Source organism: Physella acuta, unplaced genomic scaffold (assembly GCF_028476545.2).
Source record: "Physella acuta isolate Inbredline_101_S28 unplaced genomic scaffold, ASM2847654v3 ptg000547l, whole genome shotgun sequence".
NCBI classification, from domain to species: domain Eukaryota; kingdom Metazoa; phylum Mollusca; class Gastropoda; family Physidae; genus Physella; species Physella acuta.
The window spans coordinates 119,883-264,061 of NW_026732066.1; the positions used below are offsets into that span (position 1 = coordinate 119,883).

Consider the following 144,179-nt stretch of genomic DNA (forward strand, 5'->3'; position numbering starts at 1 on the left):
TGCACCATCAAATCTACAACATCCGGCACCAAAAAACCACAAAAGCTCAATAGTCCTATCATACATCTCAAATCATTTAAGTAACTCAAATCATGTAAGTAACCTAAATCATTACAGGGACTTGAATCTTTCAAGTAACAAATCATGTAAGCAACTTATATAATTCAAATAACTTACATCATATAAGAAACTCAAATCATGTAAGCAACTTATATAATTCAAATAACTTACATCATATAAGAAACTCAAATCATGTAAGCAACTTATATAATTCAAATAACTTACATCATATAAGAAACTCAAATCATGTAAGAAACTTATATAATTCAAATAACTTACATCATATAAGAAACTCAAATCATGTAAGCAACTTATATAATTCAAATAACTTACATCATATAAGAAACTCAAATCATATAAGCAACTTGAATCACTCAAGATACCTAAATCATGAAAGAAACCTGTGCCCACTTACAGATACAAGTTGACAATAATTTGTTTTTCACAAATGTCTGGCAATTATTCAGACATGTCTTAAGTTGACAAGACATGTCTTCATTGACAGGACATCTTACACCCCCCCCCCCCCCATCAGACACAACAAAGATCAGGACTTTGATCAAATCACAGAAAACAAAATGTCACTTTATATTTTGACGCAGTATCCGACACATATCACCTGTGAAGTTGTTGAGTAACACAGTGATGGCACTCAGGGGTCAAGGGTCATATCAAGATCAACAGAAATATCACATACTATCAAAACATAATGAAACACGTAATACTTTTTAACCAAATCTTCATTTTTGATAAAAAAAAAAGAAAAAAAAAAGTTTTTTCACACTCAGTGATTTTTAAAGTCAAAATTTTTAAACAAGTCACATGACTAATATATTATGGGACCACATAAAATAAGTCATATGACTATCGTATGGGACCACAGTATTTTGTACCAGCAACAGAGATATATGTACATAAATGCATAAACAAAATAAAGCTGTTGTCATGACAACCCAAAAAAAAAATCAAAGCCAGAATAATTTGTGCTTGTAATAAAGAAACAAATCTATGATTTTAGCTCAAGAGTAATTCTGTCACTCACATGAGCTAAATTATGAAGGAAATTATAAAAACAAACAACAGAAGTATGGTTTTGGTTAAACTAAAAACCAGATTTAAATTTGTGATAAGAAGTTAAAAAAAAAAGAGCATACATTAGGTTTTTCAAATTCCAACAGTTACATTCAAATCTTAATTTTATGGTCATATTTTGAATACAATTTTATTTTTGTTTTTAAAAGAAGTGATGATTGAATGAGCCACCAATCTTATTTGACTTTTTCTGATGTATTTTGTAATTTGCAACAAAATTTAATTTCATTCATCAAATTGTTTATAGTCCTCATTTTTACACACAAATACCATTCAAATATCAGTTTTATTCATGAACGGCCAATCCAATTTCACTGAAAAGCAACAACCAATCCAACTGAAATGTTAAACAGCCAATCAAATGAGATGGAATATAAATAAACAACCAATAAGTGAATGAATTATGAGATGATTAGAAAACAAACTAGCTGAACACAAATTGGCTGACTTTATTCAATGAGAGTGGGGGAGAAGGAGTATAGAGTTTTACATATTGTGTGCAGTAAGCATATTGATAATCATAGCTCAAGATATAGAAAACATCTTCATCTCCACATGAACTGTGCAAAAAATAGAAAGATAAAACTTTATATATTTCTTCTTAAATTGGATATTATAAATTATAGGCTAATTTGGTTTTTACTTATTATTTCAGTGTGGGACTATTTTTAAAAGATGGCGTTAAAATGTAAATAGAGAACAAATTCATTGCATATACAAAAAAAAATTCATTAAAAATGTTAAAAGCAGTTAACTTTTGACTTCTTTTAAAATGAGAATACAATGGAATGTACAAAATGAACTCTACTAATGTCACATCTATGGCACACCATTTTCTCATGTTTCATTAAACTATGGTCACTGGGGACTGACCTGTATTCTGTGAAGTGTGATAGCATGTGTCAAGCTAGTTAGAATATAATACACAAATGGTAAGCTATACATATCTACACGTCAAGATGTATAATTTATACTTTGACATTAGCAGACATTGACACCGTTAACAGACACATCACTGGCAGACATTGACATGCCATGGACAGGCATAGCTAGTAGCCAGTACTTTTCACATAGAAATAGTCACACACACAAACACATTTCAATCACAAATGCTGTATCACTGCACATTTTTGTAAGTTATATTTGGCTGGTCACATGACCAAGAGTTAATAATAGCCTAGTATTATAGCTACAAAAATCATAATAATAAAAAAAAAATAGATATAAAAATGACAAATTTAGATAAAAAAAACTCTGATTGGCTGATTTAATTAAAAAAAAAAAATTTATCCACAGTTCGACAAGTTGCAGTATCAGGAATGAGCTGCTAGCGTCGGAGAACTTGTACTGAATGAACTTCATGCTCGCCATTAATGTTTCATCTCTTTGTTGGGAGTGATCTCCCCTGTTGGTTCTACTCTTGTGGAACTGGATCTAAAATGTCTTCAAGTTTGTTTTTAAACTCAAGAAGTAGCTTGAACAGGCTGAGACCACTGGCGACTAAACTTGACATTTTCTAGCGGAGGAAAAGCAGTGTTTGTGTCATCAAGCGCCGGGGCACTGGGGGAGGGGTGGGATCGGTAGAAGGTCCCTGGTGGTGGCCGCACCCCACCCGTGCCCTCGTCAGTGCCGTCCTCTATATCGTCTGTCGCAATAGCCAGGAGTTTGGTACCGGCTTCCCCACCATCGTTTTCTACGACGACGACGCTCCCAAGTGGTGTGGATGGAGACTTTTCGTTCTTGTGGTAGCAGCAGGGGAAGAAGATGTAGACGCACTCGTCTGTCAGAGTCTGTTTGTGGTAGCCGTGTTGGTAGTCCATGTCTGTGTGGTAGTCTACAGCAGTAGAGAAATAAAGGCGGAATTAATGGGGAGAAAATAATACATTATAAAACACATCTTTAGTTATTTAGACATTTCAAACTTATTTGTTTCAATCAGTTGTTTGTTATTTGTAAAGTCGAAACACAAAACAATACAACTATTGGGAACTAATAAAAAGCCATCAATTTTAAATTTATCTACACACTATTTTTAAGATAGTTGGGTATGGTAAATGACTGCTGGGATGGAGCAAAATCTTGACCAGATTATGGAAGATAGGGTATGGTAATTGACTACTTATCAAAGGGATTAGTGCTTGGATACTGGGATAAACTAAAATCTCGACCAGATTTAGTTAAGCCTGGGTATGGAAAGTGACTTCTCATCAAAGGGATTAGTGTTTTGATACTGGATTGGACCAAAATCTTAACAAGACAGTCCATGGCAACTGACATTACAAATAATAAAGTCATAGAAACCATAAAGACTCTTGTACAAAACCATTCCATTAAGAAAAACATATTCCCTGATATCTATTAAACCGTATACCATTTTGACACTAAGAGCAAACATTTAGACCCACAAAACACAGAGAGAACCAACTGAACTCACCAACATCTTTGCGTAGACACATGCAAATTTCATTGACAATGTCGTCTCTCTTGACCACCCTCAGGCACCTGAAGAGCTCTGATATTGTGTCCTTGCTCTCCCCTCTCCACAGCTTCCACTCCTGGAGGTAGCCGTTAATGGTGTACTTGGCTTGGCTGTCTGTGGACACAGAACCAAACGATTGGGAAACAATTGTGGAAATAGTCAACTGTTGTGTTCACAGTCAACAGTTCTGGGAATAGCTGACAGTTGCATTAATGGTTGATAGATGTGGAGAGTCAGCAACTCTGACTAGTCAATGATTGTGTTAATAGTCAATGATTGTGTTAATAATCAAAACTTGTGGGAAATAGTTGACAGTTGTGGAAATAGTCAACAGTTGTGTTAATAGTCAACTGTTCAGAAAAAAAGTGAACTAACTTAGTTGTATGTTTACACTGTTATGTAAGGCTATATCAGAGAAAAAAAAAATCTACCTTTATATTTGTCAACAATGAACTCGAAGTGCCCCTGTTTTGGATGGGATCTAAAAAGTTCTTGTGCGAGTGTCCAGATTTGGCGGTCAATTCTCTCCTCAATAAAACTAAACGATGTGGATAAAACTGGAAGGTAAAAGGTTAATTGTTAAATATGGCTGGATCAATATAATTTAAACATTTAGTATAATTTATTCTTAAAATTAATACCCACCACAAGAGTTAAAAAGCTTTGATTATGAGTAATAATTAGTTTTAGCTTTTCATCTCTAAACCTTAGGTACTATAGGAGCAATGTTTATAAAAAATCTTTTCTCATCTTTTGTTATTTAATGGTACCATTTCAAATTAGACCAGATACTGTATTACCTTATTTCTCAACAAAAAGACAGATTCGCAAATTAACATAAGGAATCTATGAGACCAAAAAATGGAATTTACCTTTCTTGAACAAGACTGGGTCCCTCTCGCTGTCCTTAACGACCTTGACCCTCAGCTGTTCAACCTCTGTCTCTGTGAGCGCGCGCTGGTTGCACTGGCGCCGCAGCTGCCGCCGCCTGAAGCAGAAGATGAGGATGAGCACCAAGAACAGCACCAGGGCCCCCACCACCCCGCCCACAATAGTGTAGGTCAGTATGCCAGAGGAGGGGGAGGCGTGGTGGTTCAGCTCCTCACACGTCGTCAGATCTGAAATTACAAAAGTTGACTTGAGATTGACGCGAACAGAAACAGGTTTATTTTGAAAAGATATACAATAAACTACCAAACAGAGAATAAAATTAATTTTAAAGGGTAAGAAAAAAATCTAATAAAAAATTGTAGATAAATAAAAAATGTATAATAATAGATTTTTAATGAAAATGTATAATATTTAATAACCATAAATTTTTTAATATAATGATTCAAAAAAAAAAATATGCGTTGATGTATTTTTATGAAGTGCAAACATAGAGTTGCCTACCTTTGACCACAGGCCCACAAATGTTGTCTGCCTCTCCAGTACTGGCTGTTAAAATACACCTGCTCTGTTTAGCACAGCTGAAGTAAACAAATCATATTTATCTTATGTCCTACACAGCACCACTAAACTAATACACATCTATTTATAAACACAACACACATTGCTCTAATGTTATTATCCTTTCAATTGTTTTTTTTTTTTTAAACTTGGATTTTTTTTTTTAAAATAGTAGATTTATATGATAAGCTCACAGAGAATATTAAAATGGAGCATTTTAAGACTAGTCCAAAACAATGAAACTAAAAAGATAGTGAATAAAAACTGAGCACTGATTTTGAAAATTGTAGACAGATAAGCTACAGCAATCAAACAGAAAAAAAAAAAAACTTACTTTGTAAGTGGTTTACATTTATTCATGGTGTCAGATGTGTCAGAGTACATTCCCCTGTCCAAACATTTCTCACAGTTGCCTGAGAAAACAAGGCAAAACTATTAATAGATCTATTAAGTCGCAAAACACACACATACAACTGGTACAAAATGTATCCTTTAATCACACAATGCATAGATAAACACACAGTACATAAAATATAAAGAACACATGCTATATATTAAAAAATTAGGCTATAAAAAAATTATTAAAATAAGCCAATTGTGTCAACAATTGCACAAGTAATATTTTAAGTTCTAAAGCCCCTAATATACTATTCTTTAAGGAATCTTTGAGAAAAACATTGCAACTAGAATTTAGTGCAATATTTAGTGCTGTAACTGACTGAATTATTCTAAATCTGAGCTTAAAAACAACTAAGTATTAAACCAAAGACTGAATTGAAAATGATCATAGTATAAACACCACTAGCCCACAACTGACCATACAATAAACACCACTGGTCTACAACTGACCATACAACCAACACCCCTGACCTACATCTGACCATACATAAACACCACTGGCCTAAAACTGACCATACATAAACCCCACCGTCCTACAACTGACCATATATCCCGTGGTATATGCCTTTAGGACAGCGTTTGTTGGGTATACAGGCCCTCTGGCCTACAACTGACCATATATCCCGTGGTATGTGCCTTTAGGACAGCGTTTGTTGGGTATACAGGCCCTCTGGCCTACAACTGACCATATATCCCGTGGTATGTGCCTTTAGGACAGCGTTTGTTGGGTATACAGGCCCTCTGGCCTACAACTGACCATATATCCCGTGGTATGTGCCTTTAGGACAGCGTTTGTTGGGTATACAGGCCCTCTGGCCTACAACTGACCATATATCCCGTGGTATGTGCCTTTAGGACAGCGTTTGTTGGGTATACAGGCCCTCTGGCCTACAACTGACCATATATCCCGTGGTATGTGCCTTTAGGACAGCGTTTGTTGGGTATACAGGCCCTCTGGCCTACAACTGACCATATATCCCGTGGTATGTGCCCTTAGGACAGCGTTTGTTGGGTATACAGGCCCTCTGGCCTACAACTGACCATACATAAACCCCACAGTCCACCAACTGACCATATATCCCGTGGTATGTGCCCTTAGGACAGCGTTTGTTGGGTATACAGGCCCTCTGGCCTACAACTGACCATACATAAACCCCACAGTCCACCAACTGACCATATATCCCGTGGTATGTGCCCTTAGGACAGCGTTTGTTGGGTATACAGGCCCTCTGGCCTACAACTGACCATATATCCCGTGGTATGTGCCCTTAGGACAGCGTTTGTTGGGTATACAGGCCCTCTGGCCTACAACTGACCATATATCCCGTGGTATGTGCCTTTAGGACAGCGTTTGTTGGGTATACAGGCCCTCTGGCCTACAACTGACCATATATCCCGTGGTATGTGCCCTTAGGACAGCGTTTGTTGGGTATACAGGCCCTCTGGCCTACAACTGACCATATATCCCGTGGTATGTGCCTTTAGGACAGCGTTTGTTGGGTATACAGGCCCTCTGGCCTACAACTGACCATATATCCCGTGGTATGTGCCTTTAGGACAGCGTTTGTTGGGTATACAGGCCCTCTGGCCTACAACTGACCATATATCCCGTGGTATGTGCCTTTAGGACAGCGTTTGTTGGGTATACAGGCCCTCTGGCCTACAACTGACCATATATCCCGTGGTATGTGCCTTTAGGACAGCGTTTGTTGGGTATACAGGCCCTCTGGCCTACAACTGACCATATATCCCGTGGTATGTGCCTTTAGGACAGCGTTTGTTGGGTATACAGGCCCTCTGGCCTACAACTGACCATATATCCCGTGGTATGTGCCCTTAGGACAGCGTTTGTTGGGTATACAGGCCCTCTGGCCTACAACTGACCATATATCCCGTGGTATGTGCCCTTAGGACAGCGTTTGTTGGGTATACAGGCCCTCTGGCCTACAACTGACCATATATCCCGTGGTATGTGCCCTTAGGACAGCGTTTGTTGGGTATACAGGCCCTCTGGCCTACAACTGACCATACATAAACCCCACAGTCCACCAACTGACCATATATCCCGTGGTATGTGCCCTTAGGACAGCGTTTGTTGGGTATACAGGCCCTCTGGCCTACAACTGACCATACATAAACCCCACAGTCCACCAACTGACCATATATCCCGTGGTATGTGCCCTTAGGACAGCGTTTGTTGGGTATACAGGCCCTCTGGCCTACAACTGACCATACATAAACCCCACAGTCCACCAACTGACCATATATCCCGTGGTATGTGCCCTTAGGACAGCGTTTGTTGGGTATACAGGCCCTCTGGCCTACAACTGACCATATATCCCGTGGTATGTGCCCTTAGGACAGCGTTTGTTGGGTATACAGGCCCTCTGGCCTACAACTGACCATATATCCCGTGGTATGTGCCTTTAGGACAGCGTTTGTTGGGTATACAGGCCCTCTGGCCTACAACTGACCATATATCCCGTGGTATGTGCCTTTAGGACAGCGTTTGTTGGGTATACAGGCCCTCTGGCCTACAACTGACCATATATCCCGTGGTATGTGCCTTTAGGACAGCGTTTGTTGGGTATACAGGCCCTCTGGCCTACAACTGACCATATATCCCGTGGTATGTGCCTTTAGGACAGCGTTTGTTGGGTATACAGGCCCTCTGGCCTACAACTGACCATATATCCCGTGGTATGTGCCTTTAGGACAGCGTTTGTTGGGTATACAGGCCCTCTGGCCTACAACTGACCATATATCCCATGGTATGTGCCTTTAGGACAGCGTTTGTTGGGTATACAGGCCCTCTGGCCTACAACTGACCATATATCCCGTGGTATGTGCCTTTAGGACAGCGTTTGTTGGGTATACAGGCCCTCTGGCCTACAACTGACCATATATCCCATGGTATGTGCCTTTAGGACAGCGTTTGTTGGGTATACAGGCCCTCTGGCCTACAACTGACCATATATCCCGTGGTATGTGCCTTTAGGACAGCGTTTGTTGGGTATACAGGCCCTCTGGCCTACAACTGACCATATATCCCGTGGTATGTGCCTTTAGGACAGCGTTTGTTGGGTATACAGGCCCTCTGGTCCTCGTTAGGGAAGTGGTAGCCATCGGCACAAGCACATGTAGCGTCCTTCACAGTTGATCCAAAGTCTTTGTATTTCATGTGTGGTTTGTTGCACTGTTGCCTGTAAGATAAAAAGTATACTCAAGTATTAAAAGAATAAACGGGTCAAAATTTTTTTAGTGGCCGTAGTTTGTATAGCTGTATGTTGTTTTCCCTGTTTAACTTCTGTACAGATTGTCATGAAAAATAGGCAGTCATACACGGTGTACATTTTTTAAACCAAACGTCGACCCTTTCACTCTATAATAATAACATTGCAGGGGATTTCTTCTTACACATGTCAAACTGTTATGCAGCATATGGCATTGACTCAAACTTCAGCCTGCTTTATTTTCTGGGTGTGCTTCAAATGTCTATAAACTAGAAACATCTACCAAGGAGCAGTGGTTTAATTTTTAAAGTTTTCTCTCCTAGATAGGTTGATGTCACCGGCAGATAAGCGTCATCTGCCTAGGTTTCAACTAACGCAAATATTAATGGCTAACACAAGGTTTTGGTGTAGGACAAACAATTCTAGGAATCTCAAAGATGAATGGTGAATGGGGATTCCAAAGCATTGTTTTTGTACCAGAATAGCTATAGCTTCAAAATATTACGGTATACCCAAAAAGATATGGTTTACAAAAAGTGCTGATACCTATGGCGACAAAAGATGATGGAATAACAATGGCAAAAGATGATGGTATACCCATGATACCGGATGCGTATGCGCATGATAAATCATGATGGTATACCCATGGTAAAAGATGGTATGCCCATGATAAAACATAATGTTATATTCATGGTAAAAGATTATATAGCCATGGTAAATGACGGTATACTGATGACAAAACATGATGGTATACCAATGGCAAAAGATGATGGTATACCCATGATAACGGATGCGTATGCGCATGATAAATCATGATGGTATACCCATGGTAAAAGATGGTATGCCCATAATAATGCTATACTCATGGTAAAAGATTAAATACTCATGGTAAATGATGGTATACCCATGACAAAACATGATGGTATACCCATGACAAAACATGATGGTATACCCATGACAAAACATGATGGTATACCCATGACAAAACATGATGGTATACCCATGACAAAACATGATGGTATACCCATGACAAAACATGATGGTATACCCATGGTAACCATAGAAGCTCGTGTCTCCCCACACCCCCATCGATTACCATCGATACCCCATTTCTTCTAGCAGCTGTCGTACAAATTGATTCCCAAAGAGGAACCGGATAGAAATGTTTTTTCTCCCCCCCCCCCCCCCATCACCACCCTCATCTTCCCAGCATCAGATTTAGTCTTGGAGAGGCGTGGGATAAGATTAAACCCCGTCCACGGTCTTCTCGAGTGTTCATTACCCGTGGCACCGCTAAGCTGGCCTTAGAACTCTCCCAGACTGGGAGGCCGGTGAGTAGAAATTAATTTCACCCTAGGATATTATTGACGGGGTAGACAGTGAGAGAACGACACCGGTCGTCCAGGGGTCTTCGCCAGTCAGGGAAAGTGTTTTCGAAAGCGGGATTTTATTAGCTGACGACAAGAAGGGAGGGTTGAATACCTTTTTTTTTTTATTCTATCGCGTTCTTATTGGGGGAGATTGAATTAGCGAGCAATGTTCATTTTGAAAGCCAGAACTGCAAATATGAAATTTATCGATGAATTCAAGCCGCGGGAATACGGAGGGAGATGGAGATTAAATTACAGAAAAAAGATTCGGCCTCGGACACAAATTACGTAGCTTTATCGATTTCTTATTGTGATTTATATTTGGATAAATCATTAAATATTTACAGTGAAATTATACAGACAAGCTATATATATATATATATATATATATATATATATATATATATATATATATATATATATATATATATATATATATATATATGTCTATATCTATCTGTATCTATATCTATCTCTCTCTCTCTCTATATATATATATATATATATATATGTCTATATCTATCTGTATATCTATATCTATATATATCTATATATAAATATATCTATATATATATATCTATATATATATATATATATATATATATATATATATATATATATATATATATATATGTATATATATAGATACAGACATTGATTTTTCCATCCACCAATCCACCCACCCATTTTGTGAGTGTTCAATGACTTTTCCCCCACACCATTTGTTATCAATACCAGAACATTATTCCGCAAGTAAAACGATGCAGGCAAACAAGACTTTGCCACAAGGTTTTGTTTTGTCCCCCCCCCCCCCCCCCCAAACGTCGGTGTGATCGACTTGTGATGGTAACATCCGAGGTAACATCCCCACTGATGTTTGATGGGAAACACAAACTACCAGCAAGACAAATCCACAAGAACACTTGGCACACAGACTACGTGAAGTGGGGTTGAAAAGATAACCAAGAGGAACAACTCTGACATAATTAAGAGGAATAACTCGTGCTAAAACCAGCTTTTTTCCCCCTGCGCTTTTCAACTAAAAAAAATCAAAATAGAAACGAAAATGAGAATGTATAAATAACCACAAACTACGAGTTTCTAGTGTAAAGGGATAAGTGTTTTTCTTTAAACTAAAATGAAGAAAATGAATGAAAATTGTACGTATTTTCTTGACCAAGTGGATTGGGTCGTTTGGGTGTGTAAAGAAAAATTGTGTTTACGTTCAAGCTGCGTCTTGTTTCGCACTAAGTTTACTTGCGTTTCAGTTTTGGTGCGTAGCTTTTAAAAATATGTTTTCTAGCTTCCATTATTAACAAAAACAAGAAATGTTAGTTTTTTTTTGGTGTACATCAGCCTTTCCAGTTGTTGTTTTTTACCTTAAAATTAGGGCTTTGGACTTGGGCGTGTAAGATGTGTAACATGAGGGCTATGTGCTAATTTTTTCTTGTGGGGTTTGGGCTATTTTGTGGCTCGCATGGTGGGCTCAGGGCCGCGTGGGCTCTGCTGGGATTGTGGGCTGTGTTGGATCTGTGGGCTATATTGGGCTATGTTGATACTGTGGGCTATGTTGGAACTGTGGGCTATGTTGGGACTGTGGGCTATACAGGGCTATGTTGATACTGTGGGCTATGTTGAGACTGTGGGCTATGTTGATACTGTGGGCTATACTGGGCTATGTTGATACTGTGGGCTATACTGGGCTATGTTGATACTGTGGGCTATGTTGAGACTGGGCTATGTTGATACTGGGCTATGTTGATACTGTGGGCTATGTTGATACTGGGCTATGTTGATACTGTGGGCTATACAGGGCTATGTTGATACTGTGGGCTATGTTGAGACTGTGGGCTATGTTGATACTGTGGGCTATACTGGGCTATGTTGATAATGTGGGCTATGTTGATACTGTCGGCTATGTTGAGACTGGGCTATGTTGATACTGGGCTATGTTGATACTGGGCTATGTTGATACTGTGGGCTATGTTGATACTGTGGGCTATGTTGATACTGGGCTATGTTGATACTGTGGGCTATACTGGGCTATGTTGATACTGTGGGCTATGTTGAGACTGGGCTATGTTGATACTGGGCTATGTTGATACTGTGGGCTATACTGGGCTATGTTGATAATGTGGGCTATGTTGATACTGTGGGCTATGTTGAGACTGGGCTATGTTGATACTGTCGGCTATGTTGATACTGTGGGCTATACAGGGCTATGTTGATACTGTGGGCTATGTTGAGACTGTGGGCTATGTTGATACTGTGGGCTATACTGGGCTATGTTGATACTGTGGGCTAAGTTCGGCCCATACACTGTAAACGCCATGTTATTTATAGTCTACTCAGGAAACATTTAAACACCACTCACACCCTCAAGAAGGCAAAGATAATTTGTTTCCTTTAAACTTTTCGTGTTAAAAAAGGCAAAGGTAAAATAGGAAGGGGAGGAAAGGGCAGGAACTCAAAGGGAAGTAATATCAAAGTTATCGCCCTTGTCTGTGAATAAATAGCCGGTTTTCACAGGAATCAATTTCACTCGTGTTAATACATCAAGGGATGGATGGGGGACAAGTGAGGGATGAAAAGACAAATTGAATCCGCTCTCCTTCGCCATCTTCTACCATCCGTCCGTCATGAACTTCCGCTCAAGAGGGGTGGTCATAAATTAAGAACAGGGTGGTCATTTGGTAATATGGAGACATCGTAGTTACACCAAAAACTTACTATGGCTACCAGACTAGCTACTTGTCGCTACGACATAAGCTGTGACCAGCTACACTGCTACGCTAAGGGCAGCTACCAGTGGCTACCATACAAGCTTTTTATATCTAGAACATAATCTAGCTGTGGCGACCACATAAGCTGCGATTAGCTACACCACAGCCTACCAGTGGCTACACCACAGCCTACCAGTGGCTACACCATAGGCTACCAGTGGCTACCAGTGGCTACACCATAGGCTACCAGTGGCTACCAGTGGCTACACCACAGGCTACCAGTGGCTACCAGTGGCTACACCATAGGCTACCAGTGGCTACACCACAGGCTACCAGTGGCTACACCATAGGCTACCAGTGGCTACACCATAGGCTACCAGTGGCTACACCACAGGCTACCAGTGGCTACACCATAGGCTACCAGTGGCTACACCATAGGCTACCAGTGGCTACACCACAGGCTACCAGTGGCTACACCACGGCTACCAGTGGCTACACCATAGGCTACCAGTGGCTACACCACGGCTACCAGTGGCTACACCATAGGCTACCAGTGGCTACACCATAGGCTACCAGTGGCTACACCACAGGCTACCAGTGGCTACGCCACGGCTACCAGTCAGTGGCTACACCACGAGCCAGCAGTTCGCCAATCGACCGTAAGCATTGACGGTCGAGCAGCAAATCTTATCGCGTCACACAAGATCGATAACCCCGGCCTTTTTGACAGGAAGTAGGAGGTGCTGATCACTTCCGGCGCGCGCGATTGCTGGCTAGACTCACGCGACACGCGGTAATAAAGTCTTAGAGCCGTCCACAGGCCGGGGGGGGGGGGGGGGGGGGGTGGGGGAGAAAGGGGGGCTATGTTTAGTTTGACAACTTGGCGTACAAGCGTTTGGTTAATTCGAAAGGACAAGATTACAGAAGTGGGATCGAATATCACGGAGACAGATAAAACTCTCGCAAATCAATAGAAAGAAGAGAACAGACCAAAGTTGAAGTAGAGTTGATCAGTTTCTTTAACTTTGGCTTATAAGCGCATAGCATTGCCTGTATTATACCATGCTGTCTTTACTTTTCATGAACAAAGTCAGGAACCCATCAAAGCTGGGTGGACTCTTGACGGTTTGTAAACAGACCAAAAATCGATTTATATCAGACTTAATACACCAACTCTACTTCATCTAGATTGAAAAAAAAACAACTTTCAAAATCAAAAGAATACCTGATCCCAAAGTCGTGGATACCTCTGATCAAGCATAGACTTCACAGACATGGTCTATTAAACAGACTAAGGGAAAGTAAGGGACAGAACTCTCATCAAAATGGTTTCGCACCCAACAATCTGAAAAGCCGAGTTCCGATTGGCCAAAGCCCTAGACATGCGTATTGACACAGGGTAGCTCAAGTGACCTTAATCTTCCATATCAGATGAAGGCCCGGCTTGATTAAATGTGCTCATTAACCTGGTATTGTAAACTGACAATCAGCCAGGATTCTTGCCTAATCCCATTCTTCCTTTGATGCCTATCTGCGCGTGCTTGGGTCAAACGAGGCTTGTCGATGATTGGTGATTGAGACATTGATAGGTGGAGCACTCATTGGTTCAGGGTCAATAGTCTAGCCGTGGTTTACACGGTTTAGTAGGGATAGGGTTGGTGTTAAGTCTAAATCTGATGTGTGTATGTGTCCGTGTACTAGGGATAGGGCTGGTGTTAAGTCTAAATGTAATGTCTATGTGTGCGTGTCCTAGAGATGGTACTGGTTCACAGTATACATGTGATGTGTGCGTGTACTAGGTATAGGGCCAGTTAAAAGTTTAAATGTGCTGTGTGTATGTGTGCGTGTACTAGGTATAGGGCCAGTTAAAAGTTTAAATGTGCTGTGTGTATGTGTGCGTGTACTAGGTATAGGGCCAGTTAAAAGTTTAAATGTGCTGTGTGTATGTGTGCGTGTACTAGGTATAGGGCCAGTTAAAAGTCTAAATGTGCTGTGTGTATGTGTGCGTGTACTAGGTATAGGGCCAGTTAAAAGTCTAAATGTGCTGTGTGTATGTGTGCGTGTACTAGGTATAGGGCCAGTTAAAAGTCTAAATGTGCTGTGTGTATGTGTGCGTGTACTAGGTATAGGGCCAGTTAAAAGTCTAAATGTGCTGTGTGTATGTGTGCATGTACTAGGGATGGCACTGGCTCACAGTATAAATGTGATGTGTGTATGTGTGCGTGTCCTAGGGACGGTACTGGTTTACAGTATAAATGTGATGTGTGTATGTGTGCATGTTCTAGGGATATGACTAGTTTGAAAGGTTAGTTATGCGTGTGTGTGCGAGTGTATGTAATATACATATTTCGCTTCCCAGAACCAGACATTTCTAACTCCACTTTAAAAAAAAAATATTTCACAACAAGGCTTTAATGTTTTGTTTTCCTTAACATTTCTATATTAAGGAATTGGTAAAATTAAAGTGTTGTGTAATGATGGCCACGAAATTTGATGCCATGATACCTTGGTGTGTTTAGAACACAACGGTGTAAAAATATCGAAGAAAAAAAATGGAGTTAAACAGTTCTAGAGAATCGCTGTTATGCTTGTTTATACGCAGTACGTGTATGTATGTGAGTGCATATAAGTGAAGGGAGATGGATCCTGTTTTGATTAAAAGTTAGTTGAAAGATGTAAGAAATAGTTCCTCAATTAAACTGAAGGACGATAGCGTTCCGTTTCAGTTCGTGGATTCTAATCCTTTTAAACTTTTTGTACTCACAGTTAAGTGAAAAAAAAACCCATTATATTAATCCCATCCACAACAAAGATAGTTGAACCAACGCAACAACCGCTTTAAGTTTTTACTTACTTGGCGAATCGATGGGTATAAATTTCTTTTTAACTTTCAATTTATAAAATAAAAACAGAATAAATTGGGAAAAAATTGTTTGTCGAATTCCCTGTATGTGGGAAAATAAACCAGTTTAATTTTTTTCCTTGATAAAAAAAAACCTAACACAATGTTTGCACGTGTCGAAGATTTTGTCCGTTGATTGTTCCACTCGGGGAATTGAAAAAAAAAAAAACAACTCCTAACTGATCCATTCGTCAATCTCGGAATACGTTAGCTTGGCTTAGAAATCGTAAAAAAATCTGGCTATGTCTAGCGCTTGCTTTTCCGTCGTCAAAACTGCAAGTTGCCTCCCTTGATGGGTGTGGAAAGAGCCGTGACGTCGGCTTGACAAGGCCTGCCAAGGTCTGAGTCTGGTGAAAGCTTACAAGGGCGGCCACTGTGTGTTGACGAAGGAAGAGTTATGGGCCGTTTATTGAGGGGTTTTTGGACCAGGCTGAGAGGTGATTTCATCAAATTTTATAGCGTCAGGTCAGAATACGGGGAGGGTGGGTGGGCTGATACCATCAACAGAGTTAGTAATGAGCAGTGTTAGGCTAGACATAATAAATAAAATATAAACAGTGTTGCAAAAAAGGATAGTAGATTTTACAACACTGGAATTTGTGAACTCTGAGCACTCTTTACAATTTGTAGCTGGGATCCAAAATGGTCGGCAGATGTCCTATTATTACAATACTAGCCAGTGGCGTAGGCAAAGGGGGGTTATAACACCTCTCATGGACCCCCATATATATATATATATATATATATATATATATATATATATATATATATATATATATATATATATATATATAAATGATTGTATACATATGGAAAAATGTTTGAACCCCTCCAATGACCAATTCCTGGCTACGCCACTGATATTAGCTTAATTAAAAAAAAATACATTGTACATTTGGTATCTAACAGAGGGGGTTTACGTTCAAAGGCTTATGATGCTGATGTTTTTCAGTTTTTTAAATTTAATGGCAGCTGGGTTAAACGAAAGCTGGATTAGATAACTTTAACTTGGACTGGAAAGGAAGATAACGCGAATAAATTTGTTTTTTTTAAATTTGATTTACTGATGGGAAAATCGCTATGTCTGTTAATAAAATAAAGACGTTTATGTTTTTCTAAAGTTGGGCACACACATTTTTTTTAAAGTGAGGAATGGTTACTGGTATGTTAGCACGTGACTCTTGGTATCAGGTATGTTAAAACCTACCTGTGGTACAATCAATATGTAATCATTTTAATGCTACATCAAGACAGACATTTGCTTGCACGAATGCAATCTTTATAATGTAATAGCTTACCGTACGCTTGCCTATAAAAAGGCTATCTTTATATAATGAAATTCCCTGGGCAAGGCTAGCTTATAAAAATGTAATCTTTGTAATGCAATCAAACAAGGCTGAAGGAATTTTCAGGTAAAAATAGATTTAGTTCCAGATAAACTTATCAGTCGTGTCTTGTCTAGTTAAAGAGATGAAGATAACAGGAACACAAGGGGTGGGGGGGGGGGTGTCTGGCTGGGGTAAACATAATTTTATAGCTCAATAATATCTTACGGTGGGAAATGTTATTGTTCTTTTGATTAAATATGATTCGATATGGCGGAGGGGGTATTTACGATTGGATAGTTTGTAGATAACAATGGCTGGATGTTGTGATTGTATTATTATGGATGCTGTGTGGATAAAAACAAGATGGATGTTATCTGGATGAATCGGCAGCTAAGAAATGTTGTAAACAACTCATAGCATCAGATTTTTCGTGTAGTTGTGTAACTGATATGGATTGTTAACACCCAAGGATAAGACCACATTTGTAATGAAATAAAGACCATATCTAGGTAGAAACAAAAACCACATATTAAGGAAACAAAGAGCACGTCTAGAATAAAACAAAGACCATATCTAGGAGCAAAGAAAGACCACATCTAAAAGGAATCAAAGACCACATTAATGAAACAAATAACACATATTAAGGAAGCGAAGACTACATCTAGGTTGTAACAAAGACCATATCTAAAAGGAACCAAAGACCATATTTGGAGTGAAACAAAGACCATATTTGGAGTGAAACAAAGACCAAATCTAGTAGGGAACAAAGACCATATTTGGAGTATAACAAAGACCACATCTAGAAGGAAACAAAGACCATATATTAAGGAAACGATATTAAAACATCGCAGAATTGATTACCCGTAGAAAGACGCAGGAGTCTATCGATGTTCTAGCGAGGTATTTCCTGTTCCAAAACCAGGCGAAGATTTACGCACACGTTAGTGTAAGTTAGCCTGTGATTCTATGCTACACCCACCGTAATTAATCTTTAATTATTTTACTAATTCTATAATGACTCCCTTTTTCAACCTACTAGCCTAGAAAATTAATTTATTTTAGGAAAGTAATTATGTTTTTCGTTACCAAAAGATAAGTCCCCGGGATCAATTACCTCCTAAGAAACCAAGTTATTTTAGTATATGGATTAGAACACTGCACTTAGTAAGACTGAACATGCGCAGCGATCAATGTCTATTTATAGCAAGTGAATAAGGTCATGACCTTAAAGTAGGGGCAAGGTAACTGTTTCTGACCTAGCCGGGCTGATTTATCAGTGGGTGGATGCAGGTTTGGTGATACAAAGGATTAAGTCATGTAGTTTTTTGTCGGTCTGTGGTCGGGGTTCATCCCTCACAGTTTGAGAGCCAAGATCGAAGCCAGGAGATCTTCAAATGGTAATTAAATTTGGATCGATTTTTTCAAGAGTTTCCTCTGGCTACAATATTTTACGGATCAGAGCCGAGGTGCGTGGGTTAAGACAGAGATTGGGGGGGGGGTGTTGAGAAGGGGGGAGTTTGTTAAGATGGGGGGATGTAGAGATGGGGGAGTGTGTTAGGATGGGGGAGTGTGTTGAGATGGGGGGTGTTGATATGTTGGAGTGTGTTAAGATGGGGGAGTATGCTAGGATGGGGGAGTATGCTAGGATGGGGGAGTGTGTTAGGATGGGGGAGTGTGTTGAGATGGGGGGTGTTGAGATGGGGGGAGTTTGTTGAGATGGGGGGATGTAGAGATGGGGGAGTGTGTTAGGATGGGGGAGTGTGTTGAGATGGGGGGTGTTGATATGTTGGAGTGTGTTAAGATGGGGGAGTGTGTTAGGATGGGGGAGTGTGCTAGGATGGTGATTTGGTAGTAAAGATGGGTAGTTGAAGATGTATTTTACTGTGTTTTGATGAAGGTGTATGTTAAGTTGGTGATGATTATGTAACGTTATGTTGGTGATGGTGAATGTTATGTTGTGTTGGTGTTGGTGTATGTTATTTTGTTTTGGTGTATGTTACGTTGTGTTGGTGTTAAGGTGTGTTAGTAAAGATGGTACGGTATGTTGGTGATGGTTTATGAGGTTGGACTATAGTGTATGATTGGTTTGTGATGATTAGATGTGTTGGTAATGCTAAGTTGTGTTAATGATGATAATATATATTGATGATACTAAGATGTGTTTATTATGGTGCTGAACTGTATTGCTGACCTGTGTTAAGTTGGTTGGGGGGGGGGGGGGGGGCGTCAAGACGGACGTGATGAAAGCCAGCCACGCAGAGGCGTAGCTAGGGGAGGGCGGGGAGGGCGGCCGCCCCGGGCGCCGACCCTTGGGGGGGGCGCCAAAAGGGGTATAAAAAATTTATTAAAGTTCATTTATGGCTGCAGTTTTGAATTATAAACAGTAAAAGTAAAGAAATGTAACGGCTGAGAGCCCTTGCATACTGATTTAACTGTTTCTACCTTGATTGTGTAACTGTAAAACGTATATCCTTAAGAAATAGTGACCGGAAAAACCGCTTTCCAGCTTTCCTAGATGGGTGGGGGGGGGGGGGGGGGGGGGGGCGCTTTTTCGAAGACTAAAATCGGAAAAATTCACACCGGATCAAGGAATAAATAACCGATATCACTCAGAAGAGAAACACATTGAACTAAAGCGTATTTTACGATTGTGTAACATAAAAAAAGAGTTAGTGACGTTTAAAATCCACTCTACCATTTGTGTGCAAGATGGTGGGGCACTTTTTCACCAACAAAAACCGCAGGATATGTACTGGATCGGTGACTAGATAACTCTTTTAACACTTAGAAAAGAAATCAATTGTATTAACACTTAATGTACGATTTCACTACCCAGTTTTGATAAGTAATAACGCGACTAGTTCTTTGTACGATTCTTACGATTCTCTCAACTTCATCGAGAGAGATCTGATACTTTTACTTGATTGCATTATATCTTGCCTGGATCACTGCATTAAAGAGAAATACATATCACGGATTCTTGAATCGCTATCTGATCAGTAAAATAGCAGACTGTCGGGGCGAGTGGGTGGGAAGCGACACTCTTTGCCAAAACGAATCAGCACCGCTAAGATTTTAATTTTTTCTGATATTACTAATCATCATTTTTAAAGGATAATGCATCTTAACGGGAATTTTATTGGCGTCGAGTGAAGTTTTAGGGAACGACAATCAGCTTAATTGTTCATTTTTTTTCCAGACTGTCGCACACACATACATACACACACACACACACACACACACATATATATATATATATATAATATATATATATATATATATATATATATATATATATATATATATATATATATATATATATATATATATATATATGGAGGGGCGCCAAACTGAAAGTTCGCCCCGGGCGCCGGGAGGGGTCGCTACGCCTCTGCAGCCACGACCAAAGCCGCAAACATCTCTCCTTTAAAATCTCATTACATCCCCGCACCACTGACAATAAACCATTCCTTCGCTTCACAGCGAATCCACTTAAAAAAAAATCCTCGCATTTCGCCTCTTGCATTCAAACGGCTCTTGTCGTCCAGGTTTATGAGGTGAAAGGCATTCGAATTGGTCTTCTCATTGAATAGAAAGTTAGTTCCCTTGACAATGGCGAGTATTCTCCCCTCTGTGCATTAGCGAGTTTTGTCTTCCAGTCCTTGCAAGTTTTCACCTACATGGCGAGTTTATACTTTCTTTCCTGCCATGGCGAGTCGTCCCCCCTCTTTGTTACATCGAGTTGTCTCCCCACCCCGCTATTTCCCTGCCCCTGCCTGTTCGATCAATCACAAACACCAGCACTAAAATTAATGACGATTAGGAACGACAATTCCAAGTGACATTTATGTAAGATTAATCTTGACATTTCAAACACCGACACAACAGGGGTTTAATTTGTGAAATGTAAGGCTTTTATGTGACAATTAAACTAAAGTTTGTGATGATTATTTTAAATGCCTTACAAACAAACGAGTGGTATATATATATATATATATATATATATATATATATATATATATATATATATATATATATATATATATATATATATATGAAACTGATAGGTATTTACAAGTATATATTCGATTGATTAGTGCTAGGTTATTGTTGCGTCAGTGTTACGCATTGTTAGAGTATCTCATAGTATCACATAGTATCACTAGTTTCACATAGTATCACCACAGTATCTCATAGTATCACATAGTATCACTAGTTTCACATAGTACCACCACAGTATCTCATAGTATCACACAGTATCACTAGTTTCACATAGTATCACCACAGTATCTCATAGTATCAGCACAGTATCACAAATCATCACTAGCGTATCACATATCATCACCAGGGTATCACATATTATTATCACTAGAATATCACATCCTATTATATTTTGTCGAAGACAACGCTACTTCTAAACACCACTACAGATAAAATTTCACGTAAAAACTATTTCTTTGGTGTGGATATAAAGGGTGTGCATGAGATGTAGGGCGTGAGTAATCAAATCCACCAAATAGGTTCCATATAAGCTCCACTGGGTACAGGTTGGCCAAGATGCAGCGCCATCAGGGTTCGAATCCCGCATGATTTGGTTACGATAGAACTAATTAACGACCACGCAGGCTTACTTTTACATTTGCTCTCTACATGTTACCTTTGATAAAACGAGTACAAAAGTAATGACCGCCCTGATCTATAGTTTTTAATAGCACTGCGAGTAGAAATACACCTGCTTTCTCCTACAAGATACTTATCATTGTAATTATTATTTCTTGACAACGTTCAAGTGTAAAGTATACATTTCTTCTAAAGTATACATTTTCTCTTAAGTATACAAGTATGCTTCACGCAACCTGAAGTATGGAATCAAAAAACGAGAAACAAGGAGACATAACTCCAGGCGTTGAAGATCGCTCGCTGTCATTAATTCCCTTTATGTTTTCATGTGCTATCTCTTTTTTCTTTCTTTAATCTTCAAGGGAAACAACCATGTTAAGCACGGGCCAAGGGGAGATCAATACGTTGTTGGGTGATAAATTCTTAAACATTGACGACCAAACGCTTTGCATTTGGGTATTTAAATAAATGGACATCGCCCCCCCCCCCTCCCCCACTGAAATAGCGGATTAGAAACAGAGTATATATATATATATATATATATATATATATATATATATATATATATATATATATATATATATGTATGGATAGGTATGAGAACTTACTTGAGCCGACATTTGTCACTAATCCAATTCTCGTTGGGTTGAAACGACTTCTCGGGACATTGAACACACTGGAAGCTTCCGTCCCCCTCTGGGCAAGGGGATAACATATGACCTGTAACACAGGGGAAGATGTGGTTATACAGTGACAGTATGAGACATATAACATATATAATGATGCGGTTACATAACGACATATGACATGTAACATATATGAATTGATGTGGTTACATAATAACAGTATGACCTGTAACATATGTAATGATGTGGTTACATAGCGACATATGACTTGTAACATATATGAATTGATGTGGTTACATAATAACATTATGACCTGTAACATATGTAATGATGTGGTTACATAGCGACATATGACTTGTAACATATATGAATTGATGTGGTTACATAATAACATTATGACCTGTAACATATATAATGATGCGGTTACATAACGACATATGACATGTAACATATATGAATTGATGTGGTTACATAATAACAGTATGACCTGTGACAGAGTCGACTGCCATAATGACAGTATGACGTTAAACCACAGACAAGGCCAGTCTTGCAAAATAACAGCGTGACGTCATCATACAGCAAAATGTCATACACACACCACACGAGTACATGCAAGAATTTTTGGACATCAATTTGTATATTTTTTTTATTTTGAAGAGGGTGTGCTAACTACTTGGTACATGTAAGTACAGAGTCATCGAGAGAAAAAAAAATACGTTGCTGCGAGCGAAAAGTAGTCGAGAAATGGTTGGGTACGGTGGTGGAGAAAAAAAAATCAATTGTTGAAAAGTCGATGTTAAAGAGGGGAAAACTGGCGGGAATGGTGGCAATAATTCTATCAAATGTTCCAGAAGTGACTGGGGCCAGACTGGGAAACAGGCCTGTGGAGAGGTGAGGGTGGGGTGTGTGGGGGTGGGGAGGTGTGGGTAGGGTGTGTGGGGTGGAGGTGTGGTGGAATGGAGGTGTGGTATGTGAGAGTAGGGGGTGTGAGTTATTTTAGAGGATAGTTTTATTGCGTAATATGAGAAGTGTAAGAGGGTTATGTTTCACATTTTCTTTCAATCGACACCCCCCTCCCCAAACAGAGCTTTGCTAGTACACAAGATAGGATAATTTCTTGGGTAGCATAGAGAGCATAAAGACAGTTTGCAAAACAGGAAATGTATTTATGTTTTATATAGCTATAGGATAGATAGATATTGTTGAAGTGTCTTACACATAGCTAGAAACTAAAATAAAATATTACCATTAAATTTATGTAGTTAGATAAACATGATAAGTATGGATGGGTATGTATATTTGTGTGTTGTGTGTTATGTAGAAAAAGTAAACAACTAGAATAAATCCTAACAAAATTTAGTTGAGCTGTGGTTAAATGTTCGGCAAACAGTATAGTATATTGGCATCTTAATGAAAAAATTACCAAAAAACAAAATGTGGCCTCCCCCCCCCCCCCCCCCACGCTTTGAGAAAAACCTGGGATAGTTGGTAAATCTGGCATCTCCCACGTCAGGTCACCCCCCCCCCCCTCCCCTCACACACACACCACACACATATATCAGTTACTTGCCTTACCCCAGCAGACGATAGAACAGACACGTCACGTGACACGACCACAACCCCCACCCCCAACCGATCGTTACCCTGATACAAGCAGGTGCGAACCGCAAACTCTGACAGTAGCCGCTGATAATGCCCAGTGAGGCAGATTTGCCCTGCCACGGGGCAGATATGCCCTGCTATGTTTGTAAAATCCCGGAACAGCTGACACGTTTCGAAATTTCTAAAAAAAAAAAATACGAAGATAACCCAACGAACCAATTTCTTTCCGCCCATTTTAACGGATAAGACTTACACACCCCATCCTCAACAGCTCCACTCCCTACAATATAGCAGCTCCACTACTGTTATGAAAGGAACTTTTAAAAATATCGCAATGACGACTTAGTCGCAAAAAAAAAAAAATTAGATAAAAAACAAAAATAACCAAGAAACATGCCAAAATAGAAGCAATCAATTTAGGCTTCCGAAAATGCATCCCGTTCGTGAAAATCCGGATAAAGATTATAAAAAAGTGACACGGATTAAGCTTTTCATCCATTAAGCTTATTTATCATCCTTTGTATCTGTTTATCGTCGGCTCAATGTGTTAATCGTCAAATCGCTGGTTGATTAATGGACCGCGCATAGCGTTAACCTTAAAACGATGACGTCAGAGGAACAAAATGTCGCCAGATTCCACCTGTATGAAGGAAAAACAATAAAAAAAAATACCCCACAAGGAGAAAGCCGCATCAAATTAACCCTTCCGTTTCCTAGCGAGTTTCCGACCCTAAAAAAGGGCGGAAATTGTTCGTTGGAGGTGCTATGATGTTAACACCTAGCACTGCAGACAATGTGGGGGAACCAAAAGTACTCATCTGTATCTGGTGTCAGAGTTACATTTAATTTGTAAGCTGGTATAAAAATAGTTCTAGAATTTTCCCTATAAGCCCATTCAAGTTGTATCTGAGAATAGCCGGCAGGGAAACGTAAATAATTCATCTTGTTTTTTAAGTTTTACAAAGTGCACAAAAAAAATATGTTAACAAACAGGCACACATGTCTACAGAAGACTAGGATGTGTGGAGTGGAGAGGTGTGGTGTGGAGAGATGTGTGGGAGAATGTGGATGTCTACAGAAGACTAGGATGTGTGGGGTAGAGAGATGTGTGGAGTGGAGAGATGTGTGGGGTAGAGAGATGTGTGGGAGAATGTGGGTGACCACACGGGGCAGTTGGAGCACTAGACAAAAGGCAGGGGCGGTGGGGTGTCTCTACAGGCACGCCATACTTAAAATTAATTCATATATCAGTGGTTCTTGAAGGAAGGAAATGGTGGAGGCCCTATGTTCCATAAGGAGCTAAGAGTACTAAGTCAAATAAGTCTTGACCAGTGTTCCATCGAACTTCCCGTGGGTTAGGTGAGTCTGTCTTAGGGGTTCGGCGGGGGTCAAGACACACTACCGAATCATATGATTCACGATTAGATTTTGTCTATTCGGACGAAAGAACTGTTAAGAAGGGTGGGTCTGCGCATATAAAACTAGTGGGGTCCCGTACTTCCACTGGTTTATTTATTGAGGGAACAAAAAGGACAGCCCGGGGTAGATATCCCCTCCTGATAATCGTAACGGTATTAATTTTATCATGAACTAATTCAAACCGTGGAACATACATCAAAAACCTTCTTCGTTCTTAATTTAGTGTTGGAATGGATTCCAACACAATTAAGCGTTACGTGTCAACTTGCTTTGCACCATACATGCCATTGACTCCGATTTCAGCCTGCTTTTCTTTTTGGATTTGCTTCCATAGCCTTTATAAAACCAAGAAAAAACTACATAGCAGCAGTTGTTTGATTTTGTCCTGGGTGGGTTGCTGTCCCCAGCTATCGAGCCTCATCTGCCGGGGCAAATCAAGGACCAATTTGAGCAGTTTAAAAATCTATCACGAACCAATTCAAACAGTGCAAAAATCTATCGACCACCAATTAGGAGAGTGTAAAGTTTATACCACTATAAAACAGCCTTGAGCAAGTCTTACGTCACGGCACGTGCAGGCTAGTTAAAAAAAATCATAACTACCATGAGGGGGAGGGGGGGGGCTCTGAAGTAGACCCTGACGTCACTCCCCCCCCCCCCCCCCCCCCCCACATCGATCTGTTTTCTAACGTACCCCCGCAGTGGCTGTCCAGCAATAGTGGAACAACAGTACTCAACTCGACATAATTATGACAGGGAAGTAACTCGCGATCCACATCAAGGACGGATAACTTGTTTGTTATTCCAGATGAGGGCGGGGTCGATAGGGGGGGGGGGGGGGGGTCGATAGGCGAAGTGCATCATTCAAATGTCAGGGCAAATTTTAAAATTTGTTGTGCTGGCAGAAGTGGCCTTGAGTATGAGCAGACGTGACCTTGCTGTAAAGATGACGCGGGATTGTGTGAGGTAATTCGGTCATGTTACGTAAGAAGGGCGGCCGGCAATCTCACGCTTGAGTTGGACTGGATATGGATGGCCAACTGAAGAAAAGTCTGCTGAGCCGTGGGTGACACTAGGGACAGCTGTTCTCAAGGCTGAGGGGCTTTACTTTGCGACACTTCCATCAAGATTGAAAAATATCAACAATACACTAGACTAGTTAATGTATAAGAATTTCGATAATCATATAGTTTAATGTATAAGCATTGCGATAGCATACATTTTTTATAGTATTGCAAAATATGAGTCATGCTTATGGCAATTACTTTGTTAACTTTGTTTATTATTAAAAAAAAGGTTATAAAACTTAAACCAAATGTATATACTTAAGGTTGAAATAATTCATTGAAAATATATCGATTTATTCGCGAAATATTTTTAAAAGATGCATTCAACACTGAAACGCCTATAATTTGAAACAGCAACATTTTGTATATTTCCTCGCATAGTTTATAATACAAAAAGATACAGACACAAGGATTTTATTACCAAGAGCTTTTAGATCTTATACTGATTACTGCTTATATGTTTCTTGGTATGTGTCTACGATACACATATAATCGGACATGCTTCCAGTAATTTAAATAGCAGCACATACACACGTCATCACAAAAAAATATTTTGGCATAACTTTATGGTAATTTACAGCAAACATTGACGGTTTAAAAACATCGGTAATTTTTTTTTTAAATAAAAAAAAAACAACAACGACATAATCATTTTTTTTTGTTATTGTGGATTGAACGCTTAAGGTGGAATTTAAAAAGTTTTTAAACACGAGCAGTTTCAAAACAGCGCGTTTAATGTGTGTGTGTGTATTGGGCCATGTGTGATCTGAGGTTTTGCAGAGTTTCTAAGGCACACGGTTGGTTCGTATATATATGTGTATGTGTACGTGTGTGTAAGTACGTCTCAGGTAGCTAATTTGATTGGTTTAGCTATGCCACCCACAAACCGGAGACCGGCCTGCCGGACAATAAAACCGGTCCGTCTGAGACCAGATGAAACCCAGACACGGGCCGCCCCTCCGTTTGTTATCTTGAAGCGTTTGTCCAGGCTTCAATTGCCGGTTACCTCTCCCCGACCATCTATTCCTTCCAATCAATTGTCGCTGATGGCACCCCCCCCCTACCTACCCGAGGATTTATCTGACCCGTCTCCCCCCCCCTACCCCAGGATTTATCTGACCCGTCTCCCCCTCGAACCAGGCCCGTGATGCCACCTAATGCCAGCCCTAATGTGATTAAAGGTACAAAGGCCGCAATCAGACGAACCCTGGGGTTCGGGGTTTCACCATCTTCTATTGATTTTAATCCCGTTTAGGGGGTGGTTTGAGGGGGGGGGGGGGTTGGAAAGAGAAGAGTATAGTAGAGACAAACGGTAAAACACTTGGTAGATATTGACAGGTTTAAACATTACTACCCCGGCATTCTATTTATAGCATTTCTGTGTCATCCCCAGTATTACAACATAACCGTGACTGACATTTCGGTTTATAAATAGCTTCACTGGGGCGAGAAGCGTGCGCTAATTAATGACCTACTAAACCGAGACAGTGACCTAGTTTCGGAGAACCATTTCACAACGTCTGCCAAAGAAAATGTCTTTTAAGGAAACTGTCTGCCAAATTATACATGTTATGTAAAAAAAAAAAAAAAAAAAAAAAACATCCGAGGAAAAAAAACCTCCGAGGAAAAAAACAACGTATTGGGGTTTCCATTAGTCGGAAGGAGCAAGCCTTAAAACGTCTGAAAAACGCGGAAGTAGAGAGAGGAATGGGAAGTATTGGGAATGGAAAAATTAACAAACTTATTTGTGTCCGCTTTTCTTTTAAAATACTTCGATCATTACCTTAAAATAGACGAGAATTTTGAGAAAAAAAAATGATGTATATAAGAAGAACTTCTTAAAGTTCAATGTTGTTGCTCGCGAAATTTAAAGACGATGACATTTTATTTACTTAACAAAATGTAAACGTGGTGAATAGTGCACCTTAACATTTTTTTCACGAATTTAAAATACATGGGACACTTAGGCCTAAAAGGTTTTGAAAAATTAGTTTATTTTAATTATAACTAAGAGAATTTCTTTTGTGTATTAGAATAAATTGCTTAGCTTTTTTTTTGCACTTTAAGGCATAATAGTGTGAGTTGCTTTAGCAGCTAGAATATTCTGAGTTGTTTGTGTATGTCTTAAGACAATGGAATGGATGAGTTATCTTGATAGCCACCTTGACCCGACTTACGACCTATTAAACCTGACAATATGAAGTCTTCTTCGTCCTTAATTTTAGTGTTGGTAGGGACTTCTCCAACACAAGTATACGTGTCAACTGGTTATGCGCCTTTGAGGCCATTGACTCCGATTTCAGCCTACAAGGCAGCAGTTGTTTGATTTTGGAGTCGTCTCTCCTAGAAGAGTGGCTGTCCCCAGCTAACGAGCCTCATCTGCCCTTGAGTTCGAACTCGAGACTTTTCAGTTTAGCAACTCTACTCACAAGTTAAAGCCTAAATATTAAGTGACCACAGACAATTTACGGCCTATAAAACCTGACAAAATGAACTGACCACAGACAATTTACGGCCTATAAAACCTGACAAAATGAACTGACCACAGACAAGTTACGGCCTATAAAACCTGACAAAATGAACTGACCACAGACAAGTTACGGCCTATAAAACCTGACAATATGAAGTGACCACAGACAAGTTACGACCTATAAAACCTGACAAAATGAACTGACCACAGACAATTTACGGCCTATAAAACCTGACAATATGAAGTGACCACAGACAAGTTACGGCCTATAAAACCTGACAAAATGAACTGACCACAGACAAGTTACGACCTATAAAACCTGACAATATGAAGTGACCACAGACAAGTTACGACCTATAAAACCTGACAATATGAAGTGACCACAGACAAGTTACGACCTATAAAACCTGACAAAATGAACTGACCACAGACAAGTTACGACCTATAAAACCTGACAATATGAAGTGACCACAGACAAGTTACGACCTATAAAACCTGACAAAATGAACTGACCACAGACAATTTACGGCCTATAAAACCTGACAAAATGAACTGACCACAGACAAGTTACGACCTATAAAACCTGACAATATGAAGTGACCACAGACAAGTTACGACCATTACAACCAGAGAAAATAAACTGACCCCACACAACTTACCAGAGGGGCATGAGTCTGTCTCCAACTTGGGACATACTTTGTTGTTGGTTCGATCCGCCGGCATGATCTGAAACAATCGAAAACAAAACATCAGCATCTTACAGCAGGCTTAACGTTTTGCTAGTCAGTCAAAACATCAGCATCTTACAGCAGGCTTAACGTTTTGCTAGTCAGTCAAAACATCAGCATCTTACAGCAGGCTTAACGTTTTGCTAGTCGGTCAAAACATCAGCATCTTACAGCAGGCTTAACGTTTTGCTAGTCAGTCAAAACATCAGCATCTTACAGCAGGCTTAACGTTTTGCTAGTCAGTCAAAACATCAGCATCTTACAGCAGGCTTAACGTTTTGCTAGTCGGTCAAAACATCAGCATCTTACAGTAGGCTTAACGTTTTGCTAGTCAGTCAAAACATCAGCATCGTTCAGCAGGCTTAACGTTTTGCTAGTCGGTCAAAATATCGTTTGCTAATTATACAAACATCACTCAAAACAGACAAAACATCACCATTTTATAGAAAGAATTTAACTTTGCAAGTAAAAATAGACCAATCATCATTCACTACGAGATGTTTGACAAAATATTTACACATAAAGGAATCAAAACAGTAAAAAAAAAAAACGAAAGTCAATTTGTTTAAAAAAGAAAAAAACAAATTCAGCGATCTTTAGACGTAATAAAAACAAGCAATATCTTACTAAATATACGTTTTATTCCAATGCAACATATCTTATCCCTCTAAACTAAATAGTCTCAATCCAAATTACAGACTTTGGTATCTAAAAGTATTTTTTTCCTCACAATACTAGCATTCACCCACCCCACCCACTGTAGATCGTATGTGTAAGTAAAAGCTTAAAAGACAATGATGAAAATAAAAAGTGCCACCATTTAACCGCAATGTCACAGGGAGTTGGGGGCCATGGCACAAGACAGAGGCAAAGATAGGATGAGACAACTCGATTAGACTCACACAGGGGAGATAACTTATTTTGGTCACACTACACACCCACTACATTCTACACGAAGAATTTGGAGATTCTCGTGTATAAAGTTCTAATATGAATGATTCATATGAGTTGGAGAAAAGAGAGACCATTATTGAAAATGATACTTCAACAAATTTCCAGTTTTGAAAATAAAAATACGCTTTTCGTTAATGTAAATTGATCAGTTCATTGTGGGTTTTTCACAAGAGAACAATAACGGCTATTTATAACAATGCAGCCCACGCATTCCTAAACAGTTTTTAAAGTCCTTTCTAATCAAAATGAAATCTGAATCTCAGGTGGTTACTGTCACATAATTAAAATACCTGCCACCTGCTGTGATTTTTTAAACTAATTAGAACTTTTTGTAACATAGTCGATGATGGCACCGCACATTCACCCACACACATCCTATGTTAGCACCACCTATTCACCCACATCCTATGTTCTAGCACCACGCATTCACCCACATCCTATGTTCTAGCACCACGCAATCACCCACATCCTATGTTCTAGCACCACGCAATCACCCACATCCTATGTTCTAGCACCACGCAATCACCCACATCCTATGTTCTAGCACCACGCAATCACCCACATCCTATGTTCTAGCACCACGCATTCACCCACATCCTATGTTCTAGCACCACGCATTCCCTCACATCCTATGTTCTAGCACCACGCATTCACCCACATCCTATGTTCTAGCACCACGCATTCACCCACATCCTATGTTCTAGCACCACGCATTCACCCACATCCTATGTTCTAGCACCACGCAATCACCCACATCCTATGTTCTAGCACCACGCAATCACCCACATCCTATGTTCTAGCACCACGCATTCACCCACATCCTATGTTCTAGCACCACGCATTCCCTCACATCCTATGTTCTAGCACCACGCATTCACCCACATCCTATGTTCTAGCACCACGCATTCACCCACATCCTATGTTCTAGCACCACGCATTCACCCACATCCTATGTTCTAGCACCACGCAATCACCCACATCCTATGTTCTAGCACCACGCATTCACCCACATCCTATGTTCTAGCACCACGCATTCCCTCACATCCTATGTTCTAGCACCACGCAATCACCCACATCCTATGTTCTAGCACCACGCATTCCCTCACATCCTATGTTCTAGCACCACGCATTCACCCACATCCTATGTTCTAGCACCACGCATTCACCCACATCCTATGTTCTAGCACCACGCATTCACCCACATCCTATGTTCTAGCACCACGCATTCACCCACATCCTATGTTCTAGCACCACGCAATCACCCACATCCTATGTTCTAGCACCACGCAATCACCCACATCCTATGTTCTAGCACCACGCAATCACCCACATCCTATGTTCTAGCACCACGCATTCACCCACATCCTATGTTCTAGCACCACGCAATCACCCACATCCTATGTTCTAGCACCACGCATTCACCCACATCACAGCACCACGCATTCACCCACATCCTATGTTAGCACCACGCATTCACCCACATCACACAGATCCTAAGTTCTAGAGGAGGGTTAGGTTAACTACAACTTACAGACTTCTTAAACCTAAGCCGTTAATTGATTAATGATACACTCCGTCACACTAGACTTCAAATGCTCAAAGTGGATTATTTTCTAAACGCAATCAGACACCTTAATTTATGGGGTGTCGTGTCACAACACAGCTTAAATATTTATATTAGACAATTACAAACGCAGTCAGACACTTTAAAGGTGTCGTCTTGCACAGCGGCACTGTATGATTCCTAGTTTAGACCCAGTCAACCGTAGCGGGTTAACCTAGCGAGACCAAGTGAGAAACTAAAAAACCACTTACCACCAGCAGATAACGACGTGATGCCCACATTGAGACGAGTGGGTTGGGGGTTTAATTAAACTAATTAAAAGATCAATTCTTTTTGTCGTTTATTTTTTTAAGACAACTGAGATGAAACTCGTTAATGTTGTAATTATATTCTGATGATCAAAGCCTTGATGAAACGAACAAAAAAAAAAAAAAAAACTGGTTGAGAATTGCATAAGTCGATAAAATTACTCGACACTCGAGGAAAGTGTTTTAAACTTTTCTGGAACTTCTTAACATCGATTGAAATATACAGGTGGTTGAACTCTGTGGCAGATATCACTACAGCGATGAAAACACAACTACCACGAAATGTTGTTAATTTCCTTTTGCACACAAAAATAAGTTTTGCTCTGAATTCAAGTAAGTAGCACCATCCTAACAAAATCCACAGGGTGTATTGAAAACCACCGTTTGAAAAAAAACAACAACCGCCGTTTGAAAATAAAAAAATCACAGTTTGAAACAAAACCACAGTTTCAACGGCCTGAGGCCGATCGTGTGAATGAGGGGAAGCGCTCACCGGAGCAGACGATCACGTCTGGTGTACTCACGTACCACGTGATCCAGTGACGATCGGATAATGGCAGAAAATTAACCCATTCACCAGCAGACTATCGAAAAAAAATGTTTTCTCTCCCCCCAACTGTGACTTTTCTCAGGGAAATCATGGGGTTCCGTTTTATCGCAAACCCCGTTTAAACGGTCATATATGAAAGTATAGGAAGTCGGTATGGGATTTCCTGGATAGACGACACCCAGTGACAATACTATAAATCCAGTGATCACTTAACTAAACAAGACAATTAAAAACTTGGATCTTCTAAAAACAAATTATAGTCAGACTTAGATAAGGAAACAAATTATCCTAAAAACAATGACACAAAAAAAGTGGTTTAGTAAAATACATAGAATGTTAAAGCATAATCAAATTTGTAAAAAAAAAAAATATCTTTATTTTTGTCGGAATACGAACAGAAATTTCCCGAAAGAATAACTGTTCTAATTATTAGTCTTTGTCGGTTATTTTTAATTCTAAAACTTAATCGACTATATAAAGAATCAACAAGTTACTACGTAAATGAGCTTAACTTCTCATTAATGTAAAAATAGAACGTGTATAAAACAACAAGTCAAGAGCGGCCTGCTGGTTCATTAGAAACTTTGGCAGCCCCACAACATAAACCGACAACGGCAGATTTTTCAAACAGATTATAATAGAAAAATAACAAGAGCCCGTGAAGTGTTTTGAAACTCTTACGCTGAACTTAACTTCAGATCACACAAAAAATCTGCACAACAAAAAATAAAACACTTGGGAGAGAAAATAAAATCATCACCTGAAAAACGCGGACGTACAAGAAATGACAGTGGAAGAGGAAACTTTTAAAAGAAGTTGTCAGTAAAGAAGAAAGACCGCTTGCTCGCAGGCTTCCCCCAATCAATAGATTGTGCAAAGAAAAGATGTTCGAGGTAATTTATACTTTTAACATACCTGTACTTTATTTCCTTCAGAAATCGTTGTTTCAGGTAGAAAAAAAGGTACGGTGAGGGTATGAACGTGTGTTTAAGTAGATAATAGTCAATTTTGGCAATGAGTACCTCCAACACGGTAAACACGACGGTGACCTATTTTTATGAGGTAAAACAAAGACTTGTTTACTTAAAGTTTGTAAAAAAAAAAAAGAAAACTCTTTGTTGTTAAATACTCCAGTAGACTGGACCAAAATGTCATTGTGTGGCGGTTTTTGTGAGGCCGACTATCTGTGTGTAAATATATGTATGTGTGTGTATGTATGTGTGTATGCATGTATACATATACCTAATTATCTACCTATCCACCTACCTACCCACCCACCCAACCTACCTACCTACCTACCTACCTACCTACCCACCCACCCTACCTACCTACCTACCCACCCACCTAACCTACCCACCCACCTAACCTATCCATCTATCCATCCATCCATCCATCCATCCATCCATCCATCCATCCATCCATCCATCCATCCATCCATCCATCCATCCATCCATCCATCCATCCATCCATCCATCTATCTATCTATCTATCTATCTATCTATCTATCTATCTATCTATCTATCTATCTATCTATCTATCTATCCATCCATCTATCCATCTATCTATCCATCTATCTATCCATCTATCTATCCATCTATCCACATGTTCATTTTATTTCAGAGATAATTTGTATTTAAAAAAAAACAACGTTACAAGACACTTGTCATGAACCTACATCCCCAATAACCATCGATTAGCCTTGTCACCAAACGATCCTGTACACCGTCTATCGATCATACCCTAAGTACTCAACCTAGATCGGATATTCCTGGTGGTATTGTATTGTGCCGGATCGAATTTGTCCGCTCGTCGACATGAAAACATCACCCCCGTGTTTCCCAAATATATAATAACAGTACCATCTAGGTCATATACTCGGCTTATTTTAGGCAACCGCCTATGTGAAGATGGTATAATAACAGTGCCATGTAGGTCATCTATACAGCTTATTTTGGGCAACCTCCAATGATGGTATAATATCTGTACCAGCGATGTTATCCAGTCACAAACAACCAATAGCTTATTTTGGTAACCGCCTGTGTGGAGTTTTACTTGTCCCCCACACCAGGATTTAACATAGTGTAACGATCGTTTAAACCACCTCACAACAGGGACAACGAACGTTTCTAAACAAGACCCTGTTTTAAGAAAATAAATATATAATCATAGACCTGTGTAGGTCGTCCCCGGCTGACTTTAGAAGCCGCCTCTGCGAAGATTATTTAATGACAGTATAAGACATGTCCGTTCACAAAACAAGACAATTAAAACAACTTGAGATGTATTTCTGTAAAATTTGTCTTCACTTATATACAGATGCCACTCAATCAAAGAAATATAAGCAAGAATTTAGCTTCAGTTTCAGTTTACTTAAGTTCACTGGGAAAGAAACTCATCTCTAATACTATTACATACTTTAGTAATGTAATGTAAAGTTAAAACTATAATAAATTGAGGATAGACGAATATGATTATCATAATATAATAAAAGGTTGATAAACTGCGAAGAATTTAATCAGTTGAGAGTTGAAAGGCTACAACAATCTGATGGGCGAGAATGCGAAAATCTTTTAACTTCTTAAAAACAAAATGTGAACATGTTAACCAAAATTATCTGATGGGCGAGGTTGAAACGAAAGATTTAATTTTATATAGAATTATCAATCAGGAGGATTAGCTAGAGCTGGCTGCATGACTGGAGCTAATTGATGACTAAGCTAGCTGATAGCCAGAGCTAGCTATTGGTTAGGGCTAGCTGATAGCCAGAGCTAGCTGTTGGCTATTGCTAGCTGTTGGCTAGAGCCAGCTATTTGTTAGTTAGGACTAGATGTTTGTTGGTTAGGACTAGATGTTTGTTGGTTATGACTAGATGTTTGTTGGTTAGGACTAGATGTTTGTTGGTTAGGACTAGATGTTTGTTGGTTAGGACTAGATGTTTGTTGGTTAGGACTAGATGTTTGTTGGTTAGGACTAGATGTTTGTTGGTTATGACTAGATGTTTGTTGGTTAGGACTAGATGTTTGTTGGTTAGGACTAGATGTTTGTTAGTTAGGACTAGATGTTTGTTGGTTAGGACTAGATGTTTGTTGGTTAGGACTAGATGTTTGTTGGTTAGGACTAGATGTTTGTTGGTTAGGACTAGATGTTTGTTGGTTAGGACTAGATGTTTGTTGGTTAGGACTAGATGTTTGTTGGTTAGGACTAGATGTTTGTTGGTTAGGACTAGATGTTTGCTAGCTCCTAGCTATATTTAGCTGCTGACTTGGCAGGCTAGGTCAAAATATTGGGTAGGTGATGTATAGCTAAGGCCAGCACTAGCCTACTACTGGCTATCTAATACACTGAGATAAAGAAGGCCACCGACCCCCCCACCCCCAATCAATCCCACACTTCTTCAACACGAGCTCTCGTGGTGGGTAATCTCACGCTCTGCTGACCTCGTTAATTTGTAACGCCCCAGTTCTCGTGTCGTAAAGAAAACGTTATGCGCTTCTTCAGACTTCTGCCAAATATTACTCACGCTACAAGCGTGTGGAAGGGGGAGGGCTTGGCGGAAGTGTTGAGGAGTGTTCGATAAGCGGGAGCGCTGGGGAGTGTTCGGATGATGGAGCATTGAGGAAAGTTCGGATAGTGAGAGCGCTGGGGAAAGTTCGGATGATGGAGCATTGAGGACAGTTCGGATAGTGAAAGCGCTAGGGAGGGTTCGGATGATGGAGCATTGAGGACAGTTCGGATAGTGAGAACGCTGGGGAAAGTTCGGATAATGGAGCATTGAGGATAGTTTGGAGAGCGGAACATCAAAGTAATTTCGGATAATGAGAACGTCGAGGGGGTGTTCGGACAACGGAACATTGAAGATAGTGGATGAGTGTTGAGCGTGTTCAACTGCTTTGGTTTAAGTGTGTACACAGTGAGTGATAGTGCTTTAGAAGACTACAGCACATAGACTGTCAAGCATGCACATATAGTGTCCAACATGCACATATAATGTTCAGCATGCACATATAGTTTCCAGCATAAACCTTAAGTGTTCATACCTGTTTGTTACAACATGATCGTGGAAAGCCATTGAATAAGTTCCAGTTTAGGGGCAGTTGAATAGTTTAAAAAAAAAATAAAAGTATCTTTTTTATGTCTCAAATTATGATTTGTCATCGTTAATATTATGGGTCGTTTAGTTACAAAACGGTATTAGATTACTACCAATAATTTTTGTTATCTTACAAATGAAGTTAAAAATGAGATCATCAATTCAAAAAGTAATATAAAAATGAACACTCTCTAAATACGATTTAATTACATCATGCAATTAAGAGATTTGAAAAGTGAAGGCTAAAAATAGGAATTCCCGTTTTATCCTTGTCAATCCCATTTTAAAATGGAAATTCCCATTGTCAAGCAACGGAAGTTTCCGCAAATCATTCCATGTTTCTTAAGTAAGTAGGCCTATTCAATTACGGTAACAGTAGGCGCCTTCTATTCAAGCTGTATACAAATTATTTTCATAAATAGGAAAAAAAAAGTCAGATCAGAATTAGCGAGAAAGCAAAAAAGTATAAGTGAAAATTGTGATCACTTGGCCGCACCAAAACACACGTGTGTTCTCAAATCAATAAAGTTTTGGTTGTGTTTTGTCCAGAGTTTGTTTACCGATACAAGTGGTGGTTTGTTTGATTTTATCATTGTTTGATTTTCATCATTGTTTGATTTTATCATCGCCCTAGGCTGTGTCGCGTTTGATTTTAGCTCTACCTCTGTGACAGGTAGAGAAATAATTATCGATTTGGGAAATTTGAAATTTTCCAGACTTATGATGTCGCGTAGGTGAACAGTAAGAAGATTTAATATCACGAGGGTTTAGGACAATCGTCTTACAGAGGTCACGAAGCACAGACACATTAATAACTGAGGCGATGAAGTACGTAAAGACACGACACAGACACGCGAACAGACACAATGACGTTTTTATAGACACGGCAGAGACACAGTAACACAAACACAATGACATATGTACAGACACTGCATATAGACACTAACATAGACACAATGACACAGGTACAGAAACTACACAGACATGACAGACACATTAATGGTGACACAATGACAGATGTACAGACACTCCACAGACACACAGAGGAACACTGGCACAATGACATACGTACAGTCACGGCATGGACACACTAACTGTGCTACAATAGGGTACGTACATACACTGCACAGACACACAAACACGGACACAATGACGTGCATGTAGACACGGTACAGACACACTCCCGTTGACAAAACTTAATCCTCTCCCACACACACACTGCATAGACACACGATATATAATACAGTTCGTAAATACAAAATCAAACATTAAAAAACATAGGCAAACATGCAGATAGACAACCACACAATAATCCAATCGTAAACGCTTCCATAATTAAAATCCACTGCAGACAATATACAAAATATAAAATAGTAATCTGTACAAATACAGTCAGCAATTCAAAAAATAAAAAATAATAAAAAGTAGTAAAAAATTCAAACTATTTTGTGGCTTATAAAAGCTTTTTAAAAAATCATATTCAAACGTACAAACACAAATAACATACGAAACTAACTTTTCACACATATAAACATAAACAACAGACATTCAAAACACACACGGGTAACTGTAATACCTACAAACATACACCTACAACAAAACACTACTAACATTACCTAACGCTACAGGTACGAGCCAATATTTTAACCTAATCTCAGAATTTCAGATCCAAAAAAAAAAAAAAAAACCTGGTGAAATCCCCAGGGAGCGTTGCCAGCTCTACCCAACATTTGTACACTCACACTCACACAGAACCACTCACACACACGCACACACACTCACACACAGAACCACACACATATACGCAGGCACCCACACGCAGATAAAAAGAAAATAGTAGCCTGGTTTCGTTTTTTTTTTTTTTTTAAAGGGTTTAAACATTTTTTTGTAATCAAGGGTATGTCTGACTCAACCTAAGAAAAAAAAATTTTGAATCAGAAACTTTAAAAAAAAATGTTACACTATAGCGCTTGTCTTACGAAATTCCTAAAATGTATCAAGTTTTAATAACTTGATACAGGTGTAGTAGAATTGTGTACTCACCTCAGCCTTACACATGCTAAGGTGAGATACCTTAAGGTATTTACAGAGGGGGAGGGAGGGAGGGGGAGGGAGGGAGGGAGGGGGGATGCTAAAATAAAATAAAAAAGGAGTACTGGAATAGGATTGTGAAGGAAGTATTTTAGACAAAAAGAGGTGGATAAAGTAGAAAGAGAAGTAAAGTTTAAGAAAGGAAGAAAGAAACAGGTAAAAATGTGAAAGGAGGATTCAATACTGTGAGAATACTAAAGATGGAAAGAGGAGTATAAGAAAAGAGTAGAAAAAACGAAAATGAGGAGAGTGTTGAGGGGGTGGTAGGTTGCGTGGTGAGTGTGTGGGAGGGGTAGGTTGGGTGTATTGGGAGGGGGTGGTAGGTTGCGTGGTGAGTGTGTAGGAGGTGTAGGTTGGGTGTATTAGGAGGGATGGTAGGTTGCGTGGTGAGTGTGTAGGAGGTGTAGGTTGGGTGTATTGGGAGGGGTGGTAGGTTGCGTGGTGAGTGTGTGGGAGGGGTAGGTTGGGTGTATTGGGAGGGGGGGGGGGGGTGGTAGGTTGCGTGGTGAGTGTGTAGGAGGTGTAGGTTGGGTGTATTAGGAGGGAGTGGTAGGTTGCGTGGTGAGTGTGTAGGAGGTGTAGGTTGGGTGTATTGGGAAGGGGGGGGTGGTAGGTTGCGTGGTGAGTGTGTAGGAGGTGTAGGTTGGGTGTATTGGGAGGGGTGGTAGGTTGCGTGGTGAGTGTGTAGGAGGTGTAGGTTGGGTGTATTGGGAGGGGTGGTAGGTTGCGTGGTGAGTGTGTAGGAGGTGTAGGTTGGGTGTATTGGGAGGGGTGGTAGGTTGCGTGGTGAGTGTGTAGGAGGTGTAGGTTGGGTGTATTGGGAGGGGTGGTAGGTTGCGTGGTGAGTGTGTAGGAGGTGTAGGTTGGGTGTATTGGGAGGGGTGGTAGGTTGCGTGGTGAGTGTGTAGGAGGTGTAGGTTAGGTGTATTGGGAGGGGTGGGTAGCTTTTAAAATATTAACCCGGTTAGAGCTCACTAAAAAAAATCGGACTCCATTAATCAAAGCCCCGACCTCATTAGCCAAAGTTTAATCAGTAATTAATCCACAGCCGACAAGGTCTTGTCAGGTTAATTAAAAACCCGGATCAATACTTTATCTATAGACAGATCTGGGAATAAACGAAACAAAAAACCTCAGTTGTGTCTACAAGCTGGAAATACAAACAGCTTGGAATAAAGACGTGGCGTTTTTATTTTGTTTTCGTTACTGGTTTAAGGGGAGGGAACGGTGTGGTTGAGAAGTAGAACTCGAGACCACAAACCAGAAAGTCTTGAGTTTCGTACGTTAACTTGTCTTAGTTTTTGGTACGTGGTGTTACATTTAAGGTAAAGGAGGTACTAGGATTATATACCACATAATCCAATTATTTACAGTTTGAAAAAGGTAAAAAAAAAACAAAAAAAAAAAACAACGAACTAGTAATTAAATTATGACAGTAGCACATTTCAAAAGAACAACGAATGCATAACAGTATTTATTGGTTTGCCGTACCTACATGGCTGATTGAATCGATAACAGCACTATAACGGTTAAGGTTATGGTGATTGTGAAGTCCACATTTAAACCGATATTATCTGCTTTCAAGTCGGTAGTGACGGATAGAATATGAGTGAAAGCCTAGATCAAGGGTAAAGGTTAATATTTTGGCTTGGTAAATGAATATATATATATATATATATATATATATATATATATATATATATATATATATATATATATATATATATATATATATATATATATATATATATATGGCATGGCTATTGAGAGTATAACAGAAAACAAACCTACTAACAAGAAGATATGGTCAATAACAATTTAATTAAAAATTAACTAATTAACCAAAACTAAGAATAAAGTTAAATGTAAGTAAATATAGTTACACGTATATGCATTAATCAGATTTAGCACAAAATGTTTCGAACCCCCCCCCCCCCCCCTTTCCCTCAACCATCCAAATGATCAGTATCACCCTGCTATCACCACGACCTACAGTAGCGAGCACTAATGAACGTTCTAGAAAGATTTATGGCCCGTAAGCCCCGGGCCGGGGAGAGATCTGAATATAACTCGGGTTTAGAACCATCCAGAAGGTGTCATCTGAGAACTTTTCTTTTTATTAGCGCCCTTGTTGGGGAGTATCGGTCTCATAATGGGCGGGAGGGGGGGGGGGGGGGGGGGGGGGTGACATTCCTGGTGTCTAGTAAATTAGGGACCCGGTCGTGTCTGGAGGCTGAGTTGTTCTTGTGAGGTGGTTGCTGTCGTGTTGTAATGGTGAGATGTATTTGTGGTGATGTTGCTGTAGTGATGTTACTGTAGTTGTAATTAGGTTGTGGAGTTGTAGTTGTGGAGTTGTAGTTGTAGTGTTGTAATGTTGAGATACATGTGTGGTAATGTTGCTGTAGTTGTAATTGGATGGTGGAGTTGTTGTTGTGGGGTGGTTGCTGTGGTGTTGTAATGGTGAGATGTATTTGTGGTGATGTTGCTGTAGTCATAGTTGGGGTGTGGAGTTGTTCTTATGAGGTGGTTGCTGTCGTGTTGTAATGGTGAGATGTATTTGTGTCGATGTAGCTATAGTAATGTTGCTGTAGTTGTAATTGGGTTTTGGAGTTGTTGGAATTGTGGTTGAATTAAAGTTGTAATTAAGTTGCATCTACCTTGTAACTGTGTTTAGGGTTTAATTATAAATTGAGTTGAACTGTTTAGGTAAAATGTGTGAGAGAGTGTGTGAGTGTGAGAGAAAGAGTGTGTGAGACAGTGTGTGAGACAGTGTGTGAGAGAGTGTGTGAGAGAGTGTGTGTATGTGCAGGAAGGGGGAGAGTTCGTGCGTGAGAGGGAAAGAGAAAATAAAAACAAGTCCTACATTCCTCAAATTTATGTTTACAATATTTTCAGAATCGTTTAACACAAAATATAACCAGAGAATTGAATGAAGTTTGGTAAAAATAAATAAACGCACGCCCTGTTTAGTAACAATGCTGGTGATCAAGAGATTTTAAAGATCCACAGGCTCCTATTATCTACAGCGAGCTGGGTAATTTTATTTACCGTACATCTCAACTCCAGGTTTCAACATGTAAACAACTAGCACAGAACTAAAGTTAGTTTAAGCTTTCCTGTTACCCTAGTCTTAGTGGGTTGGGTGGATGTGAGGTGGGATACCAAAGAAAAAATACTTTTGATAAAACTTGACACTAAACTTGGCATACGAGGTGTCTGGTTTTTGTCAAGAATGTCATTGAAATATTTCTCTCTGTCTTTTAGCTTTACTTTACACCCCAGGGTTGCTTCTGATCTAAAAATATAATTTATGTACTGCGTTAGGTCTGACCGTATGGTAGATGAAGTTTATTCTATTCACTGTTCAGGAAAAGTATTAAGTGCATTTGATGTGACTACAACTGTGCTACTAGCTGATTCACTATTCGACCTTAACCTTCAGGGTTAAAGTTGACCCCAAGGGGGTTTGTAAAAACTTAGCTAACGGCAGACACGGGGTATTAAATGAAAACTTTCCCAGGGAAGTACAGAAATATTGATTTTTGGTTTTTAACCAAACATTTTACCCTGAAGTAAAGTACCTTCAAGCTAAAAGACAACCGGAGCCGAAAGATCTGTGTGTGTGTATGTATGTGTATGTCTGAGTGTGGGAATGTGTGTGTATGTGTGTGTTGACGATTTAAGGTTCAAGGCAGTTCATTCAGAGATACAATGTTTAGTCATTGGTTAAAAAAAATCAATGTAGAAATGTTAGGAAAAAAAACAATTATTGGGAGGGATAGAAAATTTTAAAGACGATTATTGATGAAAGCATCTTACAAAATAAAGAAAACTTGAGACAAATAAATTTAAGTTACATTTACAATCATAAGGGGAAAAAATCTTATATTTTTTTGTACTTGATTTGTAATACTGGTAACTGGAAGGAAGGGTGAATTATCAGAGGTAATATTTTAACCCTCGGGTGAACCCCCCCACCACCTCGTCTCACCATCCTACCCCACCCAACCTCAACCGGAAGTTTCACTCTCACCCGCATTCACCTCCAAAAAGCGGCAAACGCGCAACCCTAGACCTATCTGTAGATTGATACAGCCATTCCCCCATCCGTCAAAAAACCGAAACCGGAAGTCCCTTGTTATCCCGGTAATGATCCCATTACACCATTAATTGCACCGGGATTACCCGATAGTTATAGAATAATTGAATCTAATCTTGTTTCCGCCCCTACCACGTGACTCCCGTCGAGTTTCATTCATCAAAATTTGTATCGATATTTTACGCTCGTAAACGCCGGATTTGTTCCGGCCTATGTTGACATAGCCGCCATTTTTTTCCTTTCACCCTCCGCTATTCTCGTCACCCCCGTTTATTAAATGTAAAATTTTAATGCCATTTTTATTTGCTTAAGAAATTCCATCATCCAAGCCAGCAGGGCAAACACGGAAATTATCTGTTGGTCTGTTTGCAGAGCATGCCAGACATTTGCTTCCGGGGCATAGGTCGCTGGTATAATTAGGAAGATTTTTATTTTATTTTTAGAATCCTTGCCGATTGATTTTGTTCAACCTTTGAAATACTGGGTAATTGCGTACTTGTTAGCCAATGTTATAGCAGCTGCCGGATTTTTTTTTAGTTGGTATTATTTAAAAACATTTCTCAAAGTACATGTTTTAAAAAAGAAAACTGCGTTTCGTTATATTACGTGTTTATATTTCTCAATCAAATATTAAAGTTTAAAGTATAAACCTTCAATTTTATAAAAAAAAAAAATACAAAATTTATCAATCAAATATTAAAATAAAAAGTTAAAGTATAAACAACCTTTAATTTAATTCAACGAGCATTAAAGAGAAAACCCACAGATAATGAAAATTTCATCTTGAAGAATTATTTTTTTAATTATTGATTCCCCTCATGTATTTTCTACATTTTTTTATGCGCATCTATTAAATTTTGCTCGACTTCGATAATTCCGCGCGCCCAATTACAACCCCCACGAATATTTACTCCACATCCGCGTTTGATCCCCTCTCCCCCACCCCTATATCTAACTCGACAATGTCACATGACATAAAAAAAATCTCAATTATCGACCTGTGAATAATAAACCACGTGGCTCATCGATATAATATCCCTGGGTTAGCTCTGTGTTTAATACTCGCACTGCCCCTCCCCCCCCCCCCCCCACACTCACGTATGTCATTGATGCAGGTGTCCCCAGTGGGGGAATAAAGGAACACGATTCTTGTTTACGTGGTGTGTGTAAGGGGGATGGGGGGGGGGGGGGGGGGGGAAGAGGGGGGTGCATAAGATGGAGACAATGGTTACATACTCAGGCTATTGTTTCAAAAGTTGTCAATGTGACTGTGTGGGTTAGGATTATCGTCAATGTGACTGTGTGGGTTAGGATTATCGTCAATGTGACTGTGTGGGTTAGGATTATCGTCAATGTGACTGTGTGGGTTAGGATTATCGTCAATGTGACTGTGTGGGTTAGGATTATCGTCAATGTGACTGTGTGGGTTAGGATTATCGTCAATGTGACTGTGTGGGTTAGGATTATCGTCAATGTGACTGTGTGGGTTAGGATTATCGTCAGTATTATTGTGTGGGTTAGGATTATCGCCAAACAGGATTAGGATCTAGGCTTAGGTGGCTGCACATACGAAAATAGCTGTGTATACACCATGTCGTCGTATACATATAAATATATAAATTTTTTAGTATACATTAACTTTGTGGAGTGCGATAGAACGATATATATATATATATATATATATATATATATATATATATATATATGTGTGTGTGTGTGTGTGTGTGTGTGTGTGTGAGTGTGTGTACACGAGAAAAAGCTGTTGAAAATTCAAGTTGCATGTACAAGTACAAGTGGTTCCGTAGTGTACCACGTTGAGAACCTCTTTTTGTAGCCAATAATCACGAAGACGTAACCTGTAACTATACGACCAACCAGGTATTTTCATTCTGCCTGCGTGCGTTAACTACACCTCACCTGGCTATTTTTACCTGCATCTTCTGTGCCGCGATCGTTAAAACCTCAGCTTCGATGAATGTTGGAAGGAAAGGGGGGGGGGGGGGGGAGAAAGAGGAGTATGTTAAAAAAAAAACCCAACGAAACATGAAATTATTTCACGGGGAGCTGATATGTAATATGCGGTGCTTTTGATTTTCCATAAAAATACTAGAAATAACTTTTATTTTAAGCTGAGCTCGCGGAGCTTACGTGAGCTCAACTAAAGAGAGCTGCTCAAAAGCTAAGTCCAGTGGAGAAGTGCAGCTGCAGCCCTTATCTCACAAACTGACTTCAAAGCATGAAGTCAAGTCAAACATAGAATGGATCAGTTCAAGAAACATAACCTAGGACAGCAGTGAAGGAGAATGTTGGATATACAATGTAAAATGAACGCCTAGCAGGATAGCCATCAAATAAATACAGTGAAATTTAATTAGATAATTTGAAAAAAAAAATGGACGATAACCAAACCATACTAAAGGTTAGAGTGATATCCCTTATTCTCGGGCTAAAAATAGATAAGTTTGTGAAAACACAGGACAAAACGAAGAAGTATGTGAATGACATAAACATTAGTGAAGGAGATTTTATGTGTTTAACTTCATACAATAGCATCGTTTGAACACATACAAAAACTGGTATTTTAAACACAAATAACACATTAAAACACAGACAACACCAATGTTTAAACACAAATATGACCAACAAAATTTTACCTGGACACGAATAAGCCTGGAGCTGTACCGAAAGTTCTCCATACTGTCCACCATGTTTTTGTTATATTTAGAAAACTTTCAATTTTCTATTAGAATCCCATTGTCGAATCCACTTACACAGCTTACACACCGGTTGTCCTAATACACACTATTGTGACCTAGTACACATCCAAAGATGACATGACTTACTTGTTCCAAAGGCATTATAGTCCAATAGACAGTGGCAATATTTTCTCTACAGGTATTCAACACATATTATCATATTAGTTTAGCGCACACATTATTGACTTATAAAATAATACATGTAATATAGAAATATCTGCATGTGTTAAATACTATGCTTGTCTATCTCGGTAATACTATTTCTTATTTATACTTTACAACTCTTTATATCTAACATACGAATGCCTAAATCTGATTTACCACTGCGTGTTACTGATATAACCCTGCGCATATCTTTCATATAACATGCCTATATCTGATACACCACTGAAAATCTGTTAGACCAGTGAATAACATTCACACATCCCTGCTCATGCCTTACATTTCAATAACCACAACTGATATAACACTGTATATTACTTCCTACATTAATATACCACTATCTTTATATGATATACTACCTACAACTTTTGGACAAGTTCCTGAGCGCATTTTTCCACAAACACACATGAAACCAGAACGTTTCTTTGAAAAACAGAATCGATAAAAAGAAAAGAAAATAAACAGCCCACGAGGGCTTGTTAACCATCAGACTTGACGAGTCGGATGGTGAGAGAAGGGGGTGGGGGGGTGTTAAAGCTTAACGAACTGATGAGTAATTACAGTACGCAAAGTTCGCGTGGTGCTACAACATCGTTAGACAAGACTGCCCCCCCTCCCAGACCGTCGTCAAACTTAATTTCATTTCAACTGACTGAAAGAATAGCGAGGGCGGGGTTGGGGCGAGGGAGATGTTTCTAGAATCGTAAAGAAAAAGTTTCTCAGTGAGACGTGAAATGGCAGCGCCTTTCATCTTCGCACCAGTTGGTTCCGAGTACTCGGGAGACAGAAACTCCAAGAATCGTGTTGGATTGTCAACAATGTTTTTTTACCCCCATTCTGGCACAAGATGAGCTATTTTTAGAAACACCCATCCTCTTAATCGAGCCTATCGCACACGTTTTTATTTTATTTTATTTGTATCTATTTTTTGCATATTTAAAAAAAAATCTCGCGCTAAATTAGTGCTCACTCATATAGAAACAAGAAAACACCTGTAGGTGTATGCATCTTCTAGAACAGGTGACACAGAACGTTCGTTTTTTTTTAGACGTTTGCACCCCGCAGCATCAAACTTAATGGGCATGCACACCATACTCTATCATATCCATAGACACACAGACGGACAGATAGATTTACTATCATCTAAAATTAACTACACTTATGATCTTTACTCGGCAATTAAATTAATCTTTAACGACGTACTCCACTTTTTATGCTACATGGCACACACTTTAAGAATGACGTAAATTAATTAAGACATCCTTTGATCAGCACTTCCAAATTCCCGACATTAAAACCACCATCTACACATAAAACCAAGCAGCAGTTTCCGGGAAAACCCGGTACTTTGCGGTGCGCAAAGCAGACCTCGCGCTGTGTGGGCCGGATGTGGTACGGAAATTCCCAATCGACGAACTTAGTGCAGAATTAGGATAGAAATATACGGCAGTTTGTCCTTCTTTGACGGCGGTGGATGTTACACAAATGGATATCCGGGTTTAGTTTAAATACATTTTATGGTTTTTATTGATTAGTCAAACCCAGATTATCCTACCGGTAATCGCTGATATTTCAACCTTCGTTGTTACATCTGAGGCTAGCTAGCTAGATATATGTATAGGTACGGCTAACTAATTTTGCCTAAGAGAAAATAGATCTGTTATTTTGGAAGAGCAGTAGAATCTTTTACTTTATCAGACAAGGCATATCATAGAATCCCAACGAGCATGAGAAAGAAATATAAACACCTGGCGAAGAGAATTTGAAAAAGACACGAACATTTTGGAAAGAAATGAAAAAAAAAAAAAAAACACGACAACTAAAGGACATTAAAGCATGGACAGATGCTGTAAATGGCCTATGCGCCATTGAGACTTGAAAAGGCGTAGAGGAAGATTATTTTCTCATTTTAAACGGGCTAATGCTTTCTAATTGCTCGCGTGTTTCTGCTTTCATCATTGGGAAACAGAACCACGACTTTAATCATCGCAATGGCCTTAATTATGTTCAAGTACATTCATATTTTGCTTATTATGCGAAATAACACGTCCATTATGGGTCTACGACAAATTCCCGAAAGACACTTGCCCGAATGCCGTTTGCCCGAAGGCCGATTTCCCGAATGGACACTTGCCCGAATGCGACAAATGCCCGAATGGACACTTGCCCGAATGCGACAAATGCCCGAATGGACACTTGCCCGAATGCGACAAATGCCCGAATGGACACTTGCCCGAATGCGACAAATGCCCGAATGGACACTTGCCCGAATGCGACAAATGCCCGAATGCTACTTGCCCGAAGGCCGTTTGCCCGAAAAATGTTATCAATAAAATATTACCAAATAGTCATTCGTGATCAATTTAAATTTGAAATTTTGATAAACAATACATATATTAACAAAAATAAAGGGAAAATATTTAATATGATATACTAACACGAAGATATTATTAATTAATTTGTATTTAAATAGAGATCAAACATAAAAGACTAACATTAGTTTTTTAATTCGCCGCCTAGGCCCCGCCTCATTCTTTTGTTGAATGAACCACCGGAGTTAAGCATAACAAGATAAACCAAACAAACGCGCCTCTGTTCAATGTTGCAAAACGCCGCGCCGTCTACACCGTGTCATAAACGCTATAAACCATCGCAACACGTCGGCTACACAAGGTGGTCAAAACTTACATCAAAAGAATGTTAAGATACCGCCGCCAACATCACCTCACATTTATTGAAGAATAAAGACATTTTTTACGGCAATTTCTCATATTTCAAAAAAATAATAAAAGCTAAATTTTAAAAATATAAGCAAATTTGATTGTATGCTTGAAACTGTGTTGATTATCAAAATTTCAAACTTGAATTGATTATAAACGCCTATTTGGTTATATAATTTTTTATTCAATTTTTAAATTTTTCGGGCAAACGGCCTTCGGGCAAGTGGCATTCGGACATTTGTCGCATTCGGGCAAGTGTCCATTCGGGCATTTGTCGCATTCGGGCAAGTGTCCATTCGGGCCTTTGTCGCATTCGGGCAAGTGTCCATTCGGGCATTTGTCGCATTCGGGCAAGTGTCCATTCGGGCATTTGTCGCATTCGGGCAAGTGTCCATTCGGGAATTCGGCCTTCGGGCAAACGGCATTCGGGCAAGTGTCTTTCGGGAAAACGTCCGGCTCCCGTCCATTATCTATAAAGATATTTTACTTGAAAAAAAACAACCTTTTATTACATTTGAAAATTAAAATTAATAAAAAGATTTAATAGTTATGGCCTATATAAAGGAAATGTTCTAACGAAACATGTCGGTAAAATAAAATATTACATTGTGATAGAAAATTTTATGTGAAAAATAACACTTTTTCAAAACATTATTTTATGGTAAGTTTAGGATTAGTATTAGGGTACAAAGGTCTATGTTCTCGGTTGGGTAGGTGTTTGTTAGGTGTTAGTGTAATACTTAGGGACCGATTAGTGTTAGGGTTCGGGATATATTCACTGTTGGGTGGGTGTTTTTGGCTGTTATTTTTAGGGCTTTGTTAAGTGTTAGGGTCATATTTGGGGACCGATTAGTGTTAGAGATTGCGTCCGGGTAGTAGTCGTTAATCTGCTGCTTGTTTAGCGAATAAACGTAGAGTTGGGGGTAGGTTTTAATTCTCTACACGAACATACTACTGAAACAAGCGGAAACATGTTCACATTACAACGTCGTGGTATCCATAAATTAAGCCAACAAAACAAGAGTATCAGTTTCAGCTAGAGTCTGGCTAAAGACATTTATTTTCTTTTAGAAATAAATTACCAAATGGCTTTTTTTCTTTGAAAAATAAAATACAGAATAGCTTTTGACTGAGTTAAAGTTGCCTTCTCATTGGTTGGGGCTACTGCTATGCATAAGGGTGAGGTGTGATGAGTAATAGGGGTTATTAATATATATATATATATATATATCTATCAACATATAATTAACGATGCCATTTATTTGATAAAGTGAGGGTACAGTTTAAAGAAAAAAAAAGGCAGCACTTTAAAATATACGAATGTGACGTTACCATTCCACTTGTCTCAATACATCAACGACTCAGGCCAGGGTGAAAGTGAAACATTTCACGCCCGTCTCCTCAAATTTCAGCCAAATCAGCTAGAATAATCGACCAACTCACGTACTGAACGAGCGGAGGTTGTTTTTTTTTTTATCTAACGAGGGCTGTGCCAATTTAGCAAATACCAGCCTTTCGTGTTTACGTAATCTTAAACTTTGACATTTAATTAACCTTGACCCCGCTGAATAACATTCTTGACATTACACACACTCAAACAAACACATTTTATACACAAACATACACACACACACACATTATATATATATATATATATATATATATATATATATATATATATATATATATATATATATATATATATATATATATATATATATATATATATATATATATATATATATATATATATCGATATAATTTCTATCCATCCCTAAGTATGACATTTTAAATAATATTAACAATACGAACATGATACAAATGTCAAATCCAATATTTTCCTTAAGGGAAAACTCAAATGAAAACTGACATTAAGACAATGCAGAGTTGTAATCATAAACCACAACCACGTATCGAATCTAAATTACACCGACGATTACCATTAGCACATAGAAATTAGCAGAGGTCTAATTTTTTTTCCCTCTCAGAAATAAACATACGAATTCCACGATATCAAAATAAAACTCCTGGCCAAAAAGGAACACTACACACAATTTTCCACGTGAGTAATTATACACATTTCGTTAAGACTTGGGTTGACCTTTCTTGACGAGGCAAGAAATTACTGGCATGGGGGTCGTGAGCCTATCGGTTCCTCTTACATCAATAAATTAACGTTAGAGCTGGACGTTCAAAGTAAATCCGCGAAGGAGGAGAATTTTAAATTGGAGGCATCGTGGAACCCTAATGACGCAGCTCTCGTCTGCTAATCCAACGGTAGGCGAAGGTAAACCGGGCACGTACCGTCGTCAGCTGCGGTCACGAAAAGAACAATCGGCCCCGCCATCACCGCGGACGAGTCTATTGATGAGGGGTGACAAGGCGAGAGTGGGGGTGAACAAGGGGAAAAGCTGCTCTCTCAGACGAGTGGATGAAAATACACGCTCCCAGCGGGTGATACGATAAAACATTACTGCTACGAGCATGTACAAATAGGGTAAAGATGAAAGGACATACCTTCTATATTTTATGCTCACAGAAACCCCAATTAAGCGAGAAGCCACGTAAACAAAATAAACATAAATAGGAATACGTGTTTTTGTTTAGTCTGAGTAACATTTCAAGCACAGCTGATTTTTGTAGCTTTGATGGGTTCGATTACATAAACTTTAATGGCATTTAACACTCAATATGGTATCTGGACATGTTTTGGGCATATGTGCGTTTCAGCTGCATATAGCATTTCAGACAATTGTCATTTATTTTTTTTACAAGTATTTATTTCTCATATAAACTAAAGCAATCTCATACAGAATACTGAATATACCTATGCTTTGCGAACACAACTTTTTCTAAATATCCGTCACTTTAAAAAGTATGGGTAAAAATCACAAGATGTATATTCTAAGATTTTACTTACTTTAATGTGAAGAAAACAACGGTAAAGGACTGTTTAAAATACTTGATGTTGTCTATGGTTATGTGATAGCCGTTGTGTCTGTTATGCTAATTTGATCTTCATTAAATGATGGTACTTGTATTCATGAATACAATAGGGTCGTGTAATTAACACTTATGTCAATGAGAGCGTGCTTAATATTATGGTAGTTCACGTTTGTAGGTCGCTGGAAGGTAGCACTTAATTTTTAATAGACAGGTGATGTTGGACCGTTAAAAAAACAGGTGATGTTGTACTTTAAATAGCTAGGTGATTTAAGACCGTGATAGAGAAGACTTTTTAATAGTGGCGGGTAGGCGGCCCTAATAAAGTAAAGTTCCTTTCTCGAAGCTGACGGTCTATGGGGCAAGTGTAGTATGGAGTTCACTTGTTTCTGTGACCTCGGTATATGAAGGTGGTCAACTTTTAATTGCCCTGACTTGAACCCGGATTCGAATTCGAGACTTTCGAGTTAGGAGTCTAGCGCTCTATCTCTAGGCCACGCCGTCCCTATATATTTTTAATACAAAATAAGTTTCACAGACGGTAAAAAAAAAAAAAAACATCTTTAACTGCAGCATATTTAATTATTTTCAATTATTAGGAGATTGAATCTCTTATGGAGAGGGGGGATCAAGGAGGATTGGAGGTATACTGTGGGGGGAGGGGAGGGGGTTGATGCTTAATATTAGTGAAGTTTGACGTCGGTACCTTTGCAATTCTTTCTACCCATATCCTGTCCTGCGCACTTATCATCCAAATATTACCCGAGGTGAACACACCGATACCAGTAGCTACATCACAGCGAGTCTTTGTACAGGTGACATGCGCAACGGGAACAAGACGAGGGGTGAAATGGGGAGCGGGGTGCTAGCGTGAGTAAAAAAAGAAAGGAGGATAGAAGCCGGGGATTTTTCGTGACATGCAAACATGACTGCAATACAAGAATAGGGAAATTGATGGGAGGATTAAAGAGGTAAGGGGAGGGGGTGGGGGGTGATGAGGAGCAGGGAGGTGGAGGTGAAAATATGATAAGCTTATTATATTATTTAAATGATGGGGTGGGGTGGGGGTTAAGGCTAAATAACTGACCGGTGGTTTGAGAGGAAACGAGAATGGAAGCGGTAAAAAATTCAGAAACATTCTGTAAAATCCGTAAGAATAATTGGAGTAAGGAATGAGGGGTTGGGTTATTTTTAGAAGTTTGGTGCTGCTGGGTACTGTATTTCGCTGGACACAGAATACGGAGTATGTAATGGAACTGACGGTACATTAAGTTCCATGCCTATCCATAGACATACCTATCCACTTATCCATCAACCAATCCAAACTCATTATCCTATTTATCAACCAATCCATCTATCCATGAACACACCCATTTATCTATCCATACACCCAGTTACCTATCCATCAACCAATCCACCCATCCACTATCCTATCCACCCATCCATAATACTACAAAAAATCTACAACTTTAAACTTAACGCCATCAAAATATAAAAACTCATCAAATAAAACGACAATGTTACAACATCTAACCATCGAATGTTGTACATATACTGTCCAACCTAGTCCCTAACCTCACCAAATAGTACTGTGGGGGGGGGGGGGGGCACTGGTTGAAGTATATATTCTGTAAATAAATTCTTTTTCGTCTAGGGGTGGAGAGGGGGGGGGGGTGGCGGGAATCGTACTTCTTCGAAGAGATGCCTGACAAAAACTCTGCTGCCCCTGTGTCACGCTCCGAATACCCAGGTGGGGGTCTACGACCTCGTTTCACCCCTACTTGTGACGCCAATTTTAATCGTATCGAGTTACGGCCTGTCCCCGTCAGGTGAATGGAGGGGGGGGGGGGGGGGCAGGGGTTAACAATTCATGGTCGCTGTATAGTCCTATTATAGCGGTCCTGTTAAAACTAGATGATGTATGTAATATTAGTAAATAAATAAATAAATATGTATTCACACATCCACATTTTATATTTTTAGACTTATAGTACCTAATCGATATAAGCTCAACGAAACGAATATCGAATTTTAAGAAGATTACGGTTTAATTACCTAATCGATTTCAACTCCTCTAAACTCGTCTTGAATCGATAACGTATGAACCCCCCCCCCCCCCTGCCTTGTTCTTAAAAATACGAGTATCGTTTTTACAGATCCAGAAATTTGAGACACCTCAAGTTTTTAGGATTAGGATAACGTTTGCTTAGAGATGACGGAAATAAAGAGCTCAATGTCTAGTTTCTTTTTCTTCTTTCTGTGTTGACGTCAAGTTGAAAAATACACATTTAAAACAAGAACAGAAAAAAAAATACAAAAATAAATTCCAAATGTCAAGCGAACTTAAGAAACTCGTAAATACATCACGAGAATTGTTTTTAAAAATTAGAAGCAATGTTTGTTTGCGAAATTGGGATGTAGTTAAACTTTATAAGTCAACATAAATTTTATTTTAAATTTGCATTTGATAAATATATTACATACTGACAAAATTTTTGATCGAAGCTCTTCATTTTGAACTTTAGTAGTATTTAAAAGTAAAGGTAGTTTATTTTTTTCAATACGTATTTTTAATTAACTTATTAAATAAGACCCTATATAGTAATAGTAGGCCCTATTAAAAAAAATAAAATGTGATAAGATGCTAATAATGCTTAATTATTAGTTGCGTGTAATATTTTCAGATACTGATAGTCTTTTAAAAACGAGTATAAAGTATAAACAAATTTAGTTTTTTTGTCTCAACTATATAAACGAAATTGAAGTTAACCCTTTATGCGTCTATTAACATTTACCCAAGTAGTTGTGTGAAGAGGGTAAAACATAAAGCAGCGAAGTAACTAAATAATATCTTGGGCAAAGGCAAGCCCGTTTTGTTATGGCAGGGTGCTAGTTATGTAGGAGGGTTCTTTTAAGCTAGCCGTACCGTCATAGCCTAGTCTTCTATGTCGGAGGTAATGAAAGTAGGTGGTATCAGCTGGTGTTAACAGGCAGGCAAATATTTGGTTAGCCATACCCATAGAGTATTATAATATAACTGATATGTACCGTACGTTAAAACAGCTGTTTAGAAGAATATTTATTTAAAGTACTAGCCTTTGATTCACGCGTGTGGGTACGGCTAAACAGCAAATTAGGTTCCATGATTGTAACATTAAGCAAAACAAAAGTGAGTACGATTTGATGATTTGACAACCACACACAACATTGGTAAATTTGTTAAAGATGCACAAGCCACATCGTAAAAGCCATCATCACGTGATACTCGCCAAAAACACGTGACTGCTGCCCATTTACAAAACTTTTTTCAGGAAAGGTCATGGCTATACTGACGCACACACATATACACGTGTGTTTTTGGTTTCAGACAAATGTACAAGGAAATAAAGAGAAAAAAATTTCAGAGGATTTGCGCAGTACAAGGGAAGCAAATCCAACATAACTGATTAAAACAAGTTCTCGCCCTTTCTTTGTGCGAGAGTAGTTTAAGCCGGCTCTAAGGCAAAGATATCTGAATGTGTACAACTTTAAATGAAATGATCGCCATCTCTCCACTCCCCCCCCCCCCCCCCCCCCTCCGCCAACCCTACTTCATTATTTCTTGTTAAGAAATATAAACTAACAAAAAGTTTATTATAACTAAAATAAAAACGATTTGATTATATTTTTTTTATTTGCCTTAACGTATTTCTTGTTTGTAATTTATTACAGTAGGCATTTATTGTTTCTTTTCTTGAAACCTTCTGATACGTAAAGAAATTTTTGCTTAAACGTTAATTTTCTTGTCTTAAAGTGTATTAATTCAGCTCATGGCAATAAACTTTTTAAAATTCTATTTTAGTTTTGTAAAAATAAACTAAAACATTGAAGATCTATTTTCATCCTTTTAATTTTAAATAAAACAATTACAAAAAAAAAAATACGAACACTTAATGAAGGTTAATTACATTAAAGAATTAGGACATCTCATTAGTAGCGAGATATAATATTACACGAATAGACACAATTGGGTATAACAAACATGACGCAATATGATGCACAACGATGGTACAAGGCAGTGGCGTAGCGAGGTCGGGTGTCACCCCCCCCCAGAGGCGTAGCGACTCTTCCCAGAGACAAACTTTCAATTTTCGATTTGCGCCCCCCCCCCCCCCTCGAACTTTCGATTTGCCCCCCCCCCCCTTCAAATTTTTTTCTTTATATTTTACTATTTTTGGCCTTGGTGTCACCCCCCCCCCCCTAAATGGGGGGGGGGGTGACACCCGGTGCGGTCCGCACCCCCCCCCCCCCTCGCTACGCCTCTGGTACAAGGTACCATAAAGCACACAACGTTCATACTTTGGAAAATATCGATTCGACTTTCATCAAATGTCAAGTGGAGGCATATCAAAAATTGAGTAGCAAATTAAAATAAACCGGGAGTGATCTCCCCTAAACTTTCTCGAATATTCTTATATAAAACAACAGGGGATGGTAACTGGGGATATAGTTATGATTTTTAATCCATTTTAAATACTTAAACTTTTAAAAATAGAATAGAATCTCATAAAAAAAACATTGCGCACCAAGCAAACGCCGAATAAAAACGCGTATAATAGTGCGCAATATTATTAGTACTTTAAAAATTTACATTAGTTTTTTGAGAAATCGGAAGTAGCGTAAATTACTCCTTCCAGTCAACGGAAATTACTCAAAATTTAACAGAAGGTAGAGAATTAGATCTTTTACTTACATGTGAAATTTCATTTATCTATCTGAAATAGTACTCAAGTTATAGGCTTTTGAAAAATTCAAAGTAGGAAAAGTACCACTTCCGGTTATCGGAAATCGCTCAAAAGTTGATACGGATCTACGATTTTGATAAAATACTTATATATGAAATTTCATCAACCTAGCTGTAACGGTACTCAAGTTATCGTGTTTACACACGGACAGACAGACAGACAGACACACACACACACAGACATACGGACAAGATTGCAAAATTATGTTTTTCCGTATCAGTGAGGTGTAAAACGTCGAGATTTGTAAAAATCTCGATTTTTTTTTTTTGCACGATTACAATACTTTCTCTATACTACGTATATACGAGAAAGTAAAAAACTAAAAAAAAAACTTCTTTCAGCCATATTCATAGCATGATTACTGTCTGCAGAAAATTATTGTATAGTTCATAGCTATAGTTTACCTACAAATATATCATAGCGTCTCAAAATAGTATTACAATACATACATACATTTTATCGTCGTTATATGTTATCGTGCTGCTAAATATTTATAGAAACCGTTACAGGAAATGCATCTTAAAAATAGAAACGTTGGATCAAAAATATAACAAAGAAACATTGTTTAGCATGATATGAATGTTTTGAATTATTTTTTTCCAGTTAAAATGGCGTCTGATACAAAGATGGAAAGAAGACTGGGTGTTACCTCCGATCGTTGAGGTTTTTACGCTCATGGTCACTTGCCGATGTTTTGTTAAGTCGATTTCATTAATTTTAACAACCCCTCCCCACGATGTTTAGTTACGCCGATTTTGTTCTTGAACGTTTTGCAAGGTTGATGTTTTTTTTCCTCTAATGTTTTGTAGTTTTTATTTTCCTCTCGATGTTTCGTTTCGCCAAAAGTACGATACTGAGACTACTATAAGTGCCCTAGGAACAAACTGCGCACTTTAGCCCCTCCCCCTCCCCTTATCAAAGTATTGAATAATTCTAATACAAAAATATATTTAAGAAACAAAATATATATAAACTTAATTACTGATAATGTCTTGTGAGCATGGGTAAGATTTATAAAATATTAGAAAAACCACTTAGCTTAATTAACTGATTATCCACCATAATTCCCTCCCCTCTCCCACAACCGCAGCATAACACCCTGGGGCGGGCATTATAACGACTACTTGGTGATTTTAATCACGAAAGCAATTATTTAAACATACATCTAATTAGAAAAATGGCTGTTTCAATCATTTAATCTAATGACCGAGTGATCTCAAACTTCACGCGAAGGTTCTGGTCAATTAGCCGTACCTACGAACTGTAGCGATAAGGGTAACCTTAACTAATAGAATATTGGTTAGCGCAAGGGTTAGGCTTCGGGTTAGTGGCATAGTAAAATGGTAAGGTGACCGGTAAAATGCGCAAACAAAAACTGCGCAACGGAAGACTGCGCTCAAAAATGGGCGCAAGGGCATTTTTATTTTATTAAATCGAGCATTTATAGACATAAAGAGTGACTGCATGTACATTGTAGCATAAAAAAACACTTTTCCACTATACATGACAAAATTAAAGTGTATTTGTAGAATTAGTATTAGCGCATTTTTCTGTTTGCGCAGTTTTCCGTTTGAGCATTTTTCTGTAAACCAAATTGTACATGTAATGGAATAGGAACGGCTAACCGACTAGAAATCACTGAAATTACGTCACAATTTTTGTAATCGGTATTGAAGAGGCGGAAGGAATGGGTATGTGTGTGTGTGTGTGGGGGGGGGGGGGGGGGAAGAGTTAACACCGAAGTTACCCGGGGGGGGGGGGGGGAATCACGCATTAACTCCCCCCTCCCCGACTCTTCCTTCGGCTGAAGTAAATTGAACCTAAGATCGTTGAGAAAACACCACTTCCGGTAGAACCGCCCCACGTCCCTGCCCTGTTGTCGTGATTACCAACATGGCAGTGAACAGCCGACACGCGCCAAATGTTCCAACACCACTCTTTGTTCATTACCTCGCGAAACAGGGCGAGAACCAGCGAGCTAACGGTCGAGGGCGGGTCGGGTAGGTGTCAGAGTATCGATTCTGTCAGGAGTGTTATTAAAAATTTCTTCGATTAGAAGAGTTAAATGCTTTGTATTTTTGTGTGCTTTCATTTTTTTTCTTGTCGTCTTCTGTTAGAAATGTGACTTCGCATTTAAAAATTCGATTTTTTTTTGTTTAATATGTTATCAACAGTGTTAAAAAAAGATTTAGATTTTAGAAAAAAAAAAGAAAGAATTGAAATACAGGATGTATTATGAGAATGGAGTGATGTTAGGAACATTAAATACAGATGATGATGTATGCACATTCGAATCTTTGGCACAAATTAAAAAAAAAAAAGTGTTTAGCCAATCAACGTAAATCGGGAAATTTTATACAACTTTATTTTCTAGTTATAGCTTCGTGAACTTGGGACGTAAGCTTACAAACATTTAAAGTAAAATAAAAATCTTAAACAAAACTGCATAATTCCTGCAGACGTTAACAATTATGCTAATACGTCTCACTAACAGCATACTGCAGCTAACAGATTCACTATCCTTCAAGCAATACACCAGCTACATCGATGCTGTGTCCGAACTATTTTAATATTGTACTCTATGCGTCCAAAGCTATGTGTCTTCATACTTCATCTGTCTATACTTGTCTTGTATTTAATGTGTCAATACTATGACTCGTTGGACGGTTAACCCGAAAATCTCGCGTTCGGATCCAGGACTCGAGTCACATAGGACCTTACTGAGACCACTCAGCTCTGATTGGTACCTGACTCACGTTAGGGAAAGTAAAGGTGGCTGGTTGTAGTGCTGACCTAACAATCCCATCATATGTCGAGGTCAGAGAAACAGGTGAACTCTACTTGTCCCAAGGCTTGGAAGAGTACAAACAATAAGTCTATTGTACTAGATTGTGTCAGTACCGTTTCTATAATACACCACATTTAAAGTACATAGTTCACGTTTTACGAACGTACGTGTAAGGCTTAAGATTGCTGTAATGCGTGAAGGTATTATGTTTCATTTTCTATATGACGTCATACATGGCATAATAGCTCTTCATTATATCGCACGCTGAGACCGAAAACCGATAATCTTCATTAAGTCGGGAAAAAGACTTCTCGTAATAGAGGAAGATAATTAGTCATGTGATTAGTGTCGGGAACTTAAGCTAGGCTGAGCAATCAATCGGCACGGCAGGTGATAATGACGACGCCTGGAATAGTCCACAGGTGTTGTATTCTACCGTGTCTGGTATTTGTATTGGTGGGGGTTTGGGAATGTGGATGAAAGCAGATGGTTTTTCTTTACGTTTTAAAAATACCAGGTTAGATGTATCCCCCAGGGTCAAGATTCACCATGTGAGAACCGCTGCCCAGAAGACCACATACAGTTCATCATAAGGGGTAGGCGGGGTCGAGTCGGTAAAGCTCATGGTTGCTGAACCGAAAAGTCTCGAGTTCGAACCCTCGGGCAGATGAGGCTCGTAAGCTGGGGACAGCCACTCTTCTAGGAGAGACAACTCCAAAACTAAACAACTGCTGCCTTGTAGTTTGTTCTTGGTTGGACAAAGGCTATGGAAGCAAATCCAAAAAGAAAAGCAGGCTGAAATCGGAGTCAATGGCCTCAATGGCGCATAACCAGTTGACACGTAACGCTTAATTGTGTTGGAGGCGTGGTCGAGTCGGCAAAAAGCTCATGGTTGATAAATTCGAACAAAGTCTCGAGTTCAAACCCACTGGCAGATAAATCTCGATCCCCTTCAACACTAATAATTAAGAACGAAGAAGAAGAAGTTCATCACCAACACAACACCAACACAACACGGTACCAGAAGGGTTGGCGTCGGACCGTCGTGTCTGATACATTGTCTAAGTACATATTTAAAATATACACAGCGGAGTTTCATAGCGTGTCTGAAGATAGACAGGTTATTAATTATTTAAGACTGGTTGCTGTTTTAAAACTATTGTTATTTATGAGAACAATTATTGTCGGTTGAATTAATAATGACACAGTTTTAAGCAGCGTAGATCTTCTAAATTCGGGCTATATAGGTTACATGTGTGTATGTTTGATCGTGTAATTTCACCGTAATCTGAAGCAACTTCCATACGTCATAATGGCATTGACTATTTACATTAATCTAAAGTCATTTGAAAACTCCAACTTGTCTTATGTCAGTGTCAAACGCTTACATCCCCCCTCCCACACACACACAAAGAATATAATACACAACATTATTTATTTTCTTACAAGGATTTTAAAAAAATTATTTAGATGATGTGAAAACAATACACACTTTTGGCGGTAGTTGTTGAAATAGCGTCGATTGTGTCTAGTAGCTGACCAAAACACTTGTATCACACGCGCGGCATATTTTGTCAGCAGTTATTTCATTTACCTTAAAGTTATGAAATTAAAATCTTAAAAAATGCAACGCTTCAGAAACATGCATGGCTTTCTAAAACAAGACAGTATTAATGCTGAGGATACACACTGACGCAAGTTAATTAAAACAACAAAAACACGAGAGAGAAAAAACGTGTCATGTTGTGTTGTAGCTAATATGAAGTGTATACATTGATCAGCTACTCATCTCTCAGGGCCGTATAATCGAATGGTAAGTGAGCACTGAAAATAATTCAGTGCGACCTCCTCCTTCCCTCCTTTCAAGGATTATGTCATAGCTGTCTGTCAATACTGTCCTGTCTTCACAATGACAACTTTCTGTACCATTGTCATCATATACCGCTGAAAGCGCACTGTCTAATATAGCAAGCATGAGGTTGGGCATCTTTGGAGACTAGAGGTATTGACGATATATGAAAATTGGAAATAATAGAGACATCTGCATATTTGAGGACACTATACCTGACAGCGAGATAATACAGTTAAATATAAGAGACGTCAAAGGCAATTATCTAACACGTCTGTCGCTCGATGATGACGTTATGTTGATAATGACGTTAGATTCAATGACGTGTCGATCTTCAGGCAAAAAGGACATAACATCTGGCTACGATAAAGCGACACGTTAGGCTTAGTGTACAAAACAAAAAAGTTTCATCAGCGCCTGCGTCTTCTGGTAGTTTAGCAGCTTGTTGGTGAATTATTTTATCACTCGTTTTAACGTGCAGATGTACTTGTGCAGCAGACGCCCCCCCCCCCCCCCCCCCCCCCCCAGGGATAAATATGACTTCCGAATATTTTAATACAAAGCCATTAGTGCTGAATTCGGTCAATAAAAGGAAAACTCTCAGACATTGAGACAAGTTTGGAGATATGAGTCTGATGTATGTATGTGTTTGTGAGTAGGGGTGAGGGGGGATGGGAGAGAATTTGGTTAGTGGAGAATGAACATAATTGCGATGGGGTGGAGGAGAGACGTTCGACTAGTAAAGGGTGAACATTTCAGCATGTTTCTCGTAGGCAGATTAAAAAAAAAACCCAGAAAGAAAACGATTTGTTGTCTAGGATGCAATCAGAATGGACAGGGTCGTTCAAACCTTTCGTCACATAGTTTAAGAAGATATTTACAGGCACTGGCAAAATTATTTTTTTTTGTTTAATTCAATAACAGTTTAATATACACCTTTTCACAACTATAAAGCTTTGCTGCTATTACTTATATATCTGTAACTCAAAGGTCTTAGTTATAATTTTAAACGCCGTGTTTTAAGCACACTGACGTCTAAAACCTAAACACGGGGAATATAGCATGAGCATATTGAATGCATATAACATTGAGAATATATATGGACTTCATATACTTGGTTTTAAGGCAACATATATATTAACTTGAGCATAATCCTATCTAGAGCATATGGATTTTGTGATGAGGACAAATATTTCCAACATAAACATAAAAGATGCCAATTAAGTTTTACAGATATGATTTTACAACAATAGGGTTTCTAATCTTTACTTATGAATAATAAATCAGTTATTGAAAATAACAATAACAGAAACAATAATACAACAACAGGTAGCAGCAACAACAAAACAACAATCTACATCATCAACAGCAACAAACAACAACAACGAAAAACAGCATCAGACGCTACAACAATCAACAACAGCAACAACAACAAGAATCATAAACGGCAAAAACAACAAGAACAATAAACGGAAACAACAACAACTACAAACAGCATCTTACCGGCGACACGGCAGCCTTGAGCTGGTAGTAGAAATTCCACATCTGGTTTAGATCCTCCTCCATATCAGACTTACTGACCGGAAGTTTCGTACTCATGGTCAAGGCTAGACTAGACTGTTTCACAAACCTAGCATTGGGGGCTCTAATCCAACCAGCATTGTCACAAGTTTAGACTAGTGTCACTATTTCCTTCCAAGCACTGAGTACCTTACTCCAACCAGCATTGTCACAAGTTTAGACTAGTGTCACTATTTCCTTCCAAGCACTGAGTACCTTACTCCAACCAGCATTGTCACAAACTACTGTCACAACTCCCGAGCAAGCCTTGTCGAACAAACATTGTCACAAATCCGGACAGCTATCACTATTTCCCGACCTAGCACCAACTAACACTGTCACAAATTTAGACAAGTGTCACAAGTTTCAATTAAGATTGTCAAATGTCATCTCGTATTGGCTTGACCTAATTGAATGAAGCCATTAGCAACGCTTTCTTAATGGGGTTTCCACGCAAACGGTAAACATGGCATACTTCCGCTTTAAGAAAGTAAACACAAGTTAATTGTTAACATTATCACCGGCGTAATTTAACAAGTTAAATGTATTTATCATTGCCCAATTGCATTAATTTCTTTTTGTTATTTTACAACAACGATCTTTTTCCTTTATGAACACGCAAATTGTGTTTATACTAGAAAAAGGATGAGTTACGGAACTTTATGCTATTTTTAGCACTTTTAATTTAGATTTGTGACGAAGATAAAGATACGATGGTAATTGTTTTTTAAAGATTAAGATATAAAATATAATTAATTAACTAATTAACTTTCCCGAGAGAATCATACATTTTAATTTTTGAAATGTCACACGTATTAATCCAACGGCTAGACCGAAACAGAATGATTTAATTGTCACACTATAAGCGGCATAATGAAGCCATTGCAACACAGTAATAAGTGCGTCATTTATCAGGGGAATTACGGTATGGCGTAATGGACTGTGATGTGTACAAATACAACTTTACTTTGATGCTTGTCCGACAATCATCGCTAGAGACTATACGGGAACTGCACTATTAGTTAGGCCGCATAAGAATAGAAAAGATAGCCCCACAAACATAATCTAGCACTGGCTACCTCCTTTAAACATACGTAGACCACAGTTATTTTTAAAATGTCTCCACAGTTTTACTTTAGCAAGACACACTTATGTTTTTAATTACCGCATAACTATATACAATTAATCATACATTGATAGACGTATAAAACGAATCCTTATTTTAATGCTGACTGACTAGTATAACTTCATAACAACACTTGCCGTTATTTTTTATTTACCCACAACACTATAGTCAATAATAACCAAAAATATACAGAGATCCGATGTAAACAATAAATCCACATGGTATCTAAACTGACCACATTATTATCGACATTGGTCTTATTGCTATATTTATTATGTCACAGATAAATAATATATACGATACAAAAATCACAACACCTTAGGTAGTAATAGGAAACTTAATATCACACCTACGGTAACTACAGGAAAACACCTACGGTGGCCGTTGAAAAAAATATCACACCTATGGTAGTCACATGAAAATACCTACGATGGCCACAGAACAAAATATACCTCTATTGTAACTACAGGAAAATACCTACGGCGAACACATCAACATACCGACGTTGGCAACACAACAACACCAACAAAAAAATCCTCCACCGGTCACATGACCCCGAGAAAACGTTGAGCACACATACACACACACACAGCACTCACGGGTCCCGCCGGCGTCAGTATCCATCGCTTGTTTGATTAAAACGTTACACACGTGCAGCCGATCGATAATCGATCTCCGCCTGCACCTACCAGACAACAAGCGAAAATGTCAACCAAAGTTCCGATCAAATATGACATACCGTCAGAATCGGGGGTGATTAATTGGCAGGTAAACAGCGCATGCGTGGGGTTAGATCCAACCAGATCAACTGTTCACTTCCTGGGGCCGGGCGCGTTCGGAGAGGGAGAACTGACAACGGGTGAGTGTCGTGCGTGCGACAACAAGGGGGAGACAATTGGCGTGAGCATGATTGCACGTCTGCGTTTAACTCAGCGAGCTGAACGTCTTGATGACGACGATTAAAGCGCCTGGTTCTAGTCTACGACAGCGCGAAAAAAAAATTATTTCCCTGTGAATTTAAAAATCGTTGAGGGGAGAAAAAAAGTTAAGTGAAGATGATGAAAAGATAGAGATGGAAATGGGGAAGGGGGTCCTTAGCCTAACGCAAACGGATGTTAAATAAATCAATCGAGGAAATTTCTTGCCAAACAACATAATAAAACTCTGCCAGCATGATTATAAAAACATAAATAAATAAAACTGAATAGCGTTTGATTTCAAAATGGCATAAGTCTATTACAAGTATATAACCACGCCGTATTAAAATAAACGGTAGAGAATTCCTTGAGTTGAATGGAGAACTTCGCACACTTTTTTCCCCCAGTTTGTTAAAAAAAAAATAATTAAAAAATAAACATTTGTTTTATATATGAAGGTTATTCGTCAATATTTGAACGTAATTATTCAATAAAAATTTCGGAAACAAAAAAAAAATCACTATTTTTTAAATTTGTATTTAGTTGATTAAAAACAGAAAATAAACACTTATTTGTATACGTGAGCTTTGTTAATCAATCAACGTTTCGGAAACAAAAAAAAGGCACCAATCAGCGATGATTTAACTTCGAAGTTATCATCCTTCTCACTGTGAATATCCGCTTTACAAATCTCATCCCAACACTTTTTCTTCCGGTAAAATTTTTTTATATTTTGTTAATGAAATTAAAAGTCCACCGCAAGATATTTGGTTGAACGCGTACCACGTGGTTAAAAAATAGCACTTTGATTGGGTAATTATTTATAGATTTTTTTAGAGGAAATGTCTAGAATCAAGCAGGAAGAGCGGACTTTTGACAGACACGAAAATCTATAAAGGACACGGTACCGTTTCTCTAACGAAGTCCGGACTTTTACAACCGGTATTCCCGGCGAGATCATTAGCAGACGATCAAAGAGTTGGCGGTGGATGTATGGGAGGGAGTTTGAAGGAATCTGTCAGGATGGTCAAGATTTAAAACTAATTCCAAGACAAGTTTTACAATTTTTAAAAACAAGTTCTCCATATATCTATACAAGTTCAGCAAATTTCTACAGAAGTTTTTCAAATTCTGAAAATTTTTTATAGAAATTTTGCAACTTTTGATAAAATGCATGTAACTATTAAAATGATTTATATATTCTCAAAACAAGTCTTGCATCTAAGAAAGAATGTATTCAACAGTTTATATAAATTATTTAAATAAACGATTCGTTGTCATTTAACATTAACTTATAATTAAGGTCTTTTAATATTAAAGCTTATGACAATAATGGTCCTTGAAAAAATAGCTTTCGTTTTCGTTTTCATTATAAAACACCGGGAAGCTTAGTGTATTTAGGTAACAATTTTAAATTAGAATTAATTAATTTGATAAAGCGTGGATTTAAAGTTAGGTGTAATTTTCCGTTTGCTAGGAGTCACACATACAAATATACTCATAACCTTAAACCAGCTACACGGATATACTCATTATCTTAATCAATTTACACGGATATACATAATTTTAACCCTAACATACAGATTTAACCTTAACCCAAATCTGCGGTTATACACATGTCCTTAATCCAAATATACACATAACCGTAACCCAATCATACGGTAAGCACCAGTAGCGTAGCGAGGGGGGGGGGGGGGGGCGGCGGGGACGACGACATATGTCCCCGGGCGCAGACCTGAGAGGGCGCCAAAATGGGTTGGAAAAATAAATTGAAAGGTTGAGGGGGTGCAAATCGAAAGTTTGATGGGGGAGGGGGGTGCAAATCGAAAAGTTTGTCCCCGGGCGCCGGGAAGGGTCGCTACGCTTCTGGTAAGCTAATAACTTTAGCCCTAAACTTTACATAGATAGTCTTGAAAACGGACAAGTGTGTGTCGAGTAATTGTTGTAATAGACAATGTAACTGAAAAAAAAAACTCATGCAATAAGTGTGCCAATACGATGAGCGCTAATGTGTTTAGGAGTGTTAAAAGTTTAAGGTAAGGGTAGGGTTAAAAAAAGTTAAGATTCCTCTTTAGACCTAACGATGCAATGGGCAGATGAAGTGGAGTTTATTTGTTTCTTGACCTTGGGATATAAAGGTATAATGAGGTCAGTACTATGCCCAGCCGCCTTTACTTTCCCTAATGTGAGTTAGGTACTCATAAGAGTTGGGTGGACTCAGGGTCGTTCCACTAACTTGAACCCGGATTCGAACTCAAAACGATCGGGTTAGCAGTCTAGCGCTCCACCGCTAGGCAACGCCGTTAAGGGTAGGGTAGCCTTCAAGAAATCCGTGGTATACACGTGTTCAACAGACAAATATACAAGAGCGCATGAATACATGCAGTCACGTGCTAGTAAAGCGCTTAGCTCAAGTTGTAACACAAATCACGCTTGAATGGTCAGTTTAACGGTCGACTGACCAAAGGCCAGTGGCTAAAGCAAAGTGGCCAAAGTTCGATTACATTCACATAGCTCGCGGGCAGTAAGCTGGCATCAGGGAGTGCTAAAAACATGACAACATTATTTCCCTTTGTTCACCACGTGAATAAAAAAATTAATGGCAAGCTGAAATAATCGATACTTTTTAGTTTCAGGATTATTAGCATCGATACTACATTTCTGAGGTGTTAATGTGTACGGAGTAACTGGTTTCGGTACAATTGTTTGTAATTTTTTTTTTAGGTATATAGAGAATGAATTATGTAAAATAACCTACCCCATTAACTTCTCAATTATCTATATGTGTAGTGAAGCTAAACTTACCTCTACTTTAACAGCGGGTAAAAAAATGAATTTTTATCTTAATTAGGGACAAAGAACAAAAAAAGCTTACTAAACTAATTAGGAGCTACTTAAGTTATTGTATGCGAGTATTATAGATAAATCAGTGGTGGTCAGTTGTAGAAAGTGTCACTCGGTGCAGTGGTCAAAAATTGGTGGAGTCAGCAAACGTTAATTGGACGATTGCCTGCCTGGACGCCGTTCGCTTTTATCTAACACAAACAAACCTCCACCGGTTCGTGTCAACAATTAAGTAAAAAGGGCCGAGGTTATTCAATTCGGTTATTTGTGATGGAGAACTTAATAACACGTGGGAGGTGGAAGAGATAAGAGAAGGGGTGGGGAGGGGGGGGGGGGATAGCAGAAGCCAAACATGAGACACAATGCATGTTTTCGCCAATTACATGGTGTGGCATGAACAGAGATCATACAAAAAAGAGAAGGACAGAGAGAAGGGGTGGGATAAGAAGCTATACACTAGAAGGATCTCAATTACGTATATCTACATTACACAAACACACACACACACACACACACACACACACATATATATATATATATATATATATATATATATATATATATATATATATATATATATATATATATATATATATATATATATCAAGAGTCAGAGAGAGAGACAGAGAAAGAGAGAAAGAGATATATATCATGTTACCGCGATGGAGAAGAAAAAATATTGATTTTGGCCTATCCCCGTTTTCACGCTAAAGAGAGGCCAACCGTTATTATCCTAATTAACGGCCGGCTAAACACGACGTGTTCGTACGGTAGGTTTTCAACGATCTTTATCAAGCACGCGAGTGCGCATGCGCAGAAAACAGGAAATGGCACCATTTGAAAAAATAGAACATCTCGGGTAGGAAGCGGCAACAAATGACTCATTAAACAACAGCACTTTGTTAAATTTACAATCACTGATTGCACACGTAATGACCACGTATTTATTTAATTAACACCAAGGCGAATTTCAGAAATTTCGATTCGCGTTAATAGCGTTGAAAAATTATTTTTTGTGTAGTTAATTATTAAAGAATAATTACCCCCCATAACAATTTTTAAAAATACACACGACGGTGCGAAAGAGTGAAGAGAAATGTAATACAAGACAAGGACAAGTAGCTCCCGGAGATGGCAGGCAAGGAAAGGGTTAAGAAAGAGAACTCTTAATGGACTTTTTTTTCTTTCTACAGAGGGTTAATTAAAGGGAAGGAAGAAAAATTAAGGGAGATAAGCGGGTTGGATAGCTTGGTGGTTTTAATTAGACGGAGATCGGCAGAGAGTTCTGATTTCATCGTATTGGATTTTTTAAAGGTTAATGGATGGTATTTTTGGTTTATGGTTATATATAAGCTAACATATGTAATTAGTTCTTTGATTGGTATGTAGAGACATAAATGAGCCTAATTCTAACCACTGGAGCCTACCCACATCACATTATCTAACCCTAACCCACATCATATTATTTAGCCCTATCCCGGACTTAACCATAATGCGTTATGTTTGTACCCTAAAGCTTGGTCCAAACAAACTAACGTATAATCCTAATACCCTAAAGCCTAGACCTAACCATACAATTTGGATCTAGTTCACTTGCAGAGAACACCAGGCATTGATTAAAGCTTGACCAAAAAAACCTTGACCACAATAGAGGATACCAATAAATCGCACCGCGTTAAACTAGAATTAAAAAAAAAAAAAAACAACCTTATCTCAAATACTCACGTGACTTGCTACAAAAAAATAGCGGCATGTCCGAAAGAACACAAATTAGCGTACTTCTTAAGCGCACCCCCCCCCCCCCCCCTCAAAAAAAAAGCAATTAAAATTAAAAGAATGCACAGCTCTGGCGGATTCTTAAAATAGCTCGGGAAAAAAAAATAATGAGCTATTTCTGAAACTTTGGGGTAAATCAGAAATATAATTCAGAGCCAATAGCTAAGGTATTTCATTTCTTCGGATATGTTAATTCGACTTGGATGAAAATTTAAATAAAAAAAAAACAAAAAAAACCCGTTAAAACCCCGACCATGGCAATCAACAACCACCTCATATATTTTACAGCCACATCAACCGGAAACACGTCACACGTTTACCTGTCCAACCACCATCGATCCACCTGGGCCGCCGATTCATTTACCTGTGTCAACTCTTTAACTCCCCGACTCCCGGGGCTGTGAACAAACGTACAAAAGTTTAACTTTTAAATTAACTCGACACACACTGGGATCGATGCCGCCTGTTGACCGATTCGATATCAGCTACAATCTTTTGTCATGGGAGGCGGATCGATACCGTATTGTTTCGTTTTGGCGAGGTCGGTCGATACCGCATTGTTTTATCCGTTGAGCGGTTTTTAGAAATTATTTTAGCCTCGTTTAAAGAGTTAACGATATTAAGTAATCGATTACGTGTGGGGTTACATTTGTCGTTTGTGGACGGTTTGATACAAGTGTTTGTAATTTTTTTTTTAAAAATGTTCTGTTGTAGGTTTTGTACTTTATGTTGCCTGATTTTTTTAAATTAAGTGGTGGATGTGTGGTTTTCGCGTATGTTGTGTGAACCTGTGTGTTGGACCGTGTGTGTTGGTATCTGTATATTACTAGCTTGTTATTGTGTGTCTGTATATTGTGAGTGTGCTATCGTGTGTGCCGGTATATAGTGCGAGTGTAATTGTGTGAGCCTGTATATAGTGAGTGTGTGTTATTGTGTGTGTATATTGTGAGCGTGTATTATATGTGTCTGTATTGTAAGTGTGTGCTATTGAGTGTGCGTCTGTGTGTTGGTGTGTGCATATTACATCGAGTGCCTGTACTGTATTGTGCGTCTGTTATTGTGTGCGGGTGTCCTATATTGGTGTGTGTACAGTATAGTGTGTAATATCGTTGCGACACACAAGTGAGTTAGTACACTTAGTCATCAAAGAACGGTAACCTTTCGGTCGGTTTGTTAAGCTGCACATACCTGTTGAAGTAGCGGAAGATAACGATAACACTCGTAGATATTCAAAGCGGACCGGAAACGCAATACAGAGAAAAGTGCGCACATTCTAATAAAGTAATATAGCAAGAAATTAATTTTATCAGTATGTGGTGAATAAAATGAACATGTAACTTTGTAAATCAGGAAGTGTATTTATCAAAACGTTATAGAAAAGTTGTATCAGAAAGATTAATAAAGTGGATATTGATGAAAATTTTTATAAGCAGGTATTAGATTTACCGAGTTTACCCCGTATTATCAAGTCTTATAAACTTCTTTGACTCCGATTTCAGACATCTTCTTCCGGTCTGATCCAAAAATAGACTTGCCCACTCTAAGTCTCCCGCTCCTCACCCTCTCCACTGCCTCTCACCTCCCGGGGTAAGGGAAATTTATTGATAAATTGACCAGCCGGATGAGCGGATGTCGTTTATCTTCCCTGGACATGCGCACTCGAAAGTTTTTAAATCTCTTACCTAAGAGGGACGGTGTTTACCCTCTTAGGGCTACCTCGGTTGATAGCTACCGCGGAAAAAAAAGGCTACCTGAGCCGACAGCTACCATAGGATTTATACCGAGGTTATGAAAGGTGTTGATAGACACCTGAAAGGTGATTGTATCACAAGTGTATGTCGGGGGGGGGGGGGGGGGGTCTTATCTCAAGTAGTTCAGTGTCACGTGATTGATGTGGTAAAGGGTGACAGGGGAAGATAAGCCCCCCCCCCCCCCCCACTCCTCCTCAAGTGGAACTGGTGGTGAGTAGATTACACCTTTGGGAGAAATCAAAGCCTTACAGGTAGAAACCTGCTATGTGCTTGTGAAGATAGCTGGAAGTATATGTAAGGAAAGTGTATTTTAAAAACATGTGTAGAAAGTTTTAAAACTCTGGGAGTTTAATTTATTTTTAGCTGCCATTACTACAACATGCGTGAGTGTTTGTGTGTAAATGTGTCTGTGTATATGTCTTCTATGAATTTATATTAACCACACATTCTCCGCAACCCCACATTTAACCCACCGCACATACAGATGACGCGAGATGTTCACTTAACCACAAACACAACAGACCAACAACCCCCCCCCCCTCCCTTCCTCCTCCGCATATCTCGATTTGTATTTCGAACCCTCGCTCAATACACGCATCACGACTCGTATTTTTCCATTCAGTCAACCGTGACGACGTGAGACCATCGACCCCCACCTTCCCGACATCGACCACACCCTCAGAAGATAGACTACACCCTCAAGTATTCCGTTCCTCGTTGCTCCGGCAAGCTAACACAACAAGAGGCGTCTAGTATGACGCCAACATTTTTAATTGCAACTACCACACTGCTCGCTGCATAGCTTCGACATTCAACACCTCCACGATTTACAAAAAAAAAATTACACCTCAAGTAAAGCTCGGAAAAGGATTCAAAATAAAGCTGACTTTCTCTATTTAAACATAGGTTTGAAGGATTTATCACATCACGAGAGTAATTTTCAGATAAAAATATAACAGTTATTAGTAGAGGTAGACTTCTCGCTCAAAATAAAACGCGGTAACAATTTACTGAACTGAAAAACCATATTTATCCCAGTTTTATCCTCACGAAATTAAAAAGAAAGTACGGATTTATTTCCGATTCCACGCCGTTTATGGAGCGAGCTTATCGTCTTGCACTGAATTATTAACACAATTTTTTTTTTCTGATGCGGCTTTTAAAAAGTGAAATATTAATGAACAGGGGAGAGAAGATACACATCTAGGGGGGATAATCTGCCTCAAATGTCCAAGACGCTTCAAAATATTAGAGGATTAGAGGATTACTGACCACATATGGCGGATGTGTTGACCTTAAAGATTTCTGTGGATAGATAGACTCTGATGATTTGAGGATAATATTTGGAAATTAAATATTTCACCTATAATATTATGCTTGGCTTAAGTTGGTTTACCATGTTACCGCCAAGACCAGATTCTGAGTTAGTCCTTCCAACTGTCCCCTTTGGTAGTAGCACATCATACTTGTCTCCTCTTTATTATACTCTACGTCGTCCTTCACATATTTATAGTAAACATGAGCATTATAATATGCAATGGGACCACAGTCAGACTATTTCAGCTAATTCTCACCCTTTGATAAGCGGTGTTTCTTTGAGACATATCGAGTGGGGGGGGGGGGGGGGGGAGGGCGAATCAAAGTAACTATTTTCTATATAAATTACATATTGCTTCGATCCGGGTAGGGGTGGATGGGTCGACGTGATTTAGGTGGGGGGAGGGGGGGGGGGGAAGAGAAACTCTGTTGTCAAGGTCTTTACTTGAAATGACTTCGCAAATTGAATATCTCACCTACCGGTATACGATAATCTAACAAAAATTAACATATTCTAAAAAAATAACCTTTGTTATCTAAGAATAAAATAAATACATACTTCGTCCATTTTCTTGAACCCCACCCCTCGTCACACAATTATTCAACAGTACACCCAGGTGTGTGACATCACTTACGGACGAACACCCACCCCCTCCCCGTGCTCACAATAACAAACGACGTCATGTCAGTCACGTCACTACACGGAACTCAGAACAAAAGCCGTCTTCCGGTCAGGGTCAATACGTTCGGATTTATGTTATTCCATCTCCATGGCAACGGGCGAGAAACGACAACTTGCTGTGGCGCACAGTATGGGGGACCTGACCCCCACCCCTCCCTCCACAACCACCAGCGTTAGGGCGGCTCCCTCAGCTGGGCAGCACCTGAAGCCGTAAAGGTCAGCGAATGACGAAAGGCCAGACAACTGTAAACCCCACACGGCTGGAAATGTCAAGATGGCAAGGGGAGACAACAACTCAGCGGTGTTGGTCCATAAATCTTAGCCCCGGTAGGATTTTTTTTTTAATCACGCAAGGGATGCAACTCACATTCGTAAACACACAAGAACGACAACTTTTTCATTTTTCTTAAAAATATTATACTACCTTTAAAAAGAGCTGATGTTTTTATTAGACTTATTAAAAGAGGAGAATTAATCAGAATAAAAGTTTTCTGTTTGCATTAACTCGGTTCATTGATTTTAGCATTCGCGCGGACTTAAAATATGACTGACGGTGTGTAGTGAACCAGTTCAATATACGTGTAATGACCTAGGTTTTGGGCGTGTACCGTGGCGTATTTCAACAAGTGTGTTGTTTTTTACTCGCTACACACGCGCAGTGACCACATATGTATGTAGGGACCCAGTCTGTGTAGTGACACAGTTGCACGTATGTACACTGACCCATCCTGTGTGTTATAATAGTTATACACACGTGCAGTGACCCCATTTGTATGTGGTGACCCGGTCAATGTACAGTGACCCAGTTTGTTTACAGTTGAGAGATAGTCTTTTTAATGTGACCCAGTTCGGTACAGTGACCCATTGTTTACAGTGAGCTCACGTAAATCGCAAAACGACAGAACCGCTGCTTTATTTATGAAAGAACTAACACACCAAACAAATCGATAATTTCGCATTTCGCTACGGCAAGGTAAATCCGGCGGGGCTTTCCGTGTGTGTATTCAATCTTTAATTAAACTACTGCACGATATATTTTGGTTAAAGATGCCGGAATAGGACCTCGAGTCCTACCGATGTGTCTCACAGTGCCTGATAAACCCACAATAATGACATATTTTTATAATAGGGGTGGTATTAGTTTACTGCTGGTAAGATATTAGCTTGTGCAACTTCAATTTCTTGCTAACGTAAACTCTAGTCCTATCCACAACACAAACCATAATCCATGTTCTACTACAACACGGACCTTAATTTTTGTCACTAACTTTAAACGTAATATTTCAATACTATCAGCAATATAACACGCTCATTTTTATTTTGGACAAATAAATTTTCGTGCAAAGATGTGAGGGGTATTGCCAGATAACAGTGTGCTCTATAGAGCTAGTACATCATCTTTTCCACGTTCGTGTCCAAGACATATCAGGCATAGAGCAAGTTAGCGTGAGTTATAAAGTAGGAGAGTAGAGTCCAGTAGTAACTAAAACAGCCCCACAAAAAGCTATTGTAACCACCAAACTTCATGGACCATATTGTACGCGTACCTGATATAATATCATATCGTCTACCTTTAAAGGTGCATGTATTTGTAACTTTTCGCTAAAATCGTCTTGCACCAGTACAAAACTGATGACATGTAAACAACAAATGAAAGGCTAAAAATGTAATTACCAGTATTTACCAGCAGCTATGTTCGAATAAACTGAGGGAATGCAAATTATGTTACAACAAAATTAGCTATTTTGGTTAAAAAACTAAACCAAAATAAGTAAAATCAAAGAACTTTAAAAAATAACCAAAAAAAATAAAATAAAAATCACAGTCCAAGAGCAGAAAACTTCAAACCTCAAAATTAACTTGACCACAGGAGTCCAAAAATACCTACGTATCTAGATCTAGCAACCAATAAGTCATTCAGGTTAGACATTACTGGTTAGCCATCCAACTCAGACACTTGTCAGTAAGAAAAACACAACCGAATCACGAAAACCAGTTTCTATATACAATCTTTACATACACGAACAGAACCGTAATGTTTACCATAGCCACAAGAAAAGACAACTCTAAGTCACAACACACGGGTTACCATCCGTGACTAACTTCACGCCCCCTCAGGGCTCGCTACGCTAAACGATACATATCATCAAAGGTAGCGCGGTATCCATGAATATTAAACGCGACTGTTATCCATCTGGTAGATCCACAAACAGTGTGTTGTATCCAGCATCGTACCACGTCTAATCTCACGGGTCAAGGACGTGTGACGAACTATGACACACATACACGATACACACGTCAACCTTCTTGACCTAGTTCAACTCAAATATCATGAAAACGGTTGAGTCAGGGGTCACAGTGACATGGCAAGACCAGTACTTGATACAACGCTTGTCGGTTTGATAACATATATAATACATACTATAACCCCATACACCAAGGCAACAAAGCTTATACACATACATGTACGCGGCATATATTTAAATATTATAGACCTATGTAGGCCGACACAACACACACACATTATATATATATATATATATATATATATATATATATATATATATATATATATATATATATATATATATATATATATATATATATATATATATATATATATATATATATATATATACTTTCTTCTGGGGGGAGGGGTGACACCAAGAAGTGCCGCATCGGGTGACACCCGACCTAGCGACGCCACTGACCCCTTATACACATATAGTATACATTATGTGGTTAAAAAATGCAAGATATTTAAAAATGTAAAAGCTTTTTTAATTTGAATAGACACATAAACTTACTATATTTGAGAAGAAAACTAAAGACAATCATTTAAAGAAAATCAAAGCCAGTTTCCAAACCATGGGAATAATTAATAACAATTATGCCAGAATAAAACTCTCCTATAGATTCCTATCGAATTGTCCAGAACATCTCCGAATTCAAAATTAGATGCAAGCTGAAACCAAGGCGACGATTATTTTGTAACTGTCGGAAATTTCGAATTTCATGTCAACACAAGAACGCCAGGAAGATTTTTTTTTTTTAGAGATTTTTCAATGAGTGAAGGAGAGAGTACACAACGTGTGTGTGGGTGGGCGTTTGTGTGCGTGTGTTGGGGGAGGGGGGGGGGGGGAGGTGATGGGGGGCTAACTCGGTTGAAAATTGATTTTTACTTATATTCGAAGTAGCCTATACGACAAGAAAAAACTCTTTAGCAAAAGATAAAATATAAAGGAAGAGAACCTCTTCAAAGGAACAGTGGCCCTAATAAAGACAAACATTTTTTAAAACAAGGCATTTAAATGTGGTTAAGGGAGAGAACTTATAAAAAGGGGAGAGTACCCTGAGTAAAATCGAGACTAATTTTCAGTGTGTACATCCATACCGAGGCGGAGAGCAGGCCTCAATTAGAATTGATTAGCCTTTAGCTCATCCCCCATGCGTCTTCAGAAAACAGCGTGGGAAAACTGCCATCTTGTCGCGAGCCAAGAACAGAGTTTCTATTGTGTACTGCCTCGTCACGAGGGCGAGTGATAATGGGAGATAATTCATCTCCAGAGCTGCCGATATTATTCTCTCCCTTGAGCTGTTGAATGGACCTCGAGAGTGGAGGTGTTGTGGTGGATTAAATACAGCCGGGTAGGAGCACAAAGGATCCAGATAATCACTGTTTTAAACGCGAGGAGGACCACTTTGTCCTACCCCCACCAAATATGCTTAGTCTAGGAAAACACAAATAACCCGGATGAAAGACTCCTACACTTTTAGGGGTGTTAAATTCATAACGCATCATAAAAAAAATGTCGGTGGTTTTCCTAGGTAATCAATAATTAGAGAATTCTTAATTACAAATCCCATTAATACTTTGAAATTGGAGTTAAGAGACATTTATAGACTAAACAAAAAAAGTAATAAAAATATATATAGGCTGCATAGACCGGATAGTATGTTGATGTTAAAGGTTAGAAATGTGGGGGTATGCAAATGTGGGTGTTACTTTATCAAAAGTAGACTGTATTCAGGTAACCACATACAGAATGTGATTATCATAAGCTGAATTTTTTCAAGTGTCTTCAAGATAAGTAAAATGTTTCCAAGATAAGTAACATGTCTCCAAGACAGCGAAATGTCTTCAAGACAAGCTGAATGTCGCCAAGACAGTAGAATGTCTTCAAGACAAGTGGAATGTCTTCAAGACAAGTGGAATGTCTTAAAGACAAGTGGAATGTCTTCAAGACAGACAGAACGTCTTTAAGACAATTAATACTTAAGCCGCCTAATATATGCCTTCACAAAAATGTACAAGTTAGATTTCTTTAATAAAAGTAAAATGTACTAAAATACCCTCTTTTGAAATTCGTCAAAAAATACAGCTAGGCTAGAACCCAGTGTGTACATTCATGTAACCCCCTCACACTAGTGTTAAATTCATGTAACCCCCTCACACTAAATCACACACTTGGCGTGAGGCAAGAAGGAAGAAATTCCAGTAAAAATAACAGTCACTAACAGGCCACATGATCGCTTCAAAATAAAGCCGGCAGCCGGCAAGGGGGTTAACTTGAGACGCCCCGAGTGACGTAGTGGGAACAATTTGGCCGCGAGTATCTGCTTGTCGAGTGCTCTCCCCTTGTCAACGCTGTCGCCTAGAGTTTTTATGGTGGCCAAGTTAGGCTAGATAACTCGCGTGGTACTGAAAAAAGTAGACAATTATTTCCCCTAGTGATTAAGTCGGCCACCATCAACTCTGTGTGTTGGATGTAATATTGAAATGAAACGAATCAATATTTACATAGATGTGTAGAGTAAGCAGCACAACCATGGCATGGTATGATCAGTGCAAGCTGGTATTACTCAAAGCTATAACATAGTTATTTAATGCACTTTGGCGTGTGCTTGCTATTCTCTGTTTAAAAAAATATATAGTAAAAGATAAAAATTAATCTTTGAATATAAAGACAAACTAACGTTTTTAATCAAATTGAATACAAGCTTAATACGCGTTTATTTTAATCATCATCAATTTTTAATGGCACCGTGAATCAACATTAATTTTACGTCGCGATAACTTTCTAAAACTCCCCCCTCCCCCTTTATCTTTACATTTATATCCTACACCCTCCAATATTGAAAAAAAAATGAAATATAATTTCATCACTCCTTCCCGCCGTTTTATTTATATCCTACATCCAATACTCTAAAAATATAAGACAGATAATCATCCCCCCCCCCAAAAAAAAAACTTTCCCCGTCCATGTATTAAACAACCCCCCCCCCCCCCCACCTCTATTTCTCCATCAAAGTATTACAGCACCCCAACCCACCACATTTCCCGTCAACATATTAGACCATTCCCCCACCCCACACTTTCCAGGTCCACGTATTAGACCACCCCCTCCCCTTTTCCCCCGTCAACATATTAGACCCCCCCCCCCGTCAACATATTAGACATTCCCCCCACTTTCTAGGTCCAAGTATTAGACCCCCCTCCCCCTTCCCCCCTGTCAACATATTAGACCATCCCCGCTTTCCCCGTCAACATATTAGACCCCCCCCTCCCATCAACGTATTAGACCACAAAGAGACAGTAATCAGACAGAAGCTGAAATTTAAAAAAAAAAAAGAATTCTTTTAACGACTGTCTGGTCGGCCCATCAAAATCTATTTCAAGCAACATCGCTCCCTACAGGAAGATTACCAAGGGGACGGGATAATCGTCTCCCCTAGTAATTGTTTATTTATCTAATGAGAATTGCCCAAGTCTATTTGATTAAATTATAGCCACGTCTAACGACGCACATCTACAGCCACATACACACCTATCCAGCCACACACATCCATCCAACCACACACACACATCCATCCATCCAACCACACACACACACCCATCCAACCACACACACACCCATCCAACCACACACACAGATTTAACACACATACATGCACACCCATTCAAGACACACACACACCCATCCAACCAACTAGACACACACACTCATCCAACCACACACATACACTCATCCAACCACACACACACACTCATCCAACCACACACACACAGATCCACCACACACATATACACACCCATCCAACACACAGATAAACCCATCCACACAAGCTGAAACACACATACACACAGTACCATACAATCAATACAAACTATATCGATTTTGTTTAATATTTTAAAAATCGCTTAGTTAATTAAACCATAATCGCGTCAATGAAAGCTTAATTTAATTGAATTCACCAGCTCACTGGCCTAGCATGATTGTGGGATCTACTGCCGCCTTGACAGGCCAGCTCTTAAGAAAAGCTGACTAATATAGCTAATGCATATAGCTGTTCATTATAGTTCAGTATTATATAGCTGCGACAATGTAACTGTTCATATTAGCTGTCACAGTATCGGGCTGGTAAGTAAAAACCTACATGAGCCATAGAACTAGTTGGTGACCTACTTACCAGCCCTATAGCTGCTGACTATAGCTGTGACAATTGCTGTCTATTATAGCTGTCACAACATAGCTGTAACTTGAAAATTCTAGACATAACACATACAACACATACAACACGACGCCCCGGGTTTTTGCAACGTGACAGTTTCACGTGAACTTTACCAGCTGTTTCACGGGAGCTTTACCAGCTGTTTCTCCTTTACCAGCTGTTTCACGTGAACTTTACCAGCTGTTTCACGTGAGCTTTACCAGCTGTTTCACGTGAGCTTTACCAGCTGTTTCACCTTTACCAGCTGTTTCACGTGAGCTTTACCAGCTGTTTCACGTGAGCTTTACCAGCTGTTTCACGTGAGTTTTACCAGCTGTTTCACGTGAGCTTTACCAGCTGTTTCACGTGAGCTTTACCAGCTGCTTCACGTCAAATTTACCAGCTGTTTCACGTGAGCTTTACCAGCTGTTTCACGTGAGCTTTACCAGCTGTTTCACGTGAGTTTTACCAGCTGTTTCACGTGAGCTTTACCAGCTGTTTCACGTGAGCTTTACCAGCTGCTTCACGTCAAATTTACCAGCTGTTTCACGTGAGCTTTACCAGCTGCTTCACGTCAAATTTACCAGCTACTAGTTATGAATTCTAAAAAAGCATAAGGTCCAAACGGTTGAGAATTTTCGTATTAGATTACCTACATCGAATATCGACAAATTAATTATTTTTAAAGTCAACATAAACCTGATTTCTAACTTATTGTAAAAGTGCATTTCATACTTTCCTGTTTGTACAGCACTCAAACTTAAACACATCCAAAACAATATGAATTCTTAAAATAAAATAAAAATCACAGTAGTCTCAACACTCTGTTCTGTCGGCAATACAGCTCGATGTATTTGTAAAGAAACACGTTTGAAAACAGCCACAACCCGATGCTCGTGGTGGGAAGGTAAAAAGTTTCCCACGAATAAACAAGGAATTGATCTTTTGATTTTATTGAACAGACAATCGATGGTAACCCAAAAACACATTTCATGCAAGAAAAAAAAAATGTGAGTGCAGGTTACGTTTCGTTGGGCAATAACAGAGCAATTACCGATTGTAGGTTTATGGCATAGAGCTTTTTAGGGCATTATATAGAATTGGGATATGAAAGATCAATATAGGGCATTGGGCTCTGATATATCAATATAGGGCATTGGGCTCTGAAAATGCAATATAGGGCAGTGGGTTCTATGAGCAGTTAAGGGCATTGGACACTTGAGGCAATATGGGGTACTGGATATAGTATAGGGCATACATCTCATAAGCAGTATAGGGCATTGGGCTCTTAGTAAAACGTTAGGATATGCAAGATCAGTATAGGGCTTTGGGCTTTAGGAGCGGTATATGGCTCTGGGCGTCACAAACATGTTAAAACTACGGAAAGAACACAAAACTAATTGCGTCATCTTCCGATTTTTGAAATATAAAGAAATGAACTATTTCATTCAAATTTGATTTAGATCTATAGATCTACTTATCAAGATGTATCCTCTGAAATGTATACGATTTTCTCGGCTAAAAGTAATAAAAATTACTTTAAATAAACCGGGAGTGATCTCCCCTAAACTTTATCGAATATTCTAATATAATACTACAGGGGATGGCAACTCGGGATATAGACCTCTAGACATGATTTTTAATCCATTTTAAATACTCACATTTCTTAAAATAGAATATAATCTCGTAGAAAAAAGAAATGCACACCAAGTGAACGCTAAATAAAAAAGCGCATAATAGTGCGCAATATTATTAGTACTTTATAAATTTACATGCGTTTTTTGAGAAATCGGAAATAGCGTAAATAAGTACTTCCGGTCAACGGAAATTACTCAAAATTTGACAGAAGGTAGAGAATTAGCTCTTGTACTTACATATCAAATTTCATTTATCTGTCTGAAATAGTACTCAAGTTATAGGCTTTTGAAAAATTCAAAGTAGAAAAAGTACCACTTCCGGTTATCGGAATTCGCTCAAAAGTTGATACGGATCTACGATTTTGATAAAATACTTATATATGAAATTTCACCAGCCTAGCTGTAACGGTACTCAAGTTATCGTGTTTACACACGGACACACAGACACACACACAGACATACGGACAAGATTGCAAAATTATGTTTTTCCGTATCAGTGAGGTGTAAAACGTCGAGATTTGTAAAAATCTCGATTTTTTTTTTGCACGATTACAATACTTTCTCTATACTACGTATATACGAGAAAGTAAAAAACAACATAAATACCATTGTAAAAAACAACATAAATACCATTGAACAGCCGGTTTTTTAATGGAATTATTTGTCTCTTAATCATTGTGTCAATTTAATAATATTAAATTTAAATGGTGTTGAGTTGACTTATAATGTGTGTAATTTGGTTTTTCTAATAGGTATTGGAACCCTATGTTATTTTAAATGTATTGGATTTTTAGCTAATTAGTTATTTCTTTACTTTGTCACACTAATATCGTTCGACGTGTAGTAAAGAGCATTGCATTTTGACCAATAACTATTTATAAAATATTTTTCTCAAACAAGTGAAACATTAAAATATACAGGCTATAATTCACGTGTAACGGGTACCGACGGCTAGTATATATATATATATATATATATATATATATATATATATATATATATATATATATATATATATATATATATAAATGCATAAGTGTACTATAGTAATAATTGGGAGTAAGAAGTGAATGGTTGGGGAGGAGGGAGTGTGAAAGAATTATAATCACAACTGTACTCCACTGGCTATTTCACAATTCAAATAAATGTAGCTACTGTAACACAAAGCTTCAAAAGTTTATTGAATTGTTTCCCCTGTTTTGTCTCCCTTCACAATCAATGCCAGGAAGTCTTTTAAAAAACAATGTGATGCTCAGACACATCATGATCGGTGATGAAAAGTAAAAACAGTTCAAGGTTGCGGGGGGGGGGGGGGGGATATTGAAACACTTAAGAGACAAACCGGAGATAACAAAAATCATGAAAAATAAAGTTAATTTTAGCAAACTAGGTTAGAAAAATCACGCCTAGAGAAAATCACGCGCAAAACGTGAAAGAATCCCACTGAATATACTCCGAAAGATCACGAAATATTAACCACAATTCACCCACAACATAAAGCGGTTGAGCTACCACACAACGTGACAAATCGGCAACCTCGTCCTCGACAACAAAACAACAACGTTTATCTGGCAAGTCTCGTTTTTCCTGGCCACTCCGGCGGGTCAATACCGTACACTACCTGGCCAGCTCGAGCCGATTCATCTTCTGCTACAGCAGGTGAAACCAATCCACACTACCCAAACATGGCGCCAGATCGTCCATTCTTTTCCCGTGTCCACGAAAACAAACTATTCCTCGGATAGAGAAAAAAATAAAGGGAGAGAATCAGACAATGTCAACAGAAATTCCAGACTAGCCCGCAACAGCACAATGCCAACCTAGAGGCCTGAAGTTAGTCAAACGGCGAGAGGTAGAGGTTTATTGATCGGCTGCTGGCCAAACGACAAGCCATTTAATAATGCACAGCGGACAGGTGAAAATTGCAGCGGGCGGGCGGGGGGAAATGGGCTCGGTGGCGGTGAGTAGGTTGAGGCGGCATGCACGGTGGAGGGAGTGGTGTGTTGGTCGCGTGTTGTGGTCAGTTGACGGTACAATGTAGTGGTCAGTTGACGGTCAAGTGGTGGTCAGTTGATGGTACAATGTAGTGGTCAGTTGACGGTCAAGTGTGGTCAGTTGACGGTCAAGTGGTGGTCAGTTGACGGTCACATGGTGGTCATTTGATGGTACAATGTAGAGGTCAGTTGACGGTCAAGTGGTGGTCAGTTGACGGTCAAGTGGTGGTCAGTTGACGGTCAAGTGGTGGTCAGTTGACGGTCACATGGTGGTCAGTTGATGGTACAATGTAGAGGTCAGTTGACGGTCAAGTGGTGGTCAGTTGATGGTCGAGTGGTGGTCAGTTTATGGTACAATGTAGTGGTCAGTTGACGGTCAAGTGGGGTGGTCAGTTGACGGTCACGTGGTGGTCAGTTGACGGTCACGTGGTGGTCAGTTGATGGTAAAGTGGGGTGGTCAGTTGACGGTCACGTGGTGGTCAGTTGATGGTAAAGTGGGGTGGTCAGTTGACGGTCAAGTGGTGGTCAGTTGACGGTCTTGTGGTGGTCAGTTGACGGTCTAGTGGTGGTCAGTTGACGGTCTAGTGGTGGTCAGTTGACGGTAAAGTGTGGTGGTCAGTTGACGGTTAAGTGGGGTGGTCAGTTGACGGTCAAGTGTGGTGGTCAGTTGACGGTTAAGTGGGGTGGTCAGTTGACGGTCAAGTGTGGTGGTCAGTTGACGGTCAAGTGTGGTGGTCAGTTGACGGTTAAGTGGGGTGGTCAGTTGACGGTCAAGTGTGGGGGTCAGTTGACGGTCAAGTGTGGTGGTCAGTTGACTGTAAAGTGTGGTGGTCAGTTTACGGTCTAGTGTGGTGGTCCATTAAAGGTCAAGTGTGGGGGTCAGTTGAAGGTCGAACTGTTGGTGTTGTGTTTTGTATGGAATGATGTGATGGCCAGTTGATGGTCGAGAGTTAATGTGTTGGTCAATTTATGTTTGTTTTTCTTGTAATTTGATAGTCGAGTAGTGGTGTGTTGGTCAGCTGAGGGAAAAAACTTACGTAAGGGCCAGCTGATGTTAGAAGACTGTTATATCTCAATCATTTCGTGTGTAGAATCATGTCCTGCATTGGTCAGTTGTTGTTAGAATCCCGAGATGTGTTGTGAAATGGTCACTTGATGTGTGAAATAATGCACCAATGTGTTCTTGTATGTACACATAACCACGTCGACATAGGGCCTATGTTATCCTAATTTCAATGGCCAACTCTCTATGCAGTTCATTCAAAATAGTACAACTTACTTCCCCCCTCCCACACACTCACACTCCATTCACACACACATAAACCAAAAACCTTCCAAGTTGTGGCGTCGTTAAAACAACACTATCATGGTTTCAATTCATAAGCTCCCAATAATAATAAATTAACATAGCGCAACAGAAAATAATCAAAATATAACATATCTATTCCAAATTTCACATTATCTAATTACACAATTCACATCCATTGTATACCCGTCTTTTAAGCTTTGTTTCGTTATTTCATTATGAAATTACTTTTTAAAAAAAAAATAACATTATATCAAAATATCCCATTATATTAAAAGTAACTTCTCTTCATTAGTAGCCCGAACTTTTTTTCCCTTCATTTAAAAGGTCAGACTGGCGAATGATATGCCGGATGGAATAAAATATAATACTCCCCGTCAGATGAGAAGGTTCATTACAATGGAAATGAGATAATTACTTTCGATTTATTGGCTAATTGATTTTTTTTTCTCCTGTCAGAAGCGCTGAAATTGCAGAATAATGTTTGGAGGGAATCATTTTTTTTTTTACTGACGTCAGAAGATGCAGGGATTGTACATGGGAGATGGTGGGGATTTTTAAGGTGGGGGGGGGGGGGTTGTCGGAAAGTGGGGTGTGGGAGTATTGGGAGGGTGTGGATGTGACGGTAATGGGGGGGGGGGGGGGTAAAGCAAGCGGAACCTGTAGGAGTGGGTGTATTTTAGGGTGTGATTTTAATGGATGAGTGCGCATTTAGGAGGAACAGGGGGGGGGGGGGGGTTAAAATAATTAGTGGAATGCGTGTTAGGGAGTGAGGATAAGGAGGGGTTAGGATGGTAGAATGTTTTTTTTCTTCAAGTGAAGGTGTGGTTTATTAATGTGGGTGGAAGTAATAATAAGATATTAGAGAGATGCTTTTAGTTGGGTAATAATGAGATGAGATTCATGCTTAAAAACAAAGGTTACAGTTTTTTTTTTTAAACAATAGGAGACTGTTCACAGGCTAAAATTGTGTGATAACAATAGCTGACTAGACGCAGGCTAAAACTGTGTAATTAAGATAAGAGACTAGGCGCAGGCTAGAAATTGTAAAACAAAAGACTAGACGCAGGCTAGAAACAAGAGACTAGACGGAGGCTATAATTGTGTAATTAAGATAAGAGACTAGACGCAGGTCAGAAATTGTAAAACAAAACTATACGCAGGATAGATACAAGAGACTAGACGCAGACCATAATTGTGTAATTAGAATACGAGACTAGACGCCGGTTAGAAATTGAGAAACAGGATACTAGAAGGAGGCTATAATTTGTAATTAAGATAAGAAACTAGACGCAGGTTAGAAATTGTAAAACAAGAAACTAGACGCAGGTTACAGTTGTGTAACAACGATAGTAGATTAGAAGCAGACAGGCTAGAAATTGAGCACTGCTGTAGTGCTACATCGTGCACTGGAATAAAAGCTTGATCCACGGTGGAGTGGTTCCCCTTTGTTCTAATGTAAACACCGTACTTCATACACAGGCAACAATGTGTTTTTTTTTTTATCATCTATTAAGTGCTCATGTATCAAATGTATTATCTTTTGGTTTCTTTGGTGCTAAGGGTGATAAGAAGGAAAGTGGTTGAGGGGGTTGGTGGGGGTGGGGGGGGGGGGTCTACATTTTCTATGGTAAACAAAATGTTTGGAGATAACGGAGGAGATGGAAAAAAAACAGAGTTCCAACCGATTGTGTTGTTGAAAGGAAACGCACCTGAATAAACACGATGGGAGATAAGACACAACACACGGCACCCCCACCTCCAGTAGATAGATTTCATATGTGTAGAAGATAACACACTACACACAGCAGCCCACCCCACCCCCAGAAGGCAGCTTATAGACAACATTTAAAACACACGGCTCAAAAACTTCAACTAGAGACTGATTATAGATACCACACAGGAATTTACTCACTCACCTCTCCCACAATCTCTTTCAGCGCTACTAAATTACAGCAACACAAATAATTACACACAGCAACATTAAGTTACAGCAACACAACTAAATTACACACATCAACACAACTAAATTACACACAGCAACACAACTAAATTACACACATCAACACAACTAAATTACACACAGCAACACAACTAAATTACACACATCAACACAACTAAATTACACACAGCAACACAACTAAATTACACACATCAACACAACTAAATTACACAAAGCAACACAACTAAATTACACACATCAACACAACTAAATTACACACATCAACATAAACTAAGTTACAGCAACACAACTAAATTACACACAGCAACACAACTAAATTACACACATCAACACTACTAAATTACACACATCAACAGAACTAAATTACACACAGCAACACAAATAAATTACACACATCAACACAACTAAATTACACACATCAACACAACTAAATTACACACATCAACATAAACTAAGTTACAGCAACACAACTAAATTACACACAGCAACACAACTAAATTACATACATCAACACAACTAAATTACACACATCAACACAACTAAATTACACACATCAACAGAACTAAATTACACACATCAACACAACTAAATTACATACATCAACACAACTAAATTACACACAGCAACACAACTAAATTACACACAGCTACACAACTAAACTACAGCAACAAAACTATATGATACAAAGCATCATATCAAACCCTTTCCCCACATCCACAATATAATCTCTCAACTCCCAAAGTAACAACCTATCACCACCCTCCCTCCAACACCATTAGACTTTACTTTAAAATTCCCAAAACACACCCCCACCAACATATTATACACATAAACTCCCCATTGACACCCACCACTTAGATATACAACAATTTTCATCCAACATATCCCAAGCAACCCTATACTCATATGATTCCCCCCCCCCAACCCTAATAAACACAACACACCATTGCCTCGTTATATGGCAGGTTATGTTATAAAAGGTGCATCCAGTATGGCACACAAAAATAAATAACAGCAGTTCGGATATAGCTAAGGGGAAATAATAATGAAAATAAAAAGCCTCAACCGCAAAGCAATTATTCAAAGAAATGAAACAGGAGTAAAAAAAACAAGGGCAATGATAAGAATCTATCCGGCAGGTCTAAGGGAAGTAACACGCGAATAAAAGCTGATCAATAACTGAGTTGATTGCCCCTGCTCCGGTTTCTATTACTGAATCAGCGAGGAAGGAACGAGCCCATTGAACCGCGCGAGGGTTGGGCGCGTGAGGCAAAAAGAGGGGGAGGGCAGTGCACAACAACAAAGCACGGTAAAGACAAATTGTCTACGTCGGCGGGCACAGCGTCTTAGCGCTGCTTTCATTGATTCTGGCTGTCGTTTGCTGGTTCCAGGTCATTTTTTTTTATTTTCTGGAAAAAAATAATTCTGGCAGTGTTTGGTGAACCCCTCCCTTAACGTCCACGCTCACATCAGCCAGCATGTTGAACCAACAACGTATCTTGTAAATGTAAATTAATTAAACCGACCATAAATAATTGGAGAAAAGTCGATGCATGGTAGAAGCATAGATATTGGGTGTGATGTTGTAATGTTTAGTGTGAGTCGAGTTGGCTTTTTGAAACGCATACATACAATGATGGCCGTCTTATCCATTAGGCACTGTGCCTTAGGCCTACGAAAGTCAGAAAACAAATTATGTTTAAAAAATTATTTAAAAAAAAAAAATCTTTTTCGAGAAATCTTGAGATTTTCCTCGCTAAAATTTAAATGCAACCATTACCAAGACTATAGCGATATAAACATGACATAATCTGAAGTACTGGTCACGACAGTAGATGGCAATGGGGCCTACGAAGACCACCGGCCCTGCATACAATGTCTTCCTTCAGGATCAAGCAATAATTAAAACACTTAATCAGAAAATAAGGGACTTCTTCCAGGCATCTCAAAAACGTCTCCCGCCCCCCCCCCCGAACGATATAGAATTTATATAGAAAATATATACTTTTATCAGCGTCCCCCCCCCCCCCCCCCCCACCCCGGAGACAAGAGTCTGGAAGAATCACTGAACAGACTCGAAGTAGGATTCTTTTTTTTCTCTGACCTCGGCGTATGAATACATGCAGAGTTTCTTCCAAGCATTTCTTCGGGGAGGGGCGGCTCACTCCCCCCCCCCCGAAAGAGATGGAACTTATATAGTAAACATAGTTTTACTAGTGTCCGCCCCCCCCCCCCCCCCCGGAGAAAAAAGTCTGGAACAAACACTGAATACATGGTCTAGTCAGCACTGTGCCTAGCTGTCTATACTTTCTCCGACTGGAACTTATCAGAGCTGGGTGGACCCAAAGACGTTCAACAGACCACAATGGTAAGTAATTGTGTGTTTCGTTCAGCGTATCCGATGAAAAGTGTTAAGTTGCCGTTGTTTTTTTTTTCTCGGTACTTTCAAGTCCCACGTAGAGCAAATAAACGTGAAACGCGATTCGCCACGGTATACCCGATAACACAACCCGGCCATAGCCCTAAACCAAACACCACGAGAAGAACAGATGTTTATCTCCAGCGAGCTTTACAAGAGTGCAATCTTTAAACAACAAAATATATTAAAAAAAAGTTTTTTAATTGCACAACCACTCCCCCACCGCGAGCACATCCACTTCCCCCGACCCTCCCCCCCCCCCCAGACAGACACACATTCCCCAATGTTTGGGATGTCTATCATCTAAGACAAAAAAAATCATTAATATTGTCCTTTTTTTTTTTGCTCTAAGATAGAAATTATAAACACACAAAAAGTTTTTGTTCTGACAGAAAAACTCTATTTCAGCTGATAATATCTAAACAAACATACTGTTCTATTTTACACTAACTTCTTTTTGAACACAATTTTATTAGGACTTTGGGGTAAATCCCGTATCATGTCCTGCATACTCTCGCGTAGCAATAGATGGCACGCTTCGACTTAAGAACTAAAAGGAGTTCAATGACATGTATATGCATAGCTCGAAGCTCGAACTCAAACAGTTAAATTTCAATACATTATCAAGCCGTATTTTCATTGTGTTTAAATTTAAAATGTTTTATCTTTTTTAAATCCACACCCTTGGAGAATGATTAGCCAAGTGTACAAAAGGATTAACACTATTTTCTTTATATCTTTAGAGAATTAAAAAAATTCAATCTGTTTTTGCAGCTTCTCGTACTTCCCCTTTAATGAAGAAGAAAATCTAGAAAAAACAAAATTTCTAATGAACAAAATCCCTACAAGGCCGCATGCTGCTTATTGACTGGTGTTAGAGGAAACTTTTAAAGTATGCCAAATGAGAAATACTTCCATAAACACCAAATTACACTGTACATACCCGCATTACACCATACACACAAACGAACTACCGCAAACACATACAAACTACTATTCATATACATACACAGTAAAAATACATACACACTAACACATACATACATACACAAACACTACCATATATACATACATGCACACTACGACACAGCAGTTAACTCCTTCACAAAAAACAACACAATTTGACACAGCAACCCAAAAGCCTCCACCATTACTTAAAACGTGTGCATCAAGGCAGCACTCCACGCTATTATTTCAAAGATCCTCCATGAAGAAAACGGATTGTAACAACTGCCTTTTCAACCGGAAGTCGCCATCGGAGAAAACACTGGGGCTTATAATCGGCTTAACAGGTCGATGGGCAGAAAATCTGGCAACAAAAGTCGAGAAATAGGAAGGTCGATCAATATGCGACTTTTCTTGCGAGGAGGTTAATGTATATTGGCTTATTGGTCGGGGAAATTTTAATTGACTCATGGGATTGTAATGTGTCCGAGCATTAGAAGAGTGTGCATGACATTTTAGGGGTGAAAAGAGCTATGGATTCTAATGGCCAGATAATTTAGCGATGTTGTTCCTAGCAAGTCTTCAGTGGACATCGTCTATCTTTATCAACTGAGGGAGAGGGGGGGGGGGTATATTACTATTTTATCTTTACAATAGTTTAAAATTTAGGCTTTTTGTTGAAAATGAAAGTTATCACATTTCTTTTCAAAATTGACGCCTGTAAATTACTAGTCAAGATAGACTCGAAAACTGCTTTACTTTTGCAGTAGGTTTTCCTTACATTAACTTTCGGGACGCTTTGTTTTTTAAAGCAACGACTCCACTTTTTTGGACACCCAACCCCATAGTCTACCACCCCATGTAGCGACTTCGATATTTTATGTGAGCCACGTTAAGGAAACGAATACGACAATTACAGCCTAGCTATATTTACATCATGTTTTTTTTTCTAAAGAAAAAAAAAACTTTACCGCAGGTTTATTGATGCTTGCAGCTTTAAAAAAACAGGGTCTCAGGATAAGGTGCAGATAAGCTAAAAAAGATTAGAGAGCTAAAGATTTATTGTTTATTGTTTAAAGTTTACCCCCAGCTGTTGTTGTTTTTTTTTATACGTCTGGGAGGTTAATGCCCTAAACCATGAGTTGTGCCCCTGTGTTTGTAACCCCGTGATTACCCACCCCTTCTCTTGCTATAAAAACGTCCCGACTAGTCTAGTCTCTCCAAAACTGGCCCGTCGCGCACCCACCTCACCGCAGACGCCATCAGCCACTTCCGGTCTCATTAGAGGTGGAGGACGTCCTCGGATGCGGTGGACATTTCAACTTCCTCCCAGAATTCTATTCCAGCTTCCGGCGCAGCGCCATTTTTGTCTCAGCCAACTCGCAACAAGTGGCATCGATTTTCAATTGGAAGCCACCAAAGGAAATGATTAAACACCGCTGAAAAACTCGGGGAGACGAGATTTGACGAGATTTGGACGAGAAATATTTTTTCTTTCAGGGTCTGGGAAGGAACTTTCTGAAAGCCATGGGTCTAGTAGGGGGTGGTATCAGGGACTAACGAAGGGAGATAATATCAGAGGTTTTCTTATCTATAGTTACCTCCCGTGTATTAGCATTTTATCTCTTTAGTTACCTACCGTATATCAGAGTTTTTCTATCGAGTTGCCTCCCTAACTATGGTCACTTTAGCTCCCAGACCACTCTCGGTAGTCTGGCTCTGCTAATTTATGCTAATTTACACAGAGTTCCACTAAAAGGTCATTTGCATGACGCACACACACACAACGAATCGACAAAATGGGCAAGGATACCCACTATTTCAATACCTTAACCTGATCTATGCCATAAACCTACAACGACAAAACCTGATAGTACTTTGGGGCGCCACGTTATGAAAATTATAAGATAATCTATTACAAACATCAAGGGTTAATTTTGACGAGTGATTTAAAGCTGTTAAATATTCTAAGACAATTTAGTTTTAAGTCACCGATCTAGGTCTAGTTTTTCAAGCACAACACAATCTTCAGGTAAGAGATGTTTGTTTAAACGGAAATTCCTCATTTTTTTTAACCTGATTAGATTTTTCTAGCAAGATGCGGACTAATTTAACGTTTACCAAATTCAGAGTGAAGAGCATTTACGCTACACCTGTCTATAAATATGCTGGAAATTATTCGGAAAAAAAGAGGATATTTTCTAAAAAAAAACGTTTTTTTGTTGTTGACTAATACACTTCAATGATTGAACAAAACAGCAGTAGTTATAGATCTTCAAGCAACACAACAAAAATAAAATACTTAAAAAAAACTTTTTAAAAAAACACGTTTTTCTTGTGGACTAAAAAGTAGAAAATAAATTTTTCTTTTGTGCTTCCTCGAGCTATGCAAGTTCTTGTGATGACTGACAAAAAACGTGGGTACGTTCACCATCAAATTTCCCGACCCATCTGCCCGACCCACGTTTTTTGTCAGTCATCACAAGAACTTGCACAGCTCGAGGAAGCACAAAAGAAAAATTTATTTTCTACTTTTTAGTCCACAAGAAAAACGTGTTTTTTTAAAAAGTTTTTTTTAAGTATTTTATTTTCTCCTTTTTAGTCCGTTGCTACACATGAAAAACGTGGTTTTTAAAAAAGTTTTTTATATAGTTTATTTTCTACTTTATCTAATGACTTGATTAAGTATGACTTGACTAAGTGTTTATAAATACACGGACTAAAAATATCTTGAGCGACCAGGATTCGAACCTGGGTTGTCGCGGCCACAACGCGAAGTACTAACCACTATACGATCACGGCCAGCGCGCTCACATCGATTGGGGCCGAAGTAACTGTGTCAATAAGCCTCCAGTCTTGTCGGTATCTTTAGAAATCATGTCCTCAATTTTATGGTCCTTGGGGCGTAATTAAATTAAGCTAATTACGGTCTCTAATTGCTAGTTTTTATGATTGCATCTGAAATTGTTAGGCGAAAGTAGCCTGTATGCCAAATTTCAGATCTCAAGAGCAATCAGAAGTGGGCTAATTTTCGATGTCAATTTTAACAACAAACAAATCCATCCACAAACGCGAAGCTGAGTTAAGAAAAACGTGTTAAAATACGTAATATATCTGTGAGGTTAGACTCTAAGAAAAAGTACTCTTTATAGTTTAAAAAAATAAAAATAAACCAGTCATAGACTATTCAATTTTAGTTTGAGTCACTGGAGACCTACGTCACCATAAACGGTGCTTACGTCAATAAAAGCGATCTCCACGTCACACCAAAGAGTGCTCCTGTCATAAAACGTTTGTTGGGAGCCCATCAATACGACCAACACATAAAGATAAAACCGTTAACAGCAGCAGTTATATTTACAGTATCGATACTATCTACTTCTTGGGATAAAGTACAGCTGTACTGAGTATATCTGGGGCAAGTAGAAAGTATCCTGAGTTAGCAATACTTAGAAGAATGGGTTTTTACAGATGAGTCGTTTCCATATCGAGTACTAAGAAAAGTAATAAAGATACTTGATGTCGGGCTGAGTTAGGGTAAGGAGAAGATTTATGATTAAGGCTTGGCTATTGAGTGTGGTGTGGTTTGAGATTGTTGAAAAACCTTGAGTTTGATTCCCGGACATCAAAGAAATAGCTGCACTCTACTTCATCTGCTATACGGACATTCATAAATGGAAGAGTACTTAGCTACTAATTGGGATTGATGCAATAATCTTTGCGAAGTAAATATGAAGGCTAGACTGCCAACCCGAAAGTCTCGAGTTCGAATGCAGATTTAAGTCTATAGAACTTCTCTGAGTCCACTCAGCTCTGATGGGTACCTAACGTTAGGGAAAGTAAAGGCGGCTGGGCATAGTACTGACCACAGTATCCCGTTATGTGCCTAGATCACAGAAACAGGTTCGAAAAGTTGAAAAGGGAACTTTATTTGTACTAATGTTTATATATATATATATATATATATATATATATATATATATATATATATATATATATATATATATATATATATATATATATATATATATATATATACAAAAACAAACTTCGTTAAATATAGACAAAATGGAAGGAGGGTTAGCTTATAACGCTTAAATTTAACAGCAACTTATCGATACGTAAAGAATGTGGAATATCATTTCACTTTAATTATCCTATTCAAGATAATTCCAACAAAGACATAAAAACCACGACTATGTTTGATATCTTTTGGCTATGAAACTTGACCAATTTGCTGACCACACCCGCACAAGTAGTGCGTCCACAGCTGGACATATCGTAGCTTCCCCTAGCTAAACAAAATTAAAGTAGGCAAGCTGTATATTTATAGATAAACTCCCCTTTTATTCGCTGGGAATCCAGAGTGAAAAAGGCAAGGGGAAGAAACCCAGTCTCGCACAAAAAAAGCAGTATTGATTTAAGCTGGTAGGGGAGATAAATCAAACACGATTTTTTTTTTTTCCTTCTTCTCTCCCTTGTTTGAAGAATGGGGGAAGCCAAGGAATGGAAAGATGGGATGTATTGTGGGGGGAGTTTCTTGTAGGGACAGTTAACGCAGGCTTCCGGTCCGGGGGTCGGCGGTTTGCTATGGTCTGGGCAAGAATAGAGGAAGATGACAAGTTGTCTTTGGATGGAAGAGACGGGTGTCTTCGAGTGTTAAATTTACGAGCAAACATCCCTGTTTGGGGATAATCAATAACACCCCCCTCACCCTCCTTCTACCACAACCCCCTCCCCACCTCCATTCCTTAAACATCCCACCCGTTTCTCTCACTCTCGTGCCATTTACATTCCTGTGAAAAATTTTGTTTGAATTTTTTAAGGATGATATTAGACAGCGGTTAGAATAATGGTGAAACGGAGTAATCAGACAGTTTGATATGTGGATGGGCAGGGATATGTTGTCAGAGAATTTAGGGGGGGGGGGAGGACACACACACACAGAAATGAGCAGCTGAGCAGACAGACAGATAGGCAGAAAGAAAGACAGACAGACGCTTCATAGTTTCTTCACGAAAAAACACGAATTATTATACAAATTCTATTGGGGTTTCAATACTTGATGTTTTATTTTTTTTTACCTTGACTTGCTTGATTTTGATACATGACTTATGATTTTAAATATCTTTTTAAAAGGGTACTGTTTGATTAACAGAACACATATCATCATCTTTTCCTTTTCGTGCCCAAGACACTTGGGGCAGATGAAGTAGAGTTTACCTGTTTCAGAGACCTCGGTATATTATGACCAGCCGTCATACACGCACAACTATAGTACCAACATAAAGTAGTATAAATAGCTTATTCACTCAACCCTAAACTTTTCCTGGCCTTAAGTTAGCTAAACCTCGATAAGTTAATAAGTAAAGTTTCCCTTTCAAACCTAACGGTCTATGGGACAAGTGAAGTAGAGTTCACTTGTTTCTGTGACCTCGGCATATGAAGAGATAGTGTGGTCAGCACTATGCCCAGCCGCCTTTACTTTCCCTAACGTAAGTTAGGTACCCATCAGAGTTTGGTGGACTCAGGGACGATCTACTAACATGAACCCGGATTCGAACTCGAGACTTACGGGTTAGCAGTCCAGCTCTCTACCGCTAGACCACTCCGTCCCACTACGATAAGTTAATGTATCAGACATATCGGCTGTATAATAAACATGTACACATTCTAATGTTGCTTATATACCAAAACCAACTACATAAAAACTAATAATCGGTGTTATATTCTACACATAGTAAGACGGATATAGCTTGAACGATATTTATTTGAGTTACTGTCTGATAGACAGTGCTAGGTACACACATAAAGGTTTATTTTAAATGTTATCGGTGAAAGAACTTAGCGAGTGAGTCGTCAGCCAATATTTTTACTTGAGACAGTGATGGTCAGTTACCATAAATAGTAATGGTCAATCTGTGTCATTTGTGACGATCTATTTTTGTGAGCTGTATCGATCTCTGTTTATGGGTAGCATTGGTCAGTGTATTGGGTACTGGTCAGTTGATATACAGTAGGTTGTGGTCACTATGTAGAGTAAGTTCCGGTCAGTTAGTGGAACTAGTATTGTTAAGTTGATATATGACGCATTAGGCAGTTTCTGTAGCGTTGTGTCCAGTTTAATGTTTTGATTTTGTATGCAGTAATTGTCAGTTTGAGTAGATAGCCTAGCCTAATTTAGCTGTAAACATTAGTAGGCATGAAACGACTCTAGGACAGTGTGTGCCTACTTACTTTATTAATGTAGTTGTAAGTTTGTTGCTCGAATATGTACAGTGGGCTACAATGGACGGAGGTAAACAATATTCAGTTATTATGTGTGATGAGCGATAAAGGAGACTGTATGTGGTTTATCCCCTTTGTTAAGATAACAAATGTACTTTTACATTAGATCTACTCATAGGCCTTTTTACGTTTAAAAACATCGATCAACTTACTTAACGATCAAAGACATCCATAAACCTACTTTACCATTAAAAAAAAACTTTGACAAACCTACCCCTCTTTCTAGAATACATTCAATTCTAGACGTGTATTCACATCTATTTCTGCGTTACAATGTTCTACTCAATAGGTTTACAAACGCTCTCTCCCAACCCAATTGATTACATCCTCCATAACGTAAATCAATCATAAAATTTACGCAAAAAAGGGATCCCTAACTCTTTTCTTACCCAAACAAACTCCACTTACGCACACATGCAACTATTATTGGCTGAAGATCGATCCCCAAGGAAGCTCGAACTCCCCCGTCCCTTCCCCTCCCAGTTAACTCTCGAAAGACATTAGCTATCTCGTGCTTCAAAATTCTCTTTATATTTGCCTCCCCCTATCAATACCCGCCCTTCGGTAATTTTTTTTAACGATTTGGCTCACCCGCATCTGACGATCATTTTTCTAAAAAAAAAATTTTCTCTTAAGTATTTTATAAGATCTCTGCAACCGGATCATGTCTGTTTACACCCCTCTCCTTCCACCACCACCACCCTCGCCACCCATCTCGTCAAATGATGAGATAACGTATTATGCATCATAAGCGAGATGAGTGTTTGGTGTATCGACGTGTGCTGTGTGTTTGTGCTGTCATTGGATGCTGGGGGGCGTAGGACAGAGAACGATGATAACAATGTGTGCGTGTGTGTGTGTAGGGGCGCGCATGTGCGTGTGTGAGCATGTGTCAAGTGGCATTTCGGTGAGCTGCTAAATGGGACATTGCTCATGCTAGCGCCTCTATGAGCAGGCGTCTACATTTTATGTGAGGATGTTCGACACAGGTCGTTCTTGCCTGAGTTATCAGAAAAACCTGGCATATTCAAGACAGAACGTATGGCATGCGATAAACACGCCAGCTTCCTAATATAATAATATCCCTGCCTGATTCAAGATTCAAATATTAATACATCGTCAAAGTACTAAAATGCTCATTGACTGTTTGAAATAGTTGCAAATAGCAACTCAAGCACTGTAAAAATGTACCCTCAAAGTCAAAACTAGTACGAACTAGTATTTTTTTTTGCTACCGACAAGACTAACCCTATCCTCAATCTCCACGTTTTTCTTGTAAACATATGTAAGTGTTTTTTTTTAAAATATACTTTCCAATGTCTCATTACTCTCAATATTACAAGGCTATCGTGAATCTGTGAACTACTTGGGGAGTTTCGAACCTAAGAGCACAGCGTGTAACAGCTACATGAACAATGTAAATCGTGTGCCAAACGTGTGAGTGCTTTTAACTGTATGTGCATTTGCGTTTCTTATCATGCATGATTATTCTTTTACAGCACACGTAGTTTTGAATCATCTGAAGTTTGAAGCATAGTACAAATATAACTTCATATAAACATTCAGAATGGAGTATTTACACAGCATACACAACATATACATAAACTATAATGATCATATGATACGTGTACATAAAAGTAAATACAGTACATTCACATTTAGCACCGGCTCTTAGCAGCAGCTTTAAAATAATCCCGATAAAAACCTGGTCTAAACACGTTATTTTAACTCAGAAGCACCACCCTTCACCTTCCCAAAATCGCCCTCAGCCACAAGCTTACCCCCACCCCTACCCCCTCTCCTTTCCCCTTCTATAATCGATTCCAACATATATTCGAACCAGTTAACGCCAGGCTCCAGATATTTGGATAATTAAATTCTGCTCACCGCCCGGCCGTTCCTGGCTTATCCCAAATCCCCCCCCCCCCCTTCCACAGCTCCCTCCCTCCCCCCCCCCCCCCCCGGATACCCCACGACCCATCTCCATTACTCAGCACCTAAATCAAATCTATTTTCTTGAGGAGAAAAAACACAAGCTTGCATGCCCCGATTCGAGCCATTCATTAGTTCCCCCGGACGTCCGCGCGTGCGTTTGGAAAAATAATCGTCCTGCTCGCACATCGACTCTTCAATCTTGCGGAATCGATTCCACGTTTTTTTTTTTGGTGTTGGTTTCAATTATCGATTCCTCATCGAGCATTGTAGTTCTTATGTGTAATTTTCATTTCGATTTCACCACTGACACAAAAAAACATTAACATCATCGATGTAATGTTGATAATTTCATTCACGATTTTCTATTGTAAGACTGTCTAAAACTACGTAAATAATACACTGGTATCCATTCTTAAAGCAACCATCCACTAATTCAATAACCGTACACTCAATATTTGAGCTCATATCCAAATCATGTATTGAAGCTATTATCCATATATCCAATACAATAATATCCAGTCGTGAAGCTATCATCCATATAAATATCTAGTTTCTACATTTTTTGGGCTAGTTTCAAGAATCGATCCCTAATTGAGCCTTGTTCTTACATTTTTTTTTCGATTTCACTATTGACATAAAAATAAGACAGAACATCGAAATCTCGATGAAAATTGCAACCTCTTCTGTTTCCAATACTCATACTTCTAAATCTAGATCTACATATCTAATGCAGAGTTTCTTTCAGGCATCTCTTACCGCCCGCCCGCACACACCCCCCCCCCCCCGCCATCGAAATTGAATTTCTATAGAAAATACATAATTTTTTACATCCACAAACCCGGAAAATTATGTCCAAAGGTTCAAATGCCCCACCCCCTCCCCCACGGAAAAAAGTCTGAAAGAAACACTGATCTAATGTATTACAATTCAGTTTTAAAACTATGATCCACATATCTACTAAGTAGTATCAAGCACTACAACTGCGATCCACTGATCCAATAAAGCATCACCCAGTCCTAAAGCCGCCACAAGAGCCAATTACTTAAACAAGATCAAAAAGGAACTCCCCCCATTCTATGGACTTGTTCCAAAAAACATTTCCAGGAAACTTTTTTATCAGCTACATCGCTGCATCCCATCTTGGCTGTTTTTTTTAAACCAATTTAATGAGACAACACACAGATAGGTAACACGCGAAACAACACATATAATTAACACGTGAGAGGACACACTAAAAATAAAACACAGGACAACACAGCTAAAAAACACAGAAGTAAAATCAGCACAGGTGACGTCATACTGAGGTCAAACTGAAATTACCACAGAAAACGACACAGTTAAATCAACACAGGAGACGTCACAACTAAAATCAATGCAAGAGACGACACACCGAAACAGGGGTGGATTGGCTGCGTCCAAGAGGCCCGGGACATTTTTAAACGGGCCCCCAACCCCAGAATGAAATTTTCATTGTGCATTTTTTTTTTGCCACCGAGGCCCAAATTTTACGCCTTGATATGAAGGGCCCACCGAGATATTTTGCAGGGGGCCCACTGGGAATTGTACCTAGTAGACCGGCGGGCCAGTCAAACCCTGCACTGACACCAACACAAGAACTACATAGGTTTGACGAACACAACTAAGTGGTTCTCGAACAGCACATTTAGGAATCACAAGCGTCACTTTAAGTCTAAATACCACACACGCAAACTAACAGACACACGAAAACAAAAGACAGACAGAGACAAGTACACATACACACGGAACAAAACGAAGGACACTCACACGGCCAGTAGAGAGTATGCAGATGTGTACACACGCACTATATGGACATGTACTCATAAACAGTCGAGTAGGTGTTGTTTTCAACTACACACGTACACAAAGAATTTGTACACAATGTAATCTGTACACATACCACATCGCTACTTCAACTGAATACAATTACAACAAAAACCTCTACAAAGTAGATTGTATTTACCAAATCTACATATACAATAACAAAGCAACCTTGGTTGTACTCAACAGTAACTAGTACTACACACACTACAAAGCTAAAACCAAAATTGCTTTAAAAAAAATCTATAATTACTACATACGCTATCACGCAAAAACCATCTTGCTGAAGTTATAAATAATTAATTCAACGACTTCACGTTGCTGCTACGTAATTACATAATTACAAAACACAGCCTACCACACATAATTAAAAATACAGATAACCACACACAGACTGCCACACATAATGCCCACACGCACGAAGCACACACAAATCGAAACACAGTGGCTACACATATTATAGCGCACTCAGACCATACACGAACGTCTACACCGACCAACACTCTTAATAACCACACACCCACCACTACACATACTTACCACACAGGACGACTACACATTACCACACACAGACCACCACAACACCACACATAATTACCACCACCACACAGTAAACTAATTAGTGTACTCACCGCGACCTGCGCCTAATACATCCAATCAACACACAAAAAAAGCTCCTGTAGGCTTAATCAGCTCACACTTGACTCATCGGGGTCACGAGAGGTCAATATGACAAAAGGTCAATGGTGACCCAATTATTCCAACGCTTGCATAGGTATAAGTCAACAACACATCCAGCACTCTGGGTTCAAGGTCAGTGTTTATCCAATCGGCTGACGAGTTTTAATTGTACTTAAATTTAACTTAAGTTTAAATTCACTTGCTAGAAACATTGGAAAAAAAAACAACATTGAGACTGACTGTCTCAAGACACTTAGATGTCTGCGGTGTGTGATCACATCACGTGACAGGGCTAATGTAAGAGATAACAGTGAGCACATTTGCGAAGAAGCGGGAAAAATGTCTCCATCAGTGACGCCAATGTAGGGGGGGGGGGATGGAAATGTGGTTTTATGGGTGTTTAAAATAGTGGCCGGATTCTGTGTTGATTTTAAATTTGTGTGAGAGTGGTTTTTGTGGGGGTGTGGGGGGTGTAGAATTAGTGTAGGTGATGTTAAAACGTATATTTGTGTGTGAGTGGTTTTGTGGGGGAGTGTAAAATTAGTGTAAGTGATGTTAAAACGTGTATTTGTGTGAGAGTGGTTTATAGTGGGGTGGGAAAGTGGAGAATGAGTGCAGGTGATATTAAAAACATGTATTTGTGTGTGAGGGGTTTTTGTGGGAAAGTATAGAATGAGAGAAAATGATACTAATACAAAGAGTTACGTTTTTCAAAGATCACACGATGTGTTTATTTTATAGCTTGTACACTTCAGCGATGACTAATTGTCGCATCTTTATAGATTGGCACGAAAAAGATTTAAACAAAATATCAATTCAAGGAATGTCATAACTGACACGAAAAGAGTTAAACACAATGCCAATTCAAGTAATGTCTCCTCACTGATGTCAAATCATTCTAATTCAAAATACTCGCCACACGAAAGTCGTCTAAATAGTGCAACTGCAGGTTATGTAAAACAATGACTTTTCGACCCAAGGTTTGTTCCAGGTTGGAACATTCCCACAGGGTTATTGGCAGTCTATGTGTCTGGCAGTCTATGTGTCTGGCAGTCTATGTGTCTGGCAGTCAGTTTTTAACACGTTTTTATTAACTCAGCTTCGCGTTTGTGTGTTTGTTGTTAAAATTGACATCGAAAATTAGCCCACTTCTGATTGCTCTAGAGACCTGAAATTTGGCACGCATGCTACTTTCGCCTAACAATTTCAGATGCAATCATAAAAACTAGCAATTAGTGACCGTAATTAGCTTAATTTAATTACGCCCCAAGGACCATAAAATTGAGGACATGATTTCTAAAGATACCGACAAGACTAGAGGCCTATTGATACAGTTACTTCGGCCCCAATCGATGTGAGCGCGCTGGCCGTGATCGTATAGTGGTTAGTACTTCGCGTTGTGGCCGCGACAACCCAGGTTCGAATCCTGGTCGCTCAAGATTTTTTTTTTAGTCCGTGTATTTATAAACACTTTTTTAAAAACCACGTGTTTCATGTGTAGCAACGGACTAAAAAGGAGAAAATAAAATACTTAAAAAAAACTTTTTAAAAAACCACGTTTTTCTTGTGGACTAAAAAGTAGAAAATAACTATTTACATACATTTGATGACAAAAAACGTGGGTACGTTCACCATCAAATTTCCCGACCCATCTGCCCGACCCACGTTTTTTGTCATCAAATGTATGTAAATAGTTATTTTCTACTTTTTAGTCCACAAGAAAAACGTGGTTTTTTAAAAAGTTTTTTTTAAGTATTTTATTATATTAGGTAGTCAACAACAGGTACAACACATTCAACAAACGGGACGGAGGAGGGGGGTCAGGGGGTAAATAACGTCTAGAAGCTGAGATTAGTGGCCAGATACATTAGTGGTATTTGTGCCAGAAGGTTCTTGAGACCTTGGCGTTGGTTCGATTTGGGGATGGGGGATGGGGTTGTGAGTTGGGGTTGGATAATAAAATGTAAGTGTCATAACATGGGGGTATTGTAACATAAGGGGGTAGGTCAGTGTGGTAAAGGGGGGGGGGGGCGTCATAAGATGGGGGTATTGTAACATAGGGAGGTAGGTCAGTGTGGTAAAGAGGGTACGTCATAAGATGGGGGTATTGGGGACGTCATTAGATGGGGGTATTGTAACATAGGAAGGTGGGTCAGTGCGGTAAAAGGGGGGGGGGGGCGTCATAAGATGGGGGTATTGGGGACGTCATAAGATGGGGGTATTGTAACATAGGAAGGTGGGTCAGTGCGGTAAAAGGGGGGGGGGGGGGCGTCATAAGATGGGGGTATTGGGGACGTCATAAGATGGGGGTATTGGGGACGTCATAAGATGGGGGTATTGTAACATAGGAAGGTGGGTCAGTGCGGTAAAAGGGGGGGGGGGGGCGTCATAAGATGGGGGTATTGGGGACGTCATAAGATGGGGGTATTGTAACATAGGAAGGTGGGTCAGTGCGGTAAAAGGGGGGGGGGGGGCGTCATAAGATGGGGGTATTGTAACATAGGAAGGTGGGTCAGTGCGGTAAAAGGGGGGGGGGGGCGTCATAAGATGGGGGTATTGTAACATAGGAAGGTGGGTCAGTGCGGTAAAAGGGGGGGGGGCGTCATAAGATGGGGGTATTGTAACATAGGAAGGTGGGTCAGTGCGGTAAAAGGGGGGGGGGGGCGTCATAAGATGGGGGTATTGGGGACGTCATTAGATGGGGGTATTGTAACATAGGAAGGTGGGTCAGTGCGGTAAAAGGGGGGGGGGGGGGGCGTCATAAGATGGGGGTATTGAGGACGTCATAAGATGGGGGTATTGAGGACGTCATAAGATGGGGGTATTGAGGACGTCATAAGATGGGGGTATTGAGGACGTCATAAGATGGGGGTATTGAGGACGTCATAAGATGGGGGTATTGAGGTCGTCATAAGATGGGGGTATTGAGGACGTCATAAGATGGGGGTGTTGAGGACGTCATAAGATGGGGGTATTGAGGATGTCATAAGATGGGGGTATTGGGGACGTCATAAGATGGGGGTATTGAGGACGTCATAAGATGGGGGTATTGAGGACGTCATAAGATGGGGGTGTTGAGGACGTCATAAGATGGGGGTATTGAGGATGTCATAAGATGGGGGTATTGGGGACGTCATATTAGCAATAACACATGCATTTGGGGATGTCATAAGATGGGGGTATTGTAACATAGGAAGGTAGGTCAGTGCGGTAAGGAGGGGACGTGGCGAGATGGGTTTGAGGGAGAATGCGGGTGTATGAGGGTGGGGGATGAGTGAGGTGTCGGAGAATTGGGTGTGGTGAAGTGGGAGTGAGGGATGAGGGTAAGGCAAGGAGAAATTTAAGACGTGACGTGTGAGGATGATTGTAGTGACAAAACAGGTAAAGTTAATCAAGGTGTGGTAAATGTGAGCGATGCTTTGTTCAAGTAGGGTTAATAAGTGCAAATATATCTAAATTGTATAGCTTTGAAGTGGGCAACTACCGATATTAACTACCAACATCTCAGTGTTTGATCTAACCTTAACCACACGGGTTAAATCTACAGCAACTCATTGACTCGGTACACGTGAACCCAACACAAAACAACGAGTTGGCATACAACACAAGCTCAAGTTCCGAAAGGCGGGTCAGATTCCAGAAAAATCTTATGGCAAACTTCAGAGCTGCAGCAATTAAACTTGAGGTATCATTGAGCTAGCAATATAAATTACAATTCCCATAAGCCTATTGTCCCAGCATGACGTTTACTTTTTATATTATTTTAGAAGAAAAACACTCACTTCTCATTAGCCATTTTAGATGTTATTCTTACGATTCACATGCACCATTTTAGTAATTGGATGAGCACTTCCCATTAACCATTTACATGAAAAACGTGCACTACACATTACAGTTATAGTTGTAAATCTTGCTCTTCACATGAGCCATTTCAGCTGTTAATCTTGCAATACCATATTAGCAATTGAACGTGCACTACTCATAAACCATTTTAGCAGAAAGTCTTGCAATGCCCATAAACCATATTAGCAATATCATATGCATTTTCCACAATCTAGTTTAGCAGTAAAAATTCGCATTTCACATAAACCAATTTATTAGTAAAACATACACATCTCACAAACCATTACAGTAATGAGATGTACACTACCCCCGCTTGAAATCACCACATACAAGTTTAGCAGTAAAAAAATTTGTACTGCAGATTAACCAATTATAGCTATAAAACCTGCACTCCCAACATCCTAGTTTAGCAGTACAACATGCACATATCACCAACCATTACAGTAATAAGACGTACACTATCACCACACACCAAGTTTAGCAGTTTTAAAAATTGCACTACACATTAACTAGTTTTAGCTGTAAAACTTGCATTTGTCAAAAACCATTACAGTAATAAGACATACACTACCCCTACCTGCACTCCCCATACACCAGTTAAGCAATAAAACTTGCACAACACATTAACCACTGCAACAGCAGTTCCAGCAGTATAAAAAAAACCCCAACTCTAATTGCAGTCAGAGACAATTCCTCGACTTCCATTAAACGACCCTCCCCACAACACAAGTGACGCAACAACCATCAAATCTATACACTCCTGTGGATCAGTTGCGCGTCGAGAGATGGGTTGACCTAAAGGTCACATCCATACCGTTTACTTCAGACGTCTGCGCGAGGCTGCACACGTGGGTGCAGTTCAAGAAAAACCGATACACGGGACCGTTGATGGCTGTATCAAGTTTTGATGTACATCAACAGCTTATAGCAACCGTATACAGCAATTATATCCGACACGGCATGTCGTGTTGTCAAACAAGCTTTGTTAGCGTGTATAGAGTATAGAAACTCGCCTTCAATTATACGAGACTAGCTTTCTGACGCGGACTTACACGGGGAATTATGTTCCACCATAATCGCTACTCACGCTGACTTAAAAATTGGTAAGTCAATGTAATCACGTAAGCGAGAGCTTAAATTAAAGCAAGTAAACAAAAATATAGTTTTATTTTGATTTTTAAAAAAAAACACTAACGGGTATCTTTTAAAAACCAGCCGTTCGAATTTTTATAACTAAGCATGTAATCTTTTCCCGTTCATCTGCTCCATGTGCTCGAGACACATGGAGCAGATGAAGTAGAGTTCATCTGTTTCATGGACCTCGGCATATGAGGGGATAATGAGGTCAGCAGTAAGCCTAGCCGCCTTTGTTTTCCCTAACGTGAGTTAGGTACCCATCAGAGCTGGTCTACTAACTTGAACCCAGATTCGAACTCGAGACTTTCAGGTTAGCATTCTAGCTCTCTACCGCATGTAATCTTAACCTCTCCTGTTAATTTGGTAAAGAAGATTATAAAACCTATTTAATTTCAAAATGTTTTTTTCTCTGAAGATTTCTTTTTTAAAATGATAATCCGTTTCAGGTTCCCATTTGCATCAAGTTCTTCAATTACAAGTTGAATTCTAATTTAAATATCTTAAACTACCAGGAAGAACTTGAGCCTAAACCTAACCCAGTTTAGCGTGGCTAACGAGTTGAATTAAACCCATGTTGGAAATAAAATATAAAGCACGGAAGTTCGTGTTTTGGGTGTTGACTCCACGGTCAAACATTAAAGTTATGTCTGAATCGATCTCCGCCATGACCACACCGACCTATCGATTATCGATCTTTCTGTCACAAGTTGTCAGTCAAAGCAATGGGCAAATAGACCCCATCTTCTACAAAACTGAGATGACAAATAGACCCTCTTTTCTACATATACAAACCTACGTTGGCAAAGATCGACGTAAAACAGATGGACAAATAGGCCCTTTCTTATACACAACTTAGATGGCAAAGATCGACGTAAAACAGAAAAATAGGCCCTTTCTTATACACAACTTGGCAAAGATCGACGTAAAACAGAAAAATAGGCCTTTCTTATACTCAACTTGGCAAAGATCGACGTAAAACAGAAAAATAGGCCCTTTCTTATACACAACTTGGCAAAGATCGACGTAAAACAGAAAAATAGGCCTTTCTTATACACAACTTGGCAAAGATCGACGTAAAACAGAAAAATAGGCCCTTTCTTATACACAACTTGGCAAAGATCGACGTAAAACAGAAAAATAGGCCTTTCTTATACACAAGTTGGCAAAGATCGACGTAAAACAGAAAAATAGGCCCTTTCTTATACACAACTTGGCAAAGATCGACGTAAAACAGAAAAATAGGCCTTTTCTTATACACAAGTTGGCAAAGATCGACGTAAAACAGAAAAATAGGCCCTTTCTTATACACAACTTGGCAAAGATCGACGTAAAACAGAAAAATAGGCCTTTTCTTATACACAACTTAGATGGCAAAGATCGAATTAAAAAAGACGGACAAACAGACCTTATACAAAACTGTGATGTCAAACATCGACGTGAAACAGATGGGCAAACAAGCCAGGTTTTATACAAAATTACCATGACAAAAATCGACATAAAACAGAAGAACAAACATCTGATATAAGAAATCATAGTCAAAAACGGTATACAACACCCCCTACGATGGACAATGATACTATATGATACAGAACTGAGGAGTTACAACCAAGAGAAAAGTTAAAATTTCCCAAGTAAAAATCAATGTGTATAATGATGCTAACGCAAAAACCAGTGGCTATTTAAGTTATTTGCTGGTACATTTTTCTTAGTGCTACATCTCAGTCATTGATGCCAGTAAATGTTGTGTTAGCTATACGTATGGTTTTCCAGGTTACTGGATTTTTTAAGGAGCAGGGAGGGGAACAGGCAGGCTACCTAGGGTGATATGTTTTCTAAAACTTTTGATCCAGGCTTGCCGGACTAAATTGTATTCATCCATTTCTGTAATCTCATCATGTATCTCAGAAACCTCCGCTTTACCCAACTCTAACCAGGTACCCATTTCAGCTGGATGGACTCAGGAACATTATACTAACTCCACGAATAACGAACTTGAGACTTTAAGTTAACAATGGTGGGCTCTAACCCACAACCTCGCAGTCCCATTTAAATGTTGGCCTATGCACAAATGTATTGAAACTATACATTTTAAAAACATTAACCTTAAAGAACACATCTCAAACTTTCTGACATGAGACCCCTGTTGTAAACTATTATTCTAACCCTAACAAGGTCCCTAACCCAGGAAGTTCGCGTCACGCTAAAACCAATACCAATCACGCATGACAAAACCTCCAACTGCCAGATATGTTTGAGCTTGTTTGTACCAGTCAGCTCATGAAAGGACCAGCGACATGTTAGGCCCAAGGTTGAGGACCGGGCCGGATGTAATTAGCTGCAGCTCATTAAGGCGGACGGTTAATTTCCCTCAGGATATCGCGCTGTTCGATCGTCGGTCCGGCAGCAATGTGCAGGAGAGATATGAGTGTTTGAGGGTTGGGTGGATCCAACCTTGTCGGGTTGGTATGATCCACCTTATTGGGGTTGGTATGATCCAGACAGGTTGGTATGATCCAACCTTATTTGGTTGAAAAGATCCACCCTTGTGAGGTTGGTATGATCCACCCTAGACAGGTTGGTATGATCCACCCTAGACAGGTTGGTATGATCCACCCTAGACAGGTTGGTATGATCCACCCTAGACAGGTTGGTATGATCCACCCTAGACAGGTTGGTATGATCCGCCCTAGACAGGTTGGTATGATCCACCCTAGACAGGTTGGTATGATCCACTCTAGACAGGTTGGTATGATCCACTCTAGACAGGTTGGTATGATCCACCCTAGTCAGGTTGGTATGATCCACCCTAGACAGGTTGGTATGATCCACCCTAGACAGGTTGGTATGATCCACTCTAGACAGGTTGGTATGATCCACTCTAGACAGGTTGGTATGATCCACTCTAGACAGGTTGGTATGATCCACCCTAGACAGGTTGGTATGATCCACTCTAGACAGGTTGGTATGATCCAACCTAGACAGGTTGGTATGATCCACTCTAGACAGGTTGGTATGATCCACTCTAGACAGGTTGGTATGATCCACCCTAGACAGGTTGGTATGATCCACCCTAGACATGTTGGTATGATCCACTCTAGACAGGTTGGTATGATCCACCCTAGACAGGTTGGTATGATCCACCCTAGACAGGTTGGTATGATCCACTCTAGACAGGTTGGTATGATCCACTCTAGACAGGTTGGTATGATCCACTCTAGACAGGTTGGTATGATCCACCCTAGACAGGTTGGTATGATCCACCCTAGTGAGGTTGGTATGATCCACTCTAGACAGGTTGGTATGATCCACTCTAGACAGGTTGGTATGATCCACCCTAGACAGGTTGGTATGATCCACCCTAGACAGGTTGGTATGATCCACCCTAGACAGGTTGGTATGATCCACTCTAGACAGGTTGGTATGATCCACTCTAGACAGGTTGGTATGATCCACTCTAGACAGGTTGGTATGATCCACCATAGACATGTTGGTATGATCCACCCTAGACAGGTTGGTATGATCCACCCTAGACAGGTTGGTATGATCCACTCTAGACAGGTTGGTATGATCCACCCTAGACAGGTTGGTATGATCCACCTTAGACAGGTTGGTATGATCCACTCTAGACAGGTTGGTATGATCCACCCTAGACAGGTTGGTATGATCCACTCTAGACAGGTTGGTATGATCCACCCTAGACAGGTTGGTATGATCCACTCTAGACAGGTTAGTATGATCCACTCTAGACAGGTTGGTATGATCCACTCTAGACAGGTTGGTATGATCCACCTTAGACATGTTGGTATAATCCATTACAACAACGATTGTCATTATACACTCTAGTTAAAATGGCTGGCACGATTCACCAAATATAATCCAACAAAATATACCGTCAACATGGAAACCGCACATACAACAAAAATGTACAACTCATGCAGTTTAAATGTGTACTCTACATACAACAAAAATATATACCCCAAATTCTACAAATGTAACAAATATATAACCCAAACCGTCTTCTTGTCTTAAATAAACTAATCTCTAACGTATACCAAAATAAACCTCAGAAGATGTTCAGTTTTTTTTCTTTAATCAAAACATGAATACCTTACTAATGAGCTCTAAGAAAATAATTTCAATTTAAGGTTTTAAATAGAAAATTGTTATCAGAAAGAGTACACGTAGGAACAAAAGACAACCTATTTTCCACACACGGCTCTGAATAGATCAATAGATGGGCTGGGGTTACTCGGAGGATGGTAAAGTGAGCGAGTTAGATTACAGAGAGATAAACGACAAAAGAAAAATTTTATATACCTCGTGAGTTGTGGCCGCGTTCTTGAGAAGAAGTGGAGAAAATGTGATTTGAAAACCAAAAAGGAGAAAATAAACCGGGAGTGATCTCCCCTAACATTTCTCGCATATAACTTGGAATATAGAAATGATTTTTAATTTCTTAATTTTTTAAAAATAGAATAGAATCTCTTAGAAAAAGAATTGCGCACCAATCGATCGCCAAAACAAAATGTGCATAATAGTGCGCATTATTAATAGTACTTTATAAATTTACATGCGTTTTTTTTTTTGAGAAACCGGAAATAGCGTAAATTAGTACTTCCGGTCAACGGAAATTACTCAAAATTTGACAGAAGGTAGAGAATTAGATCTTTTACTTACATGTGAAATTTCATTTATCTATCTCAAATAGTACTCAAGTTATAGGCTTTTGAAAAATTCAAAGTAGAAAAAGTACCACTTCCGGTTATCGGAAATCGCTCAAAAGTTGATCAGGATCTACGATTTTGATAAGATACTTATATATGAAATTACATCAACCTAGCTATAACGGTACTCAAGTTATCGTGTTTACACACACACACACACAGACAGACACACAGACAGACACACAGACATACGAACAAGATTGTAAAATTATGTTTTTCCGTATCAGTTAGATGTAAAACGTCGAGATTTTTTTTTTTGCACGATTACAATACTTTCTCTATACTTCGTATATGCGACAAAGTAAAAAGGAGATGAATAATCATGTGTTTATATTGGACACATCACATTTTTTTTAAACGCAATGAACGGATCATGTTTTATGGAAACAATGCACTCATTACAACTTGTTTGTATATAATTAACAATGCAAATTTTAGCATAGTTAATGAACATACGCATTTTTTTACGAACTTTTAGGCCTGTAAATAACGGAGTCAAGATACATGCAGAATGATCCTAATCAAACATGACCACTAATTTTTTAAAAAAAACCAAATTCTACATTCTTAAAAAAAATTCACCTGTGTAATATTTATTTAGCCTGAGATTGTAAAATGACAGGGGGGGGGGGTTGAGGTGAGGAGGGGGGAGGGAGTGGGAAGATGTGCGCGATAACTAAATTAGCCGTAATTTTTTTTTTATCCAACAAAATAAGTAGCCAAGGAACAGATAGCGACAGGTTTGTTAGGAGTAGGTTCAGTAAGAAAACAAGAAACATGTCTGTCTTCGTTAAGGTAACACGAATTTTCATTTCAGTTACCTTTTTTTTTTTAACTTACCTGAACTCCAGTCCAAACAAAAAATTTCCTTCGTTATTTTTTTTATTACATTTTAACTGAATTCTGTACTGACGCGATAAAAACATGAATTTTGTGGGAGTTAATAATAAAATGTTTTACCTTACGAAAATTTAGTTCCTTTAAAAATAAAAAAAAATAAAAACAGGATTTTAACAGCATCCAATGCTAAAGTGATAAAAAGGTGAATTTTGTAGAAAGGGATGAAAACGGTCGAATCACGCTAGAGTATTGATTCCATTAATGGAAAAGCCCGTAGCTATTTATATTCTTTGCTAGTAGCGTCTTCGGAAGGTTTCAGGCCAGAATTGATTTCATTAATTTTTGTGTAGGGTGGAAAAATGTTTGTGTAAGATTGTCGGTTCCTTCAGTGTCGACCTGTGGCGAACGTCCCAGAGGTTTCTAAAGGAGAATTAGCTTTTTAATTCTTTAATGGGATTGCTGTGGAAGGTGTTAGAACTGGCATGCGAAGGGTGGGGGTTATGCGGGTTGGTGGGGGGCGATCAGGAGAGAAGAAAATTGAAAAAAATAAAATAAAAATAATGTTGAAGATATTTTATTTATTAAAAGAAAATTATGGTGGAGAGGGGGTATTTTGAAAAAAAAATATTAAAATAATTCTTCCAACTTTATTGGTTGATTGTGATGGGCTGAGTTGGACAAATTTTGACAAGCGGTTGTGAGATTTTAAAAGGTTAGTGGGTCTTTATGACGTCTCTATGGATACACGAGGATCGTTAGGTTCGTTTAGGGTTGTTGGTTGGAACGATTGTTGGGTTGTTGGGTGGTATGGTGTTGGGATGGTAGGGTTGTTGGGTTATATGGTGCTGGATTGTAAGGTTGTGGGTTATATGGTGTGGGGATTGTATAGTTGTTGGATTCAAAGAATGGAGGGCTAAAAATTAAAGTGTTGTTGGGTTGAAAGCGTGTTGAATTGTACAATGTATGGTGCTGGATTGTAGGGTTGTTGGGTTGCATGTTGGGATTGTAGGGTTGTTGGATTGAAGAAATGAAGGGTTGTAGGTTTGATGGGTTCCGGTTCAATGTAAGGTACAAGGAAAGAGTGGTTTACATGTTTGTGTTACGGACTGGTGCTGTATATAGCTTTAGTGAAATTGGGCATGGCTTTAATCAATCTAGGTCTGTCGATTTTGGGGGGGGGGGGAAATTATCAACTGGATAATAGTACGACAAAGATGGAGAGTGGTATGCTGTCTTTGAAGGCTGCTGCAAGAATGGTTTAAATGGATCTCAGGAATGTGGCAAATAATTAAAATATAGTAAATCGGTAATGTTATAAATGGTTAGGATGAGTGTAGTAAACGGTTGTCATTGATGTTGTAAATGGTTATCATGACTGTCATTAACCTTTAGTATGAATATCATACGGCTGTGGCCAGCAGTGAGTGTCCATCACGTGAGACACAGAAATGTGCGACGGTTTAGTTCGATAGGACATCGATCCAGGCAGAGATAAGGGTGATGTCATTCTAAAAATAGATCCACATTTGCTTGATGGTTTTGAAAATAGACTACATGGATTCACCTCAGACCTATAAAGCTTGGACAGCCTACATCAAGGCTAGGCTACTCGGTTTGAAAATAGACATAGGTTTGGACATAACCTAGATCTAGACTAAGCCACTCGGATTCATTATAGGTCTAGAATACAGACACATCCTAAATCTAGAAGACTAGGATATGTCTCAGAAGTAGAATTTATACATTTCCTACATTAAGAACAGATACATTTTCGACCTTGAAACTAAGTGACCGATACTATTTAGACTCAAAATAAAGAAAAGAACGAAGAAAACTCTTAAAGTAGAACTCTCTAGACTAAAAATAGTAAACTTTAAACAGTAGTAAACTTTTAGACAGATATAAAACGACTTTAGGCCTTAGGCACAGAACATGGAACACTCTAGACCTGCAACATTGAATACCGTCGACCTCAGAATATTCTAACTTTAGAACAAAGAAGAGTCAAAACAAAGGGAGACTAACTTAACATTCTTCAATTATGAACGAGACGTTTCTAAGATGCGACACACATTTTTTTCCCCGTCTAGTAAAAGGTCAAGGGTTAGTATTACGTCCAAGGCGAAGGTCATGGTTAGAAGCTATTACTGGACGGTACAGCGGTATCAGCCGGCTACACACACGGGGAGGTAATAACAATTCTGTCATCACCCTAGACACGAGTTATCTATAAAAGTAAACAAACAGAACCCGCATTTAGTTACCGTAGGAAAAATAAACAAACTACGCCTTGTTGTTTTTTTTCAAACGCCATTCACATTTTAATTAGTTGCAAGGTCAAAACAGAACTTGGGTCGAATATTTAAAATAGTTCTATAGATTTACTTCATGTAAAAAGATTTATTTCAACCTGAAGAAAATACATTTCCTTGAAATTTAAATTAATTTTTTATCAGATATATAAAAAACCTCAGCGAGGTTAAATTAGACTTTTCGTCTTCAAATTTGTTCCTGATCTCATTTTAGAAATAAGATAATTATTTTTTTTTTACAAATAATAATTGAAAAATAAGGGCTAAGTTCCGGTTGATGTTTGGGAGACTCCACTGGCCATTGGTGTTGGCATAATGAGATTAGTGTAGTGGAGCAACAACCTAGCTAATTAGTTCTGGATTTAATTAACTTTTACATGTCAAAACAAACTCGTCAAGGGGGCATAAATAGCGGATGTCCCTGTGGGTGTGGGGTAAAGTAAACGGCAGGTGTCCCGGGGGGGGGGGGGGGGTGAGCTGTGATATGAAGGTGGTTTTATGGGAGAGGGATATATGGAAGGTGGATACATGGGAGGTGGATATATCATGGGGGTGGATGTTTAGATAAAGCAGAGAGACGTATAAGTAGGGAGGAAGTTATACGAGAATAGATATAAGGATTGAATGGGATAAATGTGGATTTGGTACAAGGGGGGGGGGGGGGGGGGTACGGTTAATTATGTGGAAGAATGAGATAAAATCGGGAGGAGGAAAATGTATATGGGAGGAGAGGATTACACTGTGGGGGAGTGAGTATCATATATAACCATTAATATAACCATTAATATAACCATTAATATAACCATCAATAAAACCAATATAACCATTAATATAACCATTAATATAACCATTAATATAACCATTAATATAACCATTAATATAACCATTAATATAACCATTAATATAACCATTAATATAACCATTAATATAACCATTAATATAACCATTAATATAACCATTAATATAACCATTAATATAACCATTAATATAACCATTAATATAACCATTAATATAACCATTAGAACGAGTGAAGAGTTGTTATATGGAAGGTGTAATGTTGGAAGGGTGTGATATATGGTGAGAGAAGAGAGGGTTTGGTAGTGGAAGAGGGGTGAGGATTTTATTGTGTGGGGGCGTTTTATAAAGGGAAGAGTGGTATAGCTATATATGGGAGTGAGTTTGAAAATAGTTAAACCATATTTAAATTTAACCATATAACGAACCCTAACAAAACTATAATAACCCTCAACACTAGAGTCTAGTCATCAATCACACAGAATACACGTCACACTATTTAACAGTCAAATAATTCACGCGTTCACATTAACAGGTAATTCACCGTGCTGACAGCTAAGTGAATTACCCTTGTACATTAAAATTGTGACGGTCTGTGATGTGACATACAGATTGACATTTCCGTTAGCCGTACCACCGTTATGAATGTTAGTATGCGATATGTATGGGTAGGGTATGGTTAACCTAAATGTACCGTGGACGAGTTGTAAAGCACGCGGCTGCTAACCCTAAAGTCTTGAGTTCGGGTTCAAAGTCTCAAGGTAGTAGAACGTTACTGAGTCCACGCAGCTTTAATGGGTACCTGGCTTGGAAAAGTAAAGACTTCTGTGTTGCATAGTTACGTCATATGGCTAGGTAACAATTGGTGAACTTCCTATGTATAGGTCCAGGTCTGAAAAGGTGGGCAGCTTAAGTTTTAACCGATTTAAGTTTAGCGGTATCATGGTGTTATCATAGTATTAAATAAGCGAGGAAGATATAACTAATAAAACAGGCGTGAATTTTTAAAACTTGTTTATTATGTTGTGTATAGCGATCAATATGGTTCAATAATGTGGCACATAGTGCGAGAACGTGCGAAAACTCTATAGGATGCATGGACATAAAATTAATAATTCACTTGAAAACGGAAAACTTTTTTTTGTTTCGACTCAGTAAAAAAACAACGAAAAACAATCAAACAGGGCCTCCCAGTCCTGTGCCCACCCTCCACCCGTGGCAAATATACAGCCTTCACCCTCCCCCCTCAAGCCATTATCACCCCCCCCCCCCCCCCCCCCCACACACACACAAGCCTTTATCACATACCCCACAAACCTTCATCACATCCCACCTCACAAGCCTTTACACCCCACACAAACCTTTAACACATCCTCCACAAACAATCACATCCCCCCACTATCACATTCCTACCTCACAACCTGTGTATCACATCCCCCACAATCCATTACCCCCCCCCCCCCCCCCAAGCCTTAACCACCCCAGCCCCCTGCCAGGAGTGGATAATGGAAACATTAAAAATAAATTTCTGAGGAAAACCTCATTAATATAACAAGGCCAGGAAACTTGAGGCAGCCACTCCAGGGATACTGGCTGGGATTTCAGGGATATCGGGATAATGGCCAGTGGCCAAAAAATGGCAGCAGCCCAGCGAGTGGCCCCTGGCAGGAGGAAACGATTCCTTGAGTTTAAAAAGTTGATGGCCAATGTCTGAGAGGCGGGGAGGGGTTCTGAATAAAACAATGAAACACCCGATACGGTTATAAAGGAAGTAATTGTATACTACAGTATTAACTACACCACTCAATACAATTACATAGGTAGTCAAAGCACACTACAGTATTGACTCAAACAACCAATACAATTACATAGGAAGTCAAAGCACACTACAGTATTGACTCAAACAACCAATACAATTACATAGGAAGTCAAAGCACACAACAGTATTGACTCAAACAACCAATACAATTACATAGGTAGTCAAAGCACACTTCAATATTGACGCCAACATCCCATACACTTACAACCAAAGATATTGAAACATGTACAATAATTGTGTACAAGAATTGTGTACACGTGCTACTATATTGGAGAAGTGATCAAGAGCTATGGAGATCTACGGCTATTAGCAGGACTGTTTGAACTAGAAGTTTCAGATGTATGTATATGTGTGTGTATGTGTGTGTGTATGTAACACGTTGAAGCAGTAGATGCAAGTGAGGCTATGAATTAGCGGTTCCCAAACTAATGCTAAGGGAGCTGCGAAAAGTTTTTAAAAAATATATATTAATCCAGGTCTATATTAATAAAAATACGTAGCTATGAATAAGTAAGTAGTTACGCTGTAAAAATCATGTTTCATCTCAGGAGACTGTTTAAAATAACGTTTGCAATATATCGGTTATCCTATCGCTATCACACTGTCGAAGGCTTTCATTTTATTTCTGGTTGTTTAAAACTTCGATCACAGGCGGTTGGCGCTTTTGGCAATGAGATAAAAAAAGGAGTTAAGGTTATACAAAAAACTATAAACATGAGTATATATTGTATGTGATGAGGTGGGGTGGGAGGTGTAAAATATTTTTGTTATGTGCAGTGAAACAATGTTTGAGATCAGCTCGTATATATTATATGATACAGGTATATACACATTCAAAACTATAATCGAAAGTTATTTTGACTATTTAAATACCTGGAATTATTTTTTCTGTCTAGTGTTTCACTTGGAGATTAGTACCAGCAGTACAGAATCAGCTTAGATAATACATATCTTACTACGTGCCGTTTAGGTCTAGGTCGATAGAGTAAAAAAATCTCTAATGGTTTGTGAGAAGTGCATGTTTTACAGCTAAACTGGTTAATGTGTAGTCCAATTGTTTTACTGCTATAACTGGTGTGTGTGTAGTGCAATTTTTTTTTACTGCTAGTGTAAGTCTCATTACTTTAATGGGGACCTTAAGTCCATACAAGGAGCACACGTGGTTACGTGTATTAATTGTAAGTAAAATAAGGAAATTTTCTACAGCAACTGTAGCACACTACAAGAGGGGTGTGTCAAACAAGTGTCCCATGGAAGAAAGTAATTATATTGGGTTCTTATGACTATTAAAGTAAACCAAAAGGGACTCTGTGTAAGTTGCTATTACTTTAATACAATGATGGGGCCGGGCCTTGGGCTGCAGCCTTATCAGCCACACACTTTATTCGCACTTTAACAAATAATGTTTTCAATAGTTTTCGTACAAGGCTTATAATAGTAATAGCATCATCTGGTGTTTTGTAGACGTAAATGTCTGATTTGTTCCTGTTTGTCAGTTTATTAGAGTGTTTCTAACAAGGAGAAATAAAACAAATGTGTCTTGTTACTGTTCTGCGATTGGCAAGGGCTAGGAAAGAAAATCCAGACAGAAAGTCCGAGTCAACGAGCCATATGGCGCATCACACGTAGACACACAATAACTTCTAATTTAAGTTAGAAGAAATCCCCTCGTATGTTTCAATTAGGAACGAAGAAGAGATGTTCCTAACTTAAAGTACACTCACTCCCTTAACATCGGTATAAACATGCTAAACGTAACCTATCTCATTGCGCGTGGTATTGACAAATGTTTTACATCGATGAGCTGTTATTCTCTTCAAGCAATTAAAGTCACAAAGTGGAACAGTTATGTTTTATTTTATTTTCGGGTGGCCAATGTCAAAAATAGCAGTTTAAACAATTTGATACAACTATAAAACCACTTGAAAATTCACATCGATCGAGAAAACATTCCAACACCAACAGATTTAAAATATTTAAGTGTGATGTGGCGAAACTGATGAGAGCTTACAAAATACTGTCGATTACTTGAAGTGTAGAGGAAGGCAGTTTTTAGAAATATGATTCTGATATTAGGCCCAAGCCTGTGAACTATGGTAACCGGTAAAAGGAGGTGGGTGAGGGTGGGTGTGGGGGGTGGGACTGTAGACTAGGCAGGAAAAAGAAGTATGCTATAGGGTTAGAGAAGAACAAATTTGCTATGGGTGCTAGGCAGGAGTATAAAAATAACACTAGGCAAGACAAGAAATAATAGTTATAAGAGAAACAAGTATGCTATGTTTGTGCTTAATTAAGTTTGGTTACGTTGTAACTAGGGTGGGTGAAACACTTTTCCCTCTCTCGGTAATGTGTACAGAGTTGTTGGTAGTTAAGCCGAAAGGATTCGGTTAGAAGTCACGATCCTAAATTATTTGATGTGGTTTAACTAAAGTGTCAAAAGGTTTGGGTTACAAGTCACAATGTTTAGAGGGTTAGATGAAGATTTAGGTTTGAAGTCACGATCCTAAATAATTTGATGTGGTTTAACTAAAGTGTCAAAAGGTTTGGGTTACAAGTCACAATGTTTAGAGGGTTAGATGAAGATTTAGGTTTGAAGTCACGATCCTAAATAATTTGATGTGGTTTAACTAAAGTGTCAAAAGATTTGGGTTACAAGTCACAATGTTTAGAGGGTTAGATGAAGATTTAGGTTTGAAGTCACGATCCTAAATAATTTGATGTGGTTTAACTAGTGTCAAAAGGTTTAGGTTACAAGTCACAATGTTTAGAGGGTTAGATGAAGATTTAGGTTTGAAGTCACACACACTAATTGTATTGCCTCTCATTAGACTGTCTATAAAAGAAGGCTATGGGTTGGAGATTTTTTTATTACAATGTCAACAAACTGGTTTTACGACAGACAAATGCATCAACTTGGCATCCTCGCGTAAAATCAAGACATCTAATACTATTAACCTCATTTAGAAGCAATTCTTAGCATGTGCACACGTAATTCTAGAACACATAGATACGATTCGATGGCAGTAAACGCAGGTACACATCAGTTTCTAGTGTACAATAATGTCCAGGTCAGGTACGGTGTTAAAAAAAGGGGGGGGGGAGGTACTGTGTACTATAGACCTGCTTGAGGTAACATTCTGCTTTTCAAGAAACAGGAAATGAAAGCTTAAAAGCGAGGTGGGGGGAGGGGAGATATCAGTAGCAGCTAGCATTAACTTCACCCCCTCTTTCCCCCCCCCCCCCTCGTTCTCAACCACTTGTTTGAAAAAAAAACTAGACTAGCTGGTCATGTGAAACGGGAACATTCAATAAAAGGTTGGGATATTTTTTTCTAAAATCAGGTGGCAGCAGCTCTCCCTCCTCCCCATATTACCTTTTAAAAATATAATTCTTCCACCCCACCCCCTATTACCATAGTATCTTGTTTTAAAATATTAGGTTCTTTCTTCGACCCCCCCCACCCCCTTACCATATTACCTTTATTAAGAAATATTTGATTCTTTCAGCCCCCCCCCCCACACACACACCTTATTAGCTTTTTTAAAAACTAGATTCTATCATCTTATCAGCCTAAGAGGGTTATTAATTCTGTTTGTTTAAAAATGTCTTTGGATGTAATATCAAAACCGAACGCGTTTGAAACGTGATCTTTGTGACATGATAGCCTGAAAGTGTTTTTAAAAATGTTAGCTTGAACCATCAGCTTTTGATGGTGAAAATGTCCGTTATGATTTCTTTACACCTAACCACAGAGGGCTAGATAGAGAGTTTGTATTCACACTAGCCAGTCTGTTGATGTATGTAACTATAAGATAATTAAATGGTAGTAATTAGCATAATAATTAGACGTGTATTAACTATACTGATAATTGACGAAATGGCGACCTGAAAGTGTCAGAATTTCAGGCTAAAATAAGTCTAGACCTGCCCATACAATGAAATAGGTTTGGCACACATTCTATTACTAGTCTATGAAGATTTAAAGTGTAGTCAAGCCTTAGTAATAAGTCAATAGGCCTCATTGTAAATTAATGACAAGTAGTAGCCTATAGTCAGTTGAGCTAGTTTTTTGTTACAAATGGGTTGATTGTGATCTATTTTTGTTGGTTTCAACCAGGCTCATGATAGTTAACAGTAAGTGTTATTTGTTAATAACAGTAATGTTACAGTAGTCAGTAGGCATATTCATAGATACTACTCCAGAACTAGATCTGGTAATAAAAATAGTTGTACTGAACTCTCTATAAAATCTATAACTATAACTAATGTTTAGTAAGCATAGTCTAGTTTAGTTAAGATTGGCTAACTAACAGTATAACAGTAAGTTGAGTAACACTGTAACAGATTAATTCGTAACCATTCAGTAAGTCATCATTCAATCATTCGTGTAGTGTAGCCATAAGCCTAACGCCTAACACACTGTAACTAACACACGGCTATCGAAAAAATACAGCACATACCACGAGCAACAATTGTCACATCAAAAGGTCATCAAGAACAATCGACTTATTTCAATAACATCCTTACACGAGCCAGCTCAAGAGGGGGGAAAACATTCCTTCAATCCTGAGTGAAAAAACACAGTGGCTTCGTCAAAATAACACTCAAAAAGTTAACAAACACGTTCAGTAAAACAGGTAATAGAGTAACACAATAGAAGGATGATCCAAGAATGCAGGGGTACACAATAGGGTTTGAGCATCCGTTGATGGAGAACGTGTGGTACACACAACAACAGCCAACACACAGACGCCGTCTGCGAGACGAGTTGAGCTAATGACGTTGTGTGGCGCGAGCGCAAGGCGCGCGGAACAGAAATATTATTTAAAGGGGTATAAGGGAGAGAAGGGGTGAGGAACGGCGCATGAGAGGGGTGGTAGGGGAGGGGGCGGAGGGGGCGGAGCACGCCGCACGAAGGGGTGGAGGGGTGGGTTTTAGAGGAACGCTGAAGATGAGGTATCGTAGTCGCTTTTGCGTGATATCCGCTTTGAATGTATCGACAAACACTGGAGTTAAAAAATATATTTCTGGCCTGGCGGGTAGGGTTCAGTTTATGACGTGCAAAGAATGGGGAGAACGGGGAAGGGGGTATTCACGTGGAACTTATTCAATCATAAATACAGAATTCACGAACACGTAAGCAAATAACTAAAGCTCGGTGTTTGCTGTTGTTATATATAAAAAAGACAACCCCCCCCCCCCATCGTTCACAGTGAGACGAAGCACAGCTACAGCCACTGGCTACGTCATTTGTTGTGATGTTTGTAGTAAAAATGGGGTGGTCAGCTCGCGTGGTTGGTAGGGTTTTCGGGTCAGTTTGTGTTGCTGAGAGGATGGGAAATGGTCAGTTTATAATGGTGTAAGGATGGGTACTGGTCAATTTGTGTTGTTGATGGAAGGATGGGTAGTGGTCAGTTTGTGGTGCCGGGAGATGGGTAGTGGTCAGTTTGTGTTGCTGTGAGGATGGTTGGTGGTCAGTTGGTGTTGCTGTGAGGATGGGTAGAGGTCAGTTTAGGGGACAGAAGGATGGGTTATGGTCACTTGGTGTTGCTTGGAGAAGGGGTAGTGGTCAGTTAGTGTTGCTTGGAGGAGGGGTAGTGGTCAGTTTTTGTTGCTTGGAGGAGGGGTAGTGGTCAGTTTTTGTTGCTTGGAGGAGGGGTAGTGGTCAGTTTTTGTTGCTTGGAGGAGGGGTAGTGGTCAGTTTTTGTTGCTTGGAGGAGGGGTAGTGGTCAGTTTTTGTTGCTTGGAGGAGGGGTAGTGGTCAGTTTGTGTTGCTTGGAGGAGGGGTAGTGGTCAGTTTTTGTTGCTTGGAGGAGGGGTAGTGGTTAGTTTGTGTAGATGGATGTTTAGTGGTTACTTTGAGAGAAAAGGTAGTTGTCATTTTCAAATGATGAGCAGTGGAGTTTTTGTTGCTTTGAGAACGGTAGCGGTCAATTTGTGTTGCTGAGATGATGGGTAGTGGTCAACTAGTGTTGTTAAATATTATCTATAAATACAGTGGGTGAAAGCAGAGGCAGCATGATACACAATCTATAAAAATATAAGATAAAAAAAACTCATTTTTACAGGATATTTAAAGTTAACCACGGAAAAATAGAATTATTAAAATAATAATTGGATTTTCTATCTATGGAAAGCTGGGGAAATAAATCAAATTAAGGCTATAATAAATAATAATACGGCAAAATATTGTATATATATCGAGGCGAAGTACAGTTTTGTAGAGATGTAGAGAGGGAGATGTAGAGAGGGAGATGTATCCAAAACTATCACATTCTTTGGCATCATTCCCTCAAGTGACGACGATTCTAATTTTTTGCTGTAGCTTAATTACTTTTTAATTTACTTATCCTAATTATTGTTTAATTTATTTATCCTAATTCCTGTTTAATTTACTTATGCTAATTACTGTTTAATTTACTTATCCTAATTACTGTTTAATTTACTTATGCTAATTACTGTTTAATTTACTTATCCTAATTACTGTTTAATTTACGTAGGCTATCTTATGCGACCAAATTTACATTTGATTGATTCTGTTAGCAGCATTACATGGTATTTTATTTTTTTGATAAGTAAAGATTCCTCTTTATACTTAGCGATCCATTGGGCAGATGAAGTAGAATACATGTTTCTGTGACATTGGCATATGAAAGGATAATGCGGTCAGTGGTCAGCACTATGCCCATCCGCTTTTACTTCCCCTAACGTGAGTTAGGTAACCATCAGAGCTGATTCGACTCTGGGACGTTCCACCGACTTAAACTCGAGACTTTCGGGTTAGCAGTCTAGCACTCGATCGCTAAGCCTCGCTTACCTAAATTACATGGTATTAGTAATGAAGTAAACAGAATTTTTTTTAAACATATTGAGGGCTTTAAGATCTGTAGTGGATTCGATCGGCACCTATCAGCTCGGCGCCCAAACCGTTACCGTCCTCCTACAGGTACCCCGCCGGAGTGGTCTAGTGGTAGAGAGCTGGACTGCTAACCCGTAAGTCTCGAGTTCGAATCCGGGTTCAAGTCAGTAGACTGTCCCTGAGTCCACCCAACTCTAATGGGTACCTAACTCACGTTAAGGAAAGTAAAGACGGCTGGGCATAGTGCTGAACACACTATTTCTTCATATGCCCTATAGAGCACTAGGTTTGAAAGGGAACTTTACTTTACAGGTACCCCGCAGGCACGCGTCATATTCACTAGTCATAGATTCTGTTCAACCATCGCTTCTGTGTGTCTTTAAACTCTCTGACTGCCGTCCCCCATGCACCTGATCCTTTGCCGACCCAACACAGTTTTAGATAACCTCCCCGTCCACCTCACACTTACACACATCCGTGTACTAACCCAAACCGTTAAAATCTTTATCACAACATCACACCATCACTGCAACAACCGATGGCTAATCGATACCAATTATTGCAATCGATTTTTAAAAATTGATTCAACAGCATTAAAAAAAAAACTTCATTGTTAGGTAGCGGCCCGTGTACAATACTGTGTGTGGGGGATGGCGGAAAATTGATGAAAAATATATGAGAAAAGTTGATTAAAAGTAGAGTTGGAAGCTATACAAATGTTTACCCGGTAACACACTCATACTAGGTATTAACACACCTGTACTGATTAAACCTGAACATACATACACACTAGTGAATGCACTATATATATATATATATATATATATATATATATATATATATATATATATATATATATATATATATATATATATATATATATATATATATATATATATAATCTTGAATATACACACAAGTAAATAGGAGAATAGTCACAAGAAATCACAAGCATATGAATAATAAAACACACTATACTTAAAAATACAAACCAATATACATACACGCTCTCATTAGCACGCACACACCGCTTTTTTTGTACAAAGCACTAGTACAGAATTAAAAACCATCGATGCACACACACACACCAGCACCCACCCACATTTTTAACCTACACCAACACACCCATACCTAGACCATAAACACACAGGTAGACGCTTACGCAACACCCTCTCACACGCCTCCCTCTAAACAAACAAAGCAACACAACAACACACGTAGACACTGTGTAACCCACTGCACAAGCTGGCAAAATCCCACAGCTACACACCTACGTATGGCTACCACACATTGTAACACACTGGCGTTTACACATCGCACACACATATTCAACACACACTCATTCTGCAGACACACAAGCACACCGTACACACAACCTACATACAGAGCAAGTCCTACAGGTATATGCATACACGTGTCTCCAACTTATATCAATACATACCCATATATCATTATCCAACTACGTACATGTTCGTCCTTTAAACTCAAATTCCTTCTCCAAACAACAGCATACAAACAATAACCCCCATAGCCTTAAAGTCACTAAATCTTATCTCAATTCCCCAAAACCCAGTCCCCAAAATTCCCAGTGCCCCAGTTTTCAGCCCCAAATTCCCTGCTCCCAAATCCCTAGCCTCAAAAGCCCCAACCCCAAAATCCATACCCCCAACCCCCCCCCCCCCATGTCCCGTCCCCTAAACTCCGAGCTGGGGGTGAGCGCTAAATATGATAGATTTATGCCGAGTCGTGAGGGAGACAAGATGCACGTGAGAGCCGGGGAGGGTGAGCAGATTACCGCCCCCAGCAGCCAGCATTTATACTCACACCACGTGCAGACGTTTTCCAGTTTGTTTTGAAAATGGCTTGTTGTTGCATTTTTTTTTTTTTTTTTGGTGAGCAGAAAAACCAGGGATTTAAAAAAAATTGCTGAGCAGAAATAGCGAAGCATGTCGAATACCTTTAGAACAGGTACAAACGGACGGAGTTGTAGGGGGGGGGGGGAGTGTAAAAAGGGAAAGGGATTTTTTAAGGGAAGTGTTGGAAAAGGATGGGAAAAGGAGTGGGGACTTCTGAAAAGGAAAGTAAAAGAGTTTTGGGAGGGAAAGGAATGAGTGGGTGTTAGGTACTGTTGGAAGGGTAAGGGGGGGGGGCGGGGTACCAGGGACTTTTAGAAGAAAAAGGGGAGATGCAGAGGCGTAGCGAGGGGGACAGGGGGTGCGGAACGCACGGGGCGACACCATTTAGGGGTGTGACACCAAGGCAAAAAATAGCCAAAAATAGAGAGAAAAACTTGAGGGGGGGGGTGCAAATTGAAAGTTTGAGGGGGGGGGGGTGTTCAAATCGAAAGTTTGAAGGGGGGTGCAAATCGAAAGTTTGAGATGGGGGGGGGTGCAAATAAAAAGATGGAAAGTTTGTCCCCGGGAAGGGTTGCTACGCCTCTGAGTGGTGACACCAATAAGTGCTGCACCGGGTGACACCCGACCTCGATACGCCACTGGGGAGATGTACTAGGGACTGTGGGACGGCAAGGGGGGGAGGAATAGGGACTGCTGGTAGGGAATGGTGATGGGAGGGAACGGACTGGAGTAAGCTCTGTTGGTATATCCTACAAAAAGGGAAGACAGAAGTAATTACCTCGTGTAAACGAGAGATACAAATAGGGTACACAAACGATTTTACAGCGGCAAAACCAACCACATACCAGGTAGGTAAAAATGTTTGAAAAATAAATAAAAGACTTGCAACAATAAAATAAAATATAAGCAATTGTAGGCTCGAAGTTAAACTATATACTGCATAGTAATTATAAGACAATAAGAAAATATTTTTTTAAAACAGTCGAAAACCAAATGTAAAAAAACAAAGCGCTAAATGATTGTTGATAGAAATACTAAAATGCTGTATAATAAGCGAGAGAATTTTTCGTAAAGAAAAACATAATAAATGCTCTAGAATTTTCACACCAACAAACAACTAAAATATATAAGCAGACCATTTACTATGGACAATATAATGTAAAAAAAAAGACTACAAATTATAGGTTTACAAGGGAATAACATTCTGTAAAAATAAAGAGATATTATAGACTAACAGAAGACGAATTGTCATCAAAACTCATAAAGCAGACAACAAATTATAACATTTTGACTCATATCCATCTAAAAAATTAGTTCGCCTAAAACAAACCTTATTATATATAAAATTTATCACTTAAAAATAAAAAAATAAAATAACGTAAAAAAAAAACACCTTAGACCACATACTTCAACAACATACCTGAACGACCCCCCACCCCCTCCTCCACCCCAATTCTTAGTCTTATTTACGCCTAATGAGGCCTCTCACTCATCAGCCCCCGGCCCACTAATTACTGAACCAGAAACTCTCATTACCTCATTTCGCCGCCAACCCTCCCAGGTCTAAGCGACTTTAAAGCAATAATATTTTTTTACTTGTTATTTTAAACTTCGTTTAGCTGTATTTAATTTTTTTGGTCAGGTTCAAGTGCTGATGACGTAGTACACACGTTTTACATGACTGCATATTTTACGCTATTTTGTGAGAACAGTATGGTTTCTATGTTGATCAAATACTCATATCAAATTAAAGGACCATTCTTTAATTTTTTTAAATATTTAGGGTTGTTATAGATTAGACAGACCCATCTTCATGTAACGCGAATCAGGTAAATGAAACTTACTCGTCGGGATCTGGTTTAGCGTTAGGCTTACTTTTTCTGAGTTTTATCATTTGGGCTATATATCATCAGTGTTTCTTCCAGGCTTACGGGCGAGTGGGGGGAGGGAGGGAGGGGGCACTTGAAATTGGGGGGGGGGGGGGGGGGGTGGCGAACTGAAATTTCCGGGGGGGGGGGAGGACACTGTTAAAAGTAGATATTTTCTATATAAACTTCGGAGGGGGGACGACGACGACTCTGCCCCCCCCCCCCCTCGCCCAAAGATGCCTGGAAGAAACTGTGTATCCTAAATTTAAAGTTGAAGTTCCTGCTAACTGTAGGGAAATGTAGGCGTGGCTTAATGGCAACCCAAACTAGCTTAAATTGTATGGTTCCGTGGCCAAGTAGGAGGGAGAGCAAGGGGCGACAACGACACCCACCGGTATACTCGGCATTGTGTTGGTAACTATATGGCGGATTAGATATTTATTTCCGTTCACATATGTAAACACAAATTTAACAAGTAAAACCCAAAGTTTTATGTGGATCTGGTTTGTAAATCACACACACAAACTAGTACCACAAACATCGCAGCCAAAGACACTGCAACTCTAACCACAAAACTAACCACAGCAAAAAGTAAAATGTAAACCTAACCGCGATACTAACTACAACCATAATGTAACCGTAAAGATAACCACGAAACTGCCCACAACCAAAATGTAACAGTAAACCTAACCACGAAACTGCCCACAACCAAAATGTAACAGTAAACCTAACCCTAATGGTAGTGTAGATTGCACCGGTACCCGCTATGCAAATACGTGTACATCCAATCGATGGGAGCCAATGGAGAATTAATTATTGACCTGCACGGACAAAGTTCGTGATGTGTAAACTAAATAGTAATTATCCATTGACGTGCTCGTGTTAATTAGCTCGCACGTCACGAGGAGCTTTATTCTACCAAGTACTGCAAGACGTAAATGAAGTACTGCTGTATGTTAACAGGTACTGCTATAAGTAAACACGTACTAGTATGTGTACACAAGTACTTCTATTAGTGAACAAGTACTGCTATGTGTAAAAAAGTACTGCTATGTGTAAGCAAATACTGCTCTAAGTCAACTGGTATTGTTACGTGTTAACACGTACTACTATGACTAAATAAGTACTGCTACAAGAAAACAAGTACTGCCATCTGTAAACAAGTAGGTTACTACTGTGTCCAAACTAGTACTTCTATAAATAAACAAGTACTGCTTTATATAAGCGAGCACTGCTTTTTGTAAATTAGTAGTGCCAGACATACACATACACTGCTGAATATAGACTAGGATTGTAGATAAACCTGACGTTAAACTGAAGCAAAATTCTAAAGACACACATAAGTATATCATCAATGTAAACTCGCAATTAGTATTGACCTTCTACCTCAAGCTAACTTGACATCAGCCTAGGAAAAATAGACAGTCACCTGCCGAGACGAAATAAGCATCTTCTTAGGCAAAACCGACATCCGTCTGTGCACATTAGATAACGGCCCAACCTAACATATCTTTGTCTCCCATCAATAATGAAGCTTGGTCTGATATAATATTAAAGAGTTTACATCTGTAATACATGACAATGTTTTAACATAACCAACATAATTAAACACATGTAGGCACGTAGACTATAAAAGGTTCATCGTTTTATTGAAGCATTGTGACATTTTGATACTGGAACAATACCTACACCAGCGATGCTGGATTATAGCAAGGGGAAACAACCGGTATAAAAAAAGAATGAATATGAGTTATCGAACCTTAAATCTAAATGATGGAATGGTTAAAGAACTACGATTTTTTCCCCCTCTTCTCAACGTATCAAAATAGATGAAGGAATCGCGTGCACGCATGCGCAGTGATGAGTTATGCTTCTGGGGTGAATGTGAAGACTTGGGAACCTTTTATATTTTATTTTATTTTTTAATTTTTTTAGTTTTCTTTTTTTTTTACGCGGGTGTAGTGACATTGAATGAGACGCGCAGAAGGGATGTCTAGCCTAGGAAAATCAAACAGGAAACCAGTTATTGGTGGCGTTTTTTTTTTTTGTGTGTTGGGGTAAGGAAGTGAATGGGTAAACCGCGGTAAGGGGAGATAACGTTTTAAAAATGTCAACCATTTGGTTCAGAGTTTGGCTGGGTAACCGACAAGAAAAATTGTTTTATCCGGGTAAGCAGTAAATACTGTCTACTCGTTGTCAAGGTGATACAGGTAAACAAACAGGTAACAAAACTGACTAACGGTAAAAATCAAGAGATATTTTAATATAAAAACAGTATAAGCAAAACTCACACTAGTCATGATTTATTACGTGAGTCACAAAATTCAAACGCTGTTCATTTTATTATTCAAGGGACGCAACCATTAAAATAACACAGGATATTAGTCCAAAGGGAGAAAACTGATACATTATAGGGGAAACGTGATCGGATACATCTTTAAATGATAGCAGAAAACAATTAAACCAAGTGCAGTAATGTAAAAAACAAATTTAACATCAGACCGTGTAGCATAATGGAGAGTGTAAAATTAATGCGGTATAACACACCATGATATCTTAAACATCACAGCAATGTATAATCACGTCTAGCACGATACAATAAGATTTGAGAGCAGAGTATTATGGCGAATGTAACAGCATATGATTTACGTAATAACAACAACATATAATTAATCCAGCTAATGTTTAGTGTATCATAGCGAATGTAATATATAATTAACATAATAATAGTAACAACATATAATTAATCCAGCTAGTTGTTAGAAGCACAGGATAATGTGCTTGAGCTTACATATGGTTGGGAACTGAATAAAACTGGATGTACCAAAGAGGCAGAAACAAAGACTTACAGGAATGTCTCGGTGACAGCCCATCCGGCATTGAAAGTACTGATACCCTTGTTGAAATTATTTATGTCGAACAGCACAATCATACAATCAATACACAAAATCATACAACAAGTCGAGACAAGCATACAATCAATACACACAATTATACTACCATTCGACACAAGCATTCAATCTATACTCACAATCATACAACCAGTCGACATAATCATACAATCAATACACATAATCATACAACCAGGCGATACAATAATAGTAGTATATTAGGTCACTTTTGATTATTATTTTTGGCGGAGGTGGGGAGGGTGAGGAACAATGACATATAGTAAAATACTCGGGAGCAGGATGCGCGGGTGGCGCAAAGACATATAGCAAAATACTACGCCAGCTGCCGCAGCCTGGCGCATCGGGAGGGTAAGGGTGGGTGAGCAGGATGTGGGGGTGGCGCAAAGACATATAGTAAAATACTACGCCAACTGGGGTTGGCGGAGGTGGTGGGGAAGTAGGTCACCTTTTGGTGACCTTGTGACGTAATTAGTAACATTATGACGTAATTAGTGACTTTGTGATGTAATCATTGACCTAGTTACGTAATTTTAATGCGTTTTTTAATGAGTTTTAATGAGTTTTTAAATTTTTAATCAATTTTTATTGACTAGTTACGTAATTTTAATGTGTTTTTTAATGAGTTTTAATGAGTTTTTAAAATTTTAATGGTGGAGCAGTGAAGGGTGAGTCACCTTTTGGTGACCTTGTGACGTAATCATTGACCTTGTGACGTAATCATTGACCTAGTTACGTAATTTTAATGGGTTTTTAATTAGGTTTAATGAGTTTTTTAAATTTTAATTAATTTTTGACCTAGTTACGTAATTTTAATGCGTTTTTAAGGAGTTTTTAAATTTTTAATTAATTTTTATTATCGAGTTACGTAATTTAATTACTTTGATTGTATTTTTTATTTTGTTTAATTTGTTTGTTTACTTGTTGTTTAATTTAATTACTTTGTTTATATTGTGTAATTTTTTTATTAACGAGTTACGTAATTTGATTATTTGTTTACTTTTTAATTATTTTTTATTTTGTTTATTTTTAATTTTATTTTATTTTATTTTATAATTAGTTAAATTATTATTAACTAGTTACGTAATTTGATTTTAATTTTTTTTTTTTTTTTTTAAATTTTTAAAATTTTTTTTTTAAATTATTATTTTTAAATTTTATTTTTAATTGTTGTTTACTTGTTGTTTAATTTAATTACTTTGTATAATTTATTTGTTTGAAATTCATTTTAATTAGTTTGCTGTTAATTATTGGCGACAGATGTTACCAAGCGGGTGGTGGTGGTGGTGGTGGTGGTGGTGGTGGTGGTGGTAAATTTGCTTAAGATTATAAACTTCAAGTTTTAAAAATCAACAACGCTATGGACCATTCAGCAACACAACGAACGGTTACCGAAAATAGAACATCCATTTAACCACATCTGTTACTTATCGATCCGTGATCCTTTGTTGACACGCGCTGTGCTTTTAATGGGAATGTATTGATCGCACCCACGGAGCCATCGGGACAACGGGCGCGTTAATATTGATTCCACACACAGCCATCAAATGATGGTCCGCCTAATTAATTTGGTCATGCATCGTGGGTTTATGTCGACTACAAACAGCCATTAGAGACACCTGTTACTCGCTAATGGCACCCGACACGTATCGATCCACATGCGATCCTTTGTTCTTGTCAACCACCGTACAAGGGCCAAGTTAATATTGATCGCACCTACTGACCGTCAGTATGAGGGTCCATCTATGTGTAATTTTTTTTTTTTTATTAACGAGTTACGTAATTTGATTTTAGTTTTTTTAATTTTTAAATTTTTTAATTTAATTTTATAATTAGTTTAATTATTATTAACGAGTTACGTAATTTGATTTTAATTTTTTAACTTTTTAAATTTTTTTAAATTATTATTTTTAAATTTTATTTTTAATTGTTGTTTACTTGTTGTTTAATTTAATTACTTTGTATAATTTATTTGTTTGAAATTCATTTTAATTAGTTTGCTTTTAATTTCTTTGTTGTACGCCGTTTGAAATAAAAGACTAACACTAGCGTGTACTAGAAAGTGTCATTGTGTATAACATCCATTTAACCACAGCTGGTACTTATTAGCGACAGCTTGTACTTATCGATCCGCCCGTAATCCTCCCAGGCGCTCCCCGTGGTTGCTTAATAGCGGGCTCACTGAAGCGATCACAACAGGTAATTAATCGAAGCCATTAAGTCCCTCTCCGCGTTAAGTGTGGCGACAGCTGGTGCTGTAATTAGTCACGGCTCTCGGCTTTTTTCATTAGACTACAGCTGTACATGAACTATGTTCACATATCGTACGCCCGGTCATTCTTTGATCAAGTTAAAAAATTTTGTTTCCACATGTCCTGCGAACCGTCCCTTGCTATGTATGAAAGATTAATGGTTGTAACTATTCGCTTATAGCGAGGGTCAGCGAAAACAAAAATATATTTAAGGGTCGGAATTTTCTTTCAACCACCGTTAAGTCAGGTTTTGAGACGAAACAAAGTCTCGGTAGGTTCGTGTTTTTTAATGGGCGACAGGGCGACTTGGTGCGTTGGTACGTAGGTATGCGTGGGTAGACATGTTTTTTACAAGTCTGGAAAAGTAATTAAGTTTTTTATGACCGTTCCGATTTTCTTTTGATCTGACCACCATTTGACCACACTGAGCCAGATAAATTTAACAATTGTCGCAGCGGGGTTTATTTTAAGTGCACCCCGTGCACGCTTGTTTACATTTTAAAAGACGTGTCGCGTGTCTTCCCCTTACGGCTTCCCTAATAGAGAAACGAGAGGAAAGACAACTGTTCTAAAATTAGAACAGCCTTGTCTACAGACACGAGTATCGTCCCTTGTGAAAAAAATTCGCGTCAGAATCCTTAACTAAACAGTCAATTTCTTTAAAAAGTTAAAAAATAATTTAGGAAGACAAGGGTTAACAAAATATATATCTTAGTCTTGCAGCAGATTACCTTCCCATGTTCGCTTTAGTATTACAGTTTTCATCAATCTTCTTTTTGACTTGAACTTCTTTAATTTTTAAGAAAGTTTACTTATACATAATACATTACGTCTAATGACAATTTTTTATTTTTACCACTCAATGTATTTTCTTTTTCTATATCTTACATTGTCATCTTAATTTTTGATCACCTTAGGTGGTGGTAAGGTGGTAAGGTGGTGGTAAGGTGGTGGTAAGGTGGTGGTAAATTTGCTTAAGATTATAAACTTCAAGTTTTAAAAATCAACAACGTTATAGTACGTCGTGTCAAATGACACACCGTTAAAATGTCTACATTTAAATTTCACCAAAATAATGATGTATAAACTAAATATGATATGACGTTAGCATACATATCATTCAATCTAATCACTCTAAAGTACAAATCAATAATTTTTATTGATTAAGGGGATGGGTGAGTTATTTTTATCACTATTCACCCTTCCCCTTCCCTTTGTCCGCAACCCCTTTCCCCTTCTCCCATCCAACCTTGCGTCATCACACTAACCTCAATACCAACCGCTAGATACAAAGATCCGTACCACTACCCATTCTATTCCATTTAAGAGACAAAGGCTGTATGACAATCTTACATTTATCTACACTCAACTAATATCACAACCCCTAGACACTACTCCAACAGACTGGTCTATGTAACTTGTAGACACTACTCCTCGTTGAATATCTCTTGCACCCTAGCCACCTATGTCTGCCGCCCTCGCCCCCGTCCCTAAACACCCGCTTGATAAACAGATCGTACCTCTACCCACACTATTACTTGGACAGACAAAGTAACAGACAAACTTGTATCTGTATTCAACTAATGTTACAAGTGACAACGTTCCCATCCAACTCCAAAATATGCCTGTACTAACTTTGAAACCACCCTCGGTGAAATCTTCACCGACCCTAGTATGGACTCTACACCTACCGATTCCAAAACATGCATGTTCCGAGTTCAAAACCAACCTTCACCGACACTAGTATGAACTCGGCTACCAACAATTCCTAAACAGGCATGTACCAACTTTGCAACCTACCTCGGTGTTAACAAAAACTCCCCTGACCCTAGTATGGACTCTACACCTACCGATTTCAAACGATGCATGTTCCGAGTTCAAAACCAACCTTCACCGACACTAGTATGAACTCGGCTACCAACAATTCTTAAACATGCATGTACCAACGTTGCAACCTACCTCGGTGTTAACAAAAACTCCCCTGACCCTAGTATGGACTCTACACCGACCGATTCCAAAACATGCATGTGCCGAGTTCAAAACCAACCTTCACCGACCCTAGTATGGACTCTACACCTACCGATTCCAAAACATGCATGTTCCGAGTTCAAAACCAACCTTCACCGACACTAGTATGAACTCGGAACCTTCACCGACCCTAGTATGGACTCTACACCTACCGATTCCAAAACATGCATGTTCCGAGTTCAAAACCAACCTTCACCGACACTAGTATGAACTCGGCTACCAACAATTCCCAAACATGTATGTACCAACTTTCCAACCTGCCTCAGTGCTAACAAAATTCCCCGACCCTAGTATGAACTCGACTGCCATCAATTCCTAAACATCCATGTACCAACTTTGTAACCTGCCTCGGTGAAAACTTCACCGACCTTAGTTTAACTCTCCCTAACATTTCCAATGATGCATGTACGAACTTTGTAACCAGCCTCGGTGAAAACACCCCCGTCCCTAGTATGAACTTGGTTACCAACAATTTCAAAACATGCATGTTCCGAGTTCAAAACCAATCTTCACCGACACTAGTATGAACTCGGCTACCAACAATTCCTAAACATGCATGTACCAACTTTGCAACCTGCCTCGGTGTTAGCAAAACTCCCCGACCCTAGTATGAACTCGACTGCCAACAATTCCTAAACATGGATGTTCCAACTTTGTAACCTGCCTCGGTGAAAACTTCACCGACCCTAGGATGGACTCTCTACCTATCAATTCTAAAACATGGATGTACCAACTTCGAAACATCCCTCTGTGTTAACAAAACTCCCCCGACCCTACTATAGACTCGACCCCTACCAATTCCAAAACATTCATGGTCTAGCTTCGAACCCTGCCTCGGTGAAAACGTCACCGACTTGTGTATAAAATCTGTCCCAACCAACTCCAAAACCTTCCCTGGGCCCTCGAATAAAAATAACTCACCCATCCCCTTAATCAATAAAAATTATTGATTTGTACTTTAGAGTGATTAGATTGAATGATATGTATGCTAACGTCATATCATATTTAGTTTATACATCATTATTTTGGTGAAATTTAAATGTAGACATTTTAACGGTGTGTCATTTGACACGACGTACTATAACGTTGTTGATTTTTAAAACTTGAAGTTTATAATCTTAAGCAAATTTACCACCACCTTACCACCACCTTACCACCACCTTACCACCTTACCACCACCTAAGGTGATCAAAAATTAAGATGACAATGTAAGATATAGAAAAAGAAAATACATTGAGTGGTAAAAATAAAAAATTGTCATTAGACGTAATGTATTATGTATAAGTAAACTTTCTTAAAAATTAAAGAAGTTCAAGTCAAAAAGAAGATTGATGAAAACTGTAATACTAAAGCGAACATGGGAAGGTAATCTGCTGCAAGACTAAGATATATATTTTGTTAACCCTTGTCTTCCTAAATTATTTTTTAACTTTTTAAAGAAATTGACTGTTTAGTTAAGGATTCTGACGCGAATTTTTTTCACAAGGGACGATACTCGTGTCTGTAGACAAGGCTGTTCTAATTTTAGAACAGTTGTCTTTCCTCTCGTTTCTCTATTAGGGAAGCCGTAAGGGGAAGACACGCGACACGTCTTTTAAAATGTAAACAAGCGTGCACGGGGTGCACTTAAAATAAACCCCGCTGCGACAATTGTTAAATTTATCTGGCTCAGTGTGGTCAAATGGTGGTCAGATCAAAAGAAAATCGGAACGGTCATAAAAAACTTAATTACTTTTCCAGACTTGTAAAAAACATGTCTACCCACGCATACCTACGTACCAACGCACCAAGTCGCCCTGTCGCCCATTAAAAAACACGAACCTACCGAGACTTTGTTTCGTCTCAAAACCTGACTTAACGGTGGTTGAAAGAAAATTCCGACCCTTAAATATATTTTTGTTTTCGCTGACCCTCGCTATAAGCGAATAGTTACAACCATTAATCTTTCATACATAGCAAGGGACGGTTCGCAGGACATGTGGAAACAAAATTTTTTAACTTGATCAAAGAATGACCGGGCGTACGATATGTGAACATAGTTCATGTACAGCTGTAGTCTAATGAAAAAAGCCGAGAGCCGTGACTAATTACAGCACCAGCTGTCGCCACACTTAACGCGGAGAGGGACTTAATGGCTTCGATTAATTACCTGTTGTGATCGCTTCAGTGAGCCCGCTATTAAGCAACCACGGGGAGCGCCTGGGAGGATTACGGGCGGATCGATAAGTACAAGCTGTCGCTAATAAGTACCAGCTGTGGTTAAATGGATGTTATACACAATGACACTTTCTAGTACACGCTAGTGTTAGTCTTTTATTTCAAACGGCGTACAACAAAGAAATTAAAAGCAAACTAATTAAAATGAATTTCAAACAAATAAATTATACAAAGTAATTAAATTAAACAACAAGTAAACAACAATTAAAAATAAAATTTAAAAATAATAATTTAAAAAAATTTAAAAAGTTAAAAAATTAAAATCAAATTACGTAACTCGTTAATAATAATTAAACTAATTATAAAATTAAATTAAAAAATTTAAAAATTAAAAAAACTAAAATCAAATTACGTAACTCGTTAATAAAAAAAAATTACACATAGATGGACCCTCATACTGACGGTCAGTAGGTGCGATCAATATTAACTTGGCCCTTGTACGGTGGTTGACAAGAACAAAGGATCGCATGTGGATCGATACGTGTCGGGTGCCATTAGCGAGTAACAGGTGTCTCTAATGGCTGTTTGTAGTCGACATAAACCCACGATGCATGACCAAATTAATTAGGCGGACCATCATTTGATGGCTGTGTGTGGAATCAATATTAACGCGCCCGTTGTCCCGATGGCTCCGTGGGTGCGATCAATACATTCCCATTAAAAGCACAGCGCGTGTCAACAAAGGATCACGGATCGATAAGTAACAGATGTGGTTAAATGGATGTTCTATTTTCGGTAACCGTTCGTTGTGTTGCTGAATGGTCCATAGCGTTGTTGATTTTTAAAACTTGAAGTTTATAATCTTAAGCAAATTTACCACCACCACCACCACCACCACCACCACCACCACCACCCGCTTGGTAACATCTGTCGCCAATAATTAACAGCAAACTAATTAAAATGAATTTCAAACAAATAAATTATACAAAGTAATTAAATTAAACAACAAGTAAACAACAATTAAAAATAAAATTTAAAAATAATAATTTAAAAAAAAAAAAATTTTAAAAATTTAAAAAAAAAAAAAAAAATTAAAATCAAATTACGTAACTAGTTAATAATAATTTAACTAATTATAAAATAAAATAAAATAAAATTAAAAATAAACAAAATAAAAAATAATTAAAAAGTAAACAAATAATCAAATTACGTAACTCGTTAATAAAAAAATTACACAATATAAACAAAGTAATTAAATTAAACAACAAGTAAACAAACAAATTAAACAAAATAAAAAATACAATCAAAGTAATTAAATTACGTAACTCGATAATAAAAATTAATTAAAAATTTAAAAACTCCTTAAAAACGCATTAAAATTACGTAACTAGGTCAAAAATTAATTAAAATTTAAAAAACTCATTAAACCTAATTAAAAACCCATTAAAATTACGTAACTAGGTCAATGATTACGTCACAAGGTCAATGATTACGTCACAAGGTCACCAAAAGGTGACTCACCCTTCACTGCTCCACCATTAAAATTTTAAAAACTCATTAAAACTCATTAAAAAACACATTAAAATTACGTAACTAGTCAATAAAAATTGATTAAAAATTTAAAAACTCATTAAAACTCATTAAAAAACGCATTAAAATTACGTAACTAGGTCAATGATTACATCACAAAGTCACTAATTACGTCATAATGTTACTAATTACGTCACAAGGTCACCAAAAGGTGACCTACTTCCCCACCACCTCCGCCAACCCCAGTTGGCGTAGTATTTTACTATATGTCTTTGCGCCACCCCCACATCCTGCTCACCCACCCTTACCCTCCCGATGCGCCAGGCTGCGGCAGCTGGCGTAGTATTTTGCTATATGTCTTTGCGCCACCCGCGCATCCTGCTCCCGAGTATTTTACTATATGTCATTGTTCCTCACCCTCCCCACCTCCGCCAAAAATAATAATCAAAAGTGACCTAATATACTACTAATAATACAATCAATACACACAATCATACTACCAGTCGACACAAGCATTCAATCTATACACACAATCATATAACCAGTCGAGACAAGCATACAGTTAGTCAACACAATCATACAATCAGTCGACACAAACATACAACCAGTCAACACAATCATAGATTCCAACAACGCTACAATACACGAATGTTTCATAACAACCACCACAACCATAAACCAACAACACAACGTCAACAATCACAATCATACAATCGATCCACCCAATCGTATCCTCACACACCACACCATCCCATACCACACATACACGACAACAACGCCCGACATCCAGAAACCAAAATCTAAAGACAAGACTTCCAGGAATAGCAGACCTACAGAACAGCGTCTTTCATCAATATACGTGGTTAAAAAAAAATTGCACGCACTAAAACAAATCGACTTACTGCCGACTTTCCTTCTTCCCCGCATGCTCCCCCCCCCTTCCCCCCCCCCCCCCCCCCCCACATCTTCTTACAGCAAATGACACGCCAAATTAACCCTTGTCAAATGACATGGATGTTGCAGAAGGAAATAACTATTATTTTCTAAGCTTCACCCGCAACAGAACCAAGTACACGGAAGAAAATAACATACGTTAGATCACTTGCGCTTGCGGTCGACCGAGTTAAATAACTCGTAAAATTGAGCTCATTTTTTTGTCAATGGTCACGATCTGTCTGTGCGTACGGTAACATGACTTGGTGTACAAGTTACAACTTTAACGTACACAGTCATGTCTGTCTGAGCGTACGGTAACATGACTTGGTGTACCGCGTACAACTTTAACGTAGACAGGTATTCAGTCATAACTTGAGTTGGCAGTCATTTGACTTAAAATCAAAACAGCAGTAACACGTTAACATTATGAACAAAACCATAGCAGTATCTAAGCATTACGAACACAACGGTAAAAAATGCACACATTACGAACAAGACTGTCACATAATGTAAACGTTACGAACAAAATGATAACAATATGTAAACATTACGCACAAAACAGTAACTATGTGTAAACATTATTTTAACAAAAAGTTAACAATAAGTACACTTTACGAACAAAATGTAATCAATATGTAAACATTACGAACAAAACGTTAACAATATGTAAACATTATCAACAAATGGTTAACAATATGTAAACACTATCAACAAAAGGTTAACAATATGTAAACATTATTTTAACAAAAGGTTAACAATATGTAAACATTATTTTAACAAAAGGTTAACAGTATGTAAACACTATCAACAAAAGGTTAACAATATGTAAACATTATTTTAACAAAAGGTTAACAATATGTAAACATTATTTTAACAAAAGGTTAACAGTATGTAAACATTATTTTAACAAAAGGTTAACAGTATGTAAACATTATTTTAACAAAAGGTTAACAATATGTAAACATTATCAAGAAAAGTCTGAGAAGGTAACAACAAATACGAAGAAACCACCACAACCCCTCCACTATCTTGAAGAGCACGATCTAGATCTGTATAACCATATAGGCCCATTATAGGCTACTTCATTGTCCCTTTACACACATGCACACACTTTCCCATAATCATATTAGTCGTCAATTTTCAGGTACACATGTCATTTGCCTTTAAACTCTATGTACAATAATATACAAATAAATATACAATAATAATACAAGGTATAAAATATGTTTTAAAGGCAGTAGACACTTAAATATTCGTGAAAAAAATGACAACGAAAAAAAAAGATATATTATTGCTTTACTCGAATTGACACTCATTGAAACTACCCCCCACCCCCAATATTGTATGCTAGTACAGTGGCGTCGCTAGGTCGGGTGATACCAGGTGTAGTAATTCAGGGTGACCCCCCCCCCCCCCCCTTTACCACAACGGTTATTTCTAAACGAATTATGTACTAAAACTCGTGACATTTCGTATCGCCCTAATATTTTCGCTCTATCCCTTAAGATGTGTATGGATCTATAAAATAAAGTACGCAGGCTATACCAATTTTTTTTTAAATGAACAAAACAAAGCAGAATTTCTTATCAAAGCTGGCAATTAATTTTTTGTGTGTTGAGTTGTCGATCCCATATTGACACTACCGTGTTAGAAAAAAAAAACACTTCTTACTAAAAATAATAAATGACGATGAATTAATGATAATTAGATCTATATTAATTTTGCATGGACACCATATCTACGAGTTAGAGCGAAATCGATGGGGTAACAAAAAAAAACATTGTATCCTAGATACCTAGAACCTTCACTATGCTGACAGAACGCGATGTCTTACAAGGGTAGTACCCAGTTATTGTTTTCTTATTTGAAATATATTTAAAAAAATATTTAAAACAATTCGCTGGTTTAAAAAAAAAATCGTTTTTTTTTTTAAGAACAACACCGCATGACATCAAATTTCTGTTTTTATTTTCGCTCCGGACTTCTCAGAAAACCAATTTCCTGTCCAGGTAACAGCCAATTGTACCCCGACAACGTAGCTTGGTTTTAAAATATCCAGGCAACTATTCCAGGCAGTTTAAAGTTATATAAAAATAATAATCTTAACGTTGCTGAAACGAAATAGTAGTATAAACTATGCAGGAAATGACGTCATACTGTGCGAGACGAGTATGTCGTAAAATACTTGGTTAAAGAATTTCGCAGGGTAAAAAAAAAGCTTGATAAGTGCAAGTTTGCTGTAATAAATCTTGATGCGCTGGGGGTGCACTAGGGGTCGAGGGGTCAGAGGTGAGATTTGGGTGTGATGGTGTTAGCAGATAATCCCGGGCTGACTCCCGTACCCAGGGGCCGCCGTGATAGGGTCTAATGATAATTGACGAGCAGTTGTGGGGGCTCTTAAGGTGAGCGGTCACAGAGGGCGATGGATGAGTGGTAGCGTTTAATTCCAGGCAGGTGGGTGGGTCATGGGTTGGTGCCAGGTGGGTGGGTCATGGGTTGGTGCCAGGTGGGTGGGTCATGGGTTGGTGCCAGGTGGGTGGGTCATGGGTCGGTGCCAGGTGGGTGGGTCATGGGTCGGTGTCAGGTGGGTGGGTCATGGGTCGGTGCCAGGTGGGTGGGTCATGGGTCGGTGCCAGGTGGGTGGGTCATGGGTCGGTGGGTCATGGGTCGGTGGGTCATGGGTCGGTGCCAGGTGGGTGGGTCATGGGTCGGTGCCAGGTGGGTGGGTCATGGGTCGGTGGGTCATGGGTCGGTGGGTCATGGGTCGGTGCCAGGTGGGTGGGTCATGGGTCGGTGCCAGGTGGGTGGGTCATGGGTCGGTGGGTCATGGGTCGGTGCCAGGTAAGTGGGTCATGGGTCGGTGCCAGGTGGGTGGGTCATGGGTCGGTGGGTCATGGGTCGGTGCCAGGTAAGTGGGTCATGGGTCTGTGCCAGGTGGGTGGGTCATGGGTCGGTACCAGGTGGGTGGGTCATGGGTCGGTACCAGGTGGGTGGGTCATGGGTCGGTGTCAGGTGGGTGGGTCAAAGTGGGTCAGGGTCACTTTAATGCCAGGTAGGAGGGTCATAGGTCGGTGCCAGGTGGGTGGGTCATGGGTCGGTACCAGGTAGGTGGGTCATGGGTCGGTGTCAGGTGGGTGGGTCATGGGTCGGTGCCAGGTGGGTGGGTCAAAGTGGGTCAGGGTCACTTTAATGCCAGGTAGGAGGGTCATAGGTCGGTGCCAGGTGGGTGGGTCATGGGTCGGTACCAGGTAGGTGGGTCATGGGTCGGTGTCAGGTGGGTGGGTCATGGGTCGGTGCCAGGTGGGTGGGTCATGGGTCGGTGCCAGTTTTGTAGGTGGGTCAGTGGGTTTGGGTCAGTTGGTTAGGTGGGTCAAAGTGGGTATGGGATACATTGGTAGGTGGGTCAAAGTGGGTCAGGGTCAGTTTAGCAGGTGGGTCAAAGCGGGTCATGTCCAGTTTGGTAAGTGGGTCAAAGTGGGTCAAATCCAGTTTGATAGGTGGGTAAAAGTGGGTCAGGTTCAGTTAAATGGGGGTAGGTGGGTCAAAGTGGATCAGTCCAGTTTAATGGGGGTAGATGGGACAAATTGGGTCAGGGTCATTTTGTTAGGTGTGCCAATGCCAGTTTAATGGCTTGTAGATGGGTCGGTGGTAATTCAATTAGTAGGTGAGTCAAATTGGAAAGGACTCAGTTGCCATCGTACAGGTGAGTTAAATAGGTCGATGCCCGTTTATACCACGTGGGCGGGGTAAAGATTATTGGTGCCTATTCTTAATGCCCCTTAAATGCCACATGTGGGTTTTTGGGTCGTTGCCACTTCACTACTTAGTGGCAAATGTGTGGGGCGGGGGGTGCCACGTCACTACTTAGTGGCAAATATGGGTTGGTGCCCGCCTAATATTTATAAAGTTTATGTAAATTAGTATCGATACTAGTCTCATGGGTTGTTTAGGGAAAAGTGAGACTGCACCCTCTGAATTCCCTTTAGGATTATCGAAGTCTACACTTAACTACATAATGTAATAGAGTACAGCTAGTTAGTAATTTTAAGTTGTTTCACGGACGCCTATAAGCTGGAAAAAAATCGTATGCGTTGTAGAATCGATTCGTGTATTGTAATTAGAGAAAAAAAATAATCTGATATTTGTGTTTTAATAATTTTTATTAAAAAAATAAACTTCAATAAAGTTAAATATGGAAATTCCCGATTAAGTAGAATAAAATTAAATACAATGTTGGAAGTCGATTCTGAGTTAGTCGGACTGTAGTAACTGCACCGTTGGTAATCGATTACTTTTAAACAGACGCAACCGCCCATGGCGGCATCGATTAAATTAGCATCCTCCGGTAGATGGCGCTCGCCCTCTGCCGATGCCAGATAGGCAAACATCATTGGCCAGATTTTTTAACATTTAGCATCCTGCTGATACAAGGGCGGCAGTTAGCTAAAGATACACAGGTGGAGTGGGGGGGGGGGGGGGGGGCTGTCTTTAGAACAAACTTTGTTAACTTTTTGGATGGGGTTAGTGCAAAGAAGCTCATGGAAACGAAAAGAATGAATCTGGGTCTGGGTTAGGGTTAGATGTGGATGTGGTTCTGGGTTAGGGTTAGGGTTAGGAATGGATGTGGGTCTGTGTTAGGGTTAGGGTTAGGAATGGATGTGGGTCTGTGTTAGGGTTAGGGTTAGGAATGGATGTGGGTCTGGGTCAAGGATATGTGTGTATACTAGGCTAGAGATATAAATCAGTGAGGTACTGGATTAGAATTAGCAACACAAATAAAATGGGTCTGGATTAAGGTTATATAATGTTGTCCGTCAATCTATTTTCGAATGCTAAAAAAATTTCCTTACTACGTTAATCTCTTTCCACTATGTGAGTTAACTTCAGACTAAACTTGCTGCCGGAGACAGAACAAAGATTAGAATAAAACATCATGGGGTCACTTGGGTACATTTTCATCCTAACCATACCCCATTGTACCTTAACCCCAAATCAAGACACAAACTCTAAACCTATCACTAATACCTATACCATCTAAACTGCAACACTGAAACAGCAGTATATCGCCTTAAAACAAGACGTATAACTTAACCATATATTTGTATCTATTTCTTACACTCAAGTCCACCCTAACCCAGCCTACTTATTTCAAAAAAATATACAGTTAGAATCTTGCACACACTTTGTTAATCCCATCAAAACTATTTAAAGAGCTTTAACCCTTCCATGCACGTTATAACCTTTGTTTATTACAAAAAAAATTGTCTCTGTCTCATATATTGTGTCTTGTAATTACCGAGTTAGCTTCTCCCAGTTTAAAAAAATAACAAAATACCAGAGCTAATTATCGGCAATGAATTACACCGATGACGCGGCTCCAACTCAAGGGAATATACTCAGCCACACAGGGGACTGAACTCACTGCATGCCTCCATATCCACTAATATAACAAAAGAAAAAATGTAATTAAAATTAAAATATGGTGGTTAGAAGACTGGATCAATGGTGATAAAAAAAATAGTAATTACACGGGGATATAATTAGTCTTTTAAGAAAACTTGGCGTTAAACGGGGTAGGGATGATTTGGAGATATTAGTTATAATTTAAACCAATGGG

General features: G+C 39.0%; 2 protein-coding genes across 2 annotated transcripts; one reads left to right on the top strand and one right to left on the bottom strand.

Annotated features, from left to right (window-relative positions):
* Positions 1-584: 584 nt before the first annotated feature.
* LOC131946180 (uncharacterized) lies at positions 585-62,948 on the bottom strand. The gene is made up of 10 exons (XM_059306832.1): positions 62,729-62,948; positions 29,499-29,565; positions 22,264-22,375; positions 8,522-8,682; positions 5,415-5,493; positions 5,024-5,100; positions 4,504-4,749; positions 4,063-4,188; positions 3,587-3,745; positions 585-2,986 (listed from the first exon to the last, which is right to left on the bottom strand). Exons 1-10 carry the CDS (start codon positions 62,822-62,824, stop codon positions 2,616-2,618), a joined length of 1,494 nt encoding a protein of 497 aa, XP_059162815.1. The 5' UTR covers positions 62,825-62,948; the 3' UTR covers positions 585-2,615.
* A 45,237-nt stretch (positions 62,949-108,185) lies between these two features.
* Positions 108,186-114,584, top strand: LOC131946181 (uncharacterized). Its single transcript, XM_059306833.1, has 4 exons — positions 108,186-108,371; positions 108,828-109,139; positions 109,380-109,451; positions 114,576-114,584. The coding sequence occupies exons 1-4, from the start codon at positions 108,186-108,188 to the stop codon at positions 114,582-114,584; spliced, it is 579 nt and encodes a 192-aa protein (XP_059162816.1).
* The last annotated feature ends 29,595 nt before the right edge of the window (positions 114,585-144,179 follow it).

What these genes read in the sequence shown, in the direction of transcription:
- LOC131946181 (XM_059306833.1), top strand. Translation starts at nt 108,186, where the DNA reads ATGATCCAACCTTATTTGGTTGAAAAGATCCACCCTTGTGAGGTTGGT. An exon ending in GTATGATCCGCCCTAGACAG is followed by an intron (nt 108,372 to 108,827) that starts GTTGGTATGATC and finishes CACCCTAGACAG; the next exon opens with GTTGGTATGATCCACTCTAG. An exon ending in GTATGATCCACTCTAGACAG is followed by an intron (nt 109,140 to 109,379) that starts GTTGGTATGATC and finishes CACCCTAGACAG; the next exon opens with GTTGGTATGATCCACTCTAG.
- LOC131946180 (XM_059306832.1), bottom strand. Translation starts at nt 62,824, where the DNA reads ATGAGTACGAAACTTCCGGTCAGTAAGTCTGATATGGAGGAGGATCTA. An exon ending in TCAAGGCTGCCGTGTCGCCG is followed by an intron (nt 29,566 to 62,728) that starts GTAAGATGCTGT and finishes CGATTGTTTCAG; the next exon opens with ATCATGCCGGCGGATCGAAC. An exon ending in CATTGTTGACAAATATAAAG is followed by an intron (nt 3,746 to 4,062) that starts GTAGATTTTTTT and finishes CTGTGTCCACAG; the next exon opens with ACAGCCAAGCCAAGTACACC.